Source organism: Prionailurus viverrinus, chromosome A3 (assembly GCF_022837055.1).
Source record: "Prionailurus viverrinus isolate Anna chromosome A3, UM_Priviv_1.0, whole genome shotgun sequence".
Classification (NCBI taxonomy): Eukaryota; Metazoa; Chordata; class Mammalia; order Carnivora; family Felidae; genus Prionailurus; species Prionailurus viverrinus.
In genome coordinates, this window is record NC_062563.1 from 9,542,095 (window position 1) to 9,664,573 (window position 122,479).

General features: G+C 44.1%; 1 long non-coding RNA gene across 1 annotated transcript; it reads right to left on the reverse strand.

Annotated features, from left to right (window-relative positions):
* Window positions 1-13,544: 13,544 nt before the first annotated feature.
* Window positions 13,545-50,426, reverse strand: LOC125163084 (uncharacterized). Its single transcript, XR_007151270.1, has 2 exons — window positions 50,314-50,426; window positions 13,545-13,868 (listed from the first exon to the last, which is right to left on the reverse strand). It is a non-coding gene; the product is annotated as an uncharacterized LOC125163084 (long non-coding RNA).
* Between the last annotated feature and the right edge of the window lie 72,053 nt (window positions 50,427-122,479).

The following is a 122,479-nucleotide window of genomic DNA, read 5'->3' on the forward strand; positions in this document are numbered from 1 at the left end:
AAGATCATGAAAAAGTAAAATGTAACCATCATCAACACAAACACCTTTGCACAGAAGAGAAATCATTTTAATCACCCCCAAAATAGGAAAAACGGCATCTCCATAAAGGACCACCCTTTTTAAACTGAATGCATTTGGCTCACAAACTGTGTGCGATGTTTTTCTTATTTCCTTTATTTCATTGAAGATCTGCAAAAACTTTGTCACCGACTGTCACCAATGTGCAAAACTGAATTTGGGAAACATTGGTCTACATTACATTAAATCTGGCAACAACACCATCTCGAAAGCCACAGTGAAAATAGTTCACACATGAGAGGAGAGAGAGTCAGCTTCCAAGGCAGGGTTTGCTGTGCGGATGTGGAAACACTGAAGCAGGAGGCAGAGAAAACAAGCCGGAGAGCAGGGTGGACTTGGCCTTGGAGTGGCTTTCGCGGATGCCTTTTGCTGACCTGATCTCACGTCGGAATTGCACCGGGGAGGTTTCTCAATCTCGCCTCCACTGCAGGGGCTGCCCTTTGTGGCCTGGCATTGGTGGGAATGGGGCAATGCTCAGGATGTCAAGTGAATGACCCTAACAGGTGGGGTCAGAACAAAGAGAAACAGAAGTGGTACTTCACGTGATGAGCCGGTGTAGTCTACAACCTTGAAAACAGGGTATTTAAACCATTTCAAGATGCAAGAAGTTGATGATGCTTATGGTGATTTTAAGGAGTAGCTGTGTAAGACAGCAATACGTCCCAGTTACCCATCGTGGGCACAGGTTTCGCCCTACGACTGGTGGGTTGTTACTTCTTGCTGGAGCACATTTCTTGAATTGCTCAAAGTAGGAACTTTAGGAAAGTCCTAATGTATTTTATAAAGTCCTTTTTTTTTTTTTGGTGCCATTGGACCCTTAGCCAGTTGATTAGGATGATAAAACATGGAGCCTCCAAATAATCCATTTCTATTTTTAAGGACTTTTTTTTTCCCTTTTATTGTTTTACAGATTGGTTTCTCCTCAAGAGATTAATAAATCCTTGAGGGCAGGAATGGAAACACACATTTTAGGATCCTCACCGCCTGATGCCTACTCAGTCCTCACTAAATGTCTTTGTGAAAAACAGATGAATGTGAAACTAGGTATCCGATGACGACCAGAAGACCGCGTATTCCATTTTATTTTCATTTGGCACTTTTATTTTGAGGTAATTGTGGACTCCCATGCAGTTGTAAGAAGTAATTCAGAGTGCACCCTTAACCCAGTCTCCCCTAATGGGCACATCTTGCCAAACTGTGGCACAATATCACAATTGACATTGACACTGGCATTGATGCCCTCGACTAGAGAATGTTCCCATGTTCTCAACATTCCAAGGATTCCTCATGTGGCCACTTCTTTTCTGCCTCCAGGGAGAGGTCCAGATTCCCCATTCAGCCTCTGATGACACCAGCACAGGAGGGCTAAGATCCTTCATTCCTTCTGGATGAGGGGATTTCTAGCTCCCCACTGGCCTCTGATGACACCGCAGGGTGAGGGGAGGGACTGATACTGGGGGGCGGTGGTGGTCGTCCTGTCTCTCCCTGGTGTGTCCTCTGATACCAATCAGGTGGGAGTCCTGGGGCACCTCGTTACAGCCTCCTGAAAGGGAAGGATCAGCTTCCCATTAGCCTTTCCCGGTGGGAGTGAGGTTGGAGCCATATTTCTTTCTCTGGCTATTTAAGCGTTTTCTTTCTTCTTAGGCTGCCCTTTTTTTTTTTTTTTTTATCCGTGGGCTAGAGAGAACAGGTTTTTGTTGGGGCACTTTTCTGTGCACCTGTTGGTGTTGCTGGGTTTCTGGCTTCTTTGGCTCCCAGTGTGGGTTGTAGGATGTAAAACGAAACCCCAGGGAAATCACCACCACATGGTCCTTGAGCCCAGAGACCCGTGCTGCTCTGCCTCCTTCTCTTTGCTTTCTTCTCTTCAACTCTTAGTGTCTTCTTAATTTGGTTATATATACAATACCCAGGATCTTTACTTGGAATAGGGAAAATTACATATACTCTATCCTTCTGGAAATGAAAGCCTTCACTTTACATTTAAAAAGGGAAATTAAAAAAAAATTCCTTGACTTATAATACATTTCACTGTTATTCTTAAAGACTGGGTGTATGTTTTATGTAAATGGGCACTTATTCAAATATTATTTTGCTACTCATCCATCTACAAGCAGTTCCAATCAAAATCTAACTGTGAGTCAGGGGAACCCCATAGTCAATTTAATACATAATATAACTTCTATTTCAAAAACAAATTCCTACCCATCCTGACTTTCTCACTTGTGTGCATAAGATGTACATATTTACATTTTGATGTATTACTTTTCCAATACCTAGTACCCCTTCTTAGAGACAAATAATTTACTTTGAACTAACTTTCCAGAACATAAAAAAAGAAAGGTCAAAAACCTATAGTTAGAGAGACCTGTCTGGATTTGACTTCCATTCTGTTTAGCCACAGTTAACAAAACAAAATCCCCATGGAATATATTTTCTCTAATTTCTCCTGTGAAAACATGCTTTCTCTTTTTCTTTTCCTTTCCTTTCCTTTCCTTTCCTTTCCTTTCCTTTCCTTTCCTTTTCTCTTTAAAAGAGAGTTCACAAATGTAAAAAATCACTGAAGCCCTTTCAAAATCAGGAAGGGATTTTCCAAACAGATCCATAGTGATGCTCTCTCGTGTAGGAAATAATTTTATTTGAGCACACAGGGGAGAAACAATCATGGTGAAGGAACCCCTACACTGAAGGTGTTTTGATCACCCCTGCTCTCTAGCCAGGACCTGGACTTGACCATTCCTCTGGCTGTTGAAAGGGCAGGGTCTACTGACTGTCAGAGAAAAATACAGAGCTCACAATATGAGACCTAGAAGGTCATAACGCCGAGAAACTTACATAGCAGCCTCAGAATGTGGTAGACAAAAAGTGAGGCCCGAGGGTTAAGACAGGAAATTGGGGGCTGAAAATCCCCAATTAATCATAATCATAAAAATTGCAGTTTAAATCCCCAAATACTAGAAACCTAGCTTTTAGGGTCATCAGAATAAGCAGAAACAGCATATTTTCCCCTATAACACACACACACATATATACATCATTCATATTGTTTTTTTTAACTTCTAAGACACATCCTAGGTCAACATAATTCATAGCTCACTCTTCTCCCTGTTCTTCTTGTCTCTCCATTCACCGTCTTAAATAATAGTCCAACGGATACCCTTAGTGATATCTACAGGAAAGTCAAAATCATCATCCAAGATCACATTCCCTGCTACAGACTGTCTTTACCAAGGTTCCCAGGAAGGACCTGTTATATTTTGAAGGATGGTTCCTAAGAGTTGAAATCAAACTGACAATCCTCTTCCAAGGAACACTCTGTAACTTGTCATCTCCACTGTCCTACTATGTGCCACAGATTAACTTGTACACACATGTCTCATAGAATTTATTACTCGAGTTGCTTTTGGGCAGGAGGAGACTCTCACACTTGATGTGATATCTACAAAACCTAACACACTGCCTGACCTATTGTTAGTATATAATATTGCAAGAAACAAAGGAACCTTCTATCAACCGGTATCATTTGGAAAAAACAAAAACAAAAACAAACAAACAATAAAAAAAAAAAAAACAGAAACAGAAAACCATTAAGAGGCAATACCCTGAAATCATATGACCAAAGTGAAGAATGACAGGCCAGCCACAGTTGCCATGTGTTTCCAAATAGATTCTGGAAAGTTAGAAACAAACTGAACCGTCAACAGGGGAATAGACAAATTAAACGTAGGATATTTAGCAGTTTAAAAGGAATGAGCAAGATCAATATGTATCGACGTGGGGGGAGATCTGTGAAAGACAGTTAGTTGAACAAAACAAGCAAATTGCAGAATGGTTTGTGCATTGTGATACTTTTTATAAAAGTAAAAGGAACTTCGGGCGATTCTGTGTGTCTTGTGTAAAAATAACCAATTCTATGTATTTTCTCAGGGAATATAACATAGACATAATTGATTTAAAAACAAAAAACGGTCAAAGGCCATATTTCAAACTCGTTAACGGTGGTTTCTTTGGAGGGAAGGAGGATGGGGATGGCATCAAAGGGGACTGATAATATTCACATTGTTCATTTCTGTTTAGAAGGACAGTTCTTTAATTACACATATTCCTTGCATGTGTAAACGTTTTTGCCTCCTATACACTCAAAGTTGGTACCTTGCTGTGCTTAAAACGTTTGCAAATTGTGACCCCCGTGCTCCAGAATATCTTGGTAGGGTTTGTGGATTTTTTTCCCCCTTCTCTTTCTTCATTAAAAGCTGAGAAAAACATTTGTGAAGGATATTGCTTAGGCCAATCCTCCTCATTCTGGAACAATCTTATTGTTTGTCAACTGCCAGCTTTGACATTCTCTCTCACTTCCCACGGTCTGGCAGCCGAGAAGGAATCTGGAGCCAATTCGATTCTCCCCCTCTGAAGAAACAGCTTAGCAGTCTGCACTGTGTTTGGAGAGAACTAGTGAAATGTGCATTTTTCCCCCTCTATTCTGAATGCCCAAGTGTGTTTGGGAAGATGGGGAAAAGCTGGCTCATGGCAGAAATGTGCTATCAGATCTGTAGGAAGAATTAATTTTTGATAAGTCTTGGTATTTGATGGGAGGTATAATGGTACGGCAAAATAGATTCTTGTCTTCACTCCTTACTTCCAAAAGTCTGCCATCAAAACCAGGCAACACAGACACAAATATTTCATGACAAATATTGATTGAGCGTTTTATTTCTCAACAATTCTGTGAACTAAGTCCTATTATTATCATCCTCACTTTACAGATTAGTAAACTGAGGTTAAGTGAATTGCAGAGGGCTATAAACTTACTATGTGACTGAGTTACAATTCAAACCCTGGCCTTTGGCCTTCTAGCTTAAGAGAGGCTTAGCCCCTTTTCACCACATTTCTATACTGCCTCATGTCAAAGTCTCTCCATGTTAGTGGTTGGCCAACAGAAGATTCTCAATGAACACTTCTTCAATGAATTAATGACTACGTTCCACCTGACAGACACTTGATTCAAGGACATTGTGCAAAACCAAGGGCATGGCCAACCACTCTATGTATATTGACAATAAGTTGGTATTACGTTATCTGAAAAAAATCGTCATGGGATTTGGAGACGTAGATACAATCCTAGCCCACTTCACAAACTTTGACAAGCTTCTTAGTCGTTATAAGCCTCAATGTCCATATTTGTAGAAGAGGTGAAGTATGGTCAGCAGGACCCTAAGATGACCCCCAAGATTCCTACCTGCTGGTGTATCATTCCGTTTCCTGGACTATGAATGAAACCTGTAAACATGATGGGATTTCACTCCTATAATTAGGTCACTAATCAGCTGACTTGGAGTTAATCAGATGGAGATTATCCTGGGGCGGGGGGGCTGACCTAACCAGAGGAGCCTTCACAAGAGGATGAAGCTTCAGAGGGATGAGTTCCTACTGGCCCAGAAGTAAGCAAACTGCCATGTTGTGAACTGCCTCTGGGAGCCATGTGGAAAGGAACTCCGGATGACTTCTAGACGACAGAGACAGTAGTCTCCGGGTGACAGCTAGCAAGAAAAGGGGAGCATCAGTCATACAACCACAAGGAAATCAACTATACCAACAACCAGTGGGCTTGGATGACCCGGGGACTTGAATGAGAGTCACAGCCTCCACCAACACACGATTTCAGCCTGCTGAGACCCTGAGCACAAGACCCAGCCAGTCCAAACCCTGACTCCTGACCCACGGAACTGTGAGATAATAAATGTGTGTTGTTTTAAACTACAGAGTTTGTGTTAATTTTTTATGTAGCAATAGAAAACTAATATAGGCGGTGATACATCATATAATGACATGAAAATTAAATAATATAGGAGAACTGCCTAGCACATATGTGATCACAGTAAATTTGGGCCCCCTTCCCTCTTGGGCAATGTGAGGCTGCCTGTTTACTATCCTGAAAGTGAGCATGACGGCCAGAGTTCCAACAACCATCTTGGCCCATGAGGACAAGAACCATATTGGAGATGACGAGCAGAAGTCGAAGGGACCCCGGAGTCATTGCCCCTCACAGAACAACCGTGTTGACCTGGACTTACATGTAGAAAGCACCACCTCTCACAAGGCAGTTTACTCTTTTGGAGTTTCCCGATTACTGCCGGCCCAACCCAATGTTGTTAACAGGTTCTAATCACTGAGGTGCGTGACTCAATGTACGGACTCAATCAGACCGTCACCAGAAAAAAATAGACAGTGCTGACTTTATTGGCAGGAGCAGGATACCCTGGACTTTCTAGAGCAGAGAAACCCAAGTGATGCCAAAGGACGGGGTTGGAGGGGGGAAGCTTATTCCACTTATTGGCCAAGAGAAAAGAGATTTCATCTTTAATTAGAGGAGGTGGGAGTAAAAAATAGGAGAGAAAGAAAGGGAGAGGAGAAAGGCACACAGCACTCCTCGGTACAGCTGCATTCCTCAGGGCCCCCAACCTACTTAAGAACCATCCTTCATCAGTATCATCATTATCTACTCCATCAGGAAGGGGGGGCGTCAGCAAAGGAGGATCAGACTCTCTCACGGAGCTCATTTCAATGCTTACATCGCAGGCCTCTCCTTTGCTGGAGAGAATTCCTATTTTATCATTAAAACTGCTGATTGTAACCCTGCTAATATATGAATATTGCTCACACACACAGAAAAGGAGCTAATGCAATCAAACGCAACACTAATATTAAATTACTGTAACTCATTTACCTTGCCCGCGCATCATGATCTCCCCCTCCCCTTGGCAAGAGCTTGTACATGCACACAAAATCTATAAACTCTTTCCAGGAATACAAAAGCATCCTCTATGATGTTGATAAGAAACAGGACAGTCACTCTCTCCTGACATATTTGTTCTTTAAAAACAAATCAATGGCACCGGGATTTGGCACCTGAATGCAGAACAACGACTTGATGAGGCAAAGATTGTCTTCATTAAGGACATTAATATTCATAGGGAGTAGAAAATCTGACACAAGAGAGGACTCACTAACCTTTTCTCATATTAGATTTTTACTTCTTAACACAATTACAGTCCGGCAATGACTTAATTAATGCTGCTTTTCGTCAGCCGCCTTTAAAGAGCTGTCAATTTGGTCCTGCAGAGGCTGTCAGCGAAACAGAAAGACAGTCATCTCGGTGAAAAAGACACAGGAAGAAATTCAAACACTTAATAGTATTCAAAGTGCTAAGCAAAGTCACATATCAGCCAGGATTAAGGAGAATTTGTGTCTTTTCTTTCCATCTTGTTTAAGTGAGTCTTGGCAATGGGGCATTGGATCTTGACTGTTGGGTTCGGAAGGTGCAGAGAAAGACAGAGCAAAGGGGGTGCAGGTGGAAAGCGAGAACCTTCCTGACTTAAAAATGTGGCACATTCAAGACCTACAGTCGAGGATGAGCTGGGCGATCTGCCCTTTGCCGTCACAGAATGTAGCAAAAGCATATTGTCCGAACACCCCAGTCCCACGTATCTTTGACCCAGATGTCGCAAACAGAAGCTCTACACACCAAACTCTCCCCTGCTTTTTTTTCTTGCATCGCACAGTGTTAGACATCATTAAAATAAATCATTGCCCAAGATGGAACATTTCAGGACGCTGGCTTTTCTGCAAAACTTAGGATGTTTAGCGACCCTGTTGGCCGTGACTATGGTGGCCCTCTCCAGCGTTCCCACCACTGCCTCCTCAGGCTGACACCTGTCTCATTCTTCCCTGTCCTTACCACCTGACCCCTCAGGGCAGAAGCAGTGGACTCTCTCCTTTTATCCAGTGTGGCTTCGGCTGCTCTCCAAACACAACCTCCATCTTCCCAGACGTCACCGCCTCCGCTCAACCCCAGGATCGTCCATTTGAACAAATGGTGCTGCTTCTGAGGGTGTTTTCCTCCAGTTATTTCTTGGCCGATATCGTACTCTTGTGACGTGGCTGGAGCATACCCCCCAGCTGTGAGCCTATGACTCAGTCACAGCACTATTGACATCTGGAGCCAGAGAATTCTCTACTGCAGGGTCTGTGCTGTTCGTTGGAGGATGGTCAGCAGTGTCCCTGGGCTCCATCCATGAAATGCTAGTAGTAACCTCCCCATCTCCTCAACGTGCCAACCCAAAATGGCTCCAGACGTTGTCCAGGGTCCCCAGGGAGACAAAGTCACCCTCAGCAAAGAATCACTGGCCTACCTGGTCCCTTCTGTATCTTCAGCTTCAAGGCCCCATCCTGAGTGAAGACGGCCCAGATTACTCTAACCCACACTCCCCTCATTCTCTGCTAGAGCTATACCTCCGCCTTTCACACACGGCATGCTGTACTTTCCCTTTGTTGTTGTTCAGTGTCTAGACTAAAAGCAGCATGAGAAGAAAGACTACTACAGGGGCACCTGGGTAGCTCAGTCGGTTGAGTCCAACTTTGGTTCAGGTCATGATCTCACAGTTCGTGGGTTCGAGCCCCACATTGGGCTCGCTGCTGTCAGCACAGAGCCCACTTTGGATCCTCTGTCCCCCTCTCTTTCTGCCCTGTCTTGCTTGTGCTCTCTCTCTCTCAAAAATAAACAAACATTGTTCTTTGTTAAAAAAAAAAAAAGACTACTATAAATGTTATTGGAATAACTGGTTCAACATTTCACAATCCACTGTCAGGTTAGTTATGCCTCATCAGCAATGAGTTGTTAGTACAGCCTCGTGGACGGCTTTGGGAGAAAAGGCACAACGTCACTATTCCTTCCCGGAGAAGCTCTCAGTGCGCAGGTCACACCTGCATGACAAGCAGGCGTCCTTGCTTAGGGCTGTGCTATCCCACTCTCAGAACAATTAAGTCCCCCTTGCTACATCCTGGACCTTGACTTCCAGTTTGGAAAAGGTGAACAATCATGTCGAGGGATGACAGTGTCGTGATGCCTTGATTTTTCCCCGCCCCGGAGGCTACCGGTATGGGTCTCTAAGAAGACGCAGAAGGAAACTTGCAGAGCTTCTTTACTCTGGGAAGAGTTACTGGAGGCTACAGCCCAGCAGACAGTCCCTGGCCCAGGGGAAAAGATGCGATGGGACTGTGTGGGGCGGCCGCTCCCAGTGCCCTTTGCCGTCAGCGCTGGTTTCTCAAGAACGTGTGGGAAATTTACACAAGGAACAAGGTATCTGATGCAAAGAAATTTCCTGACCCCTTTCCTTTGGTGACTCACTGTTTTTAGACCCTCTGATTCACTGAGATCTTCTTTTTATTAAAATTTATTAATTTTTTAATTTGAGTATAGTTAACGCACATGTTACATTAGTTTTAGGTGTACCATCTAGCGATTCAACTTCTCTCTACTTAAGCTGTGCTCCCTGTAAGCGTAGCCTGCATCTGTCGCCATACAACGCTGTTGCGATAACATTGACTATGTTCCCTACACCACACCTTTCATTCCCGTGACTCATTTATGCCATAACTGGAAGCCTGTATCTCCCTCTCCCCTTTTTGCCTGTCCCCCAAGCCCCCTTCCCTCTGGCAGCCATCAGTTTGCTCTCTGCATTTCCAGGTCTGATTCTGATTTTGTTTGTTTATTCATTTGTTTTGTTTTTTACATTCCATGTCTGAGGGAGATCATAGAGTATTTGTCTTTCTCAGTATGACTTGTTTCTTTTTTTTATTTTTTTAATGTTTACTTATTTTTGAGAGAGAGAGAGAGAGAGAGAGAGAGAGCGAGCGCTAGCAGGGAAGGGGCAGAGAGAGAGGGAGACACAGAATCCGAAGCAGGCTCCAGGCTCTGAGCTGTCAGCACAGAGCCCAAAACAAAGCTCGAACCCACAAGCCATGAGATCATTACCTGAGCCAAAGTCAGACACTTAACCGACTGAGCCACCTACTTGTCTCATGTACCACAATACACTCTAGGTCCACCCAGGCTGTGGCAAAAGGCAAGATCCCATCCTTTTTATGGTTGCATAATATTCCATTATATGTATTAATCACATCTTCCTTATCTATTTGTCTATCAATGGGCACTTAGGTTACTTCCATCTCTGGACTATTGTAAATAATTCTTCAATAAACACAAGGGTGTATATATCTTTTCAAGTTAGTTTTCTTTGGGTAAATACTCTGAGACATTCTTGCTTGTGATCTCTTGATTGGCCCCAAAGTGGGGGCTCACTGAGAGAGAAGGTCATCCTGGCTGGTGACCCAGAGTCAACATGAGTCCCTAAAAGTCTGATGGAGAAACATCCAGGACATACCATGGGATTAAGGCTGGAGAGGCCTTGGATCCTATCATTCTGACACAGTGGGGATACTTTACAGAAATCATGGACCAAACACTTGAAACCCAAGAGGGCTAAACCATTGGATTCTAAGGTTAGGATATCATTCTGATCAAAGCTAAGATCTCAAGCAGCCAAAAGGCCTTCCTGCAGTCGGCAAAACCACGCAGGCTGCATGGGACCAGTGTTCAACGGTAACACCATGTGGATGCACCAGAAACAGCAGCAGCTGGGACCTGAGGTAGGTTTCCAGACTTCCCAACCCACCATTTCCCTCTCCAACTGACTTTTGAATGAATACAGCTCCTGGGACTCCGGGAGAAGCCATATGGGCATGGGAGACAGAGCAGGAGGGCAGCGAAGACTGCATGAGGGATACAGTAAAGTTTCTACTTACAAGTGTTTATGAGGCCTCGAGTAATTGACCAGAACTAATACAACAAGTGTGGCTGTTTTCATTACTCACATTGTAGAATCTCCTGAGTCCAGTTGTGCCTGGCAGAGTCTGCCAATTAATCCGGTTCTGATGTCAAAGACAAAGGGATCTGTTATATGACCACCAATAAGGATAACTTAGGCTTTAGAGTTCAGAATCAGCCGTGTCCACTGCCCTGTGGACATGCAGGGCACGTGAACATGGAGGGCATGGGGAAGGGAGGTCGCTTCTCCATGGATGAGCATATTCACATTCAGACTGGCCAGTCCTAAATTACGGAAGCAAAGAACTGACCACACCTCTCCTGTCTACCATCAGACCCTAGTGATGCACGGCCGCACATACAGGATTTGACACATCCCAGATGTGAGTTCAAGTCCCAGCTCTGCCACTTACTAGCTACGTGGTCTTGAACAAGTACGCGACCACCCGAGCTCACCTGTACAACTGCGATAGTGACTTCATCCCAGTTAGCCTTCCCTGAGAAGGTCCCCTGTAACAAGAGAGGTGGTCTACAAGCCTCATTTCGTATAATCTCATGCTATCTTTGAGGTGCGGCCATCATTCTCATGATCAAAAAGTGAGGGCGTTACCAAATTGTTCAGGATGATGCAGCTAGTAGGCTGTGACATTAGGATGTGAACTCAAGCTTCCTTAGATCTTGTGTTCCCACTACTGCCCTGCACGGCTTCTGTCATGGGGTTTGGGGATCATCAAACAAGATCAGGTGTGTAAGTCCTTAGCCAAATCTGTAGCACTTGGTAAGTGATCACTACATGCTACCTCTTATTCTTTTATTATTATTATTATTATTATTATTATTATTATTATTTAATGTTTATTTATTTTTGAGAGAGAGAGAGAAGCAGAGAGAAAGGGAGACACAGAATCAGAAGCAGGCTCCAGGCTCCAAGCTATCAGCACAGAGCCCGACGCGGGGCTCGAACTCATGGACCGCGAGATCATGACCTGAGTTGAAGTCGGACGCCCAACCGACTGAGCCACCCAGGCACCCCGATACTTCTTATTCTTCGTACACATATCCTACGCCTACGCATTAATCCCTTCTTACCCCTTTCACTTAACTTACAGTGAAACCTTCTTTGTTCACCATTTTACCCTGGCCTGACTCTGCATGCTTCTGTCCTAGGTCACAGCCTTCCTCCTAAGAACTTCTTTTTCCTTCCTTTTAGAAAATAAGCTCGAGCTCATGGTCTCCTACCCACTCACACGCACACAGCAAGTATATTTTTTCATGTGATGCTAACATAAATGTTGGAGTTCCTGTCTAAAGTGGGTATCTGGGACCCAGAATAGCATCTGAGCCCCTAATAAGACCTTCTCATGTTGGAAGTGAGGCCTCCTACACAACTGCATATACTGAACCGGTATTGGAAGTAGATTGAAAGCTTGTAGTTAACTACCACGGGAAGTTGATTTGGCCTGGAAATCATTCCAGGGACTCAGGTCATATCTTACCATTATTCGATTCTGCAGATAAAATTATCTGCCTTTCAACTGTCATTGAGAGAAAGACATCCCGGTTTTCCCACTGCGGGACCACCCAATCCTTAGTGGCCCCACGGTACCAACGTGGCTGAGCTGGCGTGAGGTTACTGCTCTTCTCCTTCTGTCATACTTGAACCCGGGGAAATCGCATGCACAGGTGGCCCAGAAGATGCGCAGAGGGTGACCTGACCCATATTTATCATTGAAAGAACTCACTCATCTCGGAGGACTTTGTGTTTTCTGGGACTCACACCTGTCATGGGGAAGACTGAGAACACCTTTCAAAGAAAACCTAATTTACTTAAAGAAAAGTGTGTGTGCCCCTTCAACAATCTTTTTGTGTACTATTCCATGGACAGGATGATGGAACAGACAATTTCAGGCCAAGGCACTTTCCTAAGACACCTGTCTGCAGATAACTGATCATGACATACAAGTGTCTCGAACGCCTGGGAAGAGGGATTACAGGCACGCGCTGTGATAGGCTGGGGGAGAGATGGATGTTCGCACACCTGTGTTAGGCAAATTCTCCCCTCCTCAAGGAATAAAGAAAGGTTGTCAGATCAAAAAAAGAGAGTCATCTTCCTTCTGGACTCTCCTTACCTTCCCCAACACGGAATCTGAATCTTACGTCCGGTAAATGGGAAAGAGAATTCTCATTCTATAGAATGGGTTTAAGAAAATGTGGGGAGAGAAATCAATATAAATAGTCATGGGCAATCTACTGGGTTTGGAGAAATCACTATGAATATCGTAGGCAATACGCTGGTTTTTGAATGCAGGTAGAATGGAAGAAACTTAAAACGTGGATCTTACTACTAGTTTCATAACCATTAACAATTATTCAGATTGATGCATATCTCTACAAAGTCAACCGAAAAAGCATTTTACATATCGAATGGTTACAACATCCTAAATTATTTACACATCCTGTCTTACATAGTCCTGCCAATAATCCAACGTGGAAGGAATGACGATTTGCATTTTGTGGGTAGGGAAACTGAGACCCGTTCTCTCTGGCTTTATACTCGCAATAGGTTTATGCGCTTACATTTATGCGATATAATCTCATTTTGCATACACACGAAGGTGCCTACACATGTATGCCTGTATTCACGCTCCCAGATCCTCATGTAGGTTTGCAGATCGCACCCTGGGAGGTCCTAGATAAGGCAGAAAGGCTGGGACTGAATAGTTGAACACTGTGATAATCCTCAGGGTGGCTGCCAACAAGCCTTGATTTAAAAATAAACAAAGCAAAACAAAACACGCAAATACGGTAATGGCAGAATTCTGCATTTATCCCCCCGTCTCCTTCAGAAATTTGGAATCTCGAAACAGAGCCGGGTTTGGCGCTTGGGTGTGTACGATCCTCATCAAAATGCTTAACACAATTCTGTATCAAAAGCAGTCTGCGACAGGATGCATTACATTTAGCTGCACCCGTTCAGGACACTCATCTGAAGCAGTTATTGGAGGCAGAGATAAAAATGAACTTTTCCGGATCAACTTGTGCTAACTCTTACATTCACTTTTAATGAACAGGTCGTACGTGGTTCTAAGGGTGTCTGCATTTTTCTTTAGACCTCATTTCTTCCCTTTGGCTGTAATGAGAAGGGAAGAGAGAAGCAGAGATCAGCTCCGAGTCCTGCAATAGTTCATAAATATCTCTTTAAATATGAAACTGTCTAAACCCTCGGTGGCCATTACTTATTTATCAAGCTTCCGATCCAAACTTCTCTCCATATCATGACCACTGTCTGAACTCACATAATGGTCTTTCAATATGTCAAACACTGAACCATGCTCCTCCGGTCTCCCCACCCTCTCTCGCCCCTTAGCCATCACCTTTCGGTTCGCCCACCTTCTATGTCATATTATGAGCTGGTGCCGTGTTCAATTGCCATTAATTCTGCTCTCGTCTGCCCTGGAACCACGGATGGACACAGCAAACCGTCCGTGGAACACACACACATTCTCAGACTGACAGGCTTTTATCCAAATAGAACCACAAGTATATGATCTGGCATCCGTGAATCAAATAATTGTTTAAAATCATTTTTTTGAAACACGGAAACCTGCGAGGAAGAACATTCTGAAATCGTGACAAACACTCTCACCCCAAAATGGTAATTTTAAATATTTTGGTGTGTTTCTTGATGGTCTTCGTCTATGCAGTCTTTTGCACAGTTTAGATTATACAATAGGTAATATTTGAATACCCCCTCTTAGCGGTAAAATAGAAGATTTCCACATACGAGTAAAAATGTTTCCTACTCTTCGTGAAAGAAAGGGCACAATGAAGATGTACTTATTAAAATACAAACAAAATAACAGAATTGGGTGGAATTCTCCTCCCAAAGCTTCATCTTGTGTACTCCAGCTTAATCACAGGTCAGATAACATTCTTCCTACTCTCAGATACAAATATCTGGTATGTTCTGGATTGCCTGTATAGCTGAGGATTGTCCTGATTATTCATTCACATGTAGTATCTCCGATTAACAATCTCTATCGATATTTTGCCTAACTATAAATTCCATGAGGAAAGGGACCACATTTTTCTTACTTCCCCAGAATATTCTGTGCCTAGCATGGTGCCAGGAATACGGTAGCAATTTAGGAAGTATATGTCGAATGAATAGATGATTTGTCTCCTTTTCCTGTCAACTCCTCAGGTGAGAATGGGATGCCAATTAAGTGGCATTTGTGCTAAACTGGGAGAACAGGAGAACAAGGATGTTCCATTTTGTAGTCAACATAGCAAGAGAAAAAAGGAGTTCCTATCTAATGCAGTACTGTTGTTCTTTAATTATTCTGTCTGTTTAGAGAAATAAATACCAATCCTTTTGTGAATGGCAATATATTTAATCCCTGAAAGATTGGCTCTACTCACGGAGCCCTTATAAACATGGAAAGCTTTCTCAGTTGTCTTTTGGACAATTCTAAGACATCTTCACGTGGGGTCAATGGTAATTAATATCATCCCAATCATACACCTTTATTCCACAAAGAAGACAGGAAGAAGCCTTATAAAAACAGAAAGCAGAATTAGGTGACATCATGAAATGCTAGACACTGCATTGAACTCTGTGAGGCGCTTAATAAATCTCTGTGCACGACAAAGATTTTATGCACAGGACTCCAGATGTGGAAAGAAACGTGGGTCTTTCCAAGACATGTTTACCAATGGTGCTTTATTTTCCCCTCTAAAAATAGGGATAAGAATAGTACCTACTCATAGAGTTACTGTGGTGGCAGGTAAATGAACTAATATCTTAAAGCACTAAGAACACTGCCTGGTACAGAGTAAGTGCCCCAAAATGTCAAGCTCCTAACAGACAGTGTCCTTCTTTGTATACATATTTTATCTCTCACTATAAAAGTGAAAATATTTTTATTATAGAAATTTTGGAAAAAACAGAGAAGAGCAAAAAAAAAAAAATCACATTTAACCCTTCACTAAGGGATAACCACTGCTAAGCCCTTTTTATTTCTATACACATAAAATGAGATTCATTGCTTCGAAAGATGGAGCCTGATCTCCTCAGCTGGAATGAGGGCCAGAGAGAGATTCGTAGAGATTCGTTTCCAGTGAGCACAAAGTGGAGGAAGTGATGGTGGGTGACCTCGGAAGCCGGCTAAGTCGTAAAAGGCATGGCTCCCACAGCATTGGCTCGTTTGGATTGTCACCCTGGGGGAAATAGGTCCCTGTATGGTGAGGACGCTCAGGCAGCTTATGGAGAGGCCCATGGAGGAGGAGCTGAGGTCTCCGACGAGCAACCAGAACCAACCTGCCAGCCGTGGGAGTGACCCTCCTTCCACGACTGACCCCCACCTACTCCCTGACTGTAAGTTCACGAGAGGCTCTGGGCTGAAACCTCTCAGCTGAGCTGTCTACAAGCTCCTGACCCACAAGACCATGGGGTAATCATAAATGTTTATTTTTTTAAGCCACTACATTTTGGAGCAACTTATAACACAGCATTAGATCGCTTACGCAATGGCTATATATGGCCATGTATAATGTCTAGAATTTCTGTTAGTTCTTTTCTTTCCAACCAGCTTCATTCTTCTTTCATAACCTCTCATAAATTATATATGTGGCTTTATCATTTTGAATATTTTAACGTATTATTTAAAAATCACTTAGATTGTTCTATGATCTGTAGTTATTGGGAACAAATTCTGTCACTTTTTGTGTGTTGACCTCATGGTGGTTCACATCTTTGTGTTCTTTGGAATTTCTGACTCTGAACCCACTTGGAAGTGAGTGCACAAGGCTCTTTAGTTCCTGGATGTCTCCCTATGAGTGGATCTCCATGGGGCTCTGTTGGGACCTAACAGCTTCGATCAATTCAGATGTTAATTTCTAGTTTCTGTGTCACGTATTCAACAGACTGTGTGACCAGGGACTCCATATCCATGCACAATGCAGCCTTGGGATTCAGATTTCTCATGGATGACTCAATCTACCTATGACACTGGGTAAATAAAAAGTTTCCTTAACCCTACCCTTGGAAGGTAGGGTAGTTTCTTAAGTTGACTTGTCACTGATGGGTGGCTTCCAATTTAATGCAGGAGGCTCATTTCAGTCTCCTGCCCACCACAAGATCATGAAGCCTCGCTCTCCATTCCCACACGGACATGCAAATCCAAGCATCAGCGTCTTTCCTAGAACGTCCTTGAGGTCACTGCCCCTCCAGACACACAAACACATAACAATTCTATTCTGTGTTCTCTGGACACCACCTCAGTGGTTCTTCTTAGTGAGCCCACCTTAGCTTCTCCTATCAGAGCACCACAGCGATAGCCTCTTCCCCTTTAAAGTCCTGCCTTTCAGGGGCGCCTGGGTGGCGCAGTCGGTGAAGCGTCCGACTTCAGCCAGGTCACGATCTCGCGGTCCGTGAGTTCGAGCCCCGCGTCGGGCTCTGGGCTGATGGCTCAGAGCCTGGAGCCTGTTTCCGATTCTGTGTCTCCCTCTCTCTCTGCCCCTCCCCCGTTCATGCTCTGTCTCTCTCTGTCCCAAAAATAAATAAACGTTGAAAAAAAAAATTTTGTTTTTAAATAAATAAAAATAAATAAATAAATAAAGTCCTGCCTTTCAAAATATGACACGCACTGACACAACTTCATTTAATTCTATTGATTCAGTCCATTGTATTTAAGCCAAATATAAGCATTCCCAAACATATGTGCTCGCTCTCCGAGGTCTATCCCCGCCCCCACAACACTATTTAACTTTCTTCTTTGTCACTTTGCGATGATCGCTACCTAGAATATGGTATATTTTGTTAACATATTAATAACCAAACATTGTGTCGTACACTCTTTACTATTGACCTGGATGCCCTGGTGGATAAGATGACAATGCCACATGTCACAAATTGTGGTTTACCGTTCAACGTAGATTTTAATAATCTACTTCTGATCCAAGGTGTTTGTGGCAACACCGGGTCGCCTTTCTTTCTTCTTTGGATAAAATGATACTTAGCCTACTCTCAGACATCTCCCGACATGCCAGCTTCCTCCCTGAAGCGCTGCCCCCACAGATGTGCTGTGGGTCTACACTGCAGGCAGGAGCACACAATGCGCACGGTGTTCCATTTTCATTGAGAACAGCTGCTCATTTGCTGTGGCGAGGAGAGGCCTCAGGGTTAGAAGGGACCAAACTGCTCAGCCTTTAATGTTTTTGCAAAATCATCTTGTTGACAAGTGCAGCATTATAAATTTGAATCCATTAGCTAAGAGGAGCCATAAATATTTGAATAATGGCCTTCTCAGAGTTTTACCAGTCTATCAAACTTGTCACATGTCCGCTTTTTACATTTTTCCTACTGTCGAAAAGAAAAGGGCTGAACCGCGTCTTCTAGATGGGTTTCTAGACGTGGGCATTTTATCCCTGCTTTCAAAATAGAAACGCTTTGCCAAGCAGAAGCTGATTAACAACACCACGCTAGTATCTGGTGGTGGAGGCAGAGGGCATACCGTCTACTAAAAGTCGCTCTTTCTTGCTGTGCGGTGCTGTCTGGCCCACCAGGGCTCTGTTTCCTCCACTGGCATCCAGGAATGGCTAGACGACACGCTCTAGCCAAGGAAATGTGAGCAGATGTGACGTGAGTCACATCCAGAGAGGGGCTTTTTGTGGCCCATATGTCTTCTCTGTTGTCTTTTTTTTTTTTTTCTCGCTAGAAACTGAGGCCCCTGAGGCAGTGAATGATAGAGCCGTAAGCCAGAAGGAACCCTGGATCCCAAACCACTTCCTGGAATACAGTAATCCGCATGCTGACCAGGAATGCTAACATTAGTCTGCTGCAAGCATAAAAATCCACTGCTGGGGGTGCCTGGGTGACTCAGCGGGTTAAGCATCCGACTTCGGCTCAGGTCATGATCCTGCACTTCCTGAGTTCAAGCCCCGCACTGGGCTCTGTGCTGACAGCTCGGAGCCTGGAGCCTGCTTAGGATTCTGTGTCTCCTTCTCTCTCTCTGTCCTTCCCCGGCTCGCACTCTGTCTCTTAAAAATAAATACACATTAAAAAAAATTGTAATGCGCTTCTGCCCTAAGCCACAGAAATTTTGAAGTTGGTTTTAACAGCTAGTGATATCCCAACTAATAAAGTGATCGACTAGAAGTTAAAATAGCAAAACTATTGATTTTGTGTGTGTGCTTCAGAGTTCTAGATTTCTTTGCTCTTGTTGTGTTCAAAAGAGATCTCCTAAATTGTGAAGTAGTGACCCCTGGACATGTTTCCAAAAGGTGGAACCCAGCTTGGCTCTGTGTTGTTCGTAGTCGATCACGAGTCTACCAAGACTATCTGTGTGAACATCATGGCGCCTGGCAAAGGCACCAAGCGGATAGGTATTTAATACATCGTCATGCCACCAGCTTGATTTCTAGAAAATTCAGCACAACTCTCAATCAATAGCTCCCAATAATAGCCCCTTAAGGAGTTGAACCTTACACTGTCACACTGGTGGGGTTTATGGCAGGTCATTGTGTGCATTTCATGGACATTTCTAGGCGTTCTTAAGTCTATCGCTAGATTAAACAGCTCACAACAGAACTCCATTCCAAACCCCTCCCAGCCATCACCACTTTAGATAATAACACTTTATTGCTACCCTCTTTACCCGTTTTAAAGTCTAACATTCACTGAGCTTTTACAATGTGCCAAGCACCGTGTTACATGTTCTATAAACATTATTCCTGCTAATCCTTCTAACAACCCTGTAGGATTTATATAATTATCTCCAGGACGCTGAGACTTAGAGAGGTTAACTAACTTGCCAAAAATGACACAGCTGGTAAGTGGTGGAACGTGGATGTCAACCCAGATCTGCCTTGTTCCAAATCCCTGTGTTGTGGGAATCTCATAGAGAACATTTATGAACGTCCATATACAAAATTGGTTTTATGACCCAGGGTTTCTCAACCTTCGCTTGTTGAACTCTGGGGCCAGATAATTCTTTGTCATAGGGGGCCAGCTTGTGCATTAAAGGATGGTTGACAGCATTCCTGGCCTCTGTCCACTAGAAGCCAGTAGCATCCTCTTCGTGTGACAACCACACATTGCCAAATGTCCCTGGGAAACAGTATCCCCCACACTTGAGACCCAGCAGCATAAGCTAGTGTTAGAAATAAATTTTTATCCCCAAAGACAGTGATCCAGTCCCTCTTTCTGATAAAGAAAATTATGTAAGTGATCATGCCTCCGTCTATGCTGTGGCTTCCAAGAAGTTCAAAGTCAAATTTAAGTTTCAACCATAGCAAATAGGTATTCCCCAAGTCCTGAGCAATCTCCATTCTCATTTTCTGATTCTTGACCTACTCTGTCCTTTCCCCTGTCTTCTTTATTTCTCAACTTCTTTTTCTTCCCCCATCTAGGATGTCTTTCTCTATTTCAAGTTATTGGAAATACTTCACAGAAGATCCAAGGTATAAATTGGAAAAAAATGTGACACTGATTTTGAAATCAACTTGCTTAATTATTTGATCCAAACTGAATCTTTCTCGGAATGATAAAATATTCTTTTCTTTTTAAATCTTTTCAAGAATTCTCTCTGATATTAAAAAGTCAAAGTTGGAGTAAGAGATTGAACTTTACTGAAACTTTCTAGGTCCCAGAATCATATTTTAAAACGGGTTCAGTCATTATAAAATCATAAAAAGAACAATAGAAGAGCTTTGGAAATATTTTTTTTCAAGTTTTCCCATTGCAAATGCTGAAAATCATTATTCCGTTAAAGCATTTTTATTACTAAGTTAATAAAGAGAAGATCTAATAAAATAGATACATTTCTAAGATGCTTTCTGAAATTTTGGTATCACTCATGCTCTAAGTTGATGCACAAAGACAGGCTTAGCTAGTTGAGAGGCTCTGCTTTTAGAATCCTACCACATGTTTTTCACAAATGAATTTTCCAGTCTGTCAATTACTGGGGAGATAAAAATTGGGTCCAGAACAAAGGGTGACTCAGAGGCTCATTTGGAAGTTTGGGATTTCTGGTTCTGCCTTGACAGATTTGGAAGAAGAGGCAAAACATTTCCTGTAAATACCATCGCTGGGATGGATTTTCACTCTCTCATCCCCCCATCAAACAGAAACCTACATTGTGCCTTGAGTTGAGCCCCAGAGAAATTATCAATATTCACACATCTGGCACAAATCTGTTGGAAGGGGGAAAAAAAAACATTATGCCATCTGTATTTCTTTAATCGTTTCATACAGCTCCGGTCTCTTGCAGTAATATTGTCACACAGTCTTGTAAATATAAAGTTATATTACTTCGTGGCTTGTTTGAGGACACTGTTCATCATAAGGGGAGGATGAGGAGATGATGTCACTGCCAGGAAAGAAAAAAAAGAAAGAAAGAAAACTCGCCTTTCCCAATCCCCCACCTTCCCTGCAGTATGGAGGAGCCAAATTTCATCAAATTTGGCACAGTTGTAGGAATTAACATGACTGAAATGTATGCCAGATTTCAAAACAATTTCTAACAGTTTCTGTGAGACCGTGTAAGCAACTGAAAATTGACATGTTGTGTTGTGCCCGAGTCAGCCAACTGCTGTCACTGCATAATTAGATTTTCCTGCATGAGAGGAGAGTTTCCTCTAAAAAATTATGAAATAGGCAGAAGCTAATATAAAGAAGAAGTGGGTCTGTTACTCACAAAAAGGTAGCCTGCCGCCAAAGAATGACTTTGGGCACGCGTGCGCACAGTCAGGAGAGGCCAGTGGTCCTGGCTTCCTGTGCTTCACGTGCATGAAATGCTCTTTGCAAAGGAAGTCGATTTACAGCACAGGCCAGATGGAAGTGCGCCCACTTGGCTACCCAAGGAATGGCTGGAACCCAGAACCCAGAACAGAGTTGAAGCTAGTGCATGTGTGGTTACTTCCTTCCGGTACAAAATAATAGATGTGGCAGAGGAAGCCGGGCGTCCCCAGTACTTACTTTACCCTTCTTCAAGAGTGAGAGTAGTTTTTGTTTGACAAGGCCACCCAGGTAAAGACTGCGTTGCCCAGGATCCCTTGCACCCGAGGGTAATCGTATAACTAGGTTTGAGTCAATGAGACGAGAGCAGAATGAAAGTCTCCACACTCTATGTGGTGCCCATAATAGGAAAGGCGGGTTCCCTCTTCCTGCTCCCTTCTTGACGGCAGGGCCATACGAACGATCATAAGCCATCTTTGACCACAAGGGTGAAATCTATGCCGCATAAAAGAAAGCTACACTTGATGTGCCAGAGCAATGAGATAAAAAGAGCCACATCCCTGATACCTTTGAATCAACACAGAGACCCTGCATGGTCTTCTGGAATGTTCCATGAGAGAGAGAGGCCAGTTCCTGCTTTGATTAAGCCATTGTAATTTTGAATCTGTGCTAGGGGCAGGCTTTTCTGTATCCTAACCAAGACTGCGCACTTGGAAATGACCTTCAGCGTTCAGAGCTAGGCCCTTGCAGGCAGGAAAGGGTTTGCACTCCTGGGCACACGTACCTTTGTGTCCTAATCATCCCCTTCAAAGTAGATACCTTTCCCCAGATGACCCTATCTCTCTGAAAGGCAAAGTATGACTCAAAATATCATTAATTCATTCATTCACCCGTGGTGAGGTGATCACAACCATTATTTTCATTTTACAAAGGAAGAAACGGTGGCACAGAGAATTGAAAGGGCTTCCTCCAAATCAATCTCAGTGTTTACACATCACGTGCTCAAGTGGAACGAGGAGGTCCTAGCATACAAAAAGCATACACAAGGTTTTTTAAATGACTAAATCAGTGAGTGCCTCCTTAAATAAAGGAGTAGAACCAAGGCTAGAACTCAGCTATGCTGACATCAAAGCTGGTGATTTTAGGTTCGCTTTGCTCCTCGACTATGTGTTGTATGAGGCTTCTTTGAACTGGATTTATGAGGGAGTTTCGGTGTATCTGTGAAAGTACATTAATTAACTTAAAATTTAAGAATCTCACATCAAGATTTACTTATTTCCTGTGGCCAGTAACACAAACCCTTGACTTGAACTGGCTTAATTATTCGTGGGCCTTACTGGCTTACAGAACTGGGAAGCCCACCCCCAGCACTCGTGTAGCTCTGGCTGGATCTGAGGCTGGAGTGGAGTCCTCAAATCATGATTCTTGCCATCCCTCAACACAGCTTTTCTCCAAGCTGGCTTCACTCCCAGGTTCCATATGCTGTCACATCCTATGTCTCATCCTGTTTAATTACAACAGAAAGAGCCCCACACGACTTGGTTTGATTGGTTTGATGGGCCTGTTTATCAACCAACAGCTATGTCTATCACCCGATCAACCAGGGCTCTGATTGGCTGGGGCATGGATCTCCGCCTAAATCCCAACCAGGCTGCAGACGCAAAGAGGAGACAAAACATGGTTCTCGAGAGGCCAAAAAGAGTGCTATCCCAAAAGAACAGGAAATGGATATTGGATAAGCAAAAACAAAACTCACTGCAAGTCTTTTACATACTCAAAGCTGTCCCATTATAGGAATCTAAACTTAGGTTTATTATCCCCTCCCAGCATTGGTCTACTGTTATTTCTCCACCGTATCCATTACTGATTTCTATCTAGTCTTATACCCATACTCAGAAGTAGGTATGCACAAACAGTACACACACACACACACACACACACACACACACACACACACTCCACTCTTTCTTCTGCCCAGTGCTGTTCCAATTCCCCTAAACATCTTTTGTCTTCTGGAGACAGCAGCACTCTCCTTGGTGATCCTGCACCATAATGCTACAGTCAACATCACCGGCATCTACATACCAGGTCTGCCAAAAATTGGTTGTATAATCTCAGCTAAGTAACTTATCCTTTGTAAGCCCTGATATCCTCATCTGAAAATGGGATCACAATCATTCCTACCTCACAGAGTTGCTGTAAGGATTAGACAAGGGGTGCATATAACACTCTTAGCATGGAGTCTAAACTCACAATATATGCTGGTTATTAGAGATGGTAGGTCATGGAGCCCCCTCCCTCCCCCTGCTTAGCCCTCCTTCCCCTAGAAAGTCTTATATTTCTGAACAATCTGGCCTAAAGTGACCCTATTTGAACTCCCATCATATTCACAATTGCCACGCTGGTTATTGGTTCTGAGACAAATACCATCTACACTGGTTATGTCTTCTCAACATCTTAACCCCTGTGCCAGAGGCTGCCCCCATTCTCACACTGGGATTTTCACTTCCTACTGAAGACTGACTTTCACAGTGTATCTGGAGTCAGGCAGACCAGGGCTGAAGTCCCAGCTTTACCCTTTACTAGCTGTGAGATCATGGAGAAATTATTTCACTTAAAAGAACCTCAGTTTTCTCTTCTGCAAAATACAGTTGATGTCAAACATACACAAGGCAATATATACACACTACTGTAGAATGATTCTAGACACACAGTGGGTGCTTAAAAACTGTTATTTTATATTACATGTATTCCTAACCTGCTTCAATAGCCTACCCTGATCATCCTAAGAAATAGTCATGAAATGAGTCTATTTGATCAAAATTCCTACTTCTCTTATGTATGATAGGATCAATACTCAGATGTATTTTGTAGTCTACATGGTCATATTAGCACAGAAGGCACACTCAGATCTTTAACTAAAAAAAAAAAAATTACAGCAGTCAAGTTCAGAGCAAGGAAAATGCCAGGGAACTACGAAGGATTGAATTCCTGTTATGAACTTAAAATGCACTGGACATTAATTTCATTATTTCATTTGGTCTCCCAAGAATCCTGGAAAACCAACCACCCCAAAAAGGAGTGGCTAAAACAACACTGTGATGTTTTTACAATTTGGTACGTTGCTGTAGTTTCTCTGGTGGTTTTATCTGGCATTCATACAACTGCAATCAACTAGATGGGAAGGTCTATTGTACTGTTCAAAATGGTTCTACTCAAATGTCCAGCAGGTGCTTCTGACTATCAGCTAGAGAATCTTGGTTCACCTCCTTGTGTTTGCTTGTATAAGCCAGATGGCTTTCTTGTAGTATGGTGGTCTCAGGGCAGAACTCCAACAGGGCAAGTCCCAACGGGCTGGTGCTTACCAAGCCTCAGCTTGCCCAACCCATCACAATGAACAGTGATGTTCCACTAACCAGAGAACATCACATGGCCAAGGCCAGACTTAATCTGGACAGGGATTTTTATCCTGTCTCTTAATGTGAGGTGTGGCAAATAATCTGAGGCCATTTGGAATCTGTCATAGGGTTCAAACAAAATAGTATGTGGCAACCAAGTGGCAGAGTTTGGAATCAAATTCAGGTCTGAATATCTCTATACTCCTTCTAACATACCGCAATGTCTTGGAATAGGCTGAGAATGATGATTTTCCAGGATAACTGAGATTTATACTTTCCTTACACATATTACATACCCTGTCATGTAACGGGCATTATTTCCAACTCTGGGGTGGCACAGATATCCAAAAACCTGCCTTCAAAAAGCTAAGATCATGTGACAACATCAGATTAATGGGATGAGGGGAAATTTTAGATTGCTGAGTCAGGATAGGCCTCTCATAGCAGGGCTGGAACAAGAATGGAGACATGAAAACAGCCATGGAAAGAGTGCTCAGGAAGGTGATGTTCTCAAGGCAGAAAGAAGCTGGGTGTTGGAAGGACAGAACTGAAACAAAGCGGCTAGAACAGACAGAGCGAGAGGGGGACAGTTGGGAGGAGTTTCGACAGGTGGAAGGGGAGTAGAGCTTCTGACCTCTTGGAGGCCCCCGAAAGGAGTTTGGATTTTATTGAATTGGAACAGGAAGCAGTTGGAGCATCAGGAGCAGAGGGTTGATGTGATCTGGTTTACACCTGATCTAGGCAACACTTGATAAGATGCCACGGTTGTGGCTGCTACACAGTGTGTAGATTGCAGAGCAGCAAGGGGGGAAGCAGAGCTCAGTCAGAAGGTTCCACGCGGACGGGGGCAACGAACAGGGAAAGAAGAGGAAGCTCTAGAATATGCTTTGGTATGAGGGTTTATAAGACCTCATGATGAATTATCTTACGGGACGGTGGTAAGTAAAGATAAAGTAAGTAAAGATAAGTAAAATAGAGTTGAAGATGTCGGCAAGTGTCATCCACTGGGGCCACAGTCACTGAAGCACGGGGGAGTCTACTTAATTATGAAACTGAATGTCTTTCTTTCCTCTTGTCCTCAGAAAGCATGAATGGGAGTCCTTTTGATTATTTTCAAGTTCATACGGACATGGTAAGTAAAAAGGACAAAGTGCTTTGGTGAAGTGGAAAGGGAGGAAAAGGGGGTTGGAAATGCACACTTTGGTTGCTGGGAACACTTTGCATCCGTCATTCCTAACTATGTTCTCTGACCGGAGCATAGGCATTCACCTGTAAACTGAAAGGTAGTCAGATCTAATGATGAGAAAACAAGAGAGGAACATCACACAAAATTCATTCTACTGTTTATATGGACACTTACTGCGTGATCCATCCAAACACAGCACAATAATCATGGCCACTGTACTACTTCTGAATAAAACGGAGACATGTTAGCCTTCCCCTAATCTACCCCGTGATCCCTATAGCTCCCCAAACCTCGATTCAGCCTTTTCTAATTCACAAAGTCTAAAGTTGTCCTTGGCGCCGATGTGAGTGGAGTGAACATCTATCCTTTTATATATATCTTTTAGCCTCAAAATACCTAAATCAACCCATATCATTTGGGAGGCAATTGCACCTTGTCAAGGCAAAAGGCCTGGACCCCCTTCTTGTCTAATAAATTACTTCCTGAGACTTCATTCCCTGTTGCCTGTATATTTTTCCTGCATAAAGCCCCCCAAACGATAAATCATCTTTCTGTCTTGTCCATCATGTCTGGGCTCATTACTTCACACATCCTAATTATCATCAATGCACAAAACTCAAGGAAAAAAGATCTGAACAGTGAAATGATATTTTTTTTTCCCTAACATGAGTGCAACTTCCTGTGATTAAAGACTATCATAATATAAATGGGTGCTTTGGATGATTTCTATGTAGCTCTTTTACATCTTGCAGATATTCTTAATAGGTCCGACTACCTAAGGAGGTGGGGGGGGGGGAGCTCTTTTTGCCTTTAAGACTTCGAAGTCTGATTTTTTAAGTGCACAGATAACTTGAATACCTAAATTGAAAAATGAGAAGACTATCCGTAGGGAAAAATGAGCTTATTGCTGCCTCCCTGAAGTTCATCAAATGTTGTCACATATTTCTCTAACATTTTTGACTTGGTTAAGTGCAAATTTAGGTGAACACACTCTTTTTCCCAGGGTTCATGGCAACAGGAATATAATATGTATTTTTCTCATTAATGAGTGCAGCTCTACAGTGTGAGGGATCTCAGGCAAATTGGGCTTTCTTGAGGCAGAGGACTGGACAGAATGACCTTGCATGTCCCTTATTTCATGACTTAGTTTTTGCTAACCGGTTAAGCACTCACTTCCCACTCCTTCTTAGGTGTATTTGTGGCATGTGGTAACTTGAAGTCTCCATTCTCAGAATCCAAATCCTCAATCATGGTGCATCTGAATTTCCCCCTAATGATGGGGAAACCCCAAATTAGGAATTAAGCAAGTGGACGAACATTAATAAAGCTCACCTTTAGTTTCACCAATTCAAGTTATGATATCGGAGGATCCAGGAATTATAGTTCACATGATTATTGAAACCTTGCTGTGCATCTAAGTCCAAATCCTTGTTTAGTGTGTGATTTGGGGCAGCAACGTCTAATTCGTCAATGATAGACCAGATCCCTTTGCCAATCTCACTTTTTCTTTCATGGTTATCACTGACGCCCGATCCTATGGCTTGTGATTATCAGGGAAAAATTCACAGTAACCCTTAGGCCAAACTGTGAAATAGAAAATCTTTCCCTGAATCTTTGTCTCCGGTCGGCTAGGTGGCCTTGAGCATGAACCTTAACCACTCTGGGCCTCAATTAACTTATCTGGTAAATTATGGAGCTGTAGTAAGGAACACTTGTAGTAAAATGCTTAGGGAAATACTTGGTAAGTATTAAACATTAGTGCTGTTGGGGCTGCTATTATTATCTCTTTGTTTAGCACACCTTTTTATCCTTCCTGATTTATCCAAACCTTGACTTATCCTTCCTGACCCAGCTGTGTAAGCCCTTGACTCCCACAGGCAAAGGCACTCATTTCTTCTTCCCTACTTCCATCCTTCTCTGAATCCTCAGGTAATTTTGACCATAATTATTTGCTCTCACATCCATCTTCCCCACTGGCCCCTGTCTCCCCCTTCGGTTGGTTTCCTTCCAGTGCAGAAATAGGGTCTTCTGCGCACCCAGCCAAGGTGCTAGCAGAAGTCCTTGCACATTTGAAAGAAGGGATGAATTTGCTCTTGGAAAATCTATGGGTTCTAGATATAAATACAAAAATAATAGAGCAGTTTTCTTCAGCTTAACATTTTTCAAGGTTCATTTAGATTAAAACATTCCATTTTACAAGAATGAGAAAATGAATCCCTTCAGTGGTCATCAATGACTGCTCTATTAGGAAAAAAAAAAAATAGATCCAACTGTACGTCATGTGTCTCCTGATACATGTAATGGATCTTACCTCTAGAGTGGTCCTGCACTTTACAAAGAAAGCAAGGCCAGATTACATCAAGCCTCTATCTATCAATCAACTTATGGAAAATGCAGTGGGCAGAGGAGAGTGTCGTATGATACTATGTTGGTGAAAAGAGTAAAATCCAGACTGTGAGGAATTCTATGGGGAAAACTCCACAAGATAAATGACCATATGCATGTTAGGGGGGAAAAAAAAGAAAAGGAGAAAGCTGCAGATTTAAAGAGAGTTAAGAGACAAGTCAGGAAATTGCGATATGAATTTTTGAATCCAGACTCAAGTAAATTCTAAAAGCAAATTGAACACGGACTGGATGCATGATAATATAAAGGAATTATTAATTACTTTAAGTGTAATATGGCTATTTTAAGAGCCCCCTTTGTTTTTATTAATTTATGCTGAAATATTTACAGATGAAATAGAAATGTGCCTGGGATTTTCTCCAAAATAATCAGATGGGTGGAAATTCAGATAAAACAAGACAGAGTAAGAAGTGAAGTTTGTTGAAATCGGGTGATAGATGCGTGGAAATGTATGGTCCCGTTCTACTTTGTGTTTACACTTCTTACTCATACAAATAAACGTAAAGAGTAATAATTCCCTGTATGATAAAAGCAGCTTCTACGTTTCTTCTATTTCACCGACGTTGCAAACTCTGACACTGTTTTTGCTACCCAGGAGACTAGATGCACTTCCTTTCATAGCAGAAGTGTCCAACCGTTATTTATTAGATTGGATTTTCTTGTTTGTGAATCCTCTGGTCATAACATATATTTTCAGCCATGGCTAGATCACCCGAACCACAAAGAGCTATTGTTATCAATTCAGTAGTAAATGTAACACCAGTAATTACGTGAACAACAGCTAATAGGGAATGAATGCTTACTCTTTGTCACTCTGGATGTCAATTTACATGGAGTTATCTCACTGACTTCTTGGAGAACTTTATGAGGTGTGGCACATGTCATAGGACACCATGGTGATGTAATTACCAACACAGAAACTGAAGCTTTGTGGGGGTAAAGCTACCCGAAGCCATAATGGCACGGTAAATGTCAGAGCCAGGCCCACACCAGACCTCCCATACCTCAACACCTAAGTCCTTGACCTCTCCTATCTGACATCTTTCCTTCTGCGTCTAGTGGGACAGGTGACTCAAAAATAGGAATAAATTATGATCCCTTTTCATAAGAGGCATTATAGACAGCTGATCTCAAGTCAAGTGGCTGCAGAGACACAGACAGAAGGGAACATTTTCCTAGATGATTTGAGATGAGCACTAGAGAAGGTGGCTAAGTGCAGACAAGGACGAGAAAAACGGATCTAAGATAGGAAAACAAGACATCCAAAAGCCTAGATCAAAGATTCCCAAGCAGTGGTCCAGCCAAGCTTTTTGTGTGGTCTGCACAAGGTTTAAAGTTTTTTGGACTGACTTTCCAACTTTCAAAGATTTCACATGTAAATCTACACTTCTGGGCTTAAAAAAAAAAAAAAAAAAAGAAAAATCAAGTTTGCTGGGCCCATGTTTCCCCCTAGTCATTACAAGTCCTGAAGCAGGGGAGAGAGTTGCTCAAAGTAACGTGTCAGGGAGTAGCATAGAGACGACATTTTAGGGAGAAGATGCTAGAATCAGAAATTATTTTTAGGTCTGGCCAGAAATAGCGAGATCCTGGCCAACTTAGAGGTAGAGGGAATCGAAACAAGGCAGGGGGTGGAAATCCATGAAGAGAAGTGGTCACAGGACTTGGAGACAGAATGCCCTAAGAGGCAGAGCTTTGTGACTTATACCAAGTCATAACGGGTGCCAGTGTATCCCATCCCCGTGACTGGAACGAATGAGGTCGTAGGAGGGAATTCTGCCACGTCGGGATCATTACATTTTGTATTAGCATCTGTCAGATGGCGACACAAGAGATCGGCATGGAAACGAAACAATGCAGTATCCGCACTGACATCTTGTAGATCTTAGAAATATGGAAACAGGATTTGAGTAAGAGGCAGGAGATGCAGACATTGGGACATTGTTCAGTCCTGTACTGACTACTTCAAAAGACACAGACCAAGAGAAGGTCTTCCACTGAAGAGTTCTTACAGTGAGGTCAGAGGAAAGAGAAAAACAGCCAGTAGTTAGATGTTCATGACAGCGTACATGTGATGAAGCCCAAACAAAGGAATGATTGTGTGTTCGGGGAAAATCTCTTGGAAGTTGCCCTTCTTCTTGAACCTTATCACAAAGAAACACTAGATATAGAGCACAAGGATGTGGGATCCATGTAATAAAGTTTGCACGGACTGAACCAACATCTGTTGAGAATATTTGTTGCCCGCTAAGTAAAATACACACACGACGTATCTCTCCATCTGCCTTATTCTTCCCCATGATACTCGGGGATGCTGGATATCACCTTCTGTACCGCCTATGTGCTTCCTGGCTTGATTCTTGCCTATTTCCCCTGAAAAATACAAGCTCCGTGAAAGCAAGGACTTCATCTCTTGTTTCTCAGGCTCTCCTCCAAGCTTAGGATAGCTCTTGAGACACAGTAGGTTCTCAATAAGTAGCATTTGGGAGTGTCCATTTTCACAGAGCCTGAGTTGGACAGAAAAGTGAGCAAGTTTGCAAGATGGTGCAACCAGTGTGAGAAGATCAGGGGGCTCGGCAGAGCACGGAGGTGGAGTCCTGATACGTCAACTGAAAGAAAAAGCTCCTGTAAGATCTCTACCTCACTGTAAGAGAAACAGGAGAGTTACTCTCTTTGCATGTTTATTAGAGATCGTACTCAAAGACACACAATCCAAAGCTAAAACAATGATGAAGTTGTGTCCACTTTTTTTTTTTACTTCTATCTCCAGCTAACACACGCCTTATACAAAAAAAAAAACTGGGGCGCCTGGGTGGCTCAGTCGGTTAAGCATCTGACTCCGGCTCAGGTCATGATCTCACGGTTCGTGAGTTCGAGCCCCGCGTCAGGCTCTGTGCTGACAGCTCGGAGCCTGGAGCCTGCGTCCGATTCTGTGTCTCCCTCTCCTTCTGCCCCTCCCCTGCTCACACACTCTCTCGCTCAAAAATAAACAAACATGAAAAAAAATTGTTTTTAAGTTGAAAATTTCCTTTAAAAAAAACTGCCGCCCATGATTCTGTCATTCTATTTACTTGTCCCTGATGCCACTTAAATTGGGGTGTGGGGACACAAGCTGGAGATGAGTGTTCATGTCACTGATGAGCTGTACTGAATCATCTCAGCCTTGGTGGAGTTAATTTAAGGCCCAGGATGAAATGTGTGGCATGTGTGTGTGTGTGTGTGTGTGTGTGTGTGTGTGTTCAGCGGGAGCCCATTCTCACCCTTCTGACGGAGGGCAGTGTCTAGCTAGTTTGCCCTCCCCGAGGGCAGGAAAGCCTTTCCCCTCTCACCTCTGCTAGCCAGTCTGGACATCAGGGCAAACACCCAGAACCCATCTTATCAAACTGCTTCCGTCGCGAAGCAGCAAGAAATTGTCAGATTTAGATGGTGATGCTGACTTCTCAATAGGGGAAAAAAAGGACCTAAATTAGACTTCTATAAAAAGAATATTGCATATTTATTTCCACAATAACACCCAGGAAAAACGTTAGTCAAGAAGCAAGCAATTGGGTGAATAAATAAGCTTGTCTTTGTTCTCATCAATTAAGTTATTACATCAGTTGGAAAACCAGTGAATTATAATACAGATGTTTAATGAAACACTGCTGAGCCTATAAGTCAAACTCCTATTTTGTGGTGTGATTTTGGCTGCATAGTTTTGTGTGTGTTAAACCGTATTTATTAGCTGATACCCATTATTATTTTGAGCAAGGTATAATTCAGTTGTCAGGCTCCATCGCAGGCAAGGAGATTTAATCAGTGAGAGCCGCTTTGCTACTGAGTATAAAACAATGTGGGTTTCATGAAGCAATCACGGCAGTGTGAAAAAATGGGATTAATTAGTATTGTATAAGAACAGGCAGCATGCTCATTAAAACCTTGTGAGGTGGCTCTTGATAAACTACCACTTGATAGGACCGCATTAATGTGACAAGGCAAAGACTTCATTCCCAAATCCTTCCTGATTGTATCTTGCTTTTAAGTTACCTGGAATGACCCTCCTCGGCGGCGGGAATACAAAGATCAAAATGACTGCCAGGGATCCTGGAGCCACCTGGACCCGGGAAGCCACGCATCGAGGGGGGAAAGCTTCAAAGCCAACTTTTTTTGAACTCGCAGTCAAACATGAATCAATAGTTGTAAATGAAGCTGCACCCGTGGGGGTGGCGGATTTGCATTCGCGCTCGGCAGGTCGGCAGAAACTAATTTGACGATTGGTAACGCGCCCTAATGAAGGCCACGTACAAACCCTCTGCCTGTTTGTTTACGGGGTGTGGGCGGGCAGTGGCTGGAAATGCATCCGGCCTGAGGAAGGCGGCAGGGGCTCCGGGGAGCCCTGGGGGCCCGGCCAGAGGAAAGGAAGGGGACAGAGAACCTGTTCTTTGCGGCGCCTCCCTATTAGTGCCATTGCCTCATTATTTGGATTTCCAAGATGCCTCTCTTAGTTCCTAGAACGAATAGTTATTTTTTGTTGTGTTTTGTTTTCACAGTGAAAGCATCTGCACATGAAAAAAAGCCCTGTGAGAACAATCTGCTTTGGGTAAGGAATACTTTTTTGATGTGCTTTAGACTCGGCTTCCTCTTTGGGCATCCAATTTGATTCTCTTCCAAACGTGGACCAGTTTGGGTTGTATCATCATGCTGCAGTTGGGGTTTTTTTTTGGGGGGGGAATGGGGGCGGGAGGGGTTCTTGAGGCGATGTCCAAGGGTATGCTTTCTCAATAGCTCACCAGATCTATAGTCTCCTCAAAGGATCTTCTCTTAACTGCACCCCCTCCCACCCACCCCCCCGCTCCCATTTTCCCGGTGGCTTTAGCTAACTCTGCCCGCGAGGCAACTCTACACAGAACACGTATCTGTTGGATGTACTTCCAGACCTGAAAATGCCACTCAGAAACCTCAGCGTCCCTTTTCCTTGCCCTCCCCGACTATTTTATATATATAAAACCTTGTTAAATCTCACCAGCACATTAAATTAATGTTTGCTACCATGAAGCTCAAGTACTCAGCTCACAATTATAGGTTGTTTGCAATTGAACTTGGGCAATTCCACTGCAATCCGCAGATTCAAGGCGCTGGGCAAAAGTCAGGCTACCTGAGCCGCCTAGATGGGATTAAGCACACTGCTTTATCAAGTGATGTGTTGCAATATTATTAATTTAAACCTTAACACCTCATTGTTGTGATCCAAGCTGCATGATGTAATGCAATATGACAGCCATTAAATTAATAGAAAATAGAATTCATCTCTCAAAATTTCACACAAAATAAAGGCACAGAGACAGACAAAAATAAAGGAAGAAAGACAGACAGATAAATACCTTTAATGTATATATTTTTTTCTGTTTCCAACTGAGTCTGCCTCTATCTGGCAGTGTTAGGAGGACCACAGAGCATCAGCCGTTTGCACAGAGATCCCCGCCATCTTATTTATTCCCCTGGGAGGCAAAGCAGTGAATATATTCCTATTTTGTTCCTTTTCTTTCCAAGAGTGGACCGCACAGACATAATATGCTGTAGGTGAGAGGGCACGCATCACCGTTTACGCGTGACACAGTAATAGGAAATTTCCGGCCCCTCTTAGCTTGAGGAGGACCTCCCGCAAAGACCCTACAGCTCCTTCAGGTAGTAGCCACCTACTTGATTTATAATCCTACAGCGGCGGAAGAGGTTAGCTGAGTAATTTGAATCACTAGATTTTGCTAATGAACTCGGGCCAGAGAGAGAAAGCACTTTACGTGGCAAAGGCTCCATTTCACCTTCCTGACGCTCCACATACTTTATCTCCAAATTTTTACATTATTTATACAGAAAGGGAAATGGTTCTCTCAGAGGAGAATGAGTGGGCAAAGCATCTCTGCTGATAGAGTATCTTCTACGATTCACGGCCGCGAGGACGCCCTGTCTCCGTGCGACCAAAATTGGGCTGCCGGATTTAGCGAAGAGACACACAGAAGGCCCAGTTCAATCTGACGGTTTGGTAAACAACAAACAAGGCGCTATTTTGGACGCACTTCTATGGAAAGTCGCTTGCTGCCTCTCTGCAATTCAACTTGAACGGCGCATCCCGCGTGTTAGCTGGGAGTCTGAACTGAAAGGAGGTGTATTTGCCCCAGCGAGGGCATTGCGTGAACGTCAGGAGAGAATGCCCTGCAGAGCTTGGGAAAACTGAACGTATGGAGCAGGCTTCTGGCGTCTGTGGTTCTCAGTGGAGCATTTTTATTTAGCAGATTACTATAGGCTTCACTGAGCTTTGAAATAAACTCTTGGTCACTTTTTTCCCACATGGATAAACAAGCTTTAAGTGATGTCGCCTTCATATTAACCTCAAAGAGACTTTCCTACCGTTGCATTTTGTATAAAGGAAATACATAGTGGTTCGCACACCTGGGAGTTCCTGGGACCTTCCTTCCCACCAACACCACCGGGTATCTTCATTTATCTCCATAGACCACAGTTTCAAAAGCACTGACCTTGTACATAGCCACAAGAATGGAACGCAAGTATTCAGATATCTGTACAGAGAGCTGTACGCGTATATGATACAGTCAAACAATATAGGTACCTTCCTGTCCCCAGCCGCACTATTCGTCACAACCAAAAGGTAGAAACCACCAAAGGGGTCATCAGCTGACGAATGGACAACTAAATTGTGGTCTTTACTTACAACTGAATAGCATCCAACCATTAAAAGGAATGAAGTGCTGATACATGTTATAACGTTGGCTGAGCACTGAAAACATTATGCTAGGTGTTAAGCCAGACATCAAAGGTCACACATATCGTAGGATTTATATGAAACATCCAGAACAGGTAACCCTGTGGAAACACACGCAGACTAGTTGTCGCCAAGAGCCGGGAAGGAGGTATGGGGGACAGGGAGAAGGGGCACGGGGTACTGCTAACCTGGGGCACAGGTTTCCTTTCAGGGTGATAAAAATGTTTTAGGATTAAATGTGCTGGTTCGACAACACTGTCACTGTATTCAATGCCACTAAATTGAACAAACTGAGGGTTGTCGGAGGGGTGTCGAGTGGGAGGATGGGCCAAATGGGGGGTGGGCACGGAGGAGGGCACTTGTTGGGATGAGCACCGGGTGTTGGATGGAAGTGATGAATCACTAAATTCTACTCCTGAAACCGATATCGCACTGGATGTTAACTAACTCGGATTTAATGAAAATTTAAACATTTTTAAAACATAAAAAATAAAATGCTTGGTTTTATATTACAGGAATGCCGTCTCGATGAAAAGAAACAACTAATCAAAAAATCATTGACTAACAAGAAAATGGGATTTTCTATTTCTGCCTTTTGAACTTCTTACCAGCTACAAAACAAAAAACAAAAACCTTCTCATTTTCCATAAAACTTATTACATGGAAGACATTTCCACACAAGGTATTAACTAAACTAATATGAATTGAGCCCCTCGTAAAAGGGTTACTGGTAGGAGCACCTGGGTGACTCAGTCAGACGTCCAACTCTTGATTTCAGCTCTGTGCATCATCTCACGGTTCGTGAGTTTGAGCCCTGCGGTCGGGCTTTGTGCTGATGGTGCAGAGCCTGCTTCGGATTCTCTCTCTCCCTCTCTCTCTGACCCTTGTACTCTCTCTCTCTCTCAAAATAAATAAATAAACTTGGGGCGCCTGGGTGGCGCAGTCGGTTAAGCGTCCGACTTCAGCCAGGTCACGATCTCGCGGTCCGTGAGTTCAAGCCCCGCGTCGGGCTCTGGGCTGACGGCTCGGAGCCTGGAGCCTGTTTCCGATTCTGTGTCTCCCTCTCTCTCTGCCCCTTCCCCGTTCATGCTGTGTCTCTCTCTATCCCAAAAATAAATAAATGTTGAAAAAAAAATTTAAAAATAAAGAAATAAAGAAATAAACTTAAAACAAAACAGGTGCTCCATTCTGGGCCTGCTTACTGAGCTGAGCCCTGCTCACCACCCGGGCAGGACACCTACCTGCAGTCCCTTTCGTCACTGTCACACACAGCACCTTTTGCCTATGACAGGCCACGTGCTGTATGGTACTGGGACTGTAATGAATCTCAAGTAATCGTGGGGACAGGATAAATCTCAAGGGGCTTAGAAAACAGCATAACATAGTAACTCAATACACATGCTTCGAGAGCCAGACTCATCGGGTCCCTCATCAGCTGTGTGACGTCAGGCAATTCCTGAACCCCTGTGACCTCAGTTCTCTTATTTGTAAAACAGGGGGAGATAAGAACATCTACCTCCCAGAGCTGGTAAGGGTGGGGGTGGGGGAGCCGAATCAGTTTAAAGCGTTCCAAACAGTGCCTGGCACTCAGCCAGAATGGCGAAAATTACCAACCGGCGCTACTAAATCCCGGTGAGGTTACACAACCAGGATTTTCACGCATTCCTGACGGCTGTGTCACACGCACTCTGTCACCGCTGTGGAAAACCATTTAGCGCTTTCTTAGGAACTAAATCCACCTACTCTATGATTCGGCAATTCCACTCCTAGGTCTTCGCCCAAAAGAAATGAAAACCCATGTTTATAAAAAGATTTGTACAAGAATGTTCACTGCAGCTTATTCATACTGAAAAAAGAAAAACAACACAGAGACAACTCAAGTGTCCATCAGCAGAAGACTGGACACACAGGGTCTGTGGTCGTATAATGGAATAATACTTAGCACTAAAAAGGAATGAGCTAGCGATACACCAAGGAACACAGCGTATTTCCAGACCGTTATGTTCAATGAAAGAATCCAGTCCTGAAGAGGACATATGCTACATGATTCCATTTTTGTGAACTTCAAAAAAACAGTCACGGGGCATCCGGGTGTCTCAGTCAGTTAAGCATCCGACTCTTGATTTCAGCTTAGGTCATAATCTCACAGTTCGTGAGTTCAAGCCCCGCATCGGGCTCTGTACTAATAGGAGCCTGCTTGGGATTCTCTCTCTCCCTCTCTCTCTCTCTCTCTCTCTCTCTCAGAAATAAATAAAAGCAAAAAGAGACAGCCAAACTAGTCTATGGGGATAGAAATCAGAGTAGTCTTTGCCACTGCACGGCAGAACATGAGGGAATTTTCTAGGGGGATGGTAGTATGTGGTAGGAGGTAGAAAATGTTTTCTGTAAAGGGCCAGAGAGTAAATGTTTTAGCCTTTGAGGTCTACATACAGTCTTTATTGCATATTCTTCTTCTTTTTAAAATAATCCTTTAAAAATGTAAAAATCCTGGGGCGCCTGGGTGGCGCAGTCGGTGAAGCGTCCGACTTCAGCCAGGTCACGATCTCGCGCTCCGTGAGTTCGAGCCCCGCGTCAGGCTCTGGGCTGATGGCTCGGAGCCTGGAGCCTGTTTCCGATTCTGTGTCTCCCTCTCTCTCTGCCCCTCCCCCGTTCATGCTCTGTCTCTCTCTGTCCCGAATAAATAAATAAACATTGAAAAAAAAATTAAAAAAAACATGTAAAAATCCCTTCTTAACTGAGAGGCCACACAAAAACACTCCACCGGCTAGATTTGGCCGCGGGATTGCAGTTTGCTAAATTCTGGTCTATTCGGGGTGTTTGTTACGCGGACGTACACATCTGTCAGGCCCACTGAGCGGTACAGTTAAGACCTATGCGTTTTCCTATATGTATTCAGTAAAACAGAGAGCAGTGTCCAGAAGTTGAGCTAACATTCACACATTGGCTAATATTATTTCAGCTTCACGTTAAACGATACACTTACTTGTTTTTAATTAGAACAAGAAAACATCGTTCTTCCACTCTGTAAAATCAATTCGAGCAATATATTTAAGGCATCCGTTGTGATTCCCTCAACTGCCTAGACACACGGATCTATCCCCTTCCTACAAAGAGAATTTTATTTATAAGGGCAGTACCTTAAGCCTAGGAACATTCCCACGCAGAGGATATGGTCTCGCATCTCTAAGGGGTCTTTGAACCCTTGTCAGGGAAACGGGCATCTGTCATGGACCAAACTGTCTGTCCCACCTGATGCCTACTTGAGAACCACCTCTCCTTCCACAGGACAGCTTCCTACCCAGTTAGAGTCCTTACCAGTGTCACGGCTGAGGACAGAACGCTTCTGAAGAATTCCCTGTAGTTAAGATCTCCCAGGTAACAATTTGAAGCATTTCCAAAGGCTAAGACACTACCTTGAGAGTATTTTCTATACATTCACACGTTGCTTTTCGCTCCTTGCTGAAGAATGCTCTCTATGGGATCCGCCATTCCAAACTGCTGAGCCAAGCAGGATTAGCGACTGTCACAAAGCAAGTTCCATGTGGAGTGGAGAGTCCTCATCTGTTTCCAGCAGCCGAAGCTCTGGTATTGGTGGCAGCGAGAAATAAAAAAGCACTTTGCCAGATGAAGCGTAAGAGGACACTGGAGCGTGGCCCCACAAAATAAATTATTGCACTTCTTCTTAAAATTCCTATCAGAACCAAAGTTGAACTTGGTGGGGGGAGGGGGTGGGCTACCGTTAACAATTGGGATGAAGAAGAAATAAACTCCTTCATTAATGTAGTTTAATTAAATAATGTTTAAGCATTTGTTATGATAAATACTAATCATCTTTTTATTTTTTTAATACTAATCATCTTTTATTTATTTTTTATTTTTTTTAATACTAATCATCTTTTAACATCGCCACGTGCGATTTGAAGAAAGAGGGGCTGACTGCTGTCCTCGGGGAGCCCACAGTGCTGTGCACAGATGAGGTGGGCACTCTCACCACCATCGTCCCGTCTGTCACCATCTTGGTGATAAATATTATTTATTTATTATTACATGAAATACTATTTACTTATGCTTGGCCTTGCACTAAGCCCTTGAGACACGCTGACCCATTTAACCCTCTCCATAAATAACCCTGGGAAATAGATCCCATTAGTACACCCATTCTATAGATGCACAACTGAGGCTGCTCAGAAAATAAATAGCTTGGGGCACCTGGGTGGCCCTGTCAGTTAAGCGGCCGACTTCGGCCCAGGTCATGATCTCACAGTTCGTGAGTTTGAGCTCCACGTCAGGCTCTATGCTGACAGCTCAGAGCCTGGAGCCTGCTTTGGATTCTGTGTCTCCCTCTCTCTCTGCCCCTCTCCTGCTTGTGCATGCCCTCTCCCTCTCTCTCTCTCTCTCTCTCTCTCTCTCTCTCTCTCTCTCTGTCAAAAACAAATTAACATTAAAAAAATTAAAAATAAAAAGAAGGTAAGGAACCTGGCCAACCTCTGACCCCAGACAGCGATAGAACTCGCCTCAGAACCCAGTTCCAAGACTCCAAACTCTATGCTCTTAACGCATGTCTCTTTCCTGCATCCCCAAAGACAACTGAAAACATAAGCAATGATGGACCAGGAAGTAGTCTCTAAAAGTTCAGAGAAGCATCCAAGAGGACCAAGCACTAGAATGGAAAAACTGTGTGAAGTCAGACTTTGGTTTCACTTGGAAATAGGAGTCATTCCTGAGCAGGCAAAAGTGGGTGAGGCTGGCGTTTCATCAGGAGACCCCCACTTCGCTGGGATAGACTCCTGGAAATGTCAATTAAAAAAACATTAAACTCTCACAAGGGAACTTCAGTCCAATTAAAACAGCTTCAATTCATTTGCTGTCAAGTATTATCTTTTTACAGATACCACGATCTGTTCAAATTGATCAGAACATGATGAATATTTCAAGAAATCACTCTTCCCCGCGGTGGGAACAGCGATATATCATAGAACTTTGGTCAACGACTCATACCACCGTACGGGAAGGGGGCACTATGATTTTGCCTGGTACATGGAGGCGGGGTACTGTGTCTCAGACACAGGGTGCTGCATCTTTTATGTGCACGGAGACTGACGGGGAGAGAGAGGGGCAGCAGCAATGAGGAAATGATTCCAAAGGAATAGATCCACTCTAGAAACATCGAACTGGCAACTGCTCGGCAACTGAGGACTGGGTAACCTTCCTGAGCTGCTGTAAGGCATGTCGTTGGCAAACGAGCTGAGTGCTGGGGCAAGACCCTGCCGGCCCCACCGCTGGGAAGACCGTGGTGGCCGAGGGGCGTCTCCACGGCCTTCCCTGGAGAGGGGGACTCTGGTGAGCGGGAGGAGGAGCGGTTCTCCTTGGCCTCTGTTACTATGGCAACCTTCCCCTTTGTTTCCCTGGATCCAGAGCTGCTGCCTCATTTAGAGACTGGCATCAGGTGAGGCAGCTGCGTGATGGCATTAGGAAAATGAGGAAGTGGAAAAACAGCGCCGCTTGAGCAAACGCACACGCACACATCCTGGCACCGGGAAGGCATGGTCAGGACGAGTTTCCAGACCTCTTGCCACTTTCTTTTGAGCCAATCAGCAGCATATGATTGCAATTGCTGCTGAAGGATATGCTCGGGGAATTTTCGCTTTATTCTGGCTGTCATTTGGACGGTTGCCTTGGACGCGTTCTTCTGTTGCCCACGATACTTTGCTCTTCCCTACCCCATGGAGGGGTGTCAGTGTCAAGGTCACATCCCCTAACAGGCTTTCCCTGAGCACGCCCCACCCTCTGCCGATGTTCTCTCTCGGCATCCCGAGCCGTGAGCACGGTTCACAAGCCTTTCACTGATGCTCTGTGCTCATCAGTTTTTGCTCTGTCTCCTCGGCTAGATTACAAGCTCCGCGAGGGCAAGGAGGCCGCCATTCTTGCACAAAGTGCCGTCAGACGAAATGCGCCGGGCAAGTGGCCGTGAATGAATATTTGTGAAATAAATGAAGCATCCGCTAACTCCGAAAATGTGATTTCGGATGCTGACATACTAAGAGCTGCGGTAGTGACTTGGAGGCTCTCCATTTGTTTTTCTCTTCAACGAACAATCAACCAGAATCATATTAAGACCAAAGACCATGACCCGAGTTGCGAATCTATTTACTCTCACTGCTGTGTCTGCCTTCACTGCAGAATTTCCCCGTGTCTTCAGGCAGCCTGGTTATATATGCACAATGGAATAGTGTAGGGGATGAGAGAATGTAAATTCAAGGGATGGGGGCAGAATGCCTATCAGGTCTTTCTCCACTGGCTTGTGGCCACAAGAAAGGCAGCATCTCGGGACAGAAGCATTCAGAATGCTCAAAGGGTGAGTCCAAGGAAGAAATCTGCACCGTAGGGAGAGAGAGAAGAGAGAAGGGGGGCATAGGTGAGACAGAGAACAAAACAAGTTCTGCAAATGCACCGCATCCTTCCCCGATGCACTCACTCTTAGGACCCCCATGGGACCAGTGGCCTTTGCCGTCTCCCTGTATAAAAAGTTGATGATGAAACCTATTGGTTGCGGGATGAGTGGGGGCGTGGCATTCCTCCACTCCATAATGCAATATCGTTCCCAATTTATAATGCACATGAATGAGAAATTGGATGAGTTTTACCAAAAAAAAAGTATATTTCAGTCAACTTTGATGAAACTTACTCTTTCCAAAATAGTGAAGCATTCCGTGAAATAAAACGATTCGGGAAGAATGCATGATAGTTCATACATATGCAAAATCAGCAGCACCAAACAAACAGAAACCAAATTAAACAAACAACTAACAAAAGCTAGATGAAAGTATCTGTCAGCTCCACAGCAGTGACGTAAAGTTAAGGGATGAACTTCATAGAGAAGCAGAGTATCCTACCTCCCTATGTCTAAAGAATAATTCCTGAAAGGTAGAGGCCATGAGCCATTCGATTCCTGCTAATTTGTCGGTGATTATACTAATGACAAAACCAAAATTATTTCAACGAGTGGAAGACAGGTCTGCCTTACCTGAGAACCCAAAAATGATCTCAAGTAAGATTCTCTACCTCACTGGCTAATGCAGCCAAGGGTCTACACTGTTCCTCTTTGCAACAGTTTGGGCTCAAAGGTCTGAGATGAGTGTGATTAGCCAAGTCTAGGTTTTGAGCCAACATTACTAGGTCTTTGTCCTTGCTCCTGGCCCACAGCTGTTAAATCCTTGGAATTTCATAAGTGATAAGAGTAGTTATAAAGGTGAAAGAGAATCTTTTGTTATTCATAACAAGCCCCTTCCAACCACACCTGAGTTTATGTTGATGAGGTGACTTTTGGAAAACCCTTAAGGATGGGGGCACCAGTTGCTAGGGAGAACCAGCCCTAGTTTAGAGGGTTGAAACTTTTTGTCCCATCCTCCAACCTTCAGGGGAGGGGAGAGGGGCTGGAGATTGAGTTCAATCTCAATGATTTAATCAATGTCACATACATAATGAAGCCTCCACAAAAACCCTAACTGAAGGTTGGGAAACATGGAGATGCTGGGAAGGTCGAGTGCCCGGAGAAGGCATGGAATCTCCGTCCTCCTTCCCCCACACCTGCCCAATGCATGGCTTCCATTTGGCTATTCCTGTGTTATATTACTTTATTTCACCAAAATCCTGTTCTTTGGGGACAGCTGTCTTCACCCTACAAATGGATCGTACTCAATTCATATGGTGGCAGCGGGGCGGGAGGTGGGGGGTACAGTTCTCTTTGTTTCAAAGATGGGTGGCCCAGGTCACAGTAAATAGAATTTTCTTCCCCTCTGGCCACAAAGAATATTTTTCAATAGGCACAAGACCCAAGCTGAGTTCTCCTTGAGACTTTTGGCTAGCAAAAGAGACTTCAATCAAAATAATCTGTAGGGTCCAAATCCAGGAATTAATAAAAATGCTATTAATAAATAAGTCATCAAACCTATAGAGCTGTGGTTTTCAACCAGGCATATCTGGGCAGTTTTTGTTGTTTTAAGCACACACCTGGTCTACTCCAAACAAATCAAATGAATCAGTAACTCAAGAAGAGTCGGATGTATCTCTCTAATTAAGAACCGGTTTTATAGAAATACTAGGTTCTTGTGAGCAATTAAAGTTTTTACATTTTAGGGGCGCCTGGGTGGCGCAGTCGGTGAAGCGTCCGACTTCAGCCAGGTCACGATCTCGCGGTCCGTGAGTTCAAGCCCCGCGTCAGGCTCTGGGCTGATGGCTCAGAGCCTGGAGCCTGTTTCCGATTCTGTGTCTCCCTCTCTCTCTGCCCCTCCCCCATTCATGCTCTGTCTCTCTCTGTCCCAAAAATAAATAAACGTTGAAAGTTTTTACATTTTATACAGATCCCCAACAATGAATATGTAGAATAAAATGTCAGAATATTCATTTAAGCGTAAATTGCTTAAAAGATATTTGCTAGAGTAAAACTTTATATCACAGAGCTGTTGGTTAGAGGAGCAGGTTAAAGTTAAGAATGCAGGAAAAACTGGGGCGCCTGGGGGGCTCAGTCGGTGAAGCGTCCGACTTCGGCTCAGGTCATGATCTCGCGGTTTGTGAGTTCGAGCCCCACGTCGGGCTCTGTGCTGACAGCTCAGAGCCTGGAGCCTGCTTCGGATTCTGTCTCCCTCTCTCTCTGCGCCTCCCCAGCTCACACTCTGTCTGTCTACCTCTCTCTCAAAAATGAATGTTGAAAAAAAGAGAGAAAGAGAGAACATCTTTTCCTTGAGCTCTGACAAAAATCCTTGTGAGAACTCTTACTGGCCAAACCTGGATCATGTGTCCATCTCTAAAACAATCACTGTGGCCAGAGAATGGAATATTCTGACCAGTTTGTGCAGGATATTCACTTCTGGAGGTTTTGGTGCAGGGGTCAAGGTTGGATGAATGGTATAAACTCTACCCAAACCAGATGGGATGGGTTCTCCACTGGACAGAGGGATTCTATTGTCAAAAGGGAAAGAATATTGAGCAGGTAAAACAAAACAGCTGTCTACTCAAACTCAAGTGTGTAATATCCAAAGGGGTTTGTACAAGAGTAAGTGTTATTTAGAATACACTATTGGGGCGCCTGGGTGGCTTAGTGTCTGACTTAGGCTCAGGTCATGAGCTCGCAGTTTGAGTTCGGGTCCCATGTCAAGCTCTGTGCTGACAGCTCAGAGCCTGGAGCCTGCTTCCGATTCTGTGTCTCCCTCTCTCTCTGCTCCTCCCCTGTTCACGCTCTGTCTGTCAGTAATAAATAAAAAACGTTAAAAAAAAAAGAGAATGTAGGAAATAGCCATATTAGCCAGGATTCTTTTGGTTGTAAATGGCAGAAAACCCAAATCAAAAGACTGAGTTAAAAAGGGGAGGACTGATTGGCTCATATAGTTGGGAAGTCCAGGGGCAGAGTTAATTTTGGGTACAGCTGGTCCAGAAGTTCAAATGATGGTATCTGGGCTCCCTCTTTTTCTCCACTTTAGCCCTACTTAGTTTTGCTTGGATGGTAGAGGAGATGACCCCCCACCCCTTCCTCCCCAGGATCCCTGGCTTGAAGCTCAGAGACCCCCATGGAAAGCAGACTTCTTCTCTTCAGTGTCTACTTGCCATTTCCAGAAAAGACTCTCAGCGGCTCAACTAGTTAACATGATGCCTGGACAAGCAGAGTGATGCAGATAATGAGTCCCCTATTATGAGAGGCCCAATCTGGGTCCCATGTCACAGAGTGGACAATCATAATTAAAGGCTTAGAGGAATACCTAGCATGAGGAAAGAGAGGCCAACCCTACTCCCAGCCTAACCATGCAATGGGATGGTAGGAAAATGAAAGTCAACACATGACTGCCACACTCATTCCTAGACTGAGCTCACATTGTTGACATCCCCTCATTCTCCATTATGACCTACCAATGACTTTCCAAATGTCTGAAGTCAATAAAAAATAAATGAATACAATACTTAGCAACAATAACAAAATCTTACTATTGTTCAAGTGCAAATCAACGAGCATGCTGCTGGCTTAGAGGGCTGTCTAGGAGAGCTCAGATCCACAAGAACCCTTCCTCAATTAGAAGCGAGTCTTGGAGCATCTGGGTGGCTCAGTCACTTAAACGTCTAACTCTTGATTTTGGCTCAGGTCATGACCTCAGTTCATGAGTTTGAGCCCCCATCAGGCTCTGTGCTGACAGTCCAGAACCTGCTCGGGATTCTCTCTCTCCCTCCCTGTCTCTCTCTCTCTCCCTCTCTCTCTCGCTCTGCCTCCCCTACTCATGCACACTCTATCAAAATAAGTAAATAAACATTAGAAAAAATATTTTTATTTTTTTTAACGTTTATTTATTTTTGAGACAGAGAGAGACAGAGCATGAACAGGGGAGGGTCAGAGAGAGAGAGGGAGACACAGAATCTGAAACAGGCTCCAGGCTCCGAGCTGTCAGCACAGAGCCCGACGCGGGGCTCGAACTCACGAACCGCGAGATCATGACTTGAGCCGAAGTTGGACGCTTAACCGACTGAGCCACCCAGGCACCCCAGGAAAAAATATTTTTTAAAAAGGAAGTGAGTCTTAGAGGGCAGCAAAATTCTCTCCTTCCATTCTAGTGAAGCTACTTTTCTTAATGGTGAACCGAATCAAAGAAAAGGGAGACATCTCACTATATCTCAAGTGATTTCTGCCAAATCCAAAACTCTTCAGTGACACATAGAAGAAGAGTCCGGTAAACCCGCTCTGAAAAAAATGTCAAATGCTGGTTTCTAAACCAGCTCACACATGGCAATAACATAATTAGTACAAATAGCTACATTTCCATGAAGATTTCCAGTCAAGGAGCTTCGCAAATTAATTCCACTGGAATGATACCCCTTCAAACAACTCCACCTGTCTTCCATAATCACTACACATACACGGGAAGTCTAACTGGAAAACCACACAATAAGAGTTCCGGATGTACCAGGATTAGGAATAAAGAATACGTCTGAGGGGCACCTGGGTGGCCCGGTCGGTTAAGTGTCTGACTTCGGCTCAGGTCGTGATCTCACAGTTTGTGAGTTTGAGCCTTGCATCGGGCTCTGTGCTGACCGCTCAGAGCCTGGAGCCTGCTTCAGATTCTGGTCTCTCCCTCTCTCCCCCTTCCCGGCTCACACTCTGTCCCTGTCTCTGTTTTTCTCTCTCTCAAAAATACATTAAAAAAAAAAAAAAAAAAAAAAAGAATATGTCTGAAACTGTGGGAAGAATTTTAATATCTCAAACTGTCAGAAAACAGAACCATTTCATCTGATAGGCTATGTTAGGACCTACGGTTGAACATAAGGACAGAAGGACAGAAGGCTGACCTGGTATGCAGACAACAATGAAATGGAACTCTTTAGGGGCAGTGGCTCGGTTGGTTAAGCGTCTGACTTTGGCTCAGGTCATGATCCCAGGGTTTGTGAGTTTGAGCCCTGCATCGGGCTCTCAGTGCAAAGTCTGCTTCAGATTCTCTCCCCTTCTCTCTCTGCCCTTCCCCTGCTCGTGCCCACTCTTTCTCTCTGTCTCTCTCTCTCTCTCTCTCTGTCTCTCAAAAATAAACAAACATTAAAAAAAATTAAAAGAAATGGAACTCTTTAGTAAGTGAGCCAACCAGAACTCACACCCTTTATATGAATAAAGTTCCATGAGCTATGGAGCTTTAAATTTCCATGGGCTATAATATTTGCATGAAATCCATGAAACAATGTGTTATGGATTGAAGCTTTCAAATCTGATTCAATCTGATCTGAGGGAAATCTGAATTAAAGGTTTGAACCAAACCGTAAGGCAAACCCCAAATTAATTCAGGGTATGTTAATGCCAACATTTTGTTTTACAAATAAACCAAAGTTCTTAATTTTTAAAAATTAAGTTACTTTCAAAGAAAGTATGGATTCGCTTTGTAATTCACAACAAGAGAGTACAGTAGCACAACCACCACTTAACAGAGACATTTGGTTGATTTATTCAGCAGGTATTTATTGAACACCTAATATGTACTAGCCTTTCTGTGCTCAGGAGATAGTGACGACCTCAGTAGATTACACCACTGGCCTCAGGAATCCCAAATTCTAACGGAGGGAAACATAAAAATCTGGAAAATAAATAAACGCACACAAAAACTTCAGACTTTAGTTTCTCTGAAAGCAGGGGTTGGCAAACAATGGCCCGCAGACTGTTCCGGTAAGTAAAGTTTTATTAGAACACGGTTTATGCATCATCTGTGCTGCTTTTGTGCCACCGTGGAGTGCTGACTAGTTAAGACATACACTGTGTGCTCCACAAAGCCTAAAATATTTGCTGTGTGACCTGTTACAGAAAAAGTTGGCCAGCTCTGTAAAGAAACAGAAAGGGTGCCCTGTAAGGTGACCGGGATGGAACGCGAGCATAAGGTCTGGAAAGGACTCACCGAGGCAGTGGCATCTGAGTCGAGAGCTGAGGAATGGGAAGAAAACAGGGTTTTAGGCAAACAGAACAGTATGGAGGTGTGGTGGGTGTTCTTGTTTTATTTTTAGTGAAGTATTTTGCCTTAAAGGTGATGAACATGTCACCGGACGGTAGCATTAAGAAAACCTCAAATGGTAAAATAAACAAACCCAACACTTTCCACTGGTGCCTTGTGCAAGGTGATAAAAGCATTTTCAAGTTGTCTCTGGATTTGCATTCAAAAGAGGGAAGGGGTCCACAGGGTTCAACAAGCACCTCTGGGAAGAAGGAACTCATTGGTGCCCTCGCCATAACTGCCTCGCCTTGATTTCTGTGGATGAAGGGTCGAGCCTAAACGCATTTCTTCACAAAGTCTTTCTCCTTGCTCGGCCTTGTCTCCAACTGTGATTTCCCTCACCTCCACGTCTTTGTGCTGATAGGACACATCTGCTTAGAACATTGCTGGGCATAGCTTTTCCCAGAAAAGGTATTCCGATATCATCTGGGGAGAAGCAGAGAGTCGAGACCAGTGACTCGGAGCGAGTAAGATAATGAGGGAATCCAGACGTCTACGCGAAAGCTCTTGTTTATTTCCACCCACACGTAAGTGGCCCTTGTCGTGGGAGCATCGGATGCCTTGCTGGCCAGAGATGACTGTTCTCCTTCCGTGATGCTCCACGTCTCCAGGTGGGGCCCTTCTCCGTAAGGTTAAAAAAACCCCGCTTTACCTTTTGTGTGGTATCTTACACCAACGTCTCTTTGAGTCTCAATTCTCACATTATAGTGGAAACTGTTTCAGATGAAAATCCGTACTCGGCAAGCGTGTCCTTGCCTCTGTTAGAAACCTCATGCTCCATTTTCATGATACTTGCTTTTCTCCCGATGGCCTTGCTGGCCTTCTTTGTAACTTCACTTTGTATTCCTTTCTGTTCAATACTTTTCAAAGTACTGAGAGTTTAAAGAGGTACAATAAATCCCAGATCAGTTTTTAATGACCACGGTAAGCCTGCTTGTAATATGTCAGTAAGCTGAACCTAAGAGCCAATGGGGAATAGGCTATTTCTGCCTTAGTAATTGCCTCCACAGAAAGATTTATAATGTCATTATCTGAATCTACAAGAAATAACTCATAGAGCTGAAATACCCTAAAAAAATATTACAATTCTCTTAAAATCTAGTCATTCATAAATGCTAAATCATAAAACTTTTTTCAAGATGTTTTATGTTAAAAGTAAAACCCAGTAAAAATATAAATGCTCGTTTCTTAATCAGATTCCTCATTCTTTATGTATCTGTTTGGAGCTTTGCAGTTTTCTGGGCTATATTTACAAACCTAACATTTGGCCGCCAGAATCTCCAACCACTACGAGAAGCCATGGTGTCTGAAAAGGCATTTCTCGTCACCTTTTTATCTCTGTGTGATAGCAAGGAGGAAGGAGGAAGAGGGTTAGTTAGTGCGGCAATAAAATTAATTTCAGCAATAAAAGTCACCTTTTCCCCTAATTTCCCCATGAAAAAAACCCACACTAAACTTCCTGCCAAATGCACCCCAGAGCTGTGTTAAGCCGTTTCTGCAGCTTTCCTTCCGCGACCTCCTCAACGTTTCCAAATCAAAACAAGATCAGTCATTTCTTTCAAATAGCAGGAAACATCCTCCCCAATTTGTCCAGAGTTTAATAAAAAGCTGGTAGCCACATTTCCTCGTCTCCCTATGCCATAAAATAGAGCAACATTTATACTAATTTCTGCAGTGCAAAATGTTCTTTGCAGGAGAGGATCTATTACGGTTTTAAAAGGACACTTAAGGTGTTTTTCATAATTTGGAAAATCATATTTTCTCCCTTTAAATACAGTAATTTGGCGCAAACATGAACAGTGAATCAGGCTTTTTTCAGAAATTCCTTCTTTCCTCCCGTTGCCTACTCAAGATTGGGATTTTATTCACATGTTTAATATCTAGAATTGCAGCTAGGCCTTTGAGGGGGGTGGGGATGGAGAGAGAGGGTTATTCACAAGCACACGGGGAAAAAAAAAAACCTTACATCTTTTCTTTGCCATTCTTGTTGCTGCCCCTTGGAGCTGACCACCATTATGCCATTCCTTGATTATTATTTCCAATTCAACATCTCCGTAAATGGGAAATCAAGCGTCTCGAGGTATCTTTTTTTTTTAATTTTTTTTATGTTTATTTATTTTTGAGAGAGAGAGAGAGAGAGAGAGAGAGAGAGAGAGAGAGAGAGAGACAGAGTGTGAGCGGGGGAGGAGCAGGGAGACAGGGAGACGCAGAATCCGAAGCAGGCTCCAGGCTCCGAGCTGTCAGCACAGAGCCCGACGCGGGGCTCGAACCCACGAACCGCGAGATCCTGACCTGAGCCAAAGTCAGACACTTAACCGACTGAGCCACCCAGGTGCCCCTCTCGAGGTACCTTGATTCAACATATCCCAAATTGAACTAACCTTCTTTCCAGGAAAGTGCCAATCTTAGCCAATGACACTACCTGTCCATCTGTTTCCTAGGAACCATAAACTGAGGCCGAAAGACCAGACCTCTGGTCTTCTATCTCTCACCTCACGCATCCAGATAATTATGGAGAAAATGCCTACCTCCAAATATCTCCCAAATATGAGGATTTTCTTCTACCACCACTACCTTACTAATTTCTCACCTGGGCAACTGCAGCTACCCGCCAACTCATCACCCTGCACGTCACTCCCTTTGGTGTCCACAAGCCACACAAAGGCCAAAGAGGTCTGCGGAAAACTCAGATCTGATCACAAGCCTCTTCAATGGCTTTTTAATACTCTGGGTAAAATCTAAAGTTCCTTTCATGGCTTCCTTCAGAACTTGGTGACCGATGGCCTCTATGACTTCATGACATTGCTTTCTCCACCCTGGAACCCTGCCAGAAGCTGGAATCCTGGCCACTTTTTGGTTCTTGGGGTACATCCATGACGTCTTATCCTGCTGCCCCACACATGCTATTCCTTTTGCCTGGAGTAGCCTTCTCTTAGCCCACCTCCTTCCTCACCAAACTGCTCAGAATGTGGTCCTCAGAGAAGTCTTCCACACTCCATGGTCTAGAAGAGCTTCCCTTGTTGTACATTGTCTTAGCCACCTGCGTCTTTTCTCCTATAGCATTCACCGCATTTGACGTCATTTGCTAAACGATGGCCCCCTTACCTGGAGGCGCCATGGTGGCAGGGAATATCTCTTTTCTTTTTTTTTTTTTTTTTAATTTTTTTTTTCAACGTTTATTTATTTTTGGGACAGAGAGAGACAGAGCATGAACGGGCGAGGGGCAGAGAGAACGGGAGACACAGAATCGGAAACAGGCTCCAGGCTCCGAGCCATCAGCCCAGAGCCCGACGCGGGGCTCGAACTCAAGGACCGCGAGATCGTGACCTGGCTGAAGTCGGACGCTTAACCGACTGCGCCACCCAGGCGCCCCTCTTTTCTTTAGCACTGTATCCTCAGCCACTAGCAAAGAATACCTTGATAAATATGGGATGGATGAATTAATGTTATTCCATAATTCATCTTTCTATGTTGATCTCTACCCCGTCCATTCATCCCCTCAACAAATATTTATTGTAACTTACTTATGCCACGCACCATACTAAGCATTAGGATGAGCGCGTAATATACTAGGATAATCAAGACAGAGTTCCTAGTGGAGAAGCAAATTAATTAATTGACTAATTAAATTACATAGTATACATATTACATAAACAATATTTATAAATATATATATAATATATATGGTAATATTAGACAGTATTGAGAGCTGTGAAAAATATACCAGAATCAAACCACAACACTTCAAGGAGGGTAAATGTGGAGAAGGAATTGGCCACAGACAAATCCAGAGGAGGGAAGGTCCAAGCCAGAGGCTTAGCAAGTAGAGGGTTCCTTGGTAGAAATAAGATTTATGGGATCAAGCAGGACAGTGTGGCTGGGACATTGTAATCTGGGGGCACAGATGCCTAAAATGAGGTGGGGCCAGATCACACAAGACCATGGAAGCTGCGGTGTGGAATGTGGATTTTATTTAAGTGTCACCGGAAACCATCTGGCAGAAGGAAGGAATGACAGGGTTGGATTTTTGTTTCAGAAGAATAAGTCTGTTTCTGCTTTTTGGAATGGGGATTAGATGGGGGCCATGAGTGAAAGCGAAGGTAGTCAAGAAATGGTTTTAATTTGGATGCAAGCTTCAAGACTTCCCATTGTCTATGGGATAAAGCTCCAATTCCATCACGATGGAACGAGATTTTAGGTTCCCTGAGGCCTGGCCCCTGCTACCCCTGTAGGCTTACCTCTACCCACTCCTTGGTGGCCCCTGCACTGTCGCTGGTCAGCACACGGCACCTTGAACCCACCTTCATATTTTCCCTTTAGCATTTGACATATACCGACTTTTCTTTTTCTAATTTCCCCATAGCATGTGTTTTCTCCCTCAAACCTCATCTTCTACCCGGAGACATCAAAACGCTCTTGAAGACCAGAGCAAATTTTCTTCTTCCTGAACAATGGGCCATATCTTTAAAAAAAAAAAATGTATATATACTGCTTGCCACTTCTTGGATTATTGCTTTCCAGTATGGTTTACCTCTTGTTTAGTTATCTCACCTTCCCTGTGGGTGCCTATATCCCATTTCCTCAAGCACAGTGCAAAACCCCCAAGGGCAAAGACTTTCCTTATGTTTCTGCAGAAACCTCCCCACAATGGCTGCCATGGCGCCATACCCACAACATGGCACTCTCTGCTGATCTGCTGTGGAGGCAGCGCTAAATGCACTTGTAAGAACTGAGGGAAACATCAAGTTGCCTCATGACTAGGTAAGTAAAGGAGCTGGAAGTTGCAGAGATACACTTCAACAACAACAACAACAACAACTCTGCTTTTTAACAGCTTCTTTCCTGGAAGCCTCTTTCCTATAAAAACCGCCAGCTTTGAGTAGAAAATCGGATATGGAATATGAAAGAAGCTTGATGCGCTGTTGATCATTAGCTCTGAAATTCTAATCTGGCTTGAGATCAGAGATTTGGAACTAAGCCCCACGGAAGGAGCAGCTCAGAGAAGCCCACTAAGGAAAGGTTGCCATGGCCCTGGATAAATTCGGTGCTCACACGATGTGAGATTTGAGGGTGGACTGTGGAGAACAGAACTGAGGCCAGAGGAAGGTAAACCCTGGTGAAAAGAGAGCCATCAACATAGCCCGGCTGTGCTGCATGTCAGAACCGTGAATTAGGTTTGGGGAGAACTGGCCTCTGGCTTCTCATTTCTTGCCATGTGTCTTCACCTACTCAAGCGGGCATTTCACTGACAGGTTAAGACATTTAACACAAAATAACAGAAGGACAAAGGAGCATGGCTGACTGAATCACAGCAGTGGTATTTCTGTTCTCCAAAGGTAGTTGCCTGCGTTTGCCATGCTGAAAGTCTGTAAATGGGACCCTGGAAACTCATGGGGAGGAAGGATGAGAGAGATCTAATCAACTGTATGCAGAACAAGGAACTGGTGGCTACTGGGAAAATCTCACTTATTTTCCAAGACTTTTTTCTTTTTTTTTTTATTTTTTAACGTTTATTTTTGAGAGAGACAGAGCGTGAGTGGGGAGAGGCAGAGAGAGCGGGGGACACAGCATCCAAAGCAGGCTCCAGGCTCTGAGCTGGCAGCACAGAGCCCGATGCGGGGCTCAAACCCACAAACTGTGAGATCATGACCTGAGCTGACGTTGGATGCTTAACCGACTGAGCCACCCAGGTGCCCCCCAAGACTTTTTCTAAGAGAAAGAAGAAGGTAATTCAGGAAACATGGATGGAAGGAGGTAGTCACAAACCGCTCCCCTGGGATTAAGAAAGCTAGAAACCCTGGTGACATCCTCTAAATCTAGAGACTTAGAAGACTCTATTAATTGTGCAAACTCCAGAACAATTCACTTGATCTTGACACTATCAACATTGGGGGCTGGGTTATCCTACATCGGGGGGGCTATCTTGTGCAACATAGGATGTAGGCATCCCTGGTCTCCACTCACTAGAGGCTTGGAGCCCATCCCCAACCAGCTGTGACCAAAAATCTCTCCAGACATTGCAAAGTGCGCCCTGGAGGGGAGGGAGGTGCAAAATCACCTCCAGTTAAAAATCCCTGAGCTACCGTCAGACAGACTTGGGTTTCAGTTTCAAATTTGCCATTTCCGCATCTGTAAGATGGGAATAAATATCAGCCGCCTTAAAAGGCTGTGGGGAATAGTTAATGGATGAGATATGTAAACCATGAGCACAGTCAGGCACGTAGTAAGTGCTCGACAAATATCAGCCATCGCTATTCGTGTTACTATTATTTATTGGTCGTGGCCCAGGAAGAGAATTCCACACTCTTAACGTTAGTTTTGGCTCCTTTAAGCGATGGAAAGAAAAGGGAATTGTTTTTCATGTGATATTACTTCTCATGCCTGCTAATGAAGAATCATATATATCTCGCCATGTAATTTCTCACAGGTGAGCTCAAGGCCCCTGAATTCTCTTAATCTCACACCACAAATAACTTGGGCATCAAGGAAATCTTCCAGTATTTGCCATCAAGGAAAGAAAGAAAGGGTTCATTTTTTTTTTTCTCATTCAAGTCAATTTCCAAAATGAAACGGTAGACGAAAGTCACGCACACCAATTACCTAATTGTGAAACTGATCTTCACTTAAAGCATCCCTGTTTTTGACATAAATAGTCGTGAAGTGGTAAGTTTTCAGCATGATTGTTAGGCTGATTGCTGAGTGCCAGATATCAGAGGCTAAAGAGGTTTTAGCCTGGAGAATTACTCTAGCATCTTTCGGTTGAGGGAGAATCACTTTCAGTAAATTAAAATAAGCTACGTCCTCTACGTCGGCCCTAGTAACGTCCCACTTGGGTGTGAGAATTTGTGGTCTCGTGGAGGACCAGAAATGGGGGACGAGATGTGGTACAGAGAAGAATCATTCGTTCTTTAGTTCTCCCGGGATTGATTGTGTTTTGTTTTGTTTTTAAACTGAGAAGAGATATGAGTAGAAGAGTAGGAAAGGGTCTCTAACTTTGTAAACAAAGCTTTCTCTTGTATGTGACCTTCACAGTTAAGCCGGAGAACAAATGGTAAAATGATGCAGGTAAGCTGTGTTTCCATGGAAAACAACTAGATGTACGGAAATTCTACAATGCTTACCAAAAATAATGTATCTGCTCATCAACGCTGTTCATTGGATTGGTAGACTTGTTCTGCAAAGGACCAGACAGTAAATATTTTAGATGTTGGGGGCATATACAGTCTCTGTTGCAACTGCCAAATTCTGCTATTACAGCACAAAAGCAGCTATAAAAAAATATGTAAACCATTGTATACAAAAATGTATATAAAATATGTAAAGTGAGGTTGTGTTCCAATAAAACTTTATTTACAGAAACAGGCAGCAGGCTGCATGTGGCCCACAGGCCCTTGTTTGCTGACCCCTGCTGAAGGTAAAGCTCCAGAGAATGGCCAACCCCAATGCCACTGGCCTTTGTTATTATATCTGTCCCTTCAGTGCATTTATGACCCTCTCTGTGCAAATACCCTCAGGGAAATGATAAATACACGGCAGCCTTTTCATTTTTGTGTGACTGGACAGAATGATCGAGAAGGCTGCTCATTTTAACAGAATTATTCCAATGTCTTTGCAGACTAAATAAGCCTAGTATGGAACAGCACATTTAATTTAAGTTTTCCCCTCCAAAAATAAAAAGCAGTCATGTTAAGAAATCCCATCACTCAACACTGAGAGGAAGCTCCTTCAAGTCTTCAGAGCTAAGGTAATTACTGGCAAAGAACCCCTGATGAGAGATCCTTGAGAAATGGAAAATGTACCCAAAGAACTAATAAAACCCCCGTCAATTGCTGTTAGATACCTCTAAATAGAATGCAGGGAGGAGATAAGGGTTACAGGGTTATAGGGTTGCAGGCATCCAGCTCAAACAGAAAGTCAGAGGGAAGGACTTCAAGAGAGTGTTGTGGACAAAGAGCTGGGGGCACAGGAGGGAATTTGCAATTTCCCCCAGGATACAGGCCTAGAATACAGTTCATAGCCCCAGTGTATGTCGGTTACTGGTACGGGTCAAGAGAGTAGGGGAGCAAGAAAGGGGGAAAATGCCATCATCTTGGAATGAGCTATATATGTGGAAATAGTTGACAATTTAAAACAGTGTATGGGAAGGAAGGAAGGAAGGAAGGAAGGAAGGAAGGAAGGAAAGGAGGAAAGAAAGAAGGAAGGCAGAGAAAGAGGAAAGAGGGAAGGAAGGAAAGAAGGAAGGAAGGCAGGCAGAGAAAGACAGGAAAGAGGGAAGGAGGGAGGAAAGAAAACAGAGACCAGCAGATGAGCAGCCCATGAAATCAGAACATAAACGGAGAAAAAGTGAACCTAATTAATATGGAAGAATACCGGAAGTCTCCGGGCCCCTGTCCATAAAAGGAAGTAGTTGGGTGCAGGGCTAAATTCACCCTCCAGTAGGAGACCCAGACAGCACCTCTGTGTGTGGCAGAAATGGGACAATGAGTGATGAGCAGGTCACACACCTGCTACATCAGAAGGGAAACCCTCTAGGTGACATCACGGAGCCTCCTGACCGTCAGAGAAGATAGGAGATTCCCAGATTTTCTCTCAGGAGCATCTCTAGGTGGATCTGTGAGTTTGTCTTTTTTTTCTTTTATTTTTTTTAATGTTTATTTATTTTTGAGAGAGAGAGAGACAGAGTGTGAGTTGGGGAGTGACAGAGAGAGAGGGAGACGCAGAATCCGAAGCAGGCTCCAGGCTCTGAGCTGTCAGCACAGAGCCCGACGCGGGGCTCGACCCCACGATCCGTGAGATCATGACCTGAGCTGAAGTCGGACGCTTAACCGACTGAGCCACCCAGGGACCCCCCGCCTTTTTTTTTTTTAAAGTGAGTTTTTATACATAGCCTTTATTCTGACTCGAGACTGTGAAACCCAGAAACCACTGAAGTTCTCAAGAAAGTGTCTGTGGTGGAGGGTGAGATTGTTCACCGGGTACCGGCGTGATCCTTGACACACCCCAGCCTCTTCTGCAGTTAGCTTGGGGCCATGGGACTGCGCTAAGGCCAGTGGATTCTCCTGAAAAGGATGGAACCTGCGTTGAGGTCTGGCACTTTAAAATGAACCATCTGCCCTCTACTGCTCTCTCTTTCCTTGCAATGGTGCCCTCAGAGGATGTGTGTTCCAGATGCATAGCTGAAACGTGGAAGCAGCCCAGACCTTGAATCGATATTTGGGCAACAGCCATGTAGGCGACTCACTCAACCCCCAACAGACTGTGACATGAGAAAGGTACCTTTTTTGTTATTAAGCCACTGAATTTTCAAGGTTACTTGTCACCTTAGCATTGGCAGGCATGGCCCTGATGTCATCCCACTTTGACTAATCGATTGGGACCCAGATGTAGATGATGACAGAAAGCCCAACTCAGAATGGCTTGAGTCAAAAAAGAATTCAGGCACACCTGACCCAGAGCTTAAACAATGTAAATAAGAATCACATTCGCCCCAACTCTCGGCTCACCTTTTGGGGTCAGAAGCCTTTGGCTCTCCCCGGCACCTTCAGATCCAATCTCCCCATGGAAAAATCTAGAAGAGTAAAGAGTCTCTTTTCTTGTGATAACCCACAATGACCTCAGGATTTACTGTGATTGGGCCAGCTCAGCTCGCCCTGGACTTGAACTCACCCTTGTGGCTATGAGAATGCAATGTCACAGTCAGCTTAGGCCTGGTGCATATGCTCTGCTCCTGGAATGAGGGAATAGCCTGTACCAGGAGGGGAGAGTTTCCCCAAATGTAACACCCCTGTTGCCAGGAGAAAAGGGAAGGAGATATGGAGAGTAAAAATGCAGTCTCCAGTGACCTGAAGAGGGAGGTAGTTGTCACGACTTTTGTATTCAGCGGGAGCCCAAAAGTGCCATTCTCTAACCCCCGTGAGAACATTTAGCTCTCTAAATTTGAAGATTGGGGGATTCCAGTGGCTAGATGATGTTATTTTTAAGGTTATATTAAAAATGTCCCACAGTATCGGATGCCTGGGTGGCTCAGCCGGTTAAGTGTCCAACTCTTGATTTCGGCTCAGGTCCCGATCTCACGGTTCATGAGGTCGAGCCCCCTCATCAGGCACTTACAATGTGGAGCCTGCTTGGGATTCTCTCTCTCCCTCTCTCTGCCCCACCCCTGCTCATGCTTTCTCTCTCTCTCTCAAAAGAATAAATTTAACACTTTTTTAAATTAAAAATGTGCACAGCATGACTCACAGGAGCAATGCTATTGTATACCTCAACACTCCTGTTTATCCAAGCATGCCAGCTGATACTCACATCCTCAGTTCTTTAAAACTGCTAGGAACGGGTAGTTGAAGGGGGTGCTGGGGTGGCTCAGTCGGTTAAGCGTCTGACTCTTGATTTCGGCTCAGGTCATGATCGCAAGGTTTGCGAATTCAAGCCCCACATCGGTAATCCCATGCCTGGGATTCTCTGTCTCCCTCTCTGCCTCTCTCTCTCGCAAACATAAGTAAACATTAAAAAACCCACAAAGAGTAGTTGAGAAACACAGGCTGTGATTCAGAGAGATTTTTCTACATCTTAATTCTACCTTTACTGGGCTTTACCTATATGATCTTGGGCACTCTATCAAAATCTCAGAGCCTTCCCTGTCGAGTGGACAGAAGAATGTCTATCGTGCATGGATACAATAAGGATTTAGAATAATGTGTGCAAAGAGCCTGGCAAGGGGCCTGATAAGGTCCCTGCATGAGCAGGGGTGCGGCAGAGACACTGATAAGGTAGTCGATAAAAATGAGTTTTCTTCATGTCTTAGCATTACCATTACTCTACTTCCATGGGGTCTTGTATGCTATAAACTCTCAGTCAATGAACCAGGTGTTCTGTGAGTTACTGTTAGTTCTATAAATGTTTGCATTTAGAGAAAACAATTAGTAAACAGATAGAAGAAAACACAAGGAAGGAAGGGAGGGTGCCAAGAAGGGAGAACAGGGAAGAGGAAAGAAAGTGAATAGGGTTCATTCATTCAATAAACATTCTTGAAGGACTACAATGTGCTAGTCGTCATGAAAGCTATACATCGATAACATAGACTTAATCCCTCCCTCCCTGGGGTCTACAGTCTAGCGAGGAAAAAGAGATCATCAGCAATTATACATCAAAAGAACAGGGTGCGTATGCATTGAAAAAAGTAAATATTAAGGCGACCAAAAGGATGCAGGATTAGGTAACAGTCGATATGCTTGAGTTCGAATGGTCAAGGAAACTCCTCGAAACAGGTGAAATGAAGCCAAGATCTGAAGATTCAAATTGTAGCGGTTATTATTAGTACTGCTGACACCATTGTTCACTAAACCAAGGGTAAAATCATAGGCCCCTGATTCAAAAATATTTGTAAACCTCAATGATATTATTCTGAATTTGGAAACCTCCATGATATTATTCTGAATTAAAATTCAGCTCAGTAATATTTACGCATTCAGCAAGCATTCACCGTGCACCAGTGTGAATAGATTCAGCCACCCGATGGCTGCAACCAACATGAAACAATTCTTATCAACCTCCACAGAAGAACGAATACATGTGCAAACAGTGCAAATCTCTTTATATCTCTGTTACCACCCTCTAAGTTTGTTTCAACCAGATTTCCTTGTTAACATGAAAGTCATTCCTGTCCATCAATAAATGATCATGGAATGATGCCTTTATTTATTTTGTGCATTTTCTGATTCCCTCTGCTAGAATATAAGCTCTCAAAGGGCAATGTGATTTTCCGCATGTCTCCCTACTACATCCCCTGAACCTAGGGAGGCACTTGACACGCGCTAGGCACTCAATAAATTGCTGTTGAGTGAATGAATCAATGCACAGATAACTGTGTTTGCATTTCCCCAAATATATTTGCATTACAACTTGTAATTTCACACTGGGCTTAGTCAATGTTTTTTAACACACTGACACTTACAATCAAGACTCAGAGTCTTACTTATGCTAACAAATGCTGATTCTTCCTAATATACAGTATTGCTTTTCCCAGCTCTGAATATTAGCTTCTCATTCAATCATTATGACAGATATTTCTGAATAAATAAATAGGGTCCCATGTGTAGCGGCGTCTATTGTAAAACTGATCACTTTGATTCTATTTCGTTAGGGGCTGGATACAGGATTAGAAACCTTCTGGGAAATAAAGAGCCATCACGAAAGCATACAAATAATTGTGGGAGTGGAACCACACTCTGACAATGGACATGGGTCTCCCCAGCGCGAAAGCCCTGAAAGGGTCAGAAAAGGAGGGGGTCAGGAGTAGAAAGTGTGCTCAGGACACTTGAGTGGGGGGTCTCCGCAGTGGTGAATGCCCTTAAAGAACCAATCACAGTTGAATTGGCATGTTTAAGTCATTTTGGCAACGAGGACTGCAACCCTGTCTCCCGAATAAGATACTGCTGCTCTAGCAGAACAAAAGAACCATTAATGCCACCAACTAACCCGTGTAATTCTCATTTACACCTCTTTATTACCTTCCATATACTTCGTGAGAAGCATTACACATTCCATTAATTGTTAACATACACGCAAGTCAAGATCTTTTATTATGCGAGGTCATCAGTCAACGATAACAGAGATATTGATGTATTAGGCTCCTCATCAGAAGTTGAGCAACATTTCCATGCAAGATGATACATGGACCTTTAAAATGTACTCAATAATATTGAGTCTCAGTATTCCATTGCTTTTCTCTGGATGTGCATTTAGACCTTATACATCTATCTACCCACCCATCCCTTCATTACACATTAGGTATTAATTTTCTACTCTCGGGGCCAGGATCATGCCTGTCTTGTTCACTTCTGTGTCCCGAGGGCTAAAACACAGTGGGAGCTCAATAGACTGTTAGGCTTGCAAATAAGTGAGTGAGGATGTGGTTGGCAGAATTCTAAGTTCCCATGACCTGGTGTTGCTCCTGTGGTAATGTCCACTTACGTGGCAAAAGAATTTTGCAGGTGTCATTAAGGCTAATCCTCAGTCAGTCTTAAGAAGGAGACTTAATCTAATTACATGAGAGTTTTCTATGGCTGAGAATGGAATGGGAAGTCAGTATTTCAAAGCATACTTACTGAGTTTAAAAAAAAAAACAACTATACTGAGTTATAATCAATATACAAAGAACTGCACAAATTCATGTGTACAATTTGATATGTTTGAACATAAGCAAACACCCACAATTGCATCACCACAATCAATCATCAATGATAGACATATCCAATACCTCCTAGAATTCCCTGTGTCCCTCTGTTGTTTTTTTTTTTTCTATTTATAAAAAACACTTAACGGGAGATCTACCCTTTTAACAATACTGTGCTGTTATCTCCAGGCACAGCCTTGTACAGCAGATCTCCAGAACTTCCTCATCCAGCAGAACTGGAACTTTATGTCCATGAAATAACAACTCCTCACTCCCCCCAGCCCCCAGCTTCTGGCAATCACTATTGTAACCTCCACTTTGTCGTGACTTTGACTACTTTAGATACCTCATGTAAGTGCAATAATGCCGTATCTGTCCGGGGACTGGCTTCTTTCATTTACGTAATATCCTCCACGTTCATCCATGCTGCAAATGACAAGATTTCCTTCTTTTCATGGCTGAATACTATTCTACTATATCTGTACACTGATGGAGGAAGCAAAGAGAGGACCAGAGAGAGAACCTGGGACTCAAGGTGACCTCTGGCTGAGAGCCAGCAAGAAGGCACTACAACCAGTCCTAAAACCCCCAAGAAACTGAATTCTGTCACCTACCTGAATCAGCTCTTAAGAGGATTCTTCCCCCCCACCCCCACCCCACCCAGGGCTCCAGAATAAGACCCCAGCCCAGGGCACACCTTGATTCCACTCTTGTAAAACCCTAATCGAAGAACCCAGTTGAGCCCATCCAGACTTTTGACTTACAGACCTGTGAGATAATGCACAGGTGTTCTTTTAAGCCACATTTGTGGTAACTTGTTACACACCACAGATCTCTACTACTGGAGAAATTGGGGGAAAATAATGCTAGTATAACAACATAGTATTTTGATCTCTTGAAAGCTTTACATAAAAATAAATAGAGGGGCACCTGGGTGGCTCAGTCAGTTAAGTGTCTGACTTCGGCTCAGGTCATGACCTCGCAGTTCATGGGTTCCAGCCCTGTGTCGGGCTCTGTGCTGACATCTCAGAGCCTGGAGCCTGTTTCGGATTCTGTGTCTCCCTCTCTCTCTGCCCCTCCCCAACTCATACTCTCTCTCTCTCTCTCTCTCTCTCTCTCTCTCTCTCTCTCTCTCAAAAATAAATAAACTTAAAAAATTTTTAATTAAAAATAAAAATGAATCAGACTATAGAAATCACGTATCAGAGTTGGTCAACTGGGAAAGAAAGAAAGAAAGATTGAAAGATTGAAAGAAAGAAAGAAAGAAAGAAAGAAAGAAAGAAAGAAAGAAAGAAAAGAAAAAAGAAAAGAAAAGAAATTACCCAAATAGCAAAACCATGAACAACATATACAACAAAAGCAGGTAACAAGGCATTTTAGAAACCCCAAATTTCAAGAGCCCTGAGTCTTTGGCGGGTCAGACTCTGCAGAGAAGAAGCAGAGGAAAGAAATGTGGTGTCTGCAGACCTCAGAACAGGAGAAACTCTAGAGAGCCAACAGGAGCTCCCTGGAAAGCACAGTGGGCCAGTGTGGGGCAGCAGGCAAAACCGGGAATGCCATGATCCCTCTGAGAGCCAGTGAGTGCCAGAGGCCAGTGTGAGCTCAGAGAGGGAGGTTACCCAGGCCACATGAACCCTCAATGGCAACCAGCCAAAATCCCCTTCCAGGATTGGGCCCCACCTCAAGGAGAGTCTACTGGGAAGAGGTTCAAAACTGAAGGTTCAGGTAAAAGTGAGTGTGGGGGAAGGAGGGAGGTTGGAAGAAGAGCCAGAAAAATCTCAGAAAGGAAGCCACCCTACTTACAATGTACCTAAAAACACAGATGGGGAGGCTCTGTGGGATTGGAAAAACTATCCCAAACCACATTTCCTTCTCGAAGTTCAGGACAATTAATTTCACATAAACGTGACAACAGAAAAGTATGGAGGTCAGGTCCCTTGCAACATTACAAGAGGGAAAAAAAAGAGAACCAAGAACCAGTAACGTTCTTACAGAGATGCGAGAATACCAGAAAGAAATGCCCACAAAACAGATCAAACCGCAGCCTGCTACACTATACAATAAAATTATACAGTATCTGAGGGGGAAAAAACCCAACACAGCACAAATCCGAATTAGATAAGTCGGAAATGAGGTAAAAGAACACAAACAATACTTATAAATAAAAAATATCATTTTAGAAAATGAAAACCAAGATATAAAAATATGTAAGATTAGAACAATGAGCACAAAATTTAGCACAATATATAATGCCTTAAGACAAACAAAAGGCTGAAAAAGAAATTTTTAAAAATTAAAAAGAAACAAAAGGAGATAAAACGTTTAAAAGAGAGGACAAATATTAAAGACAAGCAGAGAAGATTTAAAAAAAAAAAGGAATGGGAAAGGGGATCCCTGAGGGAGAAAACCAATGCAATAAACAAAACAAATGCCAAAATATATAATTTAAGAAAAGCTTCCTAAATTTAAACACCATAGATATTTGAAACTAATTATTGAAGAGGTGCACCATGTACCTGAGAAATAGCGAACTGAAAATCTCCAGGATATATTCAAATAAAATCTGTCGGGCTTTCAAGCAAAAGGAATATCGTTAGAACATTTTAAGCAAAAAAGGAAAGTTATTTACAAAGGACAGAAAATCACTGTCATCAGATTTTTTGACAGTAACACTTAATGCCAGAAGAAAATGAAGTACCATATTTAAGATACTTTAAGGAAAGAAAATGTAAGCTAAGGATTTTATATCTAGCAAAACTGACTTCCACATAGGAAGGGCACAAACTATCATCATGCAGGAACTCGCGGCAAAAATCAGAACCTCTACAAACCACAGAGTTCCAGTGCTTCCCTGTGTGGGGACAAGAGCCACAGTCCTGAGTGGATCGGACTCTGTAGGGAAGAGGCAGAGGAGAGAAATGGGGTGTCTGATGGATGTGAGAATAGAAGAAACCCTTAGTGCTACTTGAAAAATCTAGCAGAAAATGAGCTTCAGACAATCAAAATGACTAGAGGCATCCGCAAGAGGACTGGATGGGGATATGAAACATACAATTCCCTGTAGGTTTGAAGATAAAGGAGGGTTAAGGGGTGGAATGTAGTACGCAGAGAACCTGTGCTCAGACCCTAGGGATACAATATAATAATAATACAAAATGGGTGGGGATATTAAGTGGGGAAAACATGTGAAAAATAATTTTAACAGTTTTAAGGAATCATATTGGTTATAGTGGTTTAGTACCGTTATTCCAAGATTGTTGTGTAATCGGACATAAGGAAATGAGTAATTATGAGATATTATCATTTCATCACCCCCTACATCTTTGAGAACCAAAATTCTCCACAAGGAAGAGGAAACGCAGATATAACATAGAAGAGGTTCAGCAAAATCCTGTAGTGCTGAATCTGAATTGGAAGTATCAGTAGAAACTCATATGGTATTTTATCTTCTTCTTGGTTCTTTATTCTGTGAACACCTAAGACCAACGACCAGCCAAATAGAAGGGGCATCCCTAGCACACGGGTTGTGGTCTTGAAATACCACTTTTAGAGAGCTGGGGCGGGGAGTAGGGGGTATGGAGGAAAGAAGGAAGGCTTCTTCCAGATCTGGAGCAGAAAATGCAGGCGAGTTGAGAACCTCTTAGGCCAGAAAGTGAAGGACCTATCAGGGTCACGTCAGAAGGACTCAGGACCCGACTGGAAAAGTCTCCCACTGGCAAAAAAGGAATAATTTGAGCTTCATTAAGATAATTGCAAAGGATTGAAACCCATCATATCCCTCATTGTGACATAATGACATTAGTAATAATATAATAGTAATACTAATAATAAAACTAAGTGGTCTCCTAACTAAAGGGAGGATGATGGAGAACCTATTTGTTATGCCAGAAACTGATAAAGAAGAAGAACGGCACATTCATCTGCCTTTTCTATATAAACTTGCAGTAGCTTCTAGGAACTCAAGTGGAAGATGAGACAAAGTATCTCTTTTTAAAAGTTTTTCAAGTTTTCTCTCTCTGCCCCTCCCCCGTTCATGCTCCGTCTCTCTCTGTCCCAAAAATAAATAAAAACGTTAAAAAAAAAAATTTAAAAAAAAAAAAAAGGGGCGCCTGGGTGGCGCAGTCGGTTAAGCGTCCGACATCAGCCAGGTCACGATCTCGCGGTCCGGGAGTTCGAGCCCCGCGTCGGGCTCTGGGCTGATGGCTCGGAGCCTGGAGCCTGTTTCCGATTCTGTGTCTCCCTCTCTCTCTGCCCCTCCCCCGTTCATGCTCTGTCTCTCTCTGTCCCAAAAATAAATAAATGCGTTAAAAAAAAAAATTTAAAAAAAAAAGTTTTTCAAGTTTTATATATATATATTTATATTTAATATATATTAAAATATATATACATATAAATAAAATTATATATATACACATACATACATATATATACCTATAAATAAAATAAGTTATATATATGTATACATACATTATATATGTATGTATGTATGTAAACAAATCAGCATTTTATAAGCCACAGTGAAAAATCCGATGTAAGCATCATTCTTTAGGCTGTGTCAACAGCTGTGACACTAAAGGAAAGATGATGATCACACATTTCATGCCTCCTGATGAATGGACACACCACCCACCAAAAGCCTTGCCAGAGACGCCGGACCCAAATCTGACCAAGTCTCTAGATTTAAATGTCCATTTGCGGAAATACAGTGGACATAGGAACATTCTCAGCTGCACCAAGAAGATGCAATCACAAAATCCAGACTGTGGGAAACTACAGGTTAAATGCCCTGGGTCCTCCACGAGTAAACTGCAGTGAAAATAAAGAAATAGAGACGGAACCCGTAGATTCAAAGAAACTTAAAAGACATTATGACACCAACACAAAAAGAGGCAAGGCCTGGGGATAAACACTTGAGTGATAAAAATAATATAAAAACAAAAGGAGATTACCACTGTGAAAGCCAAGATTAGGAATCAGCAAGTTTTCCTGCAATAAATATTTTTTAGGCATTGAGGGCCGGACAGCCTCTGTTGCCACCCCTCAACAGTGCCTTTATGACGACGCAAAAGCAGCCAAAGATAGAAAGGAAATGAGTGGGCATGATTGTGTTCTAATAAAACTTTATTTACAAAACAGGTGCAGGCCAATCCCTGTTCAAGATCATAGTAACTGTGGGTCAGAGAGAGGGAATTTGAACTGGGATACAATACATGTATGGGCTTCTGGGGTGACCAGCAGAGTTTTATTTCATGAGCTGAGTGGTTGTTTATTATAAATGTGTTTAGCTTACATTATTGCATTATGCTATATAATTCTTACGTGTGGTTTTGAGTACGTGTTTTATTTTAAAATAAAAAGTAAAATCAAGTGACTCATGTAGACAGTGACTAAAAATCTGCTATTCAGGTTTCCAATGAAAGATGACAATTACTTGCCCTCCGTGTAGTATTTTCTCTTCAAAGAGGCCGAGTGAGCTAATGGTAGCCGAGGTAAAGTGTCTGGGCTGCAGTGACATCGCTAGGATTCGATCCCAGTTTCACTAGGACTGACTGTGTTGGTTACGTAGGTGTCACCTTGACGAGGCCACAATACCCAGGTATCTGGTCAAATGCCAGTTTAAATAAATGTCACTGTGGGGCTCCTGGGTGGCTCAGTCGTTTAAGCATCCAACTTCAGCTCGGGTTATGGTGTCGCGGTTTCTGAGTTCAAGCCCCACGTCGGGCTCTCTGCTGGCAGCTCAGAGCCTGGAGCCTGCGTTGGATTCTGTGTCTTCCTCTCTCTCTGCCCCTCCCCCATCCATTCTCTCTCTCTCTCTCTCTCTCTCTCTCTCTCTCTGTCTCTGTCTCTAAAATAATAAACACTAAAAAAAATTTTTAAGGTCCCTGTGAAGGTATCTTTTAGGTATGCTTAACATTTAAAGCAGCAGACTGAGTAAAGCTGATTACTCTCCATTTGTGGATGGGCCTCACCCAATCAGTTGAAGACCTTAAGAACGAAGACTGAAGTCACCCGAGGCAGAGGGAATTCTTCCTTCAGGTGGCCATCGGACTCCAGCTACAGCATCACCTCTTCCCTGGGCCTGCAGCCCGCCAGCCTGCTCTATCTGTTTCAGACTCAGCCCCACAATCTCTTGGGCTAATTCCTTAAAAATACACTTCCTGTTGGTTCTGTTTCTCTGGAAAGCCAGGACTAACACACCGAACTGGGTAACCCTGAATGAGTTTCCTACCTCCTCTGTGCTCTGGATGCTTCATTGCTAAAGTAGGACAATAACTGCAACAAATACCAGACTGTAAAAGGTAGTTTCTTGCCCCACGTGGGAGGAAGCCAATCGATACTCCCCCACCACCCCGTCCTGACATAATAAAGGGATGCCGGGAGGGGTAGCAGCCACCTCGACCATGAAGATGAAAGCCACATGCTGAGGCATTGCAGACCAGCAAAAGGAAAGGAGCCCGGGACTCTGATGTCACCACTTACCCATCACACCTGGTTGTGAGACAAAACCGCTAGGTTGAGCCAGAAAACCACAATGGTTCAACTTAACACAGCCAACCCTACCCTTCACCTTTGTAGTCAAGCAGGAAACAACAGACACAATAATGAGCTAGCGCGTTGTATTTAGAGCGAATGCCTAGTCATCATTACCATTCTGGGCCGTCCCTCCATGTTGGACATCCTATCAGGGCTCAATGACGCTGCAGCCATTCCTCCAGATAATCATCTCAGCCTCAACTCTAGAGGAACGAAAGCATGTCTCTCCCACAGGCAGCCGACAAAAGTCTCAGTCTTGGTCCTCAATCGGCATAGGAAATGCTGCTCTAGCTTAGACCAGTTAGCGCCCAGGCCTGATGCTGATGGTTGGGGTTAGGGTTGCCTGATTTAGCAAATAAAAACACAGGCTGCCCAGTGAAATGTGAATTTCTCGTACACAATGAATTGTTTTTAATATAATATGTCCCACGCAGTATTTGGGAGACAGCTGTACTAAAAAATGATGTGCCGTTTATCTGAAATGCAGATTTCACCGGGTATCCCGTATTTTCGGATGTCCCTAATTGAGGCCCATCACGTCTAAATACTTGAACTGGGAGCTGTGATTCATTCAATGAGATTCTGGGGCTGTCTTACTGAAAGCAGGTGACAGGGCAGAAAACACACACACACACACACACACACACACACACACACACACACACACTCTCATAGGTGTCCTCTCTAAACATCTCATGTTTCTAAACAAAACAACTTATAGGAACCACAAGCTGAATATCTATAACCTATAGATCTGGGGAGAGAGGGAGGGCCTGAAAAAGCAGGATGTAAAGCATAAAAAAAAAAAAATCCTACTTGTATCTAAGGTAGATATGATCCAACCACACCGATGTTTATGACAAAAATTTTCTATTTCTTTTCCTCTAGTCATTCAATTGCTGGATGAAACCCCCAATAAGACAGAAAGGAAATCATAGCACAGAGTATAAAGATTCAGAAAGAATATAATTATATGATAGGTGTGTGTGCTGTAAGCTTGCTCATATCTATCTTTCTTAAAAATAGATTGCATAAAGAAAATCTCTGATTTCATTGAAAACAATAATTATGTCAGTTATACCAAGAAAAGGATTACAATACTTAGAATTTGGAATACTCAGTAACTCACAGCTTGGTATTCTGCATATTTGTTGCAAACCGGAATATTCTGGTATGATAAACAGCAATGTGTATATGTGTGTATGTGTTTGTGTGTGCACATTTATGTACATATATGCATATGGCCTTCGCCTGTGATCCAGTTGGATCTAGAAAAATCCATTTCTGAGATCTGATAGGAATTAACAATATCATGTGAGTTTCAATGGTCTTAAATTAGACAGCTCTTAGGATGCCAGGATTCAAGTCCTTTGATTTTATGTAACTGACACCTTCCGCGCAGTACTTTAGCCAAGCAGGCTCTACAACAATTAAATACGAACAAAAGGTACCTAGTACTGACATTACGGCAAATATATATAGGATGTACGCTTAATTGTCTCCGCCTGTATAAATTCCACTCACAGCCTAAGCAGAGCCTCACTTCTCTTGTCCTTTGTGCAGACTCAAGCTCTGTGATCACGGGGAGATTAGATGCAGCTCTTTCAAAAATGTGGTGTTTCAAAATGGACAAAAGAATTTGATATATGACAACTGAAAACTGTTTTTGTTCTAAAAAGAAACACGAAGGAAATCTGTTTTCAAAACACCTCATTGAATGGGGAAGATGGCATTATACACGTATCTCTTCTCTGTTTCCATTCCTTTATCCTGTGTTAAATGAGCAGCTATTTTGCGCCAAGCACTAAGCACTGGGGACACGGGACGGTGTGGGGCATGCTGGCTACCCTTCTGAGAAGAGACGACCCCACCCCAATCTTCCGGGCTGGTCACTTCCACAGCCCCTGACGTGTTTCACATGTTTTGGCCTCCCGTTCACTGAAAAATGCTAAGAGGAATTTCTTGGAGTGAGGTATGTTTTGCCTTTGTTGTCCAAATGCTAATATGGTCCCCTCTTGTACACAGCATTATTTTAGATGAGACGCAGGTGCACATTTCAAAAATTTCATTAGCTAGGGGTGCCTGGGTGGCTTGGTCGGTTAGGTGTCCGACTTCGGCTCAGGTCATGATCTCGCGGTCCGTGAGTTCGAGCCCCGCGTCGGGCTCTGGGCTGACAGCTCAGAGCCTGGAACCTGCTTCCGATTCTGTGTCTCCCTCTCTCCCCTGGTCATGCTCTGCCTCTCCCCTGGTCATGCTCTGTCCCTCCCCTGGTCATGCTCTGTCTCTCTCTTTTTCAAAAATAAATAGGGGCGCCTGGGTGGCGCAGTCGGTTAAGCGTCCGACTTCGGCTCAGGTCATGATCTCACGGTCCGTGAGTTCAAGCCCCGCGTCGGGCTCTGGGCTGACGGCTCAGAGCCTGGAGCCTGCTTCCGATTCTGTGTCTCCCTCTCTCTCTGCTCCTCCCCTGTTCATGCTCTGTCTCTCTCTGTCTCAAAAATAAATAAACGTTGAAAATTTCATTCGCTAGATATATTTTGTATCGGTGCGTACCTTTTATACCTGTTGCCATTTCTATTTCCTTTTACAATAGATTTCCGTGATTCAAGACAGGGTTAGAGACCAAGGCGAAGTAAAAGATAACACAGGGGGCACGTGGATGGGCAGCCTGACTTTCAGGGACTCACGAGTGGGAAACGCTGTCTTATGTAACTCTGGGGACCCAGAGAGAATCCTGCTGGAATTTCTCCTGGTGTGTCTGCTGGTGCCGAGATGCCTTTCATTTGGGGACAAAGTCACAAGATCCTTTGACAGATATTGCAAGGTAAGATGCAAGGGCGAATGCCCCTGGGAGGAAGAGCACATGACGCTTAGAGGACAACGTAAAACTGGGTGACGCCAGGCTTCCTGATGTTTTTAGGGGATGCCACTGGAGACCTGAAAGGTGTCTGGGAAGGGGTTAAAGGGCAAAGAGAAGCAGTGGGCAGGTGAGCCCTGGTGAGCACTGAGTGCAATCATACAGTGATGCGTAGAGCGACCAAAAGGATCTAGAACGTTCTTGGTGCTTTATGGAGAGCAAAGTGCTTTGCACACTTCCTTCAATCTCCCCAAATGATAAAACCATGAAGCGGTCGGCACATTGTACATTTGAGGACATATATGACCAGAGTCGTTTAGTAACTTGCCCCAAATCACTCAGCCACGCCAACTTGAATCCAAAAGTCAGTTCTCTAATTACCTAGTCTGTCTTACAGTAAAGGATGTAAAGGAACGTGATTCATCTACTTGATGGACCACTGCAGCCCTTTGCTACTCTCCCGTGGGCCACAGACCAGCAACAGTGGTGTCACCTGGGAGCTTATTAGACATGCGGTATCTCAGGCCCCACGCCAGACCTGCTGAATCAAAATCCGCACTTCACAGAGCTCCCAGGTGGTCCATGTGCACGTTCAAGTCTGAGAAGCACTGCTGAAACCTTTCCTCCATTCATCCAAGACAGGAAATTGACTTAAAAAAAAAATAATAACAAAATCAAGAATAAAATCACAGACGGGACGGGTACGAACCTCCACGGACAAGGGCGGGAAGAAGGAGGGAGGGAAGAAACAGAGGGAGGGAAGAAAAGAATGAAAGGACTAATCACCTAGCAATCTGGAAAATATAGACCGTACTTCAGAAAACACTGTGGAAATATCCTTTTCCTCTTCTCGTTTTGAGCACCGATGTTTCGTATTTCTCAGGAAAGGGGGCAAAAAGCCAGAGCACACATACACCGTATAGGTGCAGTTTGAATGTGCCACAGAGCCCCCAGCGCCTAATGAAAGCCTTTTAAGTAAATCTCACGGAGCTCTAATCTCGCGGAGCCCATCCGTGTTCTTCTCTGCTGTTCTTATTTAATTTTTAATAAGAACACTTCCATGCGGCTCGAAAGCACGGCTCAATTAAGAAATATTCCTACCAGGCATCTTTGAAATCTTACGGCATTCTCTTCCTTCTGTTTCTTGATGACCCTCGGTTTGGTTGCGGAGGGTGGTTTATGAGGAGGGGGGGGGGGAGCAACGAAAGCTTATTTTTTAATTGCAAGTTCAATTTCACACTGTTCTTTGTGGGATGGCAAGACTGATTTTCAAAGACAGAACCGCAACTTGTTCACCTGCTGCCAGAAGGCTGCAGAGGAATATCTCAGGATTGTATTTTGAAATTTCGAGTGGCATCTTTGATCTGATTCCTTAGGTATTAGATGCCCTTGAAGTTATGTCGAGGTCATGAGAAATAATTCTAAATGAAACAATTGTTTCTGAATCCTATAACCCCAACTACAAGTATCTTAAAGTAATCTAAATTTGAGTCTCTTACAATGCTTAAGGTTTATAACAGAAGAAATACCCGCCTGGGTCTTCCTGGCAAAATTTACCTAGCATTAACGTTTCCTTTCTAAAGACCGGTTTCTAAAGATTTAAATCCAGCCACACATTTTCGCTATATGCTCACATTTTTCAGCTGGGAATTCACGGTCTCATCTATATCAGTGTATTTATACATCAAGCACATACACGCATGCACGTGTGTGCGTGCACACATCAACGATAAATGGTACTGCCCGCGTTGGTTAGTTTCGAAAGCACAAAAGAATAATGTTTAATGTACATAATTATGTATTCATTATTTTCATCTGTAATCCATTCTCTGCCTGACATGTAAGCAATCTTACTAAACTAGGCTTAATATAAATGGGACGATTATATATAGAATCATGAGGGGAGAAAACCAGGTAAAATAGCATTAAGACAGACATCACCATACATCAGAGCTATTGCTCCACTGACCATCAATTTCGACTTTGTCTATCCTCATGGCAAAGACAAAAAGAAAACATACTTTACTCTATGCCTCATACTTCATCATAGGAAAAACCATACAAATGCATCACAAGTAAAATGTTCTCACGCCCAAAGGAAATTTTCACATGGATCTATATTTTGGGGGCCTCAAGCAACCTAACAGCCAATGTCTTCAAATTCGGCTGCACGAAAGACAAAATACAGCAACACGGATTTCTGTTTGGACAATCCTTGTAAGAATATCTCACAGAAAGAGGGGATTTCTGTAGGTAGATGAGGTAATGCTATCCAAAGTTTATATAATGGGGAGATGTCACTGATCTTGGAGTAGATCTTACAAAATGTTGAATCCTCCCTTCAAACACCAGGGGTACCTGGTAAATTCATCAAGGCTACTTCCCAGTTTAGCAAAAGCGCTAACATTCCAGTTGACTTTGCCAGAGACTCAGTGTCTTTAGGAAGCAAATATTTCAAAGGCATGATTAAACTTCCTGCAGGAAGAATTTAGGAGCTTGAAAGATCATTTAACTCAGACACAAAGCATCTTTTTAAAAATAAGTTTACTGACGATGTTTATTACATAAAATCTACCCACTTCAATGATTTTTAGTAAATTTACCAAACTGTGCAACTATCACCATAATCCAGTGACAGAATGCTCATCACCCCAAAATGCCCACGTACAGTTCATCTCTACTCCCTCCCCCTATCCTAGGCAATTGCTAACCTACTTTCCGCCTTTTTTTAATTTGCTTTTTTGGATATTGCATATAAATGAAATCATACAACATGTAGCCCCTCGTGGCTGACTTCTTTCGCTTTGCATGATGTTTTTGAGATTCAACCAAGTCCTAGCATGCATCAGGACTTACTTCCTTTTTACTGCCAAATAATATTCCACTGTGTGGATATACCACATTGTCTCCATTCACCAGTTGCTAGACATCTGGGTTGTTTCTAACTTTAGCCATAGTGACGCTTCCCAGTTTCCAGAGCCGTGCGACATGCGAGAGGTAAATTAGGAACAAGTTTTGCCAAATCATAAATAATTTTCTGCACACCCCCTGTTTTCCCTCTGCCCCTTAGCTAATGTTTAATCATTGCAAGAGCTGACACTTATTCAAGCCTTAGGGTATGTGAAGCTTATTATGAGTTCACATCTGAACCCTTTGGCAATTAATTACTCAAGACCGTGCAGCTGGGAGCGCGTAATACAAGGGCTCGAAACTTAGCCGTTGGACTCTCGAGGCTGCATGTGGTCATGGTACGCCACTGCCTCTTCATATCTCCATGCTGACCTCCCTTCCTCAGGGAAAGTCTCTTCCTGTTCCCCAAACAGCTTAGACTCCTGCTAAACGTCACGTACACCTCTGTGCTTCTACAGGACATCCTGGTAATTGACATTTCACGGCCCTATTTCCTTCCAGGCTGTAGGTTCCAGGAAGACAGGGACTTAGACTCGGCTCCTTTCTTCCCCTCTGTTTTACCCTAGCCTTATTCGGGTCCATATAGGCATTCAACAAACATGTGCGACACAAATGAGTCATTTTTTAGTAGCATAACCTCCTAAAGTTCACACCAGGATAAGTTCGACAGTTGCCAAGCATTTCCAAAAAAACCAGTATGAGATTCCTACTTTAGTTAGATCATTGAGCATAAGCACTTAAATATTGGAACACATTTGCCACATACAAAACTTTGATTTTGGTCTATTTTGAGGATAAGCAGAGCCCTTTAAAGTGAATTAACCAATGGGTTGGTTTCCTTTAATGGGGTTGAAACACCAAAGCCATGCCATGATCTTAAGAGAGGATGCTGTCTTTCCTGGTTATCAGTAAGAAATGCTTTTCCTATACTCCTCGGTTTTGTGCTATTTGGGCCCCATCATACTTTGTTGGGGGATGGGGGGAATCTGTCCTGTACATTGTATAACGCTTAGCAGCATCTCTGATCTCTACCCACTAGATGCCCGTAGCACCTGCCCTTCACCCCCACCCCAGGTGACCATCAAGAATGTCTGCAGATATTTGCCACATGTCTCCCAGAGGGCAGACTTGCCTCGGTCGGGAACCACCAGTCTTGGCATTTTTCCGAGTATATCACATGTATTAGCTCATCGACTCCTAACGACCCCATGAGGTAGGTATCATCATCATCCCCATTTCAGAGAGTAAAACAGAACAAAACAAAACCAACTTTGCCACTGCAACTTTAAGGAAATTACCCAAGGTCACAGAATCCACTCTCCACTCTACTGCCTGTTGCTGGTTAGAGGGGAACCCTGTGGTCACTCGTAGCTGCATGAAGGCAGGGGACAGCAATAGCACATCTGGCTGATTCTAATCCCAATCCCTTGCCTTCACATAGTAAATGAGTACATCCATGTCACTGGCTTAGAACATGCCTGGGACACAGTAAGAGCTACCTCAGTGACAGCTGTTGTAAACATTATTATTCCCTGGGTCTGAGCACGTTGCCGCTCAAATGAAACCTGGGTTTATTAACAAGAGAGAAGCTTGGGCTAGATGTCATTCTAGAACATATTCTATAATAGCATGTGACACTGTCAGCAGCACCCCCATTTTCTAAAGCCAGGGGATCAATTTCATATAATAGCTCTACTAAGATATTGAAACATAAGTAAAATAGGAAGGGAGTTAATAGCCCTCTCATATCTTATATCATTTCAAACTGGAAATCCATCCATCATAAGAACTTAACTGTTTACTGTGAGTTTAGAAGTAATAAAATGTCACAGGCTTTAGGAGGCATTAAAAGCTTGTGCTTTATTCAAAGAATATTCAACATACTTCATCCATTCCTTCTGTTCACGAAGCCAAAAACCGAGGAGAAAATCATGATGCGGATAGAAACAGATGCTCTCTCTCCCTAACCACTTGCCCACTAGAGTAAGGACTAGGGACTGGAAATTGTGCTCAAACCAATGAACAAGAATTTACTTATTCATTTAACTACATACATGTATGCACTTGTCTATACATTGGAATATGTGCGTGTGCGGGTTGAGCTCACACTCTGAATCAGACAGAGTTCAAGATACTGAGGGTAGAGCGGTAAGAAAACCAGACAAAATTGCCTCCCCTCGTGGGGTTTACGTAGTAGTGAGAGACAGAAAAAGCACAAGGTAAGTATAACCACCTAGGTTTTGAACTTGGATGGAAAGAGCCCATTATATTCTGGCTTCCTTCCTTAAATGATATGGAAACAAAAGCTTAGCTGAGGTTGATGAAGGCTGGGAGAATGTTACAGACAACATCAAGCCAAAAAATGCTGATGAACCCCTCATCTTACAAATAAGAAAACTGAGCCCAAGACAAAAGTGCTTTGCCCACGGTTACCGCGTAGGAACCAGAAATCTTTCTGACACAAAAAACCAAAACAGATGGAAATACTCCAATTGAACTCATTTAAACCAAAAGGAGAGTAATTTGGCTCCTACAGCTGGCATATCCAATGGGTAAATCTGGGTTTCAGGTAAAATCCAGGGCTTCAGATTATATTGTTGGGACCCTGACTCTCCACACATCTCTCAGTTCTGTTTCCTTCTCTGATGGTTTCACTCTCACCGAAGCTCACCCTGGAAGTTTACAAAAATGACCCCTGGCAGTTCCTGACCACCAGGCAATGTAACATAGTCTCCAAGAGTTCAGCTCGGCAGCTGACAAATTTCAGATCCCAGCTCTATCATTTGCAAGCCGTGTGACCTCACGCATATTCCTTTACCTCCCGGGGCCTCAGTGTTTCCATCCGTGAAAGGGGGACAAATATGAGTACATACAAGACAGGGTTGTCGTAAAGACTGAAGGTTGTTGTATGTGAAACTATTCACGTAATAGTGCGTTCTTCAAGCAGTGCCTGGCAGACGGTAAGTACTCAGGCATCTATTACTGTTGACGGTTTATCGGTTCCAGTGGGAAGAGCTTCTCCTTTCTCAGTAACTCATACTAGGCAGGAAACGGAATTCTTCCTGCCCGGGGTTGTGGGCTTGTTCCTGAGCCACTGGAGCTGAGGTGGTAGGACACTCCCACTGGCCAGGCCCGGGTCATGGTCCATACTGCAGCCATGGATGTAGGAAGATGAATGAGTCCTGTAGAATCCCACAAATTGCAAATGAGGGGAAATGGATTCCCCTAGAACAGGGGGATGCTAGGCTGACAGGCAAAAGAGCTATTCATTCCAGAGGGCGTTGGACACGTAGGGGACTGAGACATGGGGGGGGGGGGGGGGGGAGGGGGGGAGGTGACATGCCAGAAGTTACCAGTGAAAATACACTTCATGTCAGTACAAGGACGGATGCCCTGGGAAACAAAACCAAGTTTAACGTTTCCTCTGACGTCGTTGTTTTGGGGGCAACATTTTGGCGGAAGGTGCTAGGGTGTTGACTTTGTGGTTACGTTTCTTTCGGAGAGCTAGCTATTATTTTGCCCATTTTCTCTGTCCAAACTTTCGGGGGAAGTCTTGAAACTTGATTTTATAGCTAATGTGACAAACTGGTTTTTACATGGGACAAAATTGACTCGCAGATGGCCTCATTTCACCCCACAAATTTTGTCAAAGCGAAAGTAAGTTGTCCAGTGTTTAAGAATAAAGAGACTTCTGGGGCACCTGGGTGGCTCAGTTGGTCAAGCGTGTGTTTGACTCTTGCTTTGGCTCAGGTCGTGATCTCACAGTTCATGAGATTGAGCCCCACGCCGTCAGTGTGGACCCTGCTTGGGATTCTCTCTCTCTCTTCTCTTTGTCTTTCTCTCTCTGTCTCCCTCCCTCCCCCACCTCTCTCCCTGTCTCTCTCAAAATAAATTTTTACAAAAGGATAAAGAGACTTCAAATTAATCACAAATTTCTGGTTCCTCCCTTGACAAATTCAGACACTTGTGCACTTTGGGACTGAATTCCCACACGGACACGGATGGAGTCGAGTTGCTCCTTCGGACAAAGTCGGTATATTCTAATGTCTTGCTGCTCAAAGCGTGACCCACGGGAACTTGCTGGAAAGGCACAGTCTCGGGCCCCCATTCTGGATCAGCACGAACAACATCTCCAGGGTAGTTGAAGGCGCACTCGAGTGTGGGAAGCACTGTACTGTCCGCATTTGGGCCTCGCCCGCTCCCCTCACTGACGGTCATGACCAAGGGAGTCCAAACGCAGCATTAGCTCACACACCCTGAGAGTGCACATCGCCTTCAGTTGTGTGCCTTAGACACATCTCTTGCCTGACTCCAGTCCTGGCCCCGTAGAGGGCCTTTAACTTAACCGTCAATGGCCTATTTCCATAGTGCTAGGAACAGAAGGCGACACGGAAACATCTAGCACAACTCCATATTTTTGTCATTGGAAAACCTAATGCTGAAAAAACCTAATACCCCGGGGATGCAAATGGCCCCGAGTTGAGCGTCTGATCCATGGCAGAGGAGAAAACCCAGGGGTCCTGTCATTGGGGCCACTTCCTACCACGCCCAGCGGCCCCTCTCCCCCGCTGGCCGCAGCTTCTGGGTCCGCTTGTAGAAAAGTGACAAGGTCCTGGAAGAAGGTTAAGGATTGTGAAAGTACCATGGTTATTCCTTAACCAACAGATCATTACGAATGGTTGCTTGTTGATCAATAACCTGGTGGCCTAAGTAACACAGATATCCTTAAAGGAACTTGAGAGGGTATTTTCTTTTACTTGATGAGAAAGTCAATTTTTAAAATAATCAGAGGCAAAGATTTCCTAGGTTCCACACCAAATCCATACAGGGGGTCGGGGGGGGAATGATAAATTGGCCTTGATCAAAATTAAGCAAGATGCTACGAGGAGAATAAAAAGACAAGCTTTTGGGGCGCCTGGGTGGCGCAGTCGGTTAAGCGTCCGACTTCAGCCAGGTCACGATCTCGCGGTCCGTGAGTTCGAGCCCCGCGTCAGGCTCTGGGCTGATGGCTCAGAGGCTGGAGCCTGTTTCCGATTCTGTGTCTCCCTCTCTCTCTGCCCCTCCCCCGTTCATGCTCTGTCTCTCTCTGTCGCAAAAATAAATAAACGTTGAAAAAAAAAAAAATTAAAAAGACAAGCTTTTGACAGAAAAGAAATACTTGGAAATCATGTATCCGATGAAAGGCTTGTATCCAGAGTCCATGAAGAATACCCAAAATGCAATCATCAGAAGGCAGACTAACACAAAAAGTGGGCAAACGATTTCAAGAACTGCTTCACCAAGAAGACATGTGGAAGGATTGCAAATCAACATGTGAAAAGTTGTGCTGGTCATTAGGGACCAGAAATTAAAATTTCAAAGAAGTACACAACTGTTTAAATATCTAAAATTATCAAGCTGGCCAAACTAAGTGTTGTTAATGGACTCACGCTACACGGCTGGTGGGAATACAAAATAACTGAATATCAATTATACCTCAATTTTTAAAAAATATATATACTAAGAGAAAAATAACAACAAATATTCTTTTCCTTTTTTTTTTCAATTTTTTAATGCTTACTTATTTTGGAGAGAGACAGACAGACAGACAGAGCATGAGCAGGGGAGGGCCAGAGAGAGGGAGACACAGAATCTGAAGCAGGCTCCAGGCTCCGAGCTGTCAGCACAGAGCCCGACGCGGGGCTCGAACTTGGGAACCACGAGATCATGACCCAAGCCAGTTGGACGCTTAACCCACTGAGCCACCCAGGCGCCCCATGGCTGTTTTTTAAACACAACGTACCACGTATCTACTGCCCAGAGATTTCACATTCACTGTTCCCTCTGCCTGTAATGCTTTTCCCCAGAGATTCAAAAAGCTTGTTTCTCAATACCTTGTCTGTCTTTGCTCAAATGTCACAATCTCTACATATGAGCTTACTCCGTCTCTTCCCCCAGAGCTCCCTTTTCCTATCCCCAGCTGTATCTTCCTGCTCCCCACTTAGTATCTGGCATACTATCTATTTTGTGTCTTTATCTACTTAAACACCGGCCTCTGCCCTCAGAATGTAAGCTCTCTGGGAGCCGGGAACTGTTGACTGTTTTTACTCAGGGCTCTATTTCCAGTGCCTGGAATGATGCCCAGCAGGTATTAGAAGCTCAATAGTATTTGCCGAATATTGATCCAGTTAGGTCTTTACCTTTCAGGGGCTCACAGGCACCTTACACTGGCATTTTTGCACCTCCCCGGCAGGTATATATTCTGAGACTCCACTATGAAAAAAAGTCACCGACCGAAATTCTTTTTGAGTTACCAGTTCACACAACATTCGAAACCCCAGAGTAAATATGTGAGAATAGACGCAACAGCATTTTATAAGCCGCAAATCACTACATTATTGTTTTAAGTGATCTCTACGTCCAGTGTGGGCCTCAAACTCGTGACCTCGAGATCATGACGGAGGTCATGACGGAGCCATGCTGACGGAGCCAGCCAGGTGCCCCAGAACTACACTACATCATTATTAATAACAAGACTTATGTGACTTTTCTGAGTCTGGGGTGACTTAATTCTGAGCAAGTCACTCCTACGTGTCTGGACCTCACTTAACCCACCTGTAAAATAGCAGTTTAAACTCAACAATGTCTAGAATCTTTAGGGCAGTTCAGCTTAGTGCCAGAGAATATAGATGGTTACCAGACAGACCTGGGCTCAAGTCTTGGCCATGCCCAAAACCCCCCACAGATCTTGGGAAGTCACTTAACTTCTCTCAGCCTCACTCTCTACATCTGTAAAATGGGGGGGGGGGGGGAATGTCCCTGCCTCTTTGGAAACCATTAAGAATAAAATGAGAGGGGCTCCTGGGTGACTCAGTTGGTTAAGCATCCGACTCTTGAGTTTGACTCACAGTTCCTGAGATCTAGCCCCATGTCAGGCTCCGCGCTGTTAGCGTTAACAGCCTGCTTGGGATTCTCCCTCTCCCTCTCTCTCTGCCCCTTCCCCAATCCCTCACTCTCTCTCTCTCTCAAAATAAATAAACAAACTTAAAAAAAAAAGAATAAAATGAGATAGTACCTGAAAACCACCAGGCATACCGTAAGTATCCAAAAAGTGATATGTATTATAGCATTGTATTTTCCCTTTTTTCCCATCTTTAACACAATGTCACTTTTATTGGATATTCCAGTCCCTTCTACCTTCTATGAGAATTTTATTTCAATTTTAATTCAAATACTTCTAAATCTTGAAAGTGAATGAATTAAAGCTGCTAGCCAGTAAAACTCAATTCAGTATAAATGCTCCCAGGTAGAAAGTTTCCAAAAACCATTGAGCCCCACCCACCCATCTGGGCCTGGAGAGTCAGAAAGTTGAACCACATTACATACTGCTCTATTTTAAATGCCACAATGAACTATACAGGCTTAACTGCAATTAAATAGTCCCTGCTGACCACTGAATATATAGTACATCATGTTCAAGAGAGGCAAAACTGTCAGATTAGTGGAAATTCATTTTGGGATTGCTGGGTAATTTCAAGAGCTGACAGCCAAAGAAAAATCCATGATCCCCTGTGTGTACCAGCATATATCACTCTTTAACAGCAGCTGTTTGGGAACTCATAATGCAGCAGTCTTCCTGATTCCAAAGTTCACTCCCAGAACAGAGTTGGAAAAAAAAAAAATGTGAGTGATGAGATCATTGTTTTAAATGGTAAAAAAAAAAAAAAAAAAAAAAAAAAAAAAAGGAGAGAGACCCTTCTTGTACCAATCTTAGCTAAACAAATTGGAAGTGGGCTTCTAAAGCTGGCATAGGCTTTGGAGGCCAGTCACTTCTGAGCTGAGGACTGGGGGCCCTCGCCCAGGTAACCGTTCTGGACATTGGTTCCAGACAAGCGTTCTGGACGTTGGTTCAGAACTCTAAATGGGACCTAGTTGTTTGGAGTCCTTTACCTGAATGTACATTTTTTTCAGATAGTTTTCTCAAAGTCACTTGGCCCTAGATAGGAGTCTTCAAACTCTCCCCAAGAAGATACTTCCTAGGTGAGAATTTTTTGATGGGCAAAAAACATTTCACTTAGTCGATAAGCCCTGGAGGGCTAACTAACATGTATGAACTGTTCGCTGTGTCCCAGGCACGGTGCTAAAGGCTGTAGCCCTACGGCATTCTTCTAACGCTTCGTTGGAGCTTCTGAAGTCTGTGTTCTTGTACCCGCTATGCAGATGAAGAAGCTAAGGCTTGGAGAACACGGCAATAGGACTGTGATCCTAGCACCAGTACACTAGATTAGATTCTAGGCCATCTACTCTAGAGGAGAAGTCCCCAACAGGGGTCATCTCACACACACACACACACACACACACACACACACACACACACACGCCCCAGAGGACATCAGGCAACGTCTGGTCGTTGCAACTGCACGTTGCAAACAAAGGCTGCTGAACATCCTATAATGTGATGGAGAATCATCCAGCCCCGTATCTCAACAGTTCTGGGAAACGTTGCTCTAAGACAGTGATTCTGAAGTGTGGCCCCTGGACCATCAGTATGAGCATCGCCTGGGATCTTGCTAGAAATGCAAAATATAGGGCTCCACCCCCAGATCCAGTGAGTGGGTTAGCAGCAGCCACTTGCGTTTTCTCGAGCCCTCCAGGCAATTCTGATGTAGACCAAAGTCGAAGAAAACCCCTATTTTAGGGCCATCTGAACATGTGGACTGAGCTCCGCTGCTCACCCTAAAAGCTTACAAAACCTGAAAACCAAACCACAATGAACATCAAGGCTTTTGGTTTGTCGAATGCTACCCCATCAGAATTCTAGATCAGCCACACCCCCTTCCTTGTTTCTGAGGCTACTATAAGAATGCCACTAGCCTCTCCAGAAGCTTCCCGGTGATGTGCAGAAACCAGACAGAATGCTGGTGAGTTCTTCGGGAGCATCCAGAGTCCCCTTCTCAATGCTTCTCGGGTCACTAAGATACTCTTTTTAGCAACATATCAGTGAACGTATATCGGCCCCCCACTTAAGGCAGGTCCTGGGAGAAGTGCTCATACATGCAGCATCTCAATTATTATCGCTAAAAGGGACAATGACGAATACCGTTTCTGGAGGACTTTTCATGTGCGAGACACTTTACCTACATGATCTCATTCCTCACTATGGCCTGGAGGTTAGGTTTTATAATCACGCCCATTTTAGAGATGAAGAAACTGAGGCTTATGTTAGGGATGTTCTATTAGATACAGACATGCTCTAACGGGGTCGCCAAATTCCAGTGTCAACCTTGGGGTTGACAGGAAAAGAGCACCAGGCTGCAGTGAATGGAAATTGTGCCACTAACGACAGCTTCTTCCTTGTTCATAAAATGGAACATTTAAATTAAAGCAACGCTAACTTCCTTCCACATCTAACCAGTTACGAATCATGGTGGTAAGAACTGCTGTTTTCTCGGGATCAGTGCAATGAACACTGTAACTATTGCCATTGATGCTCACATTGATTTCATTACCTTGTACTGATATCAATTTCATTGAAACAGCATCAGAAACTTTTCCTCGTGCTTTTCCAACCATGATCTCCATCCACTTCACCACTGTTTTGTGAGGTACGTGGAAGACATGTTGACTTCGTGTGATATTTGGCCACTAGAATGGTATGTGGGTAGCCAACATTTATTGTACCCTTGCCACGTGCCTGGCAAGTGCTAAATGCTTTATAATCCTTCTCCTTTACCCTCAGGGTGACCCTCTGAGACGAGCATGACTCTCCCCACTTCGTAGATGAGAAAACCAAGGCGCTGAGAGAAGTCAGGACCCAGGAAGAAAAGCCATCGGTGCTGGACCCGCGTTTGACCCAACACCTGACCGCCCCCAAGCCCAAGATCTTAGCCTCAGAGGCACAGAGAGAGCTGGGACATCCCTAATGAAATTTATCACGATGGAGCCTAGAATTAAGTCCAAGCCCCTGCCTCCCATCCTGTGGTCCTGCTTCTAGAGCATAAGTGGACTCCAATCTTTTATTCTGGGGCTGTGGGTGGGCATGGAATCAGGGGCCGGATCATCCTTGCCAGGACGGCAAAGACGCTCACCTCCACCCTGCTCTCTGTGTGGGGGCGGGGCGGGGGCGGATCTGCACGGCGCTTGCTCCCTTTAAACGGATGCACGAGCCCCTTGGGAGATGAAGCTCGTTGGTTCTGTCACTCGTGAGTAATGCACCATAGCTCCCTGGTGGGGAAAATGCCAGATTATACAATAGCATGCTTTGGTGTGCAGCTGTCTTTAGAATAACAAATCCCCTCTTCTGCTTGTGAGCATTACGCTTTAATAAAAACCAAAATAGTGGCCACAAATCCCAGCTCTAGCTAAAGGGCATGCCTTGTAAATTCATGTTGGTTACACCCCTCACCACGCCCCGCCCCCCAAAACATACACCTTTCATAATTCACAGGGAGCGGCCCAGCCTGTGGCTTTATTCACCTTTGGTTTTGGGAGGGGGCTATATAAAAGGGAGCAACGTTTCTCAGCCTCAGCACTACTGACAGGTGACGTTTGGGGCTGGATAATTCTTTGTTGGGGTGCTGGGGATGGGAAGACTGCCCTGTTCATTGTAGGATGTTCACCAGCCTCCGTGACCTCCACCCAGCAGGTGAAAGAAGCCCCCGACTCCAGTTGTGACAACCAAAAACATCTCCAGACACTGCCAACTGTCCCCGGGGTGGGGGTGGGGGGGCAAAACTGCCCACCCTTTGAGGGACCCCCCCCCCCATGTCAACGAGAAAACAATTCGCGAACAGTGTCGTGCGTGGGCGTTAGGAGAATTCATGCCTCACAGGTGAAACCCTCCTTTCCTAAAGAAAAACACGAATATATTCATCCCCGGAAGAAAGCACTGGGTCCCAACCGTGTGCGACATAAAACAGATCTCCTTCTGCAGTGATCCGAGCTCAGCGGAGCCCTTTCCAACCACCCGCCTTTTGGGAGAGCTGCGGGTTCCGCACACTCCCGGCAAAGCTGGGCCGGAAGGCGGCAGTGGAGACTGCTGGAGGCGAGGCCCTTCTCCCCGAGCTCACGTCTCCACTGCGCTCACGCCAACTTCACACGTTCCAAACTTAGAGGTGAAAGCTCGCAGGTGAGACAGGCGAGTGGCGCGACAGGTTGGAAACAGCACGCTCAGGGGAGGCAGAGAGGATGCGTTTCCTCCCTGCCTGCCTTGGGTGGGGGCATGGTGGCAACAAATGGGGGCACTTTTCTTCGCAAGGGGACACTAAATCGGTGCTCACCTCCGGGCACCCTATTTCAGAGGCTCAGTAACCCGCCCTCCCCGCCCCCCGAAAGGCAGTGTCTGTCCACAGAGGTTTTAAAAATGTGGGGTCTTGCCAACATTGAAAAACTGCGATATTGCTTGTAAAAATGCAGGTGTCAGACTTCTCAAGAAAAATAGGCAGTTCCGGGTGCCTTAGGCCGGCAAGTCTGCAGGGCAACCGTGATGAGCTGGGGCTGGGTGGAGGCGCCTCCTGTCGGCAGGGAAAGCATGTGGCAGTTCACCGCAGAAGGGCGGACCCACTCTTCATTTTAAGGTTTTTTGTTTGTTTGTTTAATGTTCATTTATTCTGAGAGAGAGAGCGCGCGCTAGCCGGGGAGGGGCAGAGAGAGAGACAGAGACAGAGCGAGACACAGGATCTGAAGCAGGGTCAAGGCACAGAGCCTGACACAGGGCTCGAACCCACAAAGCACGAGGTCATGCCCTGAGGCTACTCGTCACTTTACACCTGTCTGATGGGAATCCGCAGACGACTGATTTAAGTGCCCCTCCTCTTTTTATTTACTCATTTTTAATTTTTTTAACGTTTTTTATTGTATTTTGGAGAGAGACAGAACGTAGTCGGGGAGGGGCGGAGAGAGAGGGAGCCACAGAATCCGAAGCAGGTTCCAGGCTCCGCGCTGTCAGCACAGAGCGGGACCCAACTCACAACTGTGAGCTCATGACCGGAGCCCAAGTCAGTCGCTTAACTGACTGAGCCACCCAGGCTCAGTTAAGCGCCCCAGCCCCCCTCTTTGTTCTTAACATGTGCTGTAGTAGACGGTGTTGGATATGTTAAAATACATTCAACGCATATATAATTTAGGAAGCATAACAAAACCAGCATCCATGAATCTGCCACCTAAATTTAAAACAGAACATGACCTTGAATATGCTCATTATTTTATCTCTCCCTCTCAGGTACACGTTATTCTGAATGTTGCGTTTGTCACTCTCCTATCTTTTTTGTATTTTGTTGCATCACGCACGGAGGCATCTCTAAATGATACAGACTCAGTCGTGCTTGTGTCTGAGCTTTATAAAAACAGCACCCTAGGGTGTGTCGTCTTAGGTAACTTGTTTTTATCCCTCCCCTGTTTGCTTCTAAGATTCATCCACATCGTTGCCCGTGGCTGTGGCTCTTTCATTCTTCACTGCCGTATAAGCCTCCACCACTCTGGGATTTACTTATTCCTTGCTTCATGTGGTTCCTGGCCCCTGCATTTCGCCTGACTCGCTCCTTCCCAGGGATCAGCTTTAGAATGACACTTTCTCAGACGGTCTCAGCTGCCATCCATCAAAAAGGATATGCTTTTGGGGCGCCTGGGTGGCTCAGTTGGTTTAGCATCCGACTTCAGTTCAGGTCATGATCTCATGTTTCGTGAGTTTGAGCCCCACATCGGGCTCTGTGCTGACAGCGTGGAGCCTGGAGCCTGCTTGGGATTCTGTGTCTCCCTCTCTCTCTGCCCCTCCCCCACTCATGCTCTGTCTCTCTCTCTCTCTCTCTCTCTCTCTCTGTGTCAAAAATAAATAAACACTAAAAAAAAATTAACGAAAATTTTTTGTGCCCTTGACACTAAAAAAGGATATGCTTTCTTGTTCTGTTTTTTTCCTTAACTGTAATTCCAGTATAGTTTACAGTGTTCTGTTTGTTTCAGGCATACAACATAGCGATTCAACAATTCCATGCATCACCCAGAGCTCATCACAAGTGCCCTCCCGCATCCCCATCACCTATGTCGCCCACCTCCCGTCTGGGGACCGTCCGTGTGTCCTCTATGGGTACGACTCTGTTTCTTGGTTTCTCTCACTCTCGCTCTCTCCTTTTTCCTTTGTTCATTTGTTTTGTTTCTTCCATTCCCCGTGTGAGCGCAATCACACGGCACTCGTCTTTCTCTGGCTGACTGACTTGCTTAGCTACTCTCTACCTCCATCATGTTGTTGCAAATGGCAAGGTTTCATTCTTATTTACGGCTGAGGAAGAGTCCAGTGGACACACAGAGCACGTCTTCTGTGTCCATTCTTCAATCAGCGGACACTTGGGCTGTTTCTGGAATTCGGCTCCTGTCAATAATGCTGCTATAAACATAGGGGTGCGTGTCACACGTTGCATCGGCAATCTTGTATTTTTTTAGGCAAATACCCAGTGGTGCAATTGCTGGGTCAGAGGGTATTTGAACTTTTTGAGGAAGCTCCATATCGCTTTCCGCAGGGCCTGTGCAAGCTTGGATTCCCACCGGCATGGCCCGAGGGTTCCTTTTCCTCCACGTCCTTGCTGGCACTTGTTTTCTTTCTGGTTGTTTTCTATAGAGACATTTGGATTTTGTTTCTTTCAAGATGCTTGCCACAATTCGTAGTCACTTTTTCAGTCTGCTCATTTTCTTGCTCATTGCTGATTGTCAGGAGCCTCTATGTCCCATCAGGGGAGGACCTTGTCCGCTCTAACTCTTGCTGTCACTTCTGTGCTCAATTCTCCATGAATACATGTCATTTTGTTTTTCAAAATGTGATGAATATTCACGGGCAAGGAATTGTGATCACACCCCTGAAAAACGCTAGCTACCTGGCCCGCTACGCTGGACAGAGAAATCCAGTATTTCCAGTTCACGGTGCCTGGAACCGAGGTGCTTGGTCAACATTTGTTACGGGCTGTGAGTAGAAGTGACGTCTTCAAATTCTAGGTCATGCCCTTGACACAGAAAGCTCTGCCTGTGGCTCTCCATTTAGGTCTCCCCACTTAGCGGAAGTGTAGACACAGTGGTAAGCTATTTTGAGCCAGGCAGACAAGGAAGTCGTCCCAGGCACGAAGGAGCAACAAGGAAGAAGGTGTCCGGGGACAGACACCGTGGGACCGTCACACCAGCCCCAGGCTTAGAGGGAAAATGAACTGTTCTCGTGTTTAACCAAAGCCATTCTGGGTTCCTACCATGGTAGTCAGAGCACTATGCTGATGGACCCAGTGTCAGACACTCCTGGGAGGGGATTCTTCTCCCCCAACGAGACATACCCAACCACCGAGCCATACTCTGACTCTGTCCTCCTCTTGTCACCCATAGAGGTGACAAGTGGGCCCCCAAGATCCAGGGATCCTCTCCGAAGCACCACCTCCTTCCCTTCCTCCAAGCTTCTCCACTCGGATACTTTCCTTGTTAACAGCACTTCATTATTTTTTTAATTTTGATCTATTTTTGAGAGAGAGAGCACAAGTGGGAAAGGGGTACAGAGAAAGGGAAACAGAGGATCTGAAGAGGGCTCCATGCTGACAGTGGAGAGCCCGAAACGGGGCTCGAACCCACAGACCATGAGATCGTGACCCGAACTGAAGTGGGACACTTAACCGACTGAGTCCCCCCAGGCACCCCCCCCCCCGGCTTATTGATAGTACTTTAAAATTATCTCTCGGGGCGCCTGGGTGGCGCAGTCGGTTAAGCGTCCGACTTCAGCCAGGTCACGATCTCACGGTCCGTGAGTTCGAGCCCCGCGTCAGGCTCTGGGCTGATGGCTCGGAGCCTGGAGCCTGCTTCCGATTCTGTGTCTCCCTCTCTCTCTCTGCCCCTCCCCCGTTCATGCTCTGTCTCTCTCTGTCCCACAAATAAATAAACATTGAAAAAAAAATTTTTTTTTAATAAATAAATAAATAAATAAATAAAAGTATCTCTCATCCCCATTGGCTTCTCTACAATGCTTGGGATTGGACTTCATTCCCCAAATAGCAGAGGGGCTGAGAGGAAAACAATGAGACGGCAGCAGAAGATTCTATGACAATCGGTTTCCATGGCCAGAATTCCCAGACTTTCCCCAGAAACCTGTCTTGAATCTGCCCCCGACACAAACTAGATAGTCAAGACCTGACAGCATCCAGCATTCCCCAAATCTTTATGGCCTGAAAATGCCTAGGCAGGCATCACCAGGTGCCCTCCTCCGCCAAAATGAAGTCCTAATAAAACCTGTAGCTACAGCCGTGCAACTTCTCGGAGAACCCGCCCAAACCAACCATTTGGGAAATCCACACCAGAGAAACTAAAGGAAGTGACTTCTCGTATGAAATCGTTACTTATAAACCAGGAAAATGCTGAGGAGCATCTGCCAAAAACAATAGTTTGAGAAGAGCGGGTCGGCTGCTGACCCATCTGACGATAATTAACTGGCAGGAGCTGTTGTCTATTCAGGCCGCTCCAGGGTGGATCTAATGAAGTCAGACCGTTTGGGGAATAAGAAAAGGCTTATTTTTCAGTCCCCTGTTATCCCCGGGGTTGGCCCACAGCTCATTTAATCATAGTATCAACGCACAGAGAAACAAGACATCACGGTAACAGGAAATGGCAGCCATGTTTTGAGTGCTTCCTACACGGCCAGGTAATAAGCCACGCGTTCTAAACATTGTCTCATTACAGTTGCGTAACAAACAAACTATCACGTAGGTCTTTTCCCCACGTCTATCCCCATGTTTATCTACGGGAGAACCAAGGTTTGGAAAAGCTAAACTATCATGTAGGCCCTATCCCCACGTCTATCTGGGGGAGAACCAAGGTTTGGAAAAGCTCAACTATCACGTTGGTCCTATCCCCACGTCTATCTGGGGGAGAACCAAGGTTTGGAAAAGGTAAACAACGTGCCGAAGCCCACCCTACCAGCGAGGCGTAAATTCAGGATTCAAACTGCTTGCATCCTTCTTCTTAACAGTCATGACACTATTCCCCAAACTCTAGCCGTTTCTGTATCTCATACACAATTTTTGCCATATCTGTGTAACAACGGTCATAACGATAGGAAATACTTTTCTTTCAATCAGCTTTCCTTTTATTTTTACTTAGCTGAATTTATTTAAATGGAAATGTTATATGAAAACCATAAATGTAAAACACCAAGAATCATTTACCTTAAGTAGATAACCACCTTGAATATACCACAATATAAACATAAAAAAATGCTATTAAATTCTACCTAGACTTAGCTGCTGAAGGATCTGAGCCTGAAGTTTGTTCTTGCTTTGTTAGGTGGGGAGGTTAACACATGAGAAAGTGATGATAAACACTATACTAACATCAAGTAAGCCTTGCTCCCCAACCCAGACAGAAGGACCCAAAGAGAATTCAACGAGCAACTCCTTTCCACTGTGTAGGAATGTGTCAGTGTTATTTAATGATGAGTGAATGTGCTCCCAAACCATACTGAGTATCCTATTTTCTGTTTAAAGAAATACCGTATTATTCTCTGCTCTCATCCAAGAGAAATATGCTGGAAACAGAGACTTACACTCATGGACATTTTTAAGAGTCTACATCAATTATCTAGAAACAATGTGAAGCTTGCTCCTCTTGAAGCCCACTGCTAATGCCTGCTTATGGACTAAAAATCTGAGAAAAGTGGTAAAAGTCAACATTAATCTATTTTTCTTCAAAAAGGATTTATCCATGAATTCCACTGGTTCATTCGTTCAGTGAGTACTCGCTGAGAGCTCTAAGCGCTGGGAATAAAGTGATAAGCAATTCAGACGTTGTCCTGCCCTCACATGGCCTATGAAACATGAAAATGGTGTCATAGTAGCCTGACTAGATGGCAACATTTATCTAACAGCAATGGAACGATCCTATACAGAGCCTTCCTGCTCCTTAAGTAGAACACTGGACTAAGAAATTAGACCGGCAGATAGGGGGGCAGGAGGGATCATAATCTGGCCTCTTCACTCCTTAAAACAGTGTTTAACTGGGAGTGAAAACAGTCAGTTAACTGTCCTTGGTTTATTGGTTGGAAAGGAGCCAGCCTCCCAAATGTCTAGGACCTGAATTTCACTACTCAGTTTACTCACTGTGTTTCTTCCTCAACATAGAGAGTCACAGAACCCTCTCGCGTCGCCAGGAAAACAGTGGTGATCAACCAGTCGGTGTCTGGGAATCAGAAAGACCTAGCCTCAGGAGGAGCCAAGATGGCAGACCAGCATGGAAGTTTCCTGTGTGTCTCACATCCATGAAGTACAGCCAGACCAACACTAAACTATCCCGCACACCTAGAAAACGGATCTGAGGATTAACACAACAATCCGCACAACCTGAACCACAGAACTCAGCAGGTACGCGACGCAGAGGGGTGAACTGGGGGAGGAAGCTGCGGAGGGCAGGGAGGTGCTTTTGTGTGGGGAGAGAGGATGGAGATGGGGGGGTGGGTAGAATATGAGAAAAGCACCCCACAAAGCAGTGGGAGAGAAAGTGGCAAATTGGAAACAGCCGCAGGGACTGAACTAAAAAGGGAGAAAGGAGAAAGGAGAGGGTTTAAATTCCATTAAGACTGTAACCAGGGGACACGCAGAGTCTGAAACTCCGCAGCTCGATACCTGCCGGTGCTCTGGTGGGAACGACGAATCCCCAGGAGCAGAGTGGGGTCCCGGGTTCTTCGGGCCACATGGGGAGTGGTGGTTCCCCCGCTGGGCGGACATCCAGTAGAGGCTGTGCGGCCCCCGGACAGGCAAAAGCCCCAGTGGACCCGGGAGACCAACCACATTCGCTGGCGCTGGAACGAGGTCTCTGGTGGTAAAGCCCGGGGCTAGACGTCTGCATGTTGGGATTTGCCACAATCCCTGAAACGCTGCTGCCACACGATCCCTGAACTTTTTCAGGGGCGGCCCAGCACCCAGCCGCAGTCTCTGGGCACCGGCAGCAGCATGGTCAGGCGAACGTCCCTGAGTGCGGCCGGCATTCAGCCATCGCTCCGTGAGACCCACTGCAGAGGGGCGGGAGGAGTCAAAGGCGCGATCCCCCAGAAGTAAGGGGTCGGGAAAAACAGCCACATCAGAGAGAAAACTCAGGAGGGAGGCACTGCCTGGGGCTTGGTCACAGACAGCGGAAAAGCGGGGAGTGGACGGAAGCCGAAGACAAAGGACGGGTGCGCGACTGCTGGTCGGGGAGAACAGAGTTCCGATACTAGAGACTGGGTAGCTGGGTGCCACCATTGTCACTGGTCCCCGGCGCATACGCCACAACAACCCACCCCAGGAAACTAAGCAGCGCCATCTAGTGGAGAGCGGAGCCGTTACACTAAGCCCCGCCCAACTGGGCCAACCTCGCTCTTGAGGAACACAAGTCTCTCCACCTGTTTAGTTTATGGGCTATAAAACACTTCATAGTTTGACTTCGAGCAGAAAACGAAGTAATTTCAGTCATATTTCAGTCTGTTCACCGGTCCATCTATTCATTTTTCTTTCTTTCTTTTTTCTTTTTTCTCTTTTTCATTTCTTTTCTTTCTCTTGAATACAGAAAGGGGGAAAATCCATTTTTACTTCCAATTTTTTTAAAAAATATTTTTCTTTAATTTTTTCTACTCTGTTTTTTACTTTTGTGTATAAATTTTTTCAAATTCTATTTTACTTCCATCATTTCATTTTAGTCTACTTCAGTGTATTCATTTTTTCAAAGCTTCAAATAATTTCCTTTTTTTTTTTTCCTTTTTCTTTCCCCTTTTGTCTCTAATCTATCAAGCCCCTTTCAACGCCCAGAACAAAACACACCTAGGATCTAGCATCATTTATTCGATTTTGTGTGTGTGTGTTTGTTTTCAATTTTTTAATTTTAATATTTTTTTAATTTTAATTTTTCCCTCATTAATTACTTTTCTCCCTTCAAAATGACAAACGAAAAATTCACCCCAAAAGAAAGAGCAGGAAGAAACGACAGCCAGGGACTTAACCAACACAGATACAAGCAAGATGTCTGAACCAGAATTTAGAATCATGATAATAAGAGTACTAGCTGGAGTCAAAAATAGATTAGAATTCCTTTCTGTGGAGATAAAAGAAGTGAGAGCTGGTCAGGATGAAATAAAAAATGCTATAACTGAGCTGTAATCTCGAATGGATGCCATGGCCGCAAAAATGGATGACACAGAACAGAGAATCAATGATATAGAGGACAAAGTTATGGAGAATAATATAAAGCAGAGGGAGATTAAGGCAAAAGAGCACGATTTAAGAATTAGAGAAATCGGTGACTCATTAAAAAGGAACAACATCAGAATCATAGGGGTCCCAGAAGAGGAAGAGTGGGGGGGGGGGTGGAAGGGTTATATGAGCAAATCATAGCAGAAAACTTTCCTAACCCTGGGAAAGACACAGACATCAAAATCCAGGAAGCACAGAGGACTCCCATTAGATTCAACAAAAACCGACCACCAACAAGGCATATCATAGTCAAATTCACAAAATACTCAGGCAAGGAGAGAATCATGAAAGCAGCAAGGGAAAAAAAGTCCTTAACCTACAAGGGAAGACAGATCAGGTTTGCAGCAGACCTATCCACAGAAACTTGGCAGGCCAGAAAGGAGTGGCAGGATATATTTAATGTACTGAATCAGAAAATATGCAGCTAAGAATTCTTTATCCACCAGGGCTGTCATTCAAAATAGAAGGAGAGATAAAAAGTTTCCCAAACAAACAAAAATTAAAGGAGTTTGTGACCATTAAACCAACCCTGAAAGAAATTTTAAGGGGGACTATCTGAGGGGAGGAAAAAATGAAAAAATGTAAACAAAAACAAAACAACAACAACAAAAAAAAACAAATCAATAAAGACCAAAAGCAACAAAGACTAGAAAGGACCAGAGAACACCACCAGAAACTCCAACTCCACAAGCAACATAATGGCAATAAATTCATATCTTTCAGTACTCACTCTAAACATCAATGGACTAAATGCTCCAGTCAAGACATAGAGTCACAGAATGGATAAGAAAACAAGATCCATCTATATGCTGTTTACAAGAGACCCACTTTAGACCTAAATACAACTTCAGATTGAAAGTAAGGGGATGGAGAACCATCTATTATGCTAATGGTCAACAAAAGAAAGCCAGAGTAGCCATACCTATATCAGACAATCTAGACTTTAAAATAAAGACTGTATCAAGAGAGGCAGAAGGGCATTCTATCATAATCAAGGGGTCTATCCACCAAGAAGACCTAACAATTGTAAACATTTATGCTCCAAATGTGACAACACCCAGATATATAAACCAATTAATCACAAACATAAAGAAACTCATTGATAATAATACCATAATAGTAGGGGACTTCCAACACCCCGCTTGCAGCAATGGACAGATCATCTAATCAAAAAATGAACGAGGAAACAATGGCTTTGAATGACACACTGGACCAGATGGACTTAACAGATATATTCAGAACATTTCATGCTAAAGCAGCGGAATATACATTCTTCTCCAGTGCACATGGAACATTCTGAGACACATATCAGCCCTCAAGAAGTACAAAAAGATCAAGATCATACCATGCATATTTTCCAACCACCATGCTATGAACCTTGAAATCAACCACAAGAAAAAATTTGGAAAGGTAACAAATACTTGGAGATTAAAAGAACATCCTACTAAAGAATGAATGGTCTAACCAAGAAGTTAAAGAGGAAATTAAAAAGTTCATGGAAGCCAATGAAAATGATAACACCACAACCCAAAATCTCTGGGATGCAGGAAAGGCAGTCATAAGAGGAAAGTATATAGCAATCCAGGCCTTCCTAAAGAAGGAAGAAAGGTCTCAGATATACAACCTAACATAACACCTTAAAGAGCTGGAAAAATAACAGCAAATGAAACCCCAAAACAGCAGAAGACAGGAAATAATAAAGATTAGGGCAGAAATTAATGCTATCAAAACCAAACCAAACCAAACCAAACAGTAGAACAGATCAATGAAACCAGAAGCCTGTTCTTTGAAAGAATTAACAAAATTGATAAGCCACTAGCCAGTTTGATCAAAAAGAAAAAGGAAAGGACCCAAATAAATAAAATCAAGAATGAAACAGAAGAGATCACAACCAACACAGCAGAAATAAAAACAATAATAAGAGAATATTATGAGCAATTATATGTCAATAAAATGGGCAATATGGAAGAAATGGACAAATTCCTAGAAACATATACACTACCAAAACTGAGACAGGAAGAAATAGAAACGTTAAACAGACCCATAACCAGTAAAGAAATCAAATTAGTAATCAAAAATCTCCCAAAAAACAAGAGTCCAGGGCCAGATGGCTTTCCAGGGGAATGCCACCAAACATTTAAGGAAGAATTAATACCTATTCTCTTGAAGCTGTTCCAAAAAATAGAAATGGGAGGAAAACTTCCAAAATCTTTCTTAAAGCCAGCATTACCTTGATTCCAAAACCAGACAGAGACCCCACTGAAAAGGAGACCAATTTCCCTGATGAACTTGGATGCAAAAATCCTCCACAAGATATTTGCCAACTGGATCCAACAATACATTAAAAAAATTATTCACCACAACCCAGTGGGATTTATATCTGGGATGCAGGGCTGGTTCAATATTTGCAAAATAATCAATGTGATTCATCACATCAGTAAAAGAAAGGACAAGAACCATATGATCCTCTCAATAGATGCAGAGAAAGCACTTAACAAAATACAGCATCCTTTCTTGATAAAAACCCTGAAGAAAGTTGGGATAGAAGGATCATACCTCAACATCATAAAAGCCATATATGAAAAACCCAACACTAATATCATCCACAATAGGGAAAAACAGAGCTTTCCCCCTAAGGTTAGGAACAAGACAGGGATGTCCACTCTCGCCACTGTTATTCAACATAGTATTGGAAGTCTTAGCCTCGGCAATCAGACAACACAAAGAAATAAAAGGCATCCAAATCGGCCAGGAGGAGGTCAAACTTTCACTCTTCGCGATGACATGATACTCTATATGGAAAACCCAAAAGATTCCACCAAAAAACTGCTAGAACTGATTCATGAATTCAGCAAAGTGGCAAAATATAAAATCAATGCACAGAAATTGATTGCATTCCTATTCACCAACAATGAAGCAACGGAAAGAGAAATCAAGGAATTGATCCCATTTACAATTGCACCAAAAACCATAAAATACCTAGGAATAAATCTAACCAAAGAGGTGAAAATCTATACACTGAAAACTATACAAAGCTTATGAAAGAAATTGGAGAATACACAAAAAAATGGAAAAAGATTCCATGCTCCTGGATAGGAAGAACAAATATTGTTAAAATGTCAATACTACCCTAAGCAATCTACCTATTCAATGCAATCCCTATCAAAATAACACCAGCATTCCTCACAGAGCTAGAACAAATAATCCTAAAATTTGTATGGAACCAGAAATGACCCCGAATAGCCAAAGCAATCTCGAAAAAGAAAACCAAAGCCGGAGGCATCACAATTCCGGACTTCAAGCTGTACTACAAAGCAGTAATCACCAAGACAGTACGGTACCGGCACGAAAACAGACACTCAGATCAATGGAACAGAATAGAGAACCCAGAAATGGACCCACAATCATATGGCCAACTCATCTTTGACAAAGCAGGCAAGAATATCCAATGGAATAAAGACAGTCTCTTCAGCAAGTGGTGCTGGGAAAACGGGACAGCAACATGCACAAGAATGAACCTGGACCACTTTCTTACACCAGACACAAAAATAAACTCAAAATGGATAAAAGACCTAAATGTAAGACAGGAAGCCATCAAAATCCTGGAGGAGAAAGCAGGCAAAAACCTCTTTGACCTCGGCCACAGCAACTTCTTACTGAACATATCTCTGCAGGCAAGGGAAGCAAAAGCAAAAATGAACTACTGGGACCTCATCAAAATAAAAAGCTTCTGCACAGCGAAGGAAACGATCGGCAAAACTAAAAGGCGACCGACAGAATGGGAGAAGATACTTGCAAATGACATATCAGAGACAGGGTGAGTATCCAAAATCTATAAAGAACTTATCAAACTCAACACCCAAAAAACAAATAATCCAGTGAAGAAATGGGCAAAAGGCATGAATAGACACTTCTCCAAAGAAGACATCCAGATGGCCAACCGACACATGAAAAAATGCTCCACATCACTCATCATCAGGGAAATACAAATCAAAACCACAATGAGATACCACCTCACACCTGTCAGAAGGGCTAACACTAACAACTCAGGCAACAACAGATGTTGGCAAGGATGCGGAGAGAGAGGATCTCTTTTGCGCTGCTGGTGGGAATGCAAACTGGTGCAGCCACTCTGGAAAACAGTACGGAGGTTCCTCAAAAAATTAAAAACAGAACTACCCTATGACCCAGCATTTTCACTACTACGTATTTATCCAAGGGATACTGGTGTGCTGTTTTGAAGGGATACATGCACCCCAATGTTTATAGCAGCACTATCGACAATAGCCAAAGTATGGAAAAAGCCCAAATGTGCACCGATGGATGAACGGATAAAGATGTGGTATATATATCCAATGGAGTATTACTCGGCCATCAAACCGAATGAAATCTTGCCATTTGCAACTACGTGGACGGAACTAGAGGGCATTATGCTAAGCGAAATTACTCAGAGAAAGACAAATATCATATGACGTCACTCAGATGAGGACTTTAAGACACAGAACAGGTGAACATAAGGGAAGGGAAGCAAAAAGAATATAAAAACAGGGAGAAAGACAAAACATAAGAGACTCTTAAATGTGGAGAACAAATAGAGGGTTGCTGGAGGGGCTGTGGGAGGGCAGATGGGCTAAATATGTAAGGGGCACTAAGGAATCTACTCCTGAAATCATTGTTGCACTAGATGCTAACTAATTTGGATGTAAATTGAAAAAATAAAATTAAAAAAATAATAATAAAATAAGATTAAAAAAAAAAAGACTTAGCCTCAAGACTTGGCTCCGTGACCTCCTATCTATGTGACTTATGTGGCTTTCCTCTCTAAGTTTCTTTATGGAATAGAGTCATCATAATAATTATACTGTGGTTACTGGAAAGATTGAACGAAGCGATACACTGAGATATGATCGCCCCTACGAGATTTTATTGCAGCTTGAAACACCACCCATGTAGAAATGAATGTGCCAAGGCTCTGAGTTTCTTCAGGCATAAAAGGTGAAAGGAAAAAGACCCACTGGGATTCTTGCCTCAGGGGCTGCAAAATGCCTTGCTCTTGGAGAAGAATCATGGAACCCACTGAGCATGCTCCTGGCAGTCTTGTCATGCAGGGAGGTGCTGCTATGGTCATGCTTCCTGTATTGATGCAGGTGCCACTTGTCATTCACTACAGCAGTGGTTCTCAAATAGGGACCATTTTGGCCCCAGAGGGCATTTGACAATGTCTGGAGATATTTTCGTTTGTCACGCTGGGTGGGTTGTAGGTAGAGGACAGGGACACTGCTGAACAGCCTACGATGCACAGGACAGCCTCCACCACAGGAAATGATCACGGTCAAAACATCAAGAGCGCTCCTGTTCTGGAATAAGGCGAACCTCACCAAACCAGTGCCTGGTGGTAAAGTAAACCCTTGTATTTCTAAGTCAGGACACCTGTGCCCTAAAGAAACCAGCTGATGCAAATGGGTAAGACAAGGATATTTCAAAGGGAAAGAAGAGTCAGATGTGGGAAAGCTTGGTGAGAGTGAAGACGTGGGGCTTGGAGGAGGAGTGTTTACTCTCCTGGGTGTTCCCTCCACCAGTCTAAAGAGCAGAAGACAAGGATCCAGGTATTAGATTGTGATTAGATCACTAAAATGTGATTCAGTAAAATTGCCCAATTTTTTACGTTTATTTATTTGGGGGAGGGAGTACGGGCAGAGAGAGGGAGAGAGAGAATCCCAAACGGAGCCCGATGTAGGACTGGACCCCACAAACCTTGAGATGACGACCTGAGCCAAAACCAAGAGTCAGATGCTTAACCGACTGAGCCACCCAGGCACCCCTAAAATTTCACAAGTTTTAAGGAGCTTGCAAGGGAAGTCGGTTGTGGGCCAAATATGGCTCATGCTCATCTGAATGACCTTGGAGGGTGAATCAATTCAACACAACGAGATAAGTACAAAGTAGAAGTGAGTACCAAGGTGGAGAGGCAGCCTGGAGCTTGGCCGTGTTACCCTCCGCCCAGATAAATGGAGAGGCCTTGGAAGGCAACAGGCACAGCAGCAAAGAACCTGGGCTGCAGAAGTCCTGGCCACCATCACTCAGCTGGAGAAGTTCCTCCTGTCTCTAAGTATCTATAGGATGCTAAGCACGTCCCCTTGTGATGCTGGTCTCAGGCGGGTGAGATAAGACATGCGCAGTACGTGATAAGGACACCGTTAAAGGCAGCCGTGACAGTGGCTTGTTCTGCAAAGTCCCAACTTGGTTTTGAAATAGGCCCTGTGATGAAACCACAGTAGAATAAATACTGTCAGCTTACAGCATTACTTCTGGTCTGACAGGTAAGTGGGCTTCCATTTGGGTCTTATGCTCTGTATTTGAGCACTCTAATTGGGAGAATGAGGTCCAAGTCAGGATAAATCACAGAAATGCAAACTTTCTATTTTGTGTATAATTCACAAGCCAGAATTTCCAGCGAAGCTTTGGAGCTTATCCTTTTTTTTTTTTTTTCCTTTTTTTTTCTTCTTTTTAGGATAAGAAATGTTCTTGAAACAGAAGACATTGTAGACAGCTCTCATTGCCTTCTGGGTAATCATGTCTTTAAAGTAAGCTCCTGAGGCTTATTATGAAACAAATTGCATCTTACTCATGTCCTTGGAGAGACGGTTTAGATGGATGGGTGTTGGAGTGGAAGCTTCCAGAAGCCGATCTTGTTTCCAAGGAAAAGAATATGCTTTCGCTTTTTCATGGTATACAGTGGATTGTTTCTATGCCCGGTCCTGAGTCTTCCACAGGAACACATAATGGCTATCTGCTGCCACAACGGTGAAGGAATTTTCCACTCTGATAACTGTGATGCTGTCTCATCTTTATGAGGTGCAGAGGGAACGAGTGTTTGCCTGGAATTAGCAACTGTTAACCCATCTTCTCCTGGGAGCTTAAGACTCAACAGCAGCCGTTAGCCGACATTTACCGAACCCCTCCTATGTGTGTGCAGCGCTGTTCTAGAACCTAGAGCTTCAGGGCTGTGGAAGTCACAGTTATGTAGTCACGGTCACTGGAGTGGCCTCTGGGGAAGGTGGCAGGGACCAGGGCCAGGAGCAAGGCTCAGTCAGGGTCTCAGCAAGAGAGGGGTGCACACTCCCAACTGTGTGGTGTAAGAAGCACTTAATAAAGGGACTGTCTACACAGACTGAGGCAGTGTCTGGGCGAAGCAACATCTAGAACAGTGACGGTGGCAACCATTAACACCCCCAGGCCTGACGGGACAAGAAGAGAAAGTGCCACCAGAACCGAGAAAGGTAACTGCATGGAGAGGAACACCAAGGGGACCTGTGGCCTGTTTTACAGTGACAACCATCCCATGGACATGCAGAGGGGAGGGAGGTGGGGGCAATACCCCAAACTCTTTCTCTCCCACCCTCAATCTTCTTTGGTGCCCTTACTGGCCAAGCCCAACAGGAAACTGGAAGGCAGAGAGCCCATCGGTGCAGACCCCATGGTCAGCCTCCCAGGACACGGAGCAGGCTGATGGGGATGTGGACCTAGACAGACCAGCGAAAGGGATCCAACACGTTGTCCAGCATCTGTGATGTTTGACTTTGTACAAGGAAAATGCATTCAAGTGAAGAAGGTGAAGGACGCGAGGGAGAAAGAGGAAAAAAGGAAGAAAAGGCAGGAACAGGTGAAGAAAGGTAAGTCAACAGGCAATGAAGTTCAGAGGAGGTATGTCCTTGAGTAAACACCAGTTGCTACGGAAACACCAGGAGGAGTCCCTACCTCGGACCTGGGGAGTCAGGTAGGGCCTCCTGAGGAAGGAACCCCTGAATTGACACTTGAAGAGCTGGTAAGAATTTGCCAGGTCAGAAGGTAGAGAATGGCACTGACAGAGGTCCACGAGTGAACCAAGGTTCTTGGAGGTCAAAGCTAAGTTTAGGGAGAAGCAAGAAGTAAGACTGGTGGAGGAAACAGAGCATCCGAAAGACCGTTGGATGTAACAACAAGGAGCTTCATGCTAAAGCAAATGGGAGACGTGGAAATGAGGGACGAGAGTAAATCGGCACTTTCATTTTTTTCCTCCAGCTTTACTCCCAGGAAGTACATTTAATGCTGCCAACCTTTTGGCAAACACATACCTGTTTGTCCCTGTACTTGACAAAAGGAAAGCATGCGTGGGAGATTGGTTTGCCTTTTTAATCCATGGCCAAGATCCAAAGGGCCCAGAAAAACAACACAGGTGGTTCTTTGGTTGGCTGAATGTTTCCATGAGAAAAGAAACTGCTGTCTACTATCCACGGCACACCTGAGTAGAGATACCAACATTTCGAAAGGCAATCCGACACACCTTTGGCATTTAAGAACCGAAGTCTTCAGCCTCGGCATGGTGAGCCAAGCCCAGATTAATGACCTTTCAGACTATAGGCTCAAGGAATTCGAAATAGGTCAGCCTTGCAAAGAATTTTAAGAAATCGTTGAACCACAACAAATCAGACTTCTCATTGGTTCCACCCACCCTTAAGCAAGTGGCCCTCCCCATATCCTCGGAGACTCCATTTCCTCTGTTCCCTCCACTTGGAGGTTGGGAGAACAAACATAGACTGCTTGCAAAGACACTACCTTCGGTGCAAAACAAAGGATGTACATAAATAGAAGCCTGGTAACTCCTCATTGGGTTCATCATTTCCAGGCCACCAGTTCATGGAGGAGGGCCAATTTTCATAACTCATGTGAGTGTTCTTTGCATATTTGCTTTCTTTATGAGATGTGTTTTGCAATAAATGAATCATGCAATATAGTGATCTGACAGATAAAATTCCCAGGTCATGGTTTGTTTTTGTCTTTATCTTGGTAACATGCATTCTGCAATTATGAGTTTGGAAATAGAAACTGTCTTATCACCCCCACCCCCGCCCCGGCACTGATAACCACTGGCAGGATCCCCCAAATCCTAAAACAAACATGAACATGATCCACTGGTTTAGTCTATATGTTTTTCAAAGGACGTGGGGGTGGGGGGGGGTGTTCTACGGATTTTACCTTTTTTCTGGATTTCCAAATCTTGTAGGATATTAACATCAGCACTTACCTGATGCCCTTTCTTAACAGATCTTCTCAAACTACACTACCCTTGCTCTCACTACACTAAATCTTTGCCAACATCGAGGTTCACATTTCTGCAAAGGACAGTTCTGGGCGGGGGGGGCATGGCTTTGTTATAAGGGTTCTACCCAGGACAGCTACCCCTTCTTGGGGCCAATGGCTCCTCCCCTACTCTTCCAACTTGTTCTGGGGGTGGCTCTTGGTCACATAAGTCCCTTCCCCTTCCTAAACACGTGAATGAACACAGTCTGGGCCAATGATCCCATCATATCCCCTGGCCACAGTGGTCGGTCCAGGGATGGCATAAGTCTAAGGCCAAGGCCAGTCAGAGAAGCAGGGATAAGACTAATAGTGAAACTTCAGACTCAGTCAATGCCCTTGATCCACGTATGCCTGAAACTAGCTGCTCCATCCTGCCCATGGTTTGCTTCAAGAAGGCAATAAATGTCCCTCTTTTGCTTAAGATAGTTTGATTTTTCTATAACCTGTAGGTGAATGAGTCCTGATGAATATATCATGCTTGTCATGCTTTTTAGAAAATAAAACGATCGGGGCGCCTGGGTGGCGCAGTCGGTTAAGCGTCCGACTTCAGCCAGGTCACGATCTCGCGGTCCGGGAGTTCGAGCCCCGCGTCGGGCTCTGGGCTGATGGCTCAGAGCCTGGAGCCTGTTTCCGATTCTGTGTCTCCCTCTCTCTCTCTGCCCCTCCCCCGTTCATGCTCTGTCTCTCTCTGTCCCAAAAATAAATAAACGTTGAAAAAAAAATTAAAAAAAAAAAAAGAAAAGAAAATGATCAATTTTCTTTCTATGTTAAATTTCTTTACCCATAAAATGCTAACAGAATATCACAGGTCCCTGGTATGGCTGTGACCTGTGCACCCCCGCTCCCGCCCCGCTGGGACCACCCCCATTTGATCAACGCCCTGCTGCTGCAATCTTGACATTTTAATCATGTTTAATGTTTGAAGGAAAAGCCCCACAAATTAGGTAGCTGGTCCAGAGAGAACCCAGCACTTGGTGACATCACAGAGGTAATAAGGGAGGGGTTCGTACACAAAGGGCACCCATACCTCAGAGTGGAATCATTCTTTCCACTGGTGGTATAATGAGCAGACGCTAATGAGGGGGGGAAGGGGAAGACCGTGGGGGGCGGCTGCTGATGGAATTGGCCATGACCTCCAGAAAGGCATTTTTGGTGGGTCCCTAGGAAGCACTGGGGAGAGACCCCCTGGGGTGGGGTAGGAAGGGCAAACTCTGATCGTATGTTCAAGTCAGTGGAAGACGTTCTAAATGAAGGAACAAAATAAACACTCCTCATTAGGAAAAAAAAAAAAAAAGTCATTAGGGCCAGACTGCCTGTACAGGCAGATTAGTAGATAATTAAAGAGTTAGGGATAAGATATCTTTTACTGGGTGAGAAGCAGTGTTCTAAGCCAGAAATTCTCAAATGTTAGGTCTCAGGAAGCCTTTACACTTTCACAAACCATTTAGCTTCCCAAAGAGCTTTTGTCTGTATGGCGTAGAGCGATCAATATTTACCACAAGAGGAGTTCAAACCAGGAAAGTTTCCAAATATATATTTACCAATTCGTGTTAAAACCATAATATATTAATAATAATACATAATAGAAATAAATAATAGCAAACCCATTCCATGTTAACGTAAACACCCTATGCTTATAAAAATGTAACTATAGTTCCGAAAACATTTTTGTAGTGAGAGGCATATTTTTAAAGTGTGGTTTCAGACTCTGGCTACATTGTCCTTCCCACCCCCCACCCCCGTACTCAGTCTGTGGTGATATGTTGTTCTGGTTGAAATAAGTATACGAGAAAAATCCAGTCGGACACAAGTATGTAGTTCGAAAAGAGAAGACTATTTTAAGATTTTCAGATAAGAATGGATGCTCTCCTCTGATACTACACCAAAACTCAACAGGTAATAAAGCCGATTGCCATGTGAAATCAAAAAGCGTTTCAGATTAACAGGAAAATCCATTTGCTCTATCTTGCAATTTGAATGGATCTTTTACACATGCCTGATTTTCTAATAGCAGAGACTGGTCGCCTGGAAAACACGGACTTACCAAGTTGTAAAGTTATTCCAGATACTGGTGCGTTTCCTACCCTACCATCTCATCAGAAGTTGGTTAAGCGTCCGCCTCTTGATTTCAGCTAAGGGCATGATCTCACGGTTGGTGAGTCTGAGCCCGACGCTGGGTTGTGCACTGATGGCACAAAGCCTGCTTGGGATCTCTGTATCCCTCTCTCTCTCTCTCTGCCCCTCCTCTGCTCTCTCTTTCTCTCTCTCAAAAATAAATAAATAAATGTTTTGTTTTGTTTTGTTTTGTTTTTAAGTACTGAAGTATGAGAATGCTGTTGAGCTCAGAGTGGTGGCTTCGAGTTTTCCAAAATTCTAATTTTTGCTCAAAAATAAAAATGTTATCATTGGCCACAAATATCACTAGTTGCTGTCCTTGCAAGGACGGTTCCTTTTGTTCATTTAAAAAAAAAAAAAAAAAAAAAAAACCTGCCAGATCCTGAGGTCTGAGTCACCATAAATTGTCATTCATTCTTCCAGGTAAATATGGTGTTTCCTGGAAACAATGGTGACTTCATCTCCCAGCTCAATCAAACAAGGGTTTTCTCTTAAAGATACCGTCCTAATTCATGACACAGCAGCAGTTCTTTATATATACCTCCCATTTCATCAGACAGAATATTAAAAACATCAAGATTTAATAAAATTAAGACATGTTACTACTTCAAGGGTGCTATTGATTGATTGATTGATTGATTTTTGAGAGACAGAGAGAGACAGAGCACAAGCGGGGGAGGGGCAGAGAGAGGGAGACACAGAATCTGAAGCAGGTTCCAGGCTCCGAGCTGTCAGCACAGAGCCCGACGTGGGGCTCGAACTCACAAACCGCAAGATCCTGACGTGAGCCGAAGTCGGACGCTCAACCGACTGAGCCCCCCAGGCGCCCCTTCAAGGGCGCTCTTAAGTGAAACTGGCATCCATTTTTTATCCCTGCCAGTACACTCTGGTGAAGACCAGGCTATGATACCACCACCTTGAGTCACACTGAGTCTCCGGAAGATCTACCCATCACTGCTCTGTACCATCAGCCCAGATGTCCACTCAGTGAGAAAGGCAGCCTCTTCGGCATCATTTCAAAAATACTTTTGCCTTTGTGGATCCTAGTCTCTGGGATCAAATCACACTTTGAGAACTGCTCCTCTAACCTACCCCCCGACCCACCTACCCGCCCCCCCCCCCCCACTCAATCATTGCAAGAACTCTGGGACATGGATGTTATTATCCCCATTTGCCAGAGAAGAAAACTGAGGCAAAGTGAGGCTTGCTTCTGACCATCAGCCACTGAGAGGAAGGGGCAAAAATTCGGCTGAAGCATGGGCTCCCAGCCACTAGGGTGAAAAGAGGGTATGATTTCATCTGCATATTATTTCCAGCTCTTTGAGACAGATATGCTACAGTAATGAGGGCAAAAGGGAAAGGAATGTGAAGTCAGACCAAAGAATAAAAAGAAAGATCAAAGAGAGGAAATTAGCTTGGATGAAAGATTACCATTTATCCACGAAAGTAAGATATCTTCCCCCACAAAGCCAGAACACAGCACATTTAAAACTGCACTGATGTAAAGGACAATTTAGATTTTTTAAAAATCGAGTAATAGAATAATGACAAGTATAAACTGAAAGCCTGGGATGGCACACTTGGGTCAACATCAGAGTTCAAGGAGAAGGGGCTGAGGGCTGAGCCAGGCTCTCAGAGAGCAGTACATGCCTTTTTCTTTAAGAGCAATTTACCAGGACTTATCCAAGCCTGTAAGAGCAATCCCTTAAGACCATCCAATTTCCTTTCTTTCTAATTCCGTACTTAGCAGAGCAACCTTCTGATAATTAATTTGGTTTCTCAGGTAAGTCAATACCGGGAAAGAGACTGGTTGAATTATTGTGCCAGCTGTATGGGCCTGCTCTAAATGAATAAATTGGTTTGTGGATTTATCAGTCCACTCCCCAAGAGTTCAGTTTGCAAATACCACTTTTCCTGGGGCGCGCTGACATTCGACTTGTCGACTTGCAATGCTGCGTGACCAAAGCGAGCGGGGCTGTTTTAAGACTTTCATAACCCTGGGCACTCATCATGGGGGTTCACTCTGCCGTGTTAGATCAACTGTATTACAATGCACACACAGTCCCCGGGCTGCCATATTGCACAACACCAGTTGTGAATGGAGCTCCCAGGAATTGTGACAATAAGTGGCCCCACTTCTACTCTACATTAAATATCATTTGTTTTGTTAAAAATAAGCGGAAAGAATTTTTCTAAGGTTGCCTGTTTCGCTGTAAGTCACTCACTTGATTTACTTGTGGCCACAAGATCCCGGCAATCGTATGCATGGCAGGAAATGCTAATCGCCCCCGGGATCCATTCTCTATTTCTTCATTTAGCTGAAGGCTTTCCTGTATCTCTAAACGTGGCCGTGTCTTTAAGTCCGGCCAGTTGGGTATGAGCAGGCATTACGTGGGTGACTTCCAGATCACATTCCTTAGAACAGAAATGAGTTCATTTCTTTTATCCTCATTCCTTCTTGTAGTAACTTGGAACCGCTTAGTCAAGGTCAACAAGGACAAGACTTCAAAGGCTGGTAAAGCAAGGAAGGAACCCGGGCCCCTGGATGGCATCATGGAACAGATTTGCCTCTCCGTGGACCACCTACCCACCTTCACACTATTGGACAGGAGAGAAATAAACTACCATGGTTTTGTTTTATATTGGGGGTCTCTCTATTACGTAGGCTTATCTTATACCCTGGCTGATAGCAGGGGTTGTAGTAAAGTGAGAGAATCAAATTATACATTTTTGTAATGAAGATTTTTATGATTGTTCAATTAAAGCCAGCATCCTTTCTACTATCTAGCAGCCCTAAACTACCTGGCTCCGGCTCCTCTCTGACCTCATTTCCTCTTAATACCCCCCCAACACACACACACACACACACACACACACACACACACACACACACACACTCTCTCTCTCTCTCTCTCTCTCTCTCTCTCTCAGACTCTCTGGACTCCTTGTTTCTCATCACATCAGACATCCCCTTGCCTCAGGATCTTTGCACTTACTGTCCCTTTCACATGAATACCCTACCCCGTAACACTTTATGGCAAATCCCCCCACCTGCTTCAGACCTTTGTTCAAATGTCACCTTCTCAGGGAAGCCTTCCTTGACCACCTGACTTACAAGTACACTTACCCTGCCTCTCCCCAGGCCACCATGCACCCAACGACTCCCCCTCTGCCTTATTTCTCCTGTGGGACTTATGAACATAAGACACATTTATCTCACATACTGTCTTTCTCCTTTCATCCCAAGGGCAGGTATTTTTGTGTTTTGGTCTCTGTGATACACCCAGAACCCAAGGGAACCTAATACATGCTTAGTAAATATTTGTTGAATAAATCAGTTAATCATTTTCAAATTAATGTTTTTCTTTATATGTTAAACTGATTTTTTTTTTTTTTGCTTTCAGATTTCAAGTATTTTGGAGGCCCCTAAAAGGTGTATAGGCTGTAGGCACTGGGCACAGAGTGCCTAAGGCATGCCGTAGACCAGAATGTGTGAGGGACAAGGATGCACCCCCCCTCCCCGCCCCCGCTCCCATCTTGCCAACACAGAGCCCTCGGCACAAGACAGCAGACACTGAGCTCTTCTCACGGCCCCGGAACCCTAGTCATACTCTGTCCGTGTGCCCTGCCCCCATCCTTCCTGGCCCCCCAGTTTCTGCCCTTGGGCTTTTGGGGCTGTTTTTGCCACATGCAAGAGAACTAGGTCCTGGGAGTGTATGCCCTTTCTACCTGGCTCTTAGCCAGCGACCAACTGGAAAGGAATACAAAGGCCCAAGCCTTTTGCCACCAGTTGGGAAAGGCTCTGAGGTGTGGTTTCTACTCCAGAGCCTCCTTCCCCCATCAGGCAGATCAGGAGGAGGCTGGGATTTGCCTGAGGTCACACATGGCTTGCCTTCTTTCTCTTCCCTGTCCTGCTCCCCTCCCCTGCTCCCCTGGGATCCTTTTATCCCATTCTTCTGGGAACACATTCTCAATAAATCCCTTGCACAGGAATCCTTGTCTCAGCTCCTGCTTCTAAGGAACCTGACCTAAGACGCCCAAAACAGCCTCCCCCCGGCCACACTCGGCTGCCTGACTTTGCCAAGAGATAAAAAGCCACGTTGGCCTTGGCTGCCAGTGGCTGCCGTCCCCCCAACCGAGGCTAAAGTAGCTCACGGGGACACTTTGCTGTGCTCCTCACGGCACCGACGTCCGGCACGGCCACCGCCACGCAGATCCCCCGGGGGGAGGGAGAAACTACTGGATGAAGCAGGGAAAGAAAACGACCGCACGATGCTCAGAAGCACAAAGGTTGGAGAAGAGTGCCAAACTACTGAGAAGCGGGTTCGAGCTCAACTCACCTACCGATTTGTTATAGGACCCAGATGGGCCTCCCTGTGACAAATTCCGGCGAGGCCACCCTCCAGTGCCAAGACAGGGTTGAGCTTCTGGTTCTTCCAGAGAAAACGTACCACGGCAGCACTCTTGTTTCCAGCCTGCTTGTTTGAATTAGAGCTTTGCAGCATTTTAGCTATGGTATCTCTGGGGAGGAGTGAATATGTCAGTGTAATTAACTCATCTGATGAGAGAGGTCTTGTTTATTTCCCCTACAAAATAACAGGTGGTGGCTGAGCTCCGATACATTATGCTGATATGAAATGCATTTAGCATAAATCATATTAAATAAATAGGGAGACAAAATGATTTCAAGGTACATTTTTTATTGTTTTAAATTAAGTTTTGCAAGGGAACAGCTGCATACCAAAAAGCCACAAAGCTGCTACCCACCTCCAATCTGCTCTTCTGAGAAAGAGTTAATGACACGCTCAAGTTCCACCCACCAGGACTAATAGAAACTTGAGTATTGTTTTCAAATTAGGAACCAAACAATCGCTGGCTTTCTGAGCACCCTCTTTGCCCACGGCCAAGAGCGGTCTAATCAATTTGGGTAATCAGTTAAAACAACCTTACACAATTCATTTCACAAAATCCACAGTGACATTCATTTAATAAACACGTGGAAGCAACACCATGTGCTGGGCATTAAGTAAATAAAGACAAATAAGACAGAGTCTTTGCCACCGAGGGCTCAGAGCCTGAGAAGGATAGTAGACAATGAGGTGTTTTCAGGGATTATAATGGCAAAGCATATCCTTTCTCTCTACGAAAACTTCAGAGGTTTCCAAACGTGACTTTTTTTTGTTTGCAGTTAAATGAAGCCCAATCCCGGAAAGTAGAAAAAGTAGTGTCGGTCAACAGGAAATGCTGCAGAACTCCGGACGTGTTGGATTTGCTCTGAGCATCAGGGACGTCAGGTGGGAGGAAATGGGGAAGGGAAGGAGGAGGCGGTGTGCAGGGAGCAGCAAAGACCACTCCAGCCTCAAAGTCTGCAACTAGTAAGAGCCAAGAGGCCTGAAATGTGCTGAGTACTGGCCCCAAACATACTAGTCCCTCGTCCCTGGAACCTGTCCCTGGTGCCTTATGGGGGAAAGAAAAACGCACAGAATGCAGACAGGGTTAAATTGATGGAGAGATTATCTGGGATTATCCCCCGGCCCCAGTGCCATCAAAGTGTCCTTATAAGAAAGAGGCAGAGGGGCGCCTGGGTGGCGCAGTCGGTTGAGCGTCCGACTTCAGCCAGGTCACGATCTCGCGGTCCGTGAGTTCAAGCCCTGCGTCGGGCTCTGGGCTGATGGCTCAGAGCCTGGAGCCTGTTTCCAATTCTGTGTCTCCCTCTCTCTCTGCCCCTCCCCCGTTCATGCTCTGTCTCTCTCTGTCCCAAAAATAAATAAACATTAAAAAAATAAAGAAACTCATTGGGGCGCCTGGGTGGCGCAGTCGGTTAAGCGTCCGACTTCAGCCAGGTCACGATCTCGCGATCCGTGAGTTCGAGCCCCGCGTCGGGCTCTGGGCTGATGGCTCAGAGCCTGGAGCCTGTTTCCGATTCTGTGTCTCCCTCTCTCTCTGCCCCTCCCCCATCCATGCTCTGTCTCTCTCTGTCCCAAAAATAAATAAACGTTGAAAAAAAAAAAAATAAAAATAAATAAAAAAAAAAAAAAAAAGAAAGAGGCAGAGAGAGCTCGCCCACACAGAAGACAGTGTGACCCCAGAGGCCAACACTAGAGAACATAGACTCACAATTTCGATTATTCCTCAAGAAGGAATTCTAGACAGAGAAATTATAAAGCTAATAATAACAATACAACACAATCTCCTGGAGCTGAAGACGGAAAAAAATTCTTTGAATTGAATGGGCCTTTGAACATCAAGCAAGACAAAAACTAATAATAATAAAATAAAAGCCCTCCCCTATCCACTTACGTGGAAATTTCAGGACAAAAGATACAAGTATAGGAAGTTGAAAACGGACCATAGAGCTAAAATAGCTTACCTAAATTATTAAAATTCTGGTTCGCATTGGATGTCACGGCTAACATTGTCAACAGCATCTGGTGCCCAAGGCCTGAGTTCAAATTCTGCTAACACCATCGACAACCTGGTGGGCAGCATAGCACAGAACCAAGAGCTTAAGGGTCTGTTCTCACCAGCATTCAATGCTCAGTCTGCTCTGAGGCCAGCTATCCAAAACCAGGTAGGTTCGTTAATAAACCTGAGTAAACTTCCTTACCATTAGTTACGGCAAGCCTCAACTCTACAGCGCCCCGCGTGGTCATCATCCCTGAGAGCACATGAAGGCAGCATAATACAGGAAGTGCACAAGTGTCCTTGTAAACCATGAGTTGCAAACCAGAGAGCTTGAATTTGATCTGGTACAAAGACCTATTTTATTGCTCAGGAGTGAAAAGAAATTAAAACTCAGAATGTCCAGAATAACCCAGATTCCCTAGTTCGCTTAAGGAAATCTGTCAAAGCCGGGACCACGTGCCGGCAGGACAACGGACTGGCTTTGGCCATCTCTGTAGACTCCGACTTGGCTCCACAGGCTGGGAGGGTGTGGTTTGTCAAAGTCCCCTCCGGTCTCCGCTCTCAAACACCTGCCTGATTCACCGGCTGGCATCAGCTGACTGACCCAGGAACGTATTTGATTGTGCAAACTCTGCCATGAACAAGGGACTTCCAAGTAGCCAGTTCAGGGCTTGCAGGAGTGAGGTTTCTCCTCTCCACCCAGTTGGAACTCCCGGGGCTCAAGAGACCACGGTCCTCAGTCCATAATGGGCATGTCATATAATCACACTGTAGCGCATTATCATTTCATTTAAAAGGAGTGACTGCTGAAATTACATTTCCCATGTAAAACAATAACACGATTCCCAGTTGACCAGCAAATAAATAAGAGAAAACAGCTTTGTAATTATTTCAACAGTGGTCTGATTCAAAAAAAAAAACAAAAAAAAAAAAAAACAAAGCAAAACCCATCAAATGCCATGTCAAGAGAGAGCACTAAGCAGCAAGCACTGGGCAAACATTTTATCTGAGTTGAGTCCAGCACCTGCTACTCTGAGGATGACTTCTATAATGAAAAGCTGTCGTGTGCAAATGACTCATCACACGAAAATTCCGCTGTAGATGTCGGAGATGCACGTGGTGCGTGTGAGAAAGAAATTAATCAATACGAAGATGAACACCAGCAGTCTATCGCAACCACGCTGTTTGACAATCATGCGACGGAGGGCGGGGGGACAGACAGGGCTCAGGAAACTCACAAAAGTGCAGGAAACGCCAGCGGTAATCATGAATTAGTGACTCTGGCTAGAAATGGGAAAAACAAGAGTATGCAGAGGAAAAAAATATCGTCAGCAAACGCCCATCCCTATGTCGCTAGTCGAAGCCACCAATATCTCTCCCCTGAATTATGACAGCGAACGGCTCGCTGGCCTGTTCCCCACCATACGTGACCCTCACAGCAGCCAGAACCGTCCCGTTACAACACAATTCACATCGAGCGACCTACGCCTCTAATCGGACTCTTCTGTTGGCATCCCTGTCACTTGTTCATAAAAGCCCCAGTCCCCACGTGACCTATGGAACCTGAATGGCTGGATCCCCCATTCCCTGTCTTTCCTTCATGTCCTCCAGGCACAACTAGACGCAGTTTTCAAAGCCTGCCAGGCATGACAGGTGCCGTTCTGTCCTTCTCCAATTGGCTTCTCTCAGACAACCCAGAGCTTGCTCCTCAGGAGGTCTTTTTTTTTTTTTTTAATTTTTTTTCAACGTTTTTACTTATTTTTGGGACAGAGAGAGACAGAGCATGAACGGGGGAGGGGCAGAGAGAGAGGGAGACACAGAATCGGAAACAGGCTCCAGGCTCCGAGCCATCAGCCCAGAGCCCGACGCGGGGCTCGAACTCACGGACCGCGAGATCGTGACCTGGCTGAAGTCGGACGCTCAACTGACTGCGCCACCCAGTCGCCCCCTCAGGAGGTCTTTTAAAGGCCTCCTCCCCATGCAGCTCTCCCTGGCCAGTCTATCTGACAGCCATGACCACTCCCTTCCCTGTCTTCTTAGCGTGTGACCCTCTCAATTACAGACATTTGAGTCAAACGTCGGGTGTACTGTCTGTCTGCCCAGTTAGACCACAGACTCCAGGAGATGGGAAAGGTTTGCCTGTTTTGTTCTCTATGGTAGCCCATGTACCAGGAGAGTGTCTGGGATGTAGAAGGTGCTCAACAAAGATTTGTTGAATTCATGACGGCAATTCAGAGATAAATTCAGGAAAACAATGATAATAACATGCAAAAAGGATTGGGTAAATTTACCATCCCCCAAACGGCCCCCTCCCCCTCCAAGAGGATCTGTACCAATCTCCTCCCAATGGAACAGATCAACTGGAGGTTCTGGAAAGAGGAGCTCCAAGAACTGTGCCTGGAATGGTGACCCTCTTCCCCCTTCTCCTGTGGAGTATCTGTATGGTGCACCCTAGCCTAAAACCATCAGTCTCTCTCTCTCTTCCTCCTTCATCAAGAATGAAAATGGTTTGATTTGTAATTCCGTTTGACAAACACTTATTTGCTGAATTGAATTTGCAAGGATGCTCAGGCTTCAGTGTGGCAGAAAGAGAAAATTATTATTTAGTCTTAGAAGGAGTCTTTACTCCACTCATTTGTGAAGATTAACAATAAATATTAGGCAGCAATCTGATTGCGTCGTATTTGCACACATCTTCTATAAAAACCATTGATGGTGGAGCGCCTGGGAGACTCAGTCATTAAGCGTTCAACTTCGGCTCAGGTTATGATCTCATCGTTTGTGGGTTCGAGCCCCATGCAGGACTCTGCTGTAGCACAGAACCCACTTCAGATCCTCTGTCTCTGCCTCTCTCTTCCCTTCTCTCTCTCTCTCTCTCTCTCTCTCTCAAAAAAAAAAACTGATGGTAATTTGACAATATGTGATGCTCTTCTGCAAAACTGCAGCACGATCAAGAGTTAAGAACCAGAAAACGGTGCATTTCCAAGAAGCCCATTCTCCCAATGCAGTGTCTGCTTTGGGGCAAGTCCTCCTCCTCTATGTGGAAAAACAAGCCTCTTCCAGAGCAGATCACTGCTGCAAGACAGGTACATGAACCGAAGGAGGGGCCACATGAGCTGATTCACCTGAGAAAGCCATACGACATTGGTAAGCATACTCTGCATTATCCTTTCTCCTTCCTTCAGTCTAGCAGAGGTATCTTAAAAGGTTGAGGAAGGCTGCCTCACAAATAATCATGCTTATGACTGAGCACATTGTGTTTGCAACTTCTCAACTGCAGCACTGTTGAAATTTGGGACTGGGAAATTCTTTGCTGTGTGTGTTGGGCAGGGGAGGGGGGCGGGTTGTCTCTGTTCATTGTAAGATGTTCAGCATCATCCATGACCTCTACCCATTAGAGGCTAGTAGCACTACCTTCCACAGAATCAGAAATGTCTCCAGACATTGCCAAATGGTCCCTGGAGGGCAGAATCATCCTCAGTTGAGAACTACGGTTGTCGAATGATCTTTCCACAAACTGAATTATATTTTCATCACCTACGGTTAAAAATAATACATGATGAGGTCCTGTAAATGTATTACCATGGTATGTTTTATGGCCATTTCTTTTTCTCCTTCTGTATTACTTCCACCATATTTCAGGCTCTTAGGAGCTCGGTCTTAATCAGGGAGAAAATTTGATCGCAAGGAATAGAAATCCAACCCACTTAGACCAAGTAAAAAAAAGTATAGGTCTGAAGTATGCAGAAAAATTTCTAGACCAAAGAAAGCACAGGGAGGATTTCCAAGATACACCGGTGGTCGATCTCTTTCCCTCCTCCTCTCCTTGTTCTTCATCCCTCACCCCAACTCATTTGCCTTCCGCGCAGCAGCAAGAGAGAGTCCTTGAAAACCTCCTGCCTCCTGGCTCTTTCACTCGTCCTCTGCCTACAGTGTCCTTTCTCCCAGATGTCCATGTGGCTTGTTCCTTCACTTCATTCAAGTTCCTGCTCAGGTGGGACCTTTCAGAGAGGCCTTCCTTGGCTAATCTATCTACCATAGCAAGACTCCCTCCAATTATTCCCTGTGTCCTTACTCTGTTACCCTTTCTTCGTAGCTCTTAACTCTACACCATAAGTTCAAGCAGTGTTATGTACCGTCTCTCTCCCACTTCTATACAGCAAATGCCAGGAGGTGAGGCCATGTCACTCCCGCATCCTCAAAGCCTAGAATCCTCAGAGGTTGGGCTTGCTGAATCAATACTTGTTCCCAATCAGTATTTGTCCAATGAGTGGATAGATTCTTCCGTCTCTGAAGACAGACTCCTATGTTCAACACCCTTCCAGGTAGATCTTCAAGGATATCCCAGAGTGTATGACCCCGACTTGGTAAGAGTTGGGTTCCAGTTTGGGTTCTACACCAGTTAACTAATCCAGTCTCTGTGTCACTCTGAATTTGGGAAGAAAAAACTACCTGATCTGATTATCTTGTTTGGGTGCTCACTCCTTGTCCAACCAGGTGTGGTAAGGAGTCAGGCTTCTAGGGATAAATCCTCTAAGCCACGCATGTAAACAGATTATCTAAGAAAGGGGTGTGAATTGGTCAAGATTATGCAATTGTAGGTATGAGAGATTTCAGTGATGTCATGACTCCAAGAGCTTCCTGACTTTCTGGGGGATCCAGAGGACGAAGGTCGTGCACGCAGCCTAAAACTCAAGTCGTGTTGGCAAAAGGCAGAAAGGCTAAGGTAATACACAGGCCAAAGACCATGGCAAGTGGGTGCTAACTACCACCACCACCTCTGGATCGTTTTTTGTGGTTTTTTTTTAATGTTTATCTTTATTTTTGAGACAGAGAGAGACAGAGCATGAGCGGGGGAGAGGCAGAGAGAGAGAGGGAGACCCAGAATCCGAAGCAGGCTCCAGACTCTGAGCCATCAGCACAGAGCCCGACGCGGGGCTCGAACTCGTCAACTGCGAGATCATGATCTGAGCTGAAGTCGGACGCTCCACCGACGGAGCCACCCAGGCGCCCCACCCCTGGATTATTAATAGGAGTTTTAATCAGGAGATCAAAGAAAGGTTCCAAGACTAAAGTCGAAAGAGTCTAATTAAGGAGGAGAATGTAAATTATTCCCAAATTGCAAGCAAGCAAGTAGAAAGTATATCCAAACTTGAAATCAGACATGGTCTAGGCTGCAGTGTGGTTGGGTATACACCTGGGAATGGGCTGTGGGGAGGGAAGGGAATATTGACACGCCAAGACCCAAGACAGAAAGAAAGACTTAAGCATGTGGGTTGAGCACGAAGAAATCGATAAGAGATGAAATTATTCCCTATTATTTGATAGGAGAGTCTTTCACAAGAGAGTAGGCAGAACAGGGTACCTTGGTCACAATTTAACAAGGATCTGCCTTTGAGCCCTGGAGAGGATGTCTGCAGAGATCTTATATACCTTTTCTGAGAAAGTATGAAAAGGTATGCAATGTCTCTTGAACAAAAGGCCGATCTCAGCAGGAGGTGGTGATATAGCTGGGCACAAGCCCAGGGGATTTCTCACGGTCCTAATAACCAGCTCCCATCACGAGCCAATCCATCATATACACTATTTCCACATTAATGTTATTAAAATGACACTTACAGCATGTCACTCCTTTGTTCAGAAGCCATCGATGACTCACTGATGCCTACTGGATGAAGTACAAATGACTTGACCCTGGCACTTACAATCTTCCATGATTTACACTAAAGAGTTTGTTGTCCAAGAGCCAATGAGTGCAAGACTGAGTGTTATGGGTTAACTTGTGTCTCCCCCAAAAGATATGTGGAAGCCTCAAACCTCAGTACCTCAGAATTTGACCTTACTTGGCAATAAGGTCTTTGCAGATTTAACCAAGTTAAGATGAGGTCATCAAGAGTGGGCACTACTCCAGTACAACTGGTATCCTTATAAAAAAGGCAAATTTGGGCACCATACGAAGGGAAAACTAGGTAAAGACACATGGGGAGAAGAGGGCCCTGTGGTAACAGAGGCAAAAGTTGGACTGATGTACCTGCCAAGCCAGGGAGCACCAAGGATCATCAGAAGCTAGAAGAGGCAAGGAAGTATTCTCTCCTGGCGTCATCTGAGGGAGCCTGGCCTGGCTAACACCTTCATTTCATACTCACGGTCTCCAGAGGGGTGATAGAATTCATTTCTGTTGGTTTAAGTCACCCAGCTTATACCACTTTGTAACAATAACCATAGAAAACTAACACCCTGGGGGAAATGGTGAGAGAGGAGTTTTGCTTAATGGCACATGACAAGAGGGTGACCAGTTCTCCCATTTTTCCCAGCATGGAGGATCTTTCACAGGGACTTTAAATACTAAAACTGGGAAAGTCTGAGCACACTGGAATGAACTGGTCACCTTCTACTGCAGCTCCCTGAGTAGGGCAGAACCCCAGGGAAGAAGTAGACCAGTGCATAAAGAACCAGGAACTTCCTTTTGAGAGTCGAGTTAGAGAGGACGGTCAATGCAGAACCTAGTGGCTTCAACCAAGGCACAGTGGCAAAAAGAAGGGGGGGAGGGGGGCAAAGAGACACAAAAGTTAAATTTAACATGAAGGTCCTACAAATTAAGATCAGAAAACTCATCCCCACAGGAGCTGAACCAGGAGAGAGATCAGGGAAATGGTGAGAAACGGAAAGTGCTCGTAACTGACTTCCCTGGGACAGATTCACCACACCTTCCCCAACACTGCGTATTTTTTTCGATTTATACTTGTTTATAATTAGGAGGAAAGAGATCATGTTTTATTTCTTTTTTAAATATAATTCATTGTCAAATTAGCTAACATACAGCGTGCAAAGTGTGCTCTTGGTTTTTGGGGTAGATGCCCGTGGTTCATTACTTACATACAACACCCAGCACCCATCCCAACAAGTGCCCTCCTCAATGCCCATCACCCACTTACCCCTCTCCCCCACTCCCCACTCCCCCATCCACCCTCAGTTTGTCCCCTGTATTTAAGAGTCTCTGATGGTTTGCCTCCCTCCCTCTCTGTTTGTAACTATTCCCCCCCCTTCCCTCCCCCATGGTCTTCTGTTAAGTTTCTCAAGATCCACATAGGAGTGAGAACAAATGATATCTGTCCTTCTCTGGCTGACTGATTTCACTCAGCACAATACCTTCCAGTTCCATCCACGTTGCTGCAAATGGCGTGATTTCATTCTTTCTCATTACCAAGTAGTATTCCATTGTATATCTAAACCACATCTTCTCTATCCATTCGTCAGTTGATGAACTCTTTCCATAATTTGGCTATTGTCGATAGCACTGCTATAAACATTGGGGTGCATGTGCCCCTATGCATCAGCCCTCCTGTATCCTTTGGATAAATTCCTAGTAGTGCTATTGCTGGGTCATCGGGTACTTCTATTTTTAATTTTTTGAGGAGCCTCCACACTGTTTTCCAGAGCGGCTGCACCAGTTTGCATTCCCATCAACAGTGCAAGAGGGTTCCCATTTCTGTTTTAATATGAAGTTTTCTTATTATGGTTGAACACTATGAAATGTTTATTAGCCTTTTGTATTTCCTCTTATATAAATGGAATATTTGGTCTTTTGCTCACTTTTCTCCCTAGACCTTAGTCCCTAAAAATTGGTTTTCATGAATTCTTCAACAGTAAATATATTTACACCTTTTGAGCCATATATGTGGCACATATATACCCATGCTTATAGTGTGCCTTTTAATAGGCTTTATGTTACTTTCTAAAGTATAGAAATTTTGCAGGGGGGCCTGGGTGGCTCAGTCAGTTAAGTGACTGACTCTTGCTTTCTGGTCAGGTCATGATCTCAGGGTTCGTGGGACTGGGCCCCACATGAACCTCTGCGCTGACAGCACAGAACCTGCTTGGGATTCTCTCTCTCTCCTCTCTCTCTGCCCCTCCCCTGCTCCTGCTATGAATGAATGAATAAATAAATAAATAAAATATTTAAAAAATAAAATATAGACATATTACTTAAATTGTTAATGGATTCTTTGTGATGTCAATATTTTTTTTAAGGTTTAGATTGTCCTTGCCCACACAGAGAACAAATTAAAGTTGTTTTTAATTTTTTAATAGAAAATGTTAATATTTTATCTCTAGAAATAGGGACCCATTGGGTTAAAATACTCATCTTTCCATTTCACTATAAACAGTCACGTCACCTTTGCTTGTTCTACTAAACGGCTCTCCTTCATCCTTCCTGGGTCTGCCAAAACACAAACCAGGGCCCAGAATACAGAACAGAGTTTCAGAAGGCCTCACTCTCACCACGTGGACGGATAGAAGGAACTAACTAGCATATTTGAAAATATGAAAGTGACCCTGAAAACCCAAAGAACAGCAGAGAGACTAGAGGATGGAGTGTTGGGAAAAATAAGGAAGGGAGTAAGATAAGGGACCAACTTCCAGAAACCATATCAGAGATAAAAGGAGAAGGGATCTTCGAGAATTATGAGGATGAACTGGAACACTGTCATTTCCTTGCAAAACATACTGGAGATCATATTAAATAGTGCTTGCTTACCATTCTGTACTTCTAGAACTAACTTTTAAGGATGTATCTCATGTTAAGCCATATTTCACTTTTTCTTAAAATTTTTTAAATTTCTTTTGAGAAAGAGAGAGAGTGCAAGTGGGGGAGGGTCAGAGAGAGACAGAGAGAGAAAGAGAGAGAGAGAGAGAGAGAGAGAGAGAGCGCATCCCAAGCAGGCTCCGAGCTGTCAGCACAGAGCCTTATGTAGGACTCGAACTCAGGAACCATGAGATCATGACCTGAGCTGAAATCAAGAGTCAGAGGAACCATGAGATCATGACCTGAGCTGAAATCAAGAGTCAGATGCTTAACTGACTGAGCCACCCAGGCGCCCCCATATTTCACACTTTTGGTAAGTGACATCTCTAACTAGAGAGTGCAGCCATGGTGTCTCGAAATGCAGAAAGCCAAGCTTCATCATGGCATACTGTCCATACTTTGTCCCTTCCTTACTGGCTTGAAGTATGTTGATGAGGCAACAAAAATTCAAGCCTCCTGTGGACTGCAGCTGCCTTCTGTCTGTCTGCACCTAGTCTCTGGGCGACATGGGTTTGAGAAACAGGCTGTGAGTTTCTCTTCCACTCTTCCTCTGTTTGCATAATCTCCTCCTCCCTTGCATGGCTTCTGCCTTTGATGTTAGAGCTTAAGGGCTCCTGAGACTCGCCCCACCCTGAAAGTTCACCTTTTAAAAAAGGGATGATGAGGGGGTGCCTGGGTGGCTCAATCGGTTAAGCGTCCGATTTCTGCTCAGGTCATCTCACAGTTCATGAGTTCGAATCCCACGTCGGGCTCTGTGCTGACAGCTCAGAGTCTGGAGCCTGCTTCGAATTCTGTGCCCCCCTCTCTCTGCCCCTCCCCTGCTCACACTCTGTCTCTCAAAAATAAATAAACGTTAAAAAGTAAATAAAGAATGAGTATATAACATCTTTTAATTTTCACTATTTATATAATTTAAGTATTATTTACATGTATAAGACAGTATTCATGAGTTTGATGTATTATATGTTCAAGATCTAGGAATGTGGCTCATGTTCTTTTATTTCTTATTAAATTCACCTGAAAATAACTCTTGTGTTACATTTTACAATTTTTTTTTCTCAATAAGCTGTATTTTCTTCTTACGCACGCTCAGCATCTATCGGGGACTAAATAATGAATACCCATTATAAAACTTCTTTCTTTACTATAAATAGCCTTGTCTTGTAATACAACTTTAACATGAAAGATCAAATCCCTCTCTGTTTATCTCTCTATAACATGACCTTGGCATGCATGGAAATCTCATATATTTACGGAGCAATCTATACCAGTACTGTTAGGCGCTGGGAAGTTGGGTTCAAATGATGGCCGTGGTGTTTAGCATCAGGAAGCTCAGTTTGGAATGGGTTTTAAGGAACCTTCCCTTTTCTGGCCTAGCAGTCCTGCCTAACTGCACTGCAGTCCTTAGTTTAGGGACAGGAATGGCCCACAGGCTCCTAGAAAATTTGGTGTGGAAAAAAAAAAAATCTCACCTCCATTGTTTCCTGGCAGGAAGGCATGGTGTAAGTCCACACTCTGTAAGCAACAGTTTCCAAGAAAGATGCAAAATTTTGCTGATATTGTCAACATCTTGTTGATTAACTTTCTTTGGAAGAAGCATCTAAAACAACTAATCAATAACAGGGCAAAATCTTCTCCTGCTACTGACCCTTCAGTTGCTTGAAGTTTAAAAAAAAAAAAAAAAAAGCAACTTATGTTTATGTAATTTTTAACAACTACCAGAACAAATCCTGAGTCAGTGTTTGACAATCCAAAGCCCTTTAAAGGCCTCATAGGGATTGCAAGTTGTTTATTGATCAAATCCTTGTGTTTGGCAAATTACTTTCTCTATGAAATTGGGGGAAGATAGTCCAACAGTATGAATGAGTTAGTTTTTTTCTTCCAAGACCAATAACAAAAAAATTTACACGGAAGAATTATATGTGAATCAGCAAGCAATGCTGTGAGACTTATCTTCAGAGGAGAAAACCTACATATTTGTCCAATTGAAAATAGTCACTCTTGCCTCCTGTCTGTTAAGGAAAAAGGTAAAAAGCGACCCACTACATTAATCCTTAAAAAGGATGGCTTGAAAAAGAAGATTTAAAATGGTCTCCAAGAAAAGGAAAATATGGGGGCGCCTGGGTGGCGCAGTCGGTTAGGTGTCCGACTTCAGCCAGGTCACGATCTCGCGGTTCGGGAGTTCGAGCCCCGCGTCAGGCTCTGGGCTGATGGCTCAGAGCCTGGAGCCTGTTTCCGATTCTGTGTCTCCCTCTCTCTCTGCCCCTCCCCCGTTCATGCTCTGTCTCTCTCTGTCCCAAAAATAAATAAATAAACGTTGAAAAAAAAATTAAAAAAAAAAAAAAGAAAAGGAAAATATGAAGTTTTTCAAAAGATTTTTTAATGTTTATTTATTTTGAGAGTAAGAGAGAGAAAGCAAGAGTGGAGGGGCAGAGAGAGAGGGGGAGAGAGAGAATCCCAAGCAGGCTCTGTATTGTCAGTGCAGAGCCCAACGCAAGGCTTGAACTCACAAACCGTGAGCTCATGGCCTGAGCCCAAATCAAGGGTTGGACATTTAAATGACTGAGCCACCCAGGTGCCCCCAAATATGAAGATTTTTACCAATCTTTTCTTTAAACTGATAACATACAGGGGCGCCTGGGTGGCTCAGTCGGTTGAGCGTCCGACTTCGGCTCAGGTCATGATCTCACAGTCCGTGAGTTCAAGCCCCGCGTCGGGCTCTGTGCTGACTGCTCGGAGCCTGGAGCCTGTTTCGGGTTCTGTGTCTCCCTCTCTCTCTGACCCTCCCCGTTCATGATCTGTCTCTCTCTGTCTCAAAAATAAATAAACATTAAAAAAAAAAATTTTTTTAACTGATAACATACAGTGAAATTTCACATTTGTAGACATTTACGACGTGAACAATTGGACAATTCTTCACTGTATTTTGTTTTTTCACTACAATTTTTAGGCAAAAACAATACCGAGATAATCAACAACGTACGTAGCACCAACACCAACCAATCAGAACAGACATGCCCTTGTGTAGATGTTAGCTCTTTAGCTGCTTAACCACTAGGGAGCTCTAGGGTCGAGCCTTAGGTGGCCAGGAAAGGGTAGGGGCACTTAAAGGGGCTTAGAGAACTAGAAGGATCCAGATACAAACTGATCTGGCAATGCAATCATCTCTGCTGACTATCAACTCTAAGTTCAAGGTCAAACCCCGTTACAAAGAATGTTACAGAACCATCCCAATTCTTTGGCTGTGACAGTTTGTCATAAGAGATTCCATTATTACCATAACCCTACTTACACACTTTTGGTTTAAAGAGGACAGAAAGGGAACAACTGGGGTGCAATCCCTGTGAGTGTCAGTGAGGAAATGCAAAGATCTTAGCAAACTGGAGAGGAGGTTTAATATTTTGTAGTTGTCAGTCCCCCCATCTCTTCTGTTCTCAAAATCTTAAACGTTTTGGTGTGCTGCATTTGGTTTGGGTGGTGCATTTGGTCAGGGATCTTCAGAGAAACAGAACCAGTGGGATATGAACAAAGAGAGAACTTTATTTTCAGAAATTTGCTCACATGAGAGTAGGGGCTGGCAATTCCAGTTGCAGAGCAGGCTTGCAGGCAATTCAGGTAAGAGTTGATGTTGTAGCCTGAAGTCTGACTCTTAAGGGCATGCCAGCAGGCAGAAAAACTCAGGTAGGGTTTCTATGTGGCAGTCTACATTCAGAATGACTTCTCCCTTGAGAAACTTCCGTCTTGGCTTTTAAGGCCTTCGACTGATTGGATGAGGCCCACCAACATGATAAAGGGTAATCTGCTTTACTTAAAGTCAACTGATTATAAATGTTAACCACATCCACAAACACA